This window comes from Lissotriton vulgaris, unplaced genomic scaffold (genome assembly GCF_964263255.1).
Source record: "Lissotriton vulgaris unplaced genomic scaffold, aLisVul1.2 SCAFFOLD_5496, whole genome shotgun sequence".
Taxonomy (NCBI): Eukaryota; Metazoa; Chordata; class Amphibia; order Caudata; family Salamandridae; genus Lissotriton; species Lissotriton vulgaris.
Window position 1 is genome coordinate 1 of NW_028240762.1, and position 125,945 is coordinate 125,945.

The 125,945-nt window shown below is 46.3% G+C and overlaps 1 protein-coding gene across 1 annotated transcript; it reads left to right on the plus strand.

The window, feature by feature from the left end:
• Positions 1-6,727: 6,727 nt before the first annotated feature.
• LOC147672881 (nephrocystin-3-like) lies at positions 6,728-113,533 on the plus strand (the record flags this gene model as incomplete). The annotated part of the gene is made up of 11 exons (XM_086947953.1): positions 6,728-6,810; positions 7,436-7,574; positions 11,742-11,906; positions 17,917-18,014; positions 18,986-19,108; positions 40,631-40,820; positions 44,652-44,893; positions 47,620-47,695; positions 58,203-58,330; positions 107,864-108,104; positions 113,459-113,533. Coding segments are annotated over 11 exons (1,560 nt in total), but the record flags the coding sequence as incomplete, so codon positions are not given.
• Positions 113,534-125,945: the final 12,412 nt, after the last annotated feature.

A 125,945-nucleotide genomic window follows, 5' to 3' on the forward strand; every position in this document is an offset into this window, starting at 1 on the left:
TGAATTGAGAGATCCATGCTCTTTTAATAGGTCTAAGTTGAAATGCTCACTAGGGAATATTGTCTTAAGACATTACTTGAACAAAATGATAGGGTGTAGAACAGTTAGAACTGGACCAAATGTATCATCGTATTCAGCCTTTGTTGTTTGATGCCAGAAAATTTACTATGCTGATGTATTTTCAGCAATGTGACAAAAAGAGATTGCCAAGTAGTACTGAGCCTCCTAGATAAAGGCTGCTTCCTCGACTTGTGTGCTGTTCTGAGTTTGAACGGTGTAGAGATAGCTTTATTAAGTGTTTGGGTTAATATCGTATCACGAGGAAGACACTCACACGAGTTATCCTCATATCAGCATTTGATACAAATGGACTTGGTTGCAACGTTTTATGCAGCAGACCACTCTCCCCTGCAGTTTCACCAGAAAGATGATGCACATATCTCAGATGAGGCTTTTGTATAGTTTCACTCCTTTCTGTGTAATAGAGTCAATGCAGCCATATTGTAGTGCTTTTTTATCCCAATCATTGTAGTGAGCATGTTGCAGTCTTCATAGATCCCCATTGCCATTGGGTTCCTGATCACAAACTCTGCAATATCCGGTCAAATGGCTACCTTTGTGGAAGCCTTTTCTGACCCTTGAGTTTTTGGCAGTTACTTCAGTGTTGACTCAACTAAAGGTTACTTAAAGGATTTGTAGGTGTGTGTAATAATATAGTACAACATTTCACCAAGATTGGTACTATTAATGTCCTATCTGTGGTATTCTGGTGGATAGGTGGCAGGCAGCAATTTTCGACTAACTGGCCCTCGTGACCTGTTCATGACCTTCACACAATGATCTTGGACAACACAAACAAATTACATCATCAATAAAATCGGTGTTAACATTGTGTGACATCACCAAAATTACATCATCCTTGATATCACTGATGCACATAATTGCCCTTGTTTACATATGATATCAAATTTTAGATGTGTGAATTTTTTTTGTATCTGATGGTAATTTCAGGGCATATAAGGCCACCTTTTGACGCAGATCTGCATGCAACAGTATAATTCAGACATCTAATACCACCTGTGTGGCATGTGATAATACTGTGTTGTAAATTAATCTCCTTTTGGTCATGTGACAAAACTTCATGAAGGTAGGACGGTGTTTTCTCTCTGTTGAAGGCACCGTTTTCTGTTAGTTTAACTGAATCCTTTTAATTTCCATGAGTTGTGTTTGGAATTGTTTTCAGTATGCTTGCACCCACATGGGTTTAATTGCACTAGCAAAAGCTACTGCAAAGTTGGCCTTTAAAAAAGCAGTAAAGCTGGTCCTAAAGAACCAGGGAACGGAAGTATCAAAGGTTTTTAGGTCTCGACTATTCTATCCCGTAAGGGATAAATAGACGAGAGTATAGAGGGCAAACCAAGCTCTGAAACTATCGCGGATTGCGTCCAGTTCATGTGGTGCACTCGTGCGGAACGCGCGTCCACATCAAACCCATAATCCTCCCTCCCACAGGCATCTGAAGCTTCCCCAGCATGCGCTCGGCCTCGGGCATTCACCCCAGCTCGCGCTCGCCCTTACTTCTCCTCCCCCCTAATTACATCCCTGCTGTTTTACTTTCACGGCTGCGAGGTCGTGCTCTAGCTCATTATGCCGAGAGCTTCACTTCAAAGGGATCCGCTCCCCCGCCCCCTGCTACACACTTCAAATGAATGCGCTGATTTACTAGACAGCTTTATTCAGTTCCTGTGGAGAGAGATTCCCATTTCTCCATCTCGTACATTTGAACCCATGGCTTATTGTAACTTCCGTTTGCTGCTATGGAAGGCCACCTCTCTAGTCACGGTGACGTCAACCAGGAGAATGCGTGAACTCCATATGTATATTGCTCTGACCGCTATATGGTTTTTCATCGAAACAAGGAGATGCTCAGGACTGCACATCATGTATTTTGAGCCCCAGATACCTCACATGTGCAAAGAAAACTGTTTCTTTTGTTCGGTCCTCATTCTTTCAGAGCTGAAGGGACTCCTCGCGACTTGGGTATCATAAAGGCTTTGAAGTGTTACTCTGGCCGGAATTGTGCCCATCATCATGTCCCTTGTGCATGTTCTGCCATTGCCAGTCCGCATCTGTGCTTTTCGATATTATGCATCAGTAATGGACGTTTGAAGGGCAGCAGTGTGAGCTTCTGTGCACGCGCTCTGCAGTCACTGTCCTTTACATGCAACTTTCTGAAATGATCATCGCTTAGTTCTCTGCCGGAGTTCTGATTTTTACTAATAACCGCATAATTGTATTAATTTGATCAACCTCATGGATGTCTGCTGTATATGATTTGAACAACTATCCCCACACCTGGAACCCTATTTATCCGTCCAAAGAGTATTTGTAGGAAAATGTCGAGTATGTTGCCGCACTGGTATACGGCATGTGACCTGTACGGATTCACTGCGTATGAAACTTTATTACGTATTTATTGTATGTAGTGTATGTAAAACTGTGCATTGAAGAGCAATTTCTGGCCTAGCCACACAGTGGCACTAAGTTTCCACGGAGCGTATTAGAGCTGACATAGAAAGATAATTATCTTGTTGAAACGCGATCTTTAAAACTTACTGTACGGCATGCTTAATGTCGCTATAATTGCTACAGGTTTAATTCTTCTGTAGATACTAAGTTCTCGCCCTCTTTTTGCACATTTCTTCATCCATCTCACTGCTAAGAGCTGTATCCCATAATACGATAACCGAACCTCGGTGCAGTGGCGGCTAGTAAGTTTTGGGGGAAGAGGGGCATGCGGGACACGCACACATACAAATAACACTCACAACAATGAATTCACACCCACACACATAAGCACATCCATTCATAACACTCTTTATCAAACATTCATACATGCACGAACCAAACATTCATTACATTATTTGAGTAAAAAACAACACCAAAAAACACACACACACTTACGTCTCAAGCACAGCACCACCACAGCATCACTCAGCACCACCACAGCACCACTGAGCACCACCACAGCATCACTCAGCGCCACCCCAGGACCACTCAGCGCCACCCCAGGACCACTCAGCGCCACCCAGGACCACTCAGCGCCACCCCAGCACCACTCAGCGCCACCCCAGCACCACTCAGCACCACTCAGCGCCACCACAGCACCACTCAGCACCACCACAGCATCACTCAGCACCACCACAGCATCACTCAGCACCACCACAGCAACACTCAGCACCACCACAGCATCACTCAACACCACCAGAGAACCACCACAGCATCACTCAGCACCACCACAGCATCACTCAGTGCCACCCCAGCATCACTCAGTGCCACCCCAGCACCACTCAGCACCACCAAATTATCACTCAAAACCACCACAGCATCACTCAGCACTACCACAGCACCACTCAGCACTACCACAGCACCACACAGCACCACACAGCACCACCACTCAGCACCACCACAGCACCACTCAGCACCACTCAGCACCACCACAGCACCACTCAGCACCACCACAGCACCACTTAGCACCACCACAGCACCACTCAGCACCACTACATTATCACTCAGCACCACCACAGCACCACTCGGCACCACCCCAGCATCACTTGGCACCACCCCAGCATCACTTGGCACCACCCCAGCATCACTCGGCAACCCCACAGCACCACTCAGCACCCTCACAGCACCACTCAGCGCCACCCCAGCATCACTCAACGCCACCCCAGCATCACTCAGCGCCACCCCAGCATCACTCAGCGCCACCCCAGCATCACTCAGCGCCACCCCAGCATCACTCAGCGCCACCCCAGCATCACTCAGCGCCACCCCAGCATCACTCAGCGCCACCCCAGCATCACTCAGCGCCACCCCAGCATCACTCAGCGCCACCCCAGCATCACTCAGCGCCACTCCAGCATCACTCAGCACCACCCCAGCATCACTCAGCACCACTCAGCATCATCACTCAGCGCTACCCGAGCATCACTCAGCACCACCACATTATCACTCAGCACCACCACATTATCACTCAGCACCACCACATTATCACTCAGCACCACCACATTATCACTCAGCACCACCACATTATCACTCAGCACCACCACATTATCACTCAGCACCACCACATTATCACTCAGCACCACCACATTATCACTCAGCACCACCACATTATCACTCAGCACCACCACATTATCACTCAGCACCACCACATTATCACTCAGCACCACCACATTATCACTCAGCACCACCACATTATCACTCAGCACCACCACATTATCACTCAGCACCACCACATTATCACTCAGCACCACCACATTATCACTCAGCACCACCACATTATCACTCAGCACCACCACATTATCACTCAAAACTACCACAGCACCACTCGGCATCACCACCACAGCATCACCACCACAGCACCACTCACATCAATCTGTGCAACCATTCAACAACAACTGGTTCAAATATGTTCTCTCAATGTTTCAAGCTTTATTACAAATGTCACAAAAGATGTTAATATTTCACTTCTGTTCTTGGATTTTCGTCACAATAAAATACACTGAACATAATCTTCACAAAAGTTATTTACAAAAGTTTAAGCTATTGCCATTATAAATTAAAATCACTTTTATTTAAGTATTAATTAATTAAAAAAATTAAAAGCCATTGTTATTTGTAATATCAATACATCTAAGTCACGTAAATACAAAACATGTTGCATTACAAATGCTATAGATGTCACATTTGCGAAAGTTATAACTATTGGCATTGTAAATGACAAAGCTATTAATTTAGCTATTTTCAAAACCAACACATAAATAAAAAAATTGTCATTTACAAGACCAATAGCTCAAACTTTCCTAATGCGAGACCTATTGCATTTGCAAATGCTTGTTACCCATTTTGTGTCTACGGGGAACTGTGTTCATTTATAAGAGCCCCAGTCTTCACCCCACTACTCAACTAGATGCAATTAGACATTAATTGGAGCTACAGATGAAGGAACATCAATAGTTTTTGCACCAAATGGAAAAGGGAAAAACCACTGGTCTTGGAATGCAATTGATTGGGACCTAAATAAGGGTGATGGTAGTGGGTTACAAAGTACATGTCCCAGTGTAATTATTATTCAGCTTAGACTTCAGAAACAATGAGCCTATGCTTGAATTAGTACATGAGGCAACCCAGAGAAATTTGACGGTCACCTGAAACAAGTTCTTGAAGATTAAGCCCATAATGACTTATGCACCCAAATTACAGACTCATTGTTAAAATAAATATTTTGGGAAGCATAGATTGCCATTATCAGGGTATGGGGAATAGTGGCCTTAAACATTGAATTCTGGGAAGAAGTAAATAGCCAAAGAAGACTCTTCATAGGGACCTGAAGAGCGAAAAAATATCAACCCTCACAGTACCAGCGGAGTGAGCCAAGGTAAGGGTAAGGCTTCATTAATGAACTCATTTGTGATGTCATTAGTGAGGACATAATGAGAGCAAAGGGAATAATTATGGTTGCATACCTAGCCATAACTGGCAAATTTCAGTGTTTTAAGGCTGATCTTTTAACAGTAACATCCTTTCTATTGCAGTTTTTCAGGTTACTTGTAACATTTTCATAGATTAGAATGTGATCATAGTAGAGAAATGTAATACCCCTTTTAGCAAGTTTTTTTCTGTGAACACCTATGTAGTTATTGCAGAGTCTGAGATATCGACTATTAAGTTAATTTGTGCCTTCCATACACATCAATTGTTTTTGTTCTGCTGATAACTTTGGTGCTGATAACCGTCTGTGTCTAAATATTTTGTGCCAGCCACTGTTATGCAATGCAAGGGATTCACTGCTATTTACAAATGTCTCATTGCAAAAAAATATTTGTTTGTATAATAAACCAAGAGAGCACCCACGTACCCCAGGGAAAATATCTGGAGATTATTGAAAGTGATACTGCTTTTCACAATACTATCCATGATTTTCACTTAGAACCGCGAGATTCACAATGTCATTTTGAGGCTTGTCAGATCTACGGCTATCTGTGGATGCCGCCATGCAGGAAGATGAAAAGGATTGAGGTGCTTGGGAGTGCATCCTCATTCCCTAAGGAGGATTTAAGGAGAGTATATAAAGGAATCCTGCAAAAACAAATGAATGATTCATGAGATCAGTACTCCCAAAATTAGATCCAGGGCTCATGGATTGGACAAAAGGATGCAGCTTCCCTCTTTCGAGCATATTTTAAAACCAATAAAAGGAAAGGAAGTTTAGCTGTGATAAAATATACAGTGAGGCCATAGGACTAGAATCCTGCATTGTATACGGGCCAGGGGTGCACAGTGTGGTTAGAGGATATGCCCTGCAGTCTAGGCCCAATGTTCATGGAAGAAGGTTGTGCGTAGCATGTTCTGATGGTCCAGTCATTAGGTGCGCACTCAATACCGGGGCACATAGTCGATACACAGACAGACATGAATAATCCAGTGATAAATTACAAAACCGTTGTGGGTTATTGCTTAACTCAATTTAATGGCCTAGCTATGACATAGACTTTTATTTTTCTGGCTCTTATAGAGCAGTATTTTACTTCAGATTAAAATGCATAGAACTACTGATTTTGTACTTGCAGTATTGCTCAACAATATTAACCTTTCAACCAAATGTTATAATTGGATGTGCTGATAATTTAGCTTAAGACAATATTATTTTTCCACTTTTTAGGAAAAGAAGATAGAGCGACATTGTCGCTCAGCCACTACATGCAATGCCTTGTATGTCACTCTTTTGGCTAAAATGATCACATGGTAAGATAAAACCTGAAAGTATTGTTTTTTTTTATTGTCCCTATTTTGATGCTTTAATGTCACTAAATCGCACAGAAATTGTATTTAAAAAAAAAGCATATTAAGTATAAATGTTTTCAGATGTCTGGCATAAACATTGGGAACGTTTTAAAGTTGGAGGTTTCTCCTCCTTTGTTCTAAAATGTCACATCATTGGATTAGACAGCACATTGTAGCATGCGGGGGTGCATTCTCTCTTTTATACATGTAGGGAGTGATTTAAAATTTGTGTGTAATGATTTATGAAGTAAGTGATAATATTTATTTTGAAGAATTCACTGTTTGTGGAAATTAACATGTCAGAATCTCCTCTGCCATGTGAAAATAGGTTCTTTTTTCATATGATACTATGGCACAGTTGTCTCAGATGGTGAATTCTTCACTAGATATCATTCCTCCTCAAATTGGAGAATTTTCCATTGCCACTCAACATTAAATTGGACCAGTAGATTAATTATTGCATGATGGTACACTGTGGCTTTTTGTTTCATTAACTAAACTAGACTCTTGATGAGTTTTTCTCCTTCTCAGTTTAGTGGCACCCTACTCATATGAGTCCTTAACACACCTTTTATATTTCGGACAGTGCTGATAGTGCAGAAGCTCTTGATAATGGCCTCCAGCAGTGCCTTCAGTGTCAAGATACAATATCACTCTACAGGCGAATGCTGCAGTTTGTACAGGAGTCCATGCTGTCTGAAGAAGACAAGAATCTGATGCGTGAGGTTTGTCTGCAGTTTCAAGAAAATTTATATTTAAAAATCAGTTGAATATCTAGATATTTTTTTTAATAACTAGATTTACTTTAGCATGTTGTTACCTAATACTCTTATCACCCAACACCAAATCATTCTGTTTGATTAATTTGTCACATACTGCCAAACAGTAGAAAAGTGTCAAACAAGCAAGTGTTTTGCACAGATTTGCTTTTTCAAGGCTAAGTGGAAACTGATTCACTAAATCCAATGGTTTGAAGATTTGCACATTCGAATGACGTTATAGTTGTTCATATTCTCTACAGTTAGAAGCTGGTAATTTAGCCCCACATGCATCAACGTCAATTGCATTCGCAAACGGTGCGAATCGCAATTTCCGGCCGTTTGCGAATGCAATTGACTAATTTGGAATGCATCATGCATTTCACAATTTTAGGAATCGCAACCATGTTGCGATTTCTAAAATTGCGATTGCATTTAAGAAATCGCAATTTCAGATTTCTTAAATGCAATGCATGATCATTTTTTATTTGCGAATTCGCAATTTGGAAGTGGTAAATTATCATGAAGTTGAACTTCATGCTAATTTACCGAAAACTTTCAAATATGCACAAATTGCATTTTTGGAAGTTTTCATTTACACACACACATGCCCTTGGGGCATGCGTGTGTGTAAATTGCAATCAAAGTTACATTTCAGGGGTGCAGGGAGAGGTTCTTTGGACCCCCCCTGCACCCTTGAAATTGCATTCACATTTTGCGAATTGTAATTTGAAATTCGCAAAATGTGAATGCCTTCCCATTCATTCCTATGGGCCTTTTGGCCCATTGGAATCAATGGGAAGGGTTTTCCCTAATTGTGATTAGCAAATTGTGAATCGCAATTAAGGAAAAATACCGAATCGCAAAAATAAATGCGATTTGTTCATACATTGCCGTTTGCGATTTCTAAATTGTGATTCCTTAATTTTCGCAATTTAGGAATCGCAAACGGATGCAATGATGCATGTGGGCCTTAGTCCCTACTTGTTCATTTTTTGTTCTTTTGCTATGAGTCTACAAAATTCGAGAGTCAATTTAGGAAGCAAGTTATGACATATATCGGTCGGAACTCAGGCTCCCATTGAAGTCACTGGGAGTCTGACCGAACAGTGTTCGGAACCATCGTAATTGGTCGGTCGGACTCCTCGAATCAGAGTCTATATGAATTATTTCCGACCAACCTAGTAATGAGACCCTTAGTATTGTAAGCATCCCTGAGTTTTTAGACAGAAAGGTCTCAGTATGACAATTTCTACATAACATAGAAGACCGTGTGCACCAGGACTGACCTATGTAAATGTACTTTTGCTTCTGATTATGGACTATCTGTAATGTTTTCACCACAATATAAAGGCTGCAGGTAGTATCATCTTTAGCACCTTCAGATCTTGGTTATTTTAAGCGAATCGTTTTTTTTTTTACAACTTTTGCAAGTATACTGTAGATAGTATATATATTTTAATACTCTATGGTGTATTTCACATTAGAATTTCACTGGCAGCAAACAGTATGATACAGAGTAAACTCTTTCCTCCGGGTAAATACTGTTTACAGTACCCTCTTTTCTACTCCTATCAACTTTATTTCTCAGTGTAGTTTGGAAGACTTTGAGGTGTTTGATACAGATAAAAGCTGTTTGTAGTAGAGCATTAATATTGGAACAGACTTTGAGTATCTTGAGGAACTTGGCTTTCTCTGTAAAGTTGTATATACATTGAACACCTTGTGCAATGAGAGTTTCCCATATATCTGTTGTTGATTGTTAATATGAACTAGGCTACCCATGAAGTGTATGGTATAGGGTCAATGTTACACATAATAAATGCTTGTTATACCTAAGAGAGTTGTTTCTGTGAAGGCATTAATGATGCTTCATATTACTATGAGCTATTTTGTACTTTCAGGCCTCTAATTCCATATTAGTTTATAGAGTAACGTCTACAAAAGGTGTGTGGATGATGCCCTCAGTGATGTCATTTGAGATATTATAAGTGATGTCATAAATGATATAATAGAACGTGTCGTGATTGATTTAATATGTAAGGTCATAAGCAGTGTTTGGGGGGCCACAAGTTCTAGTTAGCTCTGCTAACTATAAATGGGGATTTTCTGTTATTTTTTTGTTTAAAACGTTAATGTTGCCATTGACATAGTCACCCAACTATAAAGTTACTTTAACCTTTGTTTTTTTCCAGTGAATTTCTAAGGTTTTTAAAAAGTAAAATTAAACCGATCTTTTTTTCACACCTAACTATCTCTCTCTCTCTCTCTCTCTCTCTCTCTCTCCCCCTTTGCTTTGATCTCCCCCCCCCCATATGGTATGGCAGCTGTAAAAATATAAGGAGTATTGTTTGTTTTATTTTGTGCTATACTTTTTGTTCCCTGCCGTTAATGAAGAGAATTTTCAAGCAGTATGATGTGAAAAAGCACAGGTTTATATTCTAAGCTCCCCAGCACAAATAGATCCGCCTTTCATATTCTGAACATAAAAACCTCCTGCACAGCTGGCCTAATGTATTCTACAGTAGAGAGCTTGAAGCATTATATGAAGTGCGTACAAACAGTATAACTCTGGCTATAAAAAAAACTCACCTCTGCCCAATCAAAACAATGTACTAACAGCAACATTTAAAATTGAGCACGACACATGTCAGATGGGTCTTATTCCCCCTGCATTATTGACCTGGTATTTAAAACCCCTTATATGTGGATTTAATATGGCTCCACGTGTTTTATTATTCACAGGCATTACATTGGTATCTAATATTTAGATACCTAGACATTAAGGTGGCAGAGGAATTAGGAGCACATATATGCTTATTATAACCTCGACACTCACAACGTTTAACTACTATTATTTAGTCTGAATTGGTTGTGTGGTGCGATCTATTGGTAATATAAAAAAAAAACATAAGCTAAAAGTAAATACTATCTGGATCTTCTCACTGAAGTCCCGATTTATCCCAATTTTGACCTTTGCATTGTGTTCCCGCATTGTGTCTCTGTTGCACTGTGGTTTACTTGCAGGGGGTTCCTTTCACCGCTAGGGTACTTACTGGCCAAGTACTGTAATGATCACAGAACCAAACTCGTGGGGTGTCCAGGCTGCATGCCAGCATATATGTTGAGAAGTCCAAAATTGATGCATAATTTGGAAACTAAATGCATGTGTGACCCCACCTGATCCAGGCCCTGTATGCCGCCAGTTTACAGATTCCTGACTCCATTCACTAATTTGTTGAAGTAATTTTTATTTTTCTCTCAATTTTGTTGTTCTTTTGCACTGGTGCCAATATTTTCCTCCATAAATTTGCAGAAGCATTTTCAGTCTCGAAGGTACATTGTAACTCCAAAGTCCTTGCTTAGGTTTTTTTCCTTGTCACCTGAGCTTCTGTGTTTGAAAACTTCCTTTCGGTGAATGTTGATTTCACTTGGTCTTCAGAGCTACCCTCTGGGCTTTACTTTGGGTCTTGCTCTAAGGGTCCTGTGCCTAAGGTGCAGCTCAGGGTCTTATTCTAGCTTCTACCTGAGCTGCATTTTGGAATTTTTGAGGATTTCTATTACCAAGCTCTGCCAGAGGTGCCTGTCTATCTTTACACTGGGCCGGTTGCTTGTGGTGCCCCCTTGGCCTTAGTCCTCCAGGGGTTCTCATTCTGTGCGTTTTCAAAGTCCATAAAACCATGCTGCCTCGTAGATGCCCACATTTCAACACCACATAAGAATTTATCATTGAGGGAAGTAAAGTTATTTGTTCATCTTGGTTCACTTCCTAGTTGGTAGGTGCCTCCGGTCTCACAAACAAGACCTATATAATCTCAGTTGCTGACAGGATACTCTGAGTTGTCCTGAAATAAATAAGCCAGTATTCTGACTTCTTTCCTCATCCCTCTGTGCAGGTTTGTTTCACACTGGTGAGCATTGTGATTATTTGTTGTGAAATTGTGCTACCGTTGCTTTGAATACGTCACCTTTCGGAAACCATACAATCACACCCTAACCCCATACAAGGGCAAAGAAAACATTAAGTTAACAAGTTGTGCTTGTCATGTTGCCATGAAAATGTAGCTGGAATGTTAATTGTACGTGTTACTGGCTTTAACATGTTCTCCTGTTCTGCATCTTTTCTTACTCTAGGTTCTATGTCTTATTCATGTCAGCCACAATGGAGTGAGTGAGTCTGAGCTGGTGGAGCTCTGCCCAGAGCTATCGTGGCCGGTTCTGGCATTCCTGATTCACAATCTGAGCAGAATGTTCCTTTTGACTTACGGGTGTGGATTGCTAAAATTTCAGCATCTTCAGGTGACTTATTATGCATCACGCTAACCGCATGCTCTTCTGAACCTTTCTGTCATGTTTACTATAATGGACTGAGATATCCGCAAATCTCATGCAATGCTCAGACAGTAATACAAATTCTGTCCAAAATGTGTACATTTTTGCTTCTGATGAAGCTAATTGTATTTGAGCTAGATATACACACCTGCCATTTACAAACAACTTTTGGGTAAATTGTAAGTCTTGACATTTAGCTGCAGGTGTTATTTCCTACCTATATTGCCAAAAAAGGTATCCGCTCCCCTGAAAAAGGTGCATGCCCCACAACGCTCCCTGACGCACACTGCGAAACCTCCTCTTTCATCCTATTCTTCTCTCCTTTCTTGCCCATCATTTTTCAGCTACACCTCTTGTCTGTGCCAACCCTCTCTGGTACATTCTCCCTAATATGATTACTGTCCTTACTCATTAACCATTCACTGCACCCTCCATCTTTTCCATGCTCTTCCCACTCGTCTTCCCGTAGACCCTTGCAGCAGTCTGATGGTTAGCAGAGGAAAGGTATCCGCATATGATGAACGAATGATTCCTCTAGGCTCTCTATGCCATGCCATGCCACACAATGCCTCGCTGGCTGGCCCATACCAGCAAGTGTAGCCCACATATTCAGCCTCTAAATTGGCTGAGCTGATTGCAGAGTTCTTTTCACGGTGTCAAAGCTATTGACTATAAATGTTTAAAGGTTGTTGGTGTCCACCCATGCAGCCTGCACTGTGCTGAAATACCCTCTGAGGTTTGAATAATTGATTCAATCATTTTAACTGTGCAGACATAAATTGTTCTTTGCTAAGTAAAACAATTGGCATCAATTATTAAAGTGATGCGTCTTTAAGAATAGATATTCAAAATTATTTCCATGTACTTATGTACAGTTCGTTAATATGTTTAGTGTTAAGTGGACGCTTAGGACCTTTCCAGGACGAGGGAAGTCATTGCGTTGTACAGTGAATCGTCTTTGATCATATGGATCATTTCAAGAAACATTTTCCAAATGTTGCATTAAAGATTTTTTTCTAGAGTGACCTATGCTTAAGTGTCAGAAGGAAATCAGTCTCCTGCATTCATAAAGTTTACTGAGTGAATCTTGAGAGTTGAAAGTCAGCCATGTAAAACTTTGGCTGGTGATGCTGTAACTGAACAGATTGAATTAATGTATAAAAGGTTCTGAAGCTAACATAACCCATGCCAAATATGATTTCTCATAGACACGGGCTGTCAACAAATTATGACTATATCTTATGCTATCTAATTTAAACAGTGTTGATTTAGCCATCCTAAAATCTCAATCTTTAGTCAAGTGAATTTGGAAATTTAGCTAAAAATGTTAGGAAATTCGCGATATAGAAATCAACTAGCTTCATTTAGGAAAGTGCATTATTAGTAGGTGGGGGTATACACCTTCAGCTTGTGACTAATAGGTCCAGTCAAGTCTCAATAAATGAATTGTTACTCAACACTTGGTAGCTTGGCAAACAAGCAGTCCGGCTTCACTTAGAAGACAGGTATGTGTAAAGCATCTAATATCACCAAAACAGTAACTAAATAAAAGACACAACACTAACTTAAAACAGTAGAGAATATTTTTATCTTTAACATGACATAAAAACGACAAAAATCAATGTAAGGAACCAGAGTTATGAATTTTTAAAGATTCAATAAAAACGTTTGGATTCTAGCACCAAAAGGCATAAGTGCCACTCACAGCTATCTGGTCGCGCTGGACTGGATACAGAGCCAAAGTTTTAGGCTGACCACGATTGAGCGTGGATTGGGTATGCTGAGTGCTAAGTTCCGGTCAAAATGTTGCTTTTTGACGTAGTCATTTTCTTATAGCTTTTTTCTTGTTGATCGGTCCTTGGGCTTCTCGAATCCGAAGTTCGAGTCAACGACAGCGGCCTGCAGCAGCGCAATGCCTCTGTGAGTCTCTAGAAGTCTTTGTCCTCAACGTTGAGGAGCTGCAGAGTTTTCAGCGGGGCAAACCAGCACGGTCAGGCTGATTCGCTATCGACAATGGCAGCTTGGCTCTAAACATGGAGCTGGTTTTCTCTTGGAGTTTTTCTGCAAAATCTTGCAGAAAAATGTCTTTCTTTGTAGATCATTTTCCTTGTTGGTTCCTTTGGGAAGAGAAGTGTCCAGCAGCATCAGCCAAGGGTTCAGGAGCTCTGGATTGCCTCTTGAGGGGTAGGACTCAATCTCCTACCATGCACCTTCACATCAACGAAAAATCCAGGTGCAACTGGTCAGCTGCAGTGATCCTTCTTTGGGCCTGCAGGTGACTTCTTCCAGCTCTGTTGTTGATCAGGGTGTTCACTCCTTTTCCTTTGAGTCAGGCACAGTTCTTTCTTTGCAGAGCCTTGGGAGTGCAGCAGGTGCAATTCTTTTGAGTGCAAGCCTTTGTTGGTGCAGTCCAATGTCCCAGCAGGGCAGTCCGTCTTCTTTTGTTCCAGGCAGTTTTCTGAGGAGCTTCTGCAGCTCTCCCATATTTACCCTCCATTCGGGGCTGGCATGAGGTGGGGGGAGGGGGGCCCAACCAATATGGGTAAAGTTACCTCCCTCTGCTATGCCCACTTTCTGTGAAGTGTGGCACATTTCTGTCCTAGAATGCACTGGTTTGCCAAATATCAAAATGGAGAAAACCTCTCCTTGGTGTGTGAGTGTCTGTGTAACCCAACCCACAGGTGTTGCTACCATCAATCAATCAATCAATCAATCATGACACTTGTATAGCGCGCTACTCACCCGGAAGGGTCTCAAGGCGCTTGGGGGAAGGGGGCCGCTACTGCTCGAACAGCCAGGTCTTGAGTTGTCTCCTGAAGGCGAGGTGGTCCTGGGTTAGCCGAAGGTGGATGGGGAGGGAGTTCCATGTCTTGGCCGCCAGGTAGGAGAAGGATCTGCCTCCGGCGGTGGCTCTTCGGATGCGTGGTACGGCGGCGAGGGTGAGGCTAGCAGACCGTAGCTGGCGGGTGGGCGCGTGGAAGGTCAGGCGGTCGTTAAGGTACTTAGGGCCCAGGTCGTGGAGAGACTTGTGTGCGTGGGTGAGGAGCCTGACCGTGATCCTCTTGTTGACGGGGAGCCAGTGCAGGTCCCTCAGGTGGCCGGAGATGTGGCAGCGTCGGGGGATGTCCAGGATGAGTCGGGCGGAGGCGTTCTGGATGCGTTGGAGTCTTTTCTGTAGTTTGGCTTTGGTTCCGGCGTAGAGGGTGTTTCCGTAGTCCAGTCGGCTGGTGATGAGGGCCTGGGTGACCGTCTTCCTGGTTTCGGTGGAAATCCATCGGAAGATCTTGCGGAGCATGCGGAGGGTGTGAAAGCATGAAGAGGAGACAGCGTTGACTTGTCTGGTCATTGAGAGGAAGGAGTCCAGGATGAAGCCCAGGTTGCGTGCGTGGTCTGTTGGCTTGGGGGCGGTGGCTGGGGGCCACCAGGAGTTGTCCCAGGCGGAGGGTTATGGTCCCAGGATGAGGACTTCCGTCTTGTCTGAGTTCAGTTTCAGGCGGCTGTTCTTCATCCACTCGGCGACGTCTTTCATCCCTTCTTGGAGGCTGGTTCGGGCGGTGTCTAGGTCTCTGGTGAGGGAGAGGATCAGCTGGGTGTCGTCGGCGTAGGAGATGATGTTGAGGTTGTGTTGGCGTGCGATGGTGGCGAGAGGTCTCATGTAGACATTGAAGAGGGTGGGGCTGAGTGATGATCCTTACGGGACGCCGCAGATGACTTCGGTGGCCTCGGATCGAAACGGGGGGAGGCAGACTGTTGGACCCGGCCCTTTTGGCAGGTTCACCCCAAGACTTTTTGCTTTTTCCTAGCCTGTTTCTGGAACCTGGTGGTGGTGATTTTAGGCCTCTGCGCACTTTTTTTCGCGCTATTTTTGTAATTACGGGTGCCACCCCATTTATTAAGTGATTTAGCAGGTGCCACCCCGCGGCTATACTTTATTTGGAATTCGTGGGTGCCACCCCTCATTATTGCCCCGTGTCTTCACCGCCGCGGTCCTCGCGCCGCAGAAACCGGAAGTCAGGCACTTTTTAGGCTGGGACGGGGGCGGGGCCTGCAATCCGGCAGGAAGTCCCGCACGCCGCCGCCACCGGCCGAAGGAGTGAAGTGAAGCTGCCTGAGAGAGGAGAGGGGGAGAGGAAGATGGCTCCTGCCGCGGTGGGGCTCCCATGACCAAGAGGGAGCCCCGCACCCAGAGAAGAGGCGGCTGGAGGTACCGGCGGGGCTCCGGTACCGAAGAGGAGCCCCGCGCTGTCTGAGGAGTCTGGTGAGTGGAGCTGCCAGATAGAGAGTGGGGCGCGGGAGCGAGGCACAGCGTAGGAGTCCCTGGCTATAGCGGGACTCCCACGCGCAGAGGGGACACTTGTTTGTGCTGTAAGGAGAGGGGGGGGCGTCGGGACACATTGCCGGTGTCCGCCCCCCCCAGTGGCGTGATCTGTGCTCCCTGTGTTCTTCCGGCGAGGAACGAGATGATCCACTTCAGTGCCTTCTCTTGGATGCCGGTGTTGCTGAGGCGTTGGACTAGGGTGCGGTGGCAGACAGTGTCGAACGCTGCGGAGAGGTCCAGGAGGATGAGTGCCGCTGTTTCCCCGTTGTCGAGAAGGGCTCGGATGTCGTCGGTGGCTGCGATGAGGGCGGTCTCGGTGCTGTGGTTGGCTCTGAAACCGGACTGCGAGGGGTCGAGGGATCCATTCATCTCGGAAGGTGGCAAGTTGTCTGTTGGCGATCTTCTCGATGACTTTGGCAGGAAAAGGGAGGAGCGAGATGGGGCGGAAGTTTTTGAGGGTCCAGCCCCTCTCCTAATGTAAATAGGGGGGGTAGGTGGCTCCCATCTGGCCAGGGATCAAGGAAGGTGTGGTTGGGCTGGGTCCTGTGACATCTGTTCTCCTGCCTTTGATGTCCAGAATATATCCCCAGCCCCTTCCTGTCCCTGAAGGAGAAAATGTATTGTTTGGTTAATTTAAACAATTACAATTAACAATAACTTCCTCTCCCTGGGTTCCCCAAAAAGAAAATTTCCTCCCACCAAATGGCTTTATTGTTTCAGATCCAGGTCTATTCAGACCTATTCAGGGAGCAGCTAGCTCAGACTATCAAAGGCTGACCAGTCAGAAGAGGCTGCTACAGGGCTGCTGTGGGTAACTTCAGGATAGTAAGTTCTAAAAGTACTTTCCTGTAATGGTTATGATAAATATGAAAGTGACAAGTTATTGGATTTATTTTAACAATTATCTTGATACTTTGAACAATATTGCTAGCTCCAAAGCAAAGATAGACATTATTAAGTTTAATAAAGCCTTTTCTTTTTAGCCTATGAGGCTAACAACACTATAAAACAGTTTTTCCCTTCGAGGGCGGAGAAAACATTTGTTATATTGTCTCTGCTTTGCATAACTATGCACCCTACCCTTGGGGCACCTAGGGCCGACCTTAGGGGTGCATGTGAAATAATAAAATGGTAGTTTGGAATTAAAAGTACTTCCAAAGTCCTAAAGTCGAACTTATACATAGTTTTATTTTAAATCCAGCCTGCAAGGCAGGCCTGGCTTTAAAACAACACCAGACCACAGCAGTGCACGCTTACGTGCATTAAGTCCACTGGGATCTCTAAACCTAAATGCCCTGCCATATCCTAGGGACTTACAGGTAGGTTCTCTTTACCAATTAGAAGTATACCAGTTACCATATACCTTTAGAGAACAGGGCCATGGGCCTGGTTAGCTGAACAAAGGGCACTTTCAGAGTCAGTAACCACCAGCATCAGTCATAAAACGAGGGTGATCAGGGCAAAAAGGAATGATAGTGCAAGGAAATGATGTCAATTATCTGCAAGCGGGCATGTTTGGCGATATCTAAAATATCTGAATTAAATAAACAAATAAGACCATACAAATGTTGACAACTTCTTGAAAGCAAGATACATTCAGGCATATTCCTGTGGTCTGGTCCTTGGTTCTGACATTTCTTTACCTCAAATTTATTTCAGGCTTGGGAAGCAGTGAGATTGGAGTACATGAGTGATGGTCCAAACATTATTTTTGACTACAGAGAAAAACTGATCAGCTACTTCACAACGCAGCTCAGGTATGTGATACTTCGCTGAACCTATCTTTGGAACAGGTAGGTTAAAGGTGTGATCATAATCCATCTGCTGCGTGTGATCTTTAAGAGAGAGAATAAGCTATTGTTTCCTCTGTTCAAAGCGACTTTTTACCAGCAGTCTTGTTTCGTGTACTCCTTGGCTAAGCTTGGTAGTGTGCTTTTGACTTTTGCACCCCTTTTGGAACAGATACACTTTGCGTGCATTGTTTGGTGCTGATACCCTCCATCCGTGAAGCCTTGTTTTTCCATTATTATTGTTACTACTAATGATAATCATACACACGAGCAGATTGATGTCACTTAGTTTTCCTAGTGTGTCCTGATATCGTGGAAAAATCTTGGTTAATCTGAGGTGAAGATAGAATCCAGGAGTACTTAGAGAGTGTGCCACCACTGTAATAGGATGTGAATTATGAATTTTCTGTTGGGATCTGATCTTTAACGTTTCTGCTGTAAATTGTGGAGCAGGAAATTTTTTTATTTCTCTGTGAACCAACTTTTAATTGTACAAAAGGTCTAAGGGAATCCTGCTTGGTGCAGAGAAGTTTCAATGGCACCTGTGACGTAGAAGTGCTGAAATCTCAAAAGTGCATCATTTGTACTCTGTAGCCACAGGCTGTTTCTGACATACATTCTATAGAATACCCAGACTTTCTTATTTGAAACTGGACTAATCCTGAACACCCTTTAATATATGCACAATAACAGTGTTTGTTTAGCCTATTGCTCAGGTCCCTCAAAGGTTTCAGGGGTGGAATGTATGTTTTGACACAAGTTGGGTGAACGATTCAAATTACAGCATTTTTTTTTTCAGCAAAACATGCATGACTACACTAGACTAACTGGTGCACACTGTTTTTGTATACTTGCTTGTTGTCTTTCATAATAAGTAGAAGATTTGAAAGGAGTTCAGAGAAAATGTGTTACTGAATGTCTCCACTTCTTTCACTTAGCCAAGACAGAGTGACATGGAGAAGTGCAGATGAACTTCCCTGGCTTTTCCAGCAGCAGGGTAAAAAGCAGAAGCTGTACCATTGCCTTCTAAATCTGTTTGTATCACAGAATCTTTACAAGAGGTGAGACTGTGTTCACGCCATGTACTGACATGTTTTTACAATGCAAAGGACTTGTGCTTAGGTCACAGGTGTAGTATGCATATGAAGCCATAACTCACGGCACCTTTTAGGGTGATTTAAAGAATGAATTTCTTTAGAAGATCCATACAGTGTGTTTTAGAATGGTGAGCACCTCATTGAAATGTACATTATATTCTATATATCACTAATCGTTAGAGTGCTAATGTTGGTTTTTGCTGCTTTTGTAATGCGTTGTGGTCTCGAATATGAGAGATGTCATGCAAAGATACTCTGAGATGGTTCCAAGACTGGCTCCACAGGAAGCACATCCATGCACACAGTTTGTCAGTGTCCAGCATGTGATCAAGCCACCAATAAGTATTTTTGTAAAATAGTTTTGGGTTGTTCTCTTCTTGTTATATCCACTTCAAGAGTGTACCAGAGGTTGCAAGGTCTCCTGAGTAGGCATTGTGTGTACTGTGCAATTAGGTGTCATGGAGCAGACCACCACATTGAGTACTTAGCTGTGCATTCCACTGACACAGTATCTCATATTGGTGCTACGTGACTGACGGGGGGTATCAAATATGAAGAACAGCAGTTGGATAGCGGAGTTCTGCATTTGGCAAAAGCGGTCAAAGTCGGGCTTCATTGCATGCCAAGCCAGTGCCATGAGTTAGTAGATAGTGGCACGGTCAAGCATTGTAAAATACCATTTCCAGACAGTGTTCTAATCAGAGGATTCTGTTTGAGATTCCCAATCCAAGATGAAGGTGAGACCCCTGTGATGTCAGTTCCACTTTGAAACGTATAAAAAATAAAGGCTTTTACAAGTGAATGATACACCCTTATTTTCAATTGCATTTATTTCCCACTAACTACTATTTTTGTCTCCGATTATTGCTCCTTTGCAACGGTATTTCTTTTGGATTTTTCTGATTTCCTTGGTTGGCTCTTTTCCTGGTGTTAAGGAGATCTTGATGGATAGCTTATTTACTTCTGCATTACTCTTCAGCTTCAATTGTGAACTCAAAGATTGCCACAGAAGTTATCACCCTTGAGCTTTTTCAGCTTTACTGGGACCTCTTATGTGGACACTTGACCCCTTTAAAAAGTGCAGGGTGGATTCTTGGAAGAGTCACCCTTTACTCAGATGATGAAGGAAGAAACTTAACAAACCTTCTCGGCATCCAATTCCTATGTGGTATCAGCAAACAGGATTGTATGCAGTTCTTTGATTATCCCCTTGTTCATCATCTAATGGAAGTTTGAGCTGTCTTAACTCCCTGCTTCTTGTTGGATGGCTGCCATCCATATTCATGTGTTTGGCGTTTGACTGGATTTGTTGTAACCTTCCACTGCTGAGGTCAGAGGACTATTTCCTTGGACTCTGTTTCTGTGGTATTTTACTTCTGCACTTGAAGGAAGTGCATGGCTCTTCCTCCTTTAACTTCTTCCCTTTTACTGTCTCCTTGGCTTGCATTCAGTCTACTTTCTCAGTCCTGCAGCTCGCTCTCCTCCTCCTTTCACTTTCTTTCCACTTGCTCCTCTGTTCTTAATCTGGCCAGTGTCGTCCTCCAATTCTGCCCTCTTTCCTTCATCTGTAAGCTCTTCATTGCAGACTTAACACAAAAAACATGCCCCCCCAGCACCCTCAGCCAATTACCACTGTGAGTGCTGGCTTATACTATTGCAGCAAAATCATTAGCAAACTCAATACCATGAGGTACCCATCCTTGAATTATTTTTTTCCATTGTTTATTTTAGTTTTATTGCTCCAAGATGGCCACCACTGTGTCAGGAAGGGGTGGGAGCACACTGCTGACCTCCCAGCACAGTTCGCCCCTTAGCATTCTGGTAAATGCAGTTTGCAGTGCGCGCTTACTTGGTATTTTGCTGGAGTGTTCCACCAAAGTTGGTGCCAATTAGTGCTGTCCTCTCTGGACACATGTGTTTCTGGATTTCATCCTTCATCAGTAGAGATCAAAACTATTTTCTTCCAGGGTTTGCTGAGCAGGCTGCCACAATTCATACAGGTCTCAGTACCTCTCACAGGCGCACAGGTGCATCTCCACTAGCTCGTCAGCTACATGGCTCAAGGGAGCCTTTTGAAACAGGAAGGGGTGGGAGCACACTGCTGACCGTACCGGACCTGATATAATGTTTGGCAGCCTACTCAGCAAACCCCAAAATAAAGACTGTATTCTGTACTGATGGCGGTAAATAAACCAGAAACCCGTGTCTAGAGATCAGCACTATCTGCGCCAACCTTGGCGAAATACTCGAAAATACCGGAGCGAGCTACAAGAGACTGCATTTACCAGAATGCCAGGGGCGAACCTTGCCTGAGAGGTCAGCGGTGTGCTCCCACATCCTGTTGTCTATTTAAAGTACTCCAGTGAGTCATTGAGCTGACAAGCTCGTGGAAGAAGCACCTGCGCGCCAGTGAGAGGTACCAGACCTGATATAATGTTTGGCAGCCTACTCCGCAAACCCCAAAATAAAGACTGTATTCTCTACTGATGACGGTTCATAAACCAGAAACACGTGTCTAGAGATCAGCACTATCTGCGCCAACCTTAGCGAAATACTCGAAAATATTGGAGCGAGCTACAGAGACTGCATTTACCAGAATGCCAGGGGAGAGGTCAGCAGTGTGCTCCCACATCCTGTTGTCTGTGTGCCTAGATGCAAAGTGATGCGAAATGGCAACCATCTTGGAAGTGTTTTTTTTCTATTGTTTATTAAAGTCACACCATTTTGTCAAGAGTCACCTTGGCAACCATCTTGAAACAGTACCATTATAATGTAAAAAAACTGAATTCCAAGCAGGCTTCCCAATGGTACTGGCTTTGCCACTCCACATCAACTTATTTTAGGTGCTTCTTTTCCCTGCGTTTGTTTTTTTAGTGGCAGTCGGGGATTGCTGATTGGGAGCAGGTGCTAACCACATGCAAGGCCGCGACCAACTCCGTGTCGTGGGTGTTTGTCCTCACATTTTTTATATTTTTGTCTTGGAAATAGTGTGTTGTACTCTGCCCCTGCTTTATTTGTTTTGTTTACCAAGGTTACTTTCCAGTATCCCTGTTTCTCCCCTCTTTTTTTGTTTAATTTTTTGTGGTATCATCCTCTTTGCCTTACTCTTTATAATATGGCAGTGAGTTGCAGGCAGGAAAATGACAGTCGAAGAAGAGTATGTGGCGTAAAGTCTGCATACCTTGATTAAAGACGTTTACAGTATTTTGTATGATTATTCATAGGAGTATGCATCTGCACTGGTTGTGGGCTTGGGATCTGCTTTAGACCAATCTTTAATGAATTGGAACCTAATGTATTAGTTCATCTTGTAATTAAAAATGTGTTTATGAAGAGTTTAGTAACTTTCCATTTGCTGAAAAACCTTTTTCCCTCTCACAACTGCCAAAGTCTTTGCAACAATGTAATTTCTAAATAATATTGAAACAAATCCTTTGACCCACTCCTTGCCCATTAAAATTTTAGTCTTCTCAGCCATACAAAGAGACCAATGAAGTCCTATGAGGCCTGACCTAATCAGGAGCATTACTTTTAGAGAGGTTCTTTCCCCCACTTCCATCAGTCAGACAAGGAATGAACAATCTGTATTGATTACCCATGTATTTATTATTTTATCTTTTTTATTTTTAATTATTGTGCTAATTTGAGTGCATGTATCTTCAGTGATGCACAAGAAAACCCCTCCTTTTGGAACATGAAGTAAATAGGGAGAACTGCAAGACACCGGAAGTGTAGCTATATGTAAGTTGTGTTGTGCAGAGATGCATCTTTAAAGTTTTCTACATTTCTTGCGGTTTGGCTGCTAGGAAGTGTCCTTTGACAATTTGTTTCCAGTTTTGAGAGCTGACCAAAAGAAACATTTATTAGAGTTCTGGTTTTTTTTGTGGTTTTTTTATTCCACCGGATCTCCTAGGTGAGGAGATGGTTTGCCTCTCCTAATTTTAGCAATTGCCATGTAAGAGGGTTGTAAGAGCATTTATCAAGGTGGATAGAGTTAAAGAGGATTTGTCATTTTATAAAGGTATGAGAAGATTAAAGAGAAGTGGGGAAAGATGTCAGATGTTCACCTCTGGTACCCAACCTTGCTGTAGAGTGGTTTTTGATAGGGGGGGCATTAGAATGTTCTGCTAGAACGCTGTTAACTGGTGAGTATTTACCAGAACCATTGTGCATAAATCTTTGTGGAAAAAGTGTGTTAACCTTCCACAGAAGGCGGAGTTAGTTGACAATTCTAGTGCTCATTGTTAAAAGACCCAAATCTGGGTCTAAGATAAAGCGTTTATTTGTACTAGCGAACCATAATAAGGTATATCTTTAGTGAAGATATTGGTTGTCTTTCAAGACTGGACTGGACTGTGTAAGGGGTGAGAAGTGGCCAGCATAAGCAATGAAACACTGTTTTGGTAGTGTTTCACTGTAGAGAAAATGCGGCCACCCAATTTTTGCCATCTGAAGCAGCTATTGTTGTAGCCCTTCATTCTACAAAGTAGTTTGTAGCAAAGTGGTTTCTGCATGTGATCTCCCTAACCTTCTGTATTACAGCTTAGCTCAACAAAGCCCCATTCCAGCTCTCTACAATTGTTTCTACTAGCACATCCCTACATCCAGGACTACTACTTGAGAGAACCAGGTGACGTCCAGTATTTAAATCCTTTATAAGACACTGATCTGGGATCCTTCATAAACTTGATTTCAAGTCACTGTTTTACAACCCTGTGATTTGGTTGTATGATTTAAGGGTATTTAGTCACTTTTCAAAGAGCTTCAAATTCTAAAGAATCCTAGGATTGATGGAATCATTCAAGAATCAAAATTAAGGAGACCACAAACTCTTGAGCGAGAGTTTAGAGCTTATTGAATCTTCTTCACACTCCAAGGTGCTGCTGACAGGTGGCCAAATAATAGTGTTTTTGTTTCTGAAATATTTTTTTCCCTGGCTCAGTGGGAAGTTGACTGGCTGTACATGTGCTGGTCCGTTCCTGATTCCAATGTGTTACTGACTATTCCATAGGTTTAATGCAGAAGAGATACACATCACAATGTTGTAAACGTATCTAGGACCCTAATTAAATATCCCTGATTTGTGCCCTTATGTGGTTATAACAAATCCTATCCTTATAAAGGCATAAGAATCCTACCCATATTTAGTCATAGCCAATTGCGTCCAAATACGGCAAGGCTACTTCCTTAAACTCCTAGAAAGTACAACGCGTTCTTTAAACAAACCAAACCTCCAGCAACCTGGGAATTCCCCCTGCTTTTGTTTTGATTTGTCCTAGAACTCCTGCGAGTCCTGAAAGAACTGCCAGTTCTTAGTGACAGTTCTTATTGACGTCTTATGTCCAACCTTACGTCAAACATGGCACCTTCCAGATATAAATATACCAGCATTTGCCTTAAGCAACACAGTGGTTTGGAGCAGAGCGGCTATCTACTTACCCAAAGCCCAGCTAATGCGAGTGCCGAAGGAAGCCGTCCCTCCCATTTGACGCACTGAGAAAGACGCTGTCTTTCCTCCTGCCGAGAAAATCCAGCTCCAGTGTTTCCAGTCACCCTTGCGGGTTGCTGGGAGATCGAGTCCTGAGAAAGAGATACAAGACCTCCTTCATTCTAAAACCAAGGTACGGAGCCGATAAGACCCTTAGAGAATTCTTGATTCAGATTCCTCGCAAAACTAACTTGACTTAAACTGCAACTCCCTTACTCCTTCCCTCGTACTAAGCTTAGGTTCGGTACACTGGGGTAGGCGTATTTTAGAAGCACCAGTTGAGTAAGTTTAGTCAGCTTTTATCATTGTATATAACTGTACATATTTTATCCGTTTTAAGTATCATATGGCTCAGAAACCATATCAATGCTTTTACAGTATTATTTCATAATACTCCTTTTACTGTACGCACTTTACTTTATGACAAGTATTGCAATTGTGGCAATTCACTTCTCTTGCATGAGAAAGAATACTGCTCAATAAATAACACCTTTTATTGAAAACGCCTGTCTCTCTATTTCTCTGCACTCTGGTGAAACTAAGTATGCACGAATGACTGAGTGAAATAGCTATCTATTGTTTTCACACGACTCTGGAGATATACTCCTTATTCTGGAGGGAGCCAAGTTGTCATGTTTATGCGGTTGCCAGAAAATAATCCCTTCTTATCTAATCAGGGAAGTTAACTCCCCCCTGCTCGTTCGAGAAAGTTTCTAGTGACCTCTGAGCTAGCTGGCATACCTAATTAAGTCTAACATATTCAGTAGAGACCTAGTCGACCATGGACCTACACCTAAACTGCCGTTTATGTTATTCCAATGCACAGAAAAATGAAATTAAATTAAAGCAATCTTATATTGCGCAACTAAGCCCAAAGGGTATCCAGGCGCCTAGCAATGAAAATCATAAGGACCGGGAACCAGATTACGGGTATGCCTTGGCAAAGAGCCATGTCTTTAATGCCTTCCTGAACGTCAGGACGAAGCGTTGGGTTTTGATTTCAGGGGGAAGGGTGTTCCACAATTTAGGGGCAAGAGACGAAAAAGCCCTTCCTCCAAATTTAGCTCTTTGAAAACTGGGAACTGACAGCAAGCTCTTACTGGATGAGCGGAGGTTTCTGCAAGGAGCATAAGGAACCAGCAGAGCCTTCACCGCCCCTGCACAGTCGCCGGACAAGGCCCCATAAGTCAGGCAAAGGGTCTTAAAGGAGATCCTGGCCTGAATCAGGAGCCAGTGCAGGCTCTTCCTAGCAGCTGTAGCGGAAGAGAGCCTAGGAACATCGAGCACAAATTTAGCCGCCGCATTCTGGACAGTCGGCAGGCGTTGCACAAGGCCCTTATTTATGCCGGCATAGAGAGCGTTGCAATAGTCGAGCCGCGAGGCGACCAGTGCAACCACAATCTGTTTACGAGCTTGCAGGGATAGGTAGTGTTTAATTTTCCTAAGGATCTTAATAATGCCCCAGCAGGTAGCAACCGTCCTATTTACCTGCTGTGTCATGGAAAGAGAGGGGCCAATCATCACTTCCAGGTTGCGAGCAGAGTCTGTAGGTGTAGGGCAGACTCCGAGAGATGGTGGCCACCATTCAGTTGACCAAATGTCCTTATTTTCGCCGAAAACAAGGACCTCGGTTTTCTCTCCGTTCAGCTTCAGTGAATTGAGAATTCTCCATTGAGAAAATGCCTCCATGCAGATCCTGAAGCTGAGAGCGGAGGTACTGACCGAGTGGGAGAGGGACACCATGATCTGGGTGTCATCAGCGTATGAAACCACCTCCATCCCTAAGATCTTACTAACCTGGCAAGTGGGGCCACATGGATATTGAAGAGGGTTGGGCTTAAAGCCGACCCCTGTGGAACTCCACATTGCACAGGAGTGGACGGAGATAAGTACTCTCCCAATTTGACCTTCTGTTCCCTCTGATCAAGGAAGGGGGCCAGGAGACTCAATGCCGAGCGTTCCACCCCTATCTCCCTAAGACGAGATGTTAAAATATAAGGCGATAGGGTATCAAAGGCGGCTGTCGGGTCGAGCAGAACCAAAAGAGTGGTATGGCCCTGGTCGACCTCAATGCGGATGTTGTTTTGCACTACCGTGAGAGCTGACTCCGTGCTGTGACACCTCCGAAAGCCATGTTGGGACTGATCCAAAAAACCCGAAGTGTCCAAGAAAGTCGCCAGATGCTGATTTAGATGAGTCTCCAGCATTTTTGCTGGTGCCGGAAGCAAAGAAATGGGGCGGAAATTCTTGAGAGTTTCAGGGTCTAAGGTTGGCTTTTTTAGAAGAGGCTTAACCACAGCACTGTTCCAAGAAGATGGAAAAATGCCCTCCAACATCGCCCCATTCATAATGTCCAGGAGAGGGGGCAATAGGACTTCCCTAAAGTCTTTTAGAACTTTAAGAGGGCATGGATCCAATGGGGATCCCGACCTGGTCTTACTTAAAAGCAAATCCAGTTGCTGAACGGTAAGAGGCGGAAAATTAGACAAACTCATCGCAGGGTCCGTTGTTCCAGATCCTATAGGAGATGTCACCCAAGGGAGAAAAGAGGGCAACGATGCCCTTTGCAGTTCAAGGACTGAGTAAATGTCGGCTATTTTGGAATAGAAGAATTGGGAAATCTCGTCACATAGCTCTTGGGAGCCTACAATGGGATCGGCAATTTGCAAGGTGCACAGGGAATCTACAATTTTGAAGAGTTCCCTGGGAGAAAAGAGAGGCAGTTAAGTTAGAAAAATAGGCCTGCTTTTCTTTGATTACCTCTGCTTTGTACCCTTTAGAAAGCAGTTTGTGCTTATCCCTCTCTTGATTATCCCAACTCGCCTGCCAAAGCCTTTCCTGCTTCCTGCAGCCCTGCCTTAAAAGTCTGAGAGACTCTGAAAACCAGGGGGCCGAAGGTCTCTTCCTGGCAGAATAGCGAGATGCGACAGGGGCCAGGAGATGCACTGCCGTGGCGATGGAACTGGTGAATTCAAGCGCCGCCGTACTAACATCCTTAGCTGCTGTAATTTCAGTATTGGAAATTAGAGGAGCAAGAGTGTCGTTAGAGATCTTCCTATAATTCCGCTTGGGTTCTTGTTTACTAGGACCACTCAACTTGATAGCGGCAGGAGGAACCCGAAGTTCCATGGGGACAGCTAAGTGATCAGACCAAACCAGCGGAATAGGCAAGTCTGTCGTTATCCTATGGTCATTTGAGAACACCCCATGCAGAGTGTGTCCCGCCCGATGAGTGGGGCTATTGACCAGCTGCCGAAGACCACAAGCGGCCAGCGATTCCAAGAAGGAGAGGGTTTCCCTAGAATCTGGGTTTTCAAGATGAAAATTCAGATCTCCCAAAACCGTCAAATGAGAACAGCCAAAATAAGGTTGTAGGATGTTCCGAAGAGTCTGGCTGAAATCAGACCTGGGCCCTGGAGGTCTATAAATTAATATGCCCATAAATGAGGCAGAGAGGGGAGAGGTAATTGAAAAATGTAAGGCCTGAAGAGTATCCGAGGGAGCGGATAGGGTATTAATACGACAGGTGTGGGATACCTTCTATAGGATCCCCAACCCTCCTCCTCTGCGCCCCACTCGGTCCATCCTGGCTAGCGCATAACCATCGGGTATGGCGTTGACCAGTTCAGGCCCAGAGGAATCAGAGGCCCAAGTTTCTGTAATAAAGACCCAGGTAGGCTTTCTAACCGACACAAAATCACTGAAAGCAATATTGTTCTTCACCAGAGACCTAGCATTGATGAGGAAACCGTTTTCACTCGTGACAATGGGAGTAGGGAGTAGTTTAGAGGGGGGGGCGCAGATTAGGGGTACGCACTGTTGTTGACGTACAATTCCTAAAATAGCAACAGCAGCGAAGGAAGCCCAAAAAAGCATCCGGAGGGCAAGTGAAATGACAGGGTAAATGTAAAGGTCTGAGGGCAGTTAAGTCATAGTATGAGTAAGTAAAACTTACATGACTAGCTCCATCACGTTCCTATTCCTTCCCGCTAGACCCGTCCCCTAGCCCGTCCTTAGCGCGGACGGGCGCAGACGGGCTGGACTCTGGCGTGACTCCGACGCGAGTATGGCGCGCCCGCTGTGCGCTTACATTACTGGTTTTAAGAAGGGGTCTATCGTGTCCGCCTGACCACTAGACCGCTACCCAAAATGGCGCCCACCAGACATCCCTTCCCACCCCCAAGATGGCGCCAAGTGTCCGGAACACAAAGCTGGGGACCCGCTGAATCTGTGGTGTATTTGACCTATTACAGTGCAGGTATGTGGGGAATAGGTGAATTAAAAGCAGGGGAAAAGTCTAAATTAAAAATAAACCAAATGCAGCAAAATGGGGTTAAATTTAAAATTGCAGAGTAGGACGCGAGTTCAGCAGGAATTGAAGTGCACAATGCCTGAGCGCTTAGCGTAATGATAGTTGCCTTGTCCAAGGCTGACCCACCTGCTTCACCGCCTTAAATACTAATCTAGCGTGTCCGCCTGACCACTAGACCACTACCCAGAGCCTATTGGGAATATAGGAACTACACTACAACAATTACCCTGGCAACTGTTCTACTTGATTTCTGCTACTTACTGCTCTCCAGCAAAATACTCAACTCGGCTGGAGACAGGGTTCACCCAAATTAAATTGACATTTAACAAAGATAACAACTGTTTCCATATCCAGGCCATAGCGTGACTAATGCTTGTAAGGAGATGATTGATAGTAGCGGGGTACAGGTCTTTTTATCTGAAGCCAGATCTGGAAAGCTCTAGTAAATGTGCTTACACTCATGACTGGGATTCTAGACTTCCCTCGGAGTTTGAGATGGTTTTGCAAATGTAGTGTGATGTGGCGTTTGAGTGATTGGGGGACCGCTAGTTGTAATGTCAGATAGCATAGGCCTTTAAGCAACAATCTCCTTGTGTCCCTTTACATGTCCTATTGCTGCTCATTTTTAGGTCGAGCTCTCTCGACCTATTGTGGCCGAGTTGCTCCTCAAGGGACGTAGATTGGTGCACAAGCGCCGATTGCACATCGTGGACGCGCATCATGCCCCGCCCCCCCAGCCGTGCACATCTTTTGCTCCACATTCCACATTCCACATTCACAGCGGCAGCCTCTCACAATCACGCACACAGCCACACTCACGGAAGCGCACGCACACACACACACACACACACACACACACACCCACCCACCCCCTCCCTCCCTCTCTACCCCCCACCCACTCACCTGGCTCTTCCGGTGTCCCTCTCCCTCTGCAGCAGGTCAGTGTAGGCAGCAGGCAGCCTCGGAGGTCGGCGTGTCTTGACTCTTCTCCGGCGATCTGATGTGCACTCTCACGGTGACGTGCACTCCCACTGCGCTGTTTCACGTGCTTCCTGGAACAGATAGGCGTGTGGGTGGAGCAGCCGGTTTTGGTGTGTAGCACGGGCTGTAGCAGTACAAGCATCCTTCGCACACAACAGGTACAGCGCCGGGCCAGGGCATAATTCAGTGTGTTGTAAACAAGTTGTATTCAAAACCTGCGCTATCGCTCTCTTCTCCTCCCCGCAGGCGGGTGTGTAAATCAGCACGTTAAGGCTGCGTCAACCCCCCTGTCACGGACCGCCTGCTTCCGCCCGCCCTGGTCCCAGAATCTTACGGATCTCCGCCCACATCTACGGCGAAGCTGAAAGACCGCGAGAGGCAGGACGGAAGCCAGCACCGCATTATGGAGACGCGCAGACGTTGTACGGTGGCTGGCTCTGCCATCCCCCTCTGCCTACTGCTGTTGGTCTGCGGTGTCGCAGCCGAAGAGGAGAAACCACCGCAAAGCAGGACTAACCGGGCAGACGAGGAGTGCCACTTCTATGCCGGGGGTCAGGTGTACCCAGGAGAGGCCACCCGAGTTGCAGTTTCTGATCATTCCCTGCACCTCAGCAAGGCAAAGAGTAAGTGGAACCCCCTCCGCCTCCTTTCGTGTTACCTTGTCATAGGCATCTCAAGCGGTGTCCATAGTGCAGTAGGGGCGATAGCAGGAAAGACACGGAGCTTACTAAAGACTCGAGGAGAAGCTCCGCGTTGACAGCTTGAGTTGGGGCTGCTGGAACAGCGTCCAGGGCTATCCCGGCAACCCCGGGACGCCCGGTCACCCTACATATAGCGAACCTGCTCTCTAACGTGCTAAACGTTCTTCAGCGTTAGTGTCCAGAAGCCGTGTCCTTCACATCATAGCTGCCTCGCGTTAATTAGCCTAAGGCCAGTCTTTCCTAGTGCCTCACACAACGCGAGCATGAAATCCCTCTGGGCTGCCTATGTTTATGCTGGTTATTTAAATCACTGCCTCGCACTGGTTTTGAAATGACTCCTTTGTTGCCAAGGCACTGTCTCCCGGCAAATTTGTATATTTGAACTGAAAAGCATATCTTTCTCTGGTTAAATGTGTTCCGTGCGGTGCAGCCCTTCGCTTACTACTCGAGGGCTCATCAACACTTACTTCACCGCTTGCTAATATAACGTTGAGAATCCTTGTCTGGCATACACGCTCCCCACTTAAACTCGATGGAAGTAGAGTAAACAAAAGGATAGTACAAATAGAACTTCACGAGGGTGTATTTTTTTAAAGTGAATAACATAATTCTACCAAACGGTGTTAGTGACCGAAATAGAGCCTTCTAACGAGATTGCATTTGGGGGCTACCAGCAGTACTCTTTGTTTTTCCACTGTTGAGTCAGCTATTAGATATAGTGCAGTGAACAACCGGAGCGTTATTTGAAAATATGATTACCAGCTCTTGGAAAGGACACGTCAGGCAAAGGTCATTGGTCTGAAGCGCACGTCAAGATATCAGCTACCTAGCTGTGCACAGGGTTGTGTTTTCTGTTGTATGGGGCAGCCAAACGGTTCCAATTAGCTAATGGCCATTAAGTTAATGGTACACGTGTAACAAACCCCACACCTATTTTAGATTCTCAGGTGCAAACGCTTTGGAGTTTATCACCACGTGCACTGTTTTTGTTTGTAGCCTGCTAATCTCACTAAAGTTGCAGGGTTTATATGGGTTGCAAAGAGCTGAATGCCCCAACTCAAGCCTCAGGCTTTTACGTTTCCATGTTTGTGTGTGTGTTTTTCTTTTTTTAGCAATTCTTTGTTTAGGTTTATTTGTCACAACTTAAACATGCATTGACAAAGTCTATTTAGTAAGTGACCTTGCTTCTGCACTTATTTTTATCCGAACGTGTAAATACTTGGATGAATGAGTGATTTAAATCTAGTGCTCCTTCGGTGCCTGTTTCGGCTGAGCCCTAGTAACAGCAAATGCACAGGCAGAGATTGCTATCATCTCTGCATGTCCTGAACTCCTCTTCAGACCATGCTGAAGTTTATAAATTGTTGCACAACAGATAGTCCACTTGTAGGTCTGCGGAAACCACAACTCCTTTAGGGGCAGTTACCCCAGCCCAGCAGAGATTAACACCCACCAAGGAATGATCAGTCCGGACATTGCTTGCATTGGTCACTTGGTAAAGTTGACCAAGTACGATTTGATCAGGAGACACAAGTTTCTGTCACCATTGTGACACTGGCCCCTATCAATGAATGAATGAATTAATGAATTTTTTATTGCATAATTACTTAAAATCATTGCAAATTGCATCCCAGTATCAATGTGTTAATTAAAACTGTTCTCACACCTTTTTGTATATCGGAATTTTGCCCTAAAATACATGGCTTAAAATGACCATTAAAATTTGACAGCACCCCTGTTTTATAATCGATGACTCTGAGCAAAGAGGCTACTTGATACATCACCATGTGTCCGAGGCCCTGGTGCTCCAACTTTTGGGGGGGAAATCTTGCTGTTCATAACCCTCTATGCCAGCAATATTCCACACTTGTTTTGTTTCCCTGCCTGCAGTTGCCAGATTGTTATGCTATGCGGCCTCCATGCCTCTTATCAGGCATGACCCGCGGGTCAAGTTCTGAATCTCAACAGTTTCGGACACACAGTTTGCATCTGGCTTATTTTTATTTAAGTCCCTTCGAGCCATACTCCAAAATTTGCCAAATTTGGCCTGAGCCAAATCCCGTTCTTGCCATGGGGTCCTCCTCCTGCTTCGGCACCCAGGTTTCTTTGTGTAGATTTCTGCCGTTTCTGTTAGCTAGGCTTCCGCTGTAACTAAGTTTCGCCTGTCTGTTTTTTCGTTTTCCATCTTAGCTATCTATTCCCAGAATGCTTCTGTTTATTGTATTTGCACAAATCAAATATCTTGGTCCATTCCTTTTCAATAGTCAGGCATATTTGTTTATTTGGTGTTTATGGTTCGGATGGGTTTATTTATAGGCACTTTCTGCCCCCGGGATGCCAGTTTTTTAGGTCGAGCTCTCTCGACCTATTGTCGCTGAGTTGCTCCTCAAGGGAGATAGACTGGTGCACGAGCGCCGATTGCACATCGTGGACGAGCATCATGCCCCGCCCCCCCAGCCGTGCACATCTTTTGCTCCACATTCACAGCGGCAGCCTCTCACAATCACGCACACAGCCACACTCACGGAAGCACACACACACACCCACCCACCCCCTCTGCCCTCCACCCACTCACCTGGCTCTTTCCGGTGTCCCTCTCCCTCTGCAGCGGGTCAGTGTAGGCAGCAGGCAGCCTCGGAGGTCGGCGTGTCTTGACTCTTCTCCGGCGATCTGATGTGCACGCTCACGGTGACGTGCACTCCAACTGCGCTGTTTCGCGTGCTTCCTGGAACAGATAGGCGCGTGGGTGGAGCAGCCGGTTTCAGTGTGTAGCATGGGCTGTAGCAGTACAAGCATCCCTCGCACACAACAGGTACAGCGCCGGGCCAGGGCAGGGTTACAAGATTGTAATGTAGGATAAAATTATAATAAAACAGAATTTATGGAAGTTATTTTTATATTTTGTGCTGCAGGAGTAGCAATTGCATCGCTTCCTAAAATGCATATTTCTTTTCTGTACTTGAGGGCAGTTGCACAGTTCGTATTGGAGAATATTAAGAAGGTTCTTGTCATATCAAGTCAAATTTATATTGCTGTGACTTCGAATCATTTTTAAATCGGCTATTATAGTCAACCCCTTTGTGACATGCAGCCCTTATTATTTAGCTAAATTGGGGTTTCGCCTAAACCTCGTTCCCATCATTCTCTCAACTGCAGGGACATGAGCAGCAATGAAATGAGCAGCTGTTTTGTCGGTCATTGTTAATGGGAGAAATAGAGTATGCTTTTGTGATTCATTTTCAGTCTGTTGTGGAGGATCCAGATGTATGTTTACAATCTGCTGTTTTTCACCCATGTATGGTCCAAAACACACTATTGGTGCCTTTTTTAAACGTTTGTCAATGCGAAACAGTATTTTTTTACCAAATACAACTAGCTGGTGTTTTATAGCCTTGTCTAAATGGTATATTTTTAAGTATGAATTAATACAGCCATTTTGTTTTTAGTCCAACATTTTGAGATTGTTGTCGATTTCCAAGTCACTCTTTAATGGTCGTCATATCTATGACCTCTGGATCAGTTGCTGGGTCATTGTTGCCTTCTGTATTTGGAAAGACATTTTCATATATATGTTAATCTGGAACTTTACCATGCAGCCATATTTTGACAATTTAGTTTATGCAAAATTAGAGCTCAGGTTCCTGAGGCTTTCCCATCTGTGATTACAGTATCAATATTTAGACACTTTTGTAAGGAAATTCTATGGAATACAGTGAGTGCCTTTCTCTAAGTTATGTAAGTATTTATTTTGAAAAATAGGAGAGAGATGTACATTTCTTTCCTTTTGCTCTAATGAGCATTTGTGATTTTTGAGATTGACAGTGTCCACAAAACCAGAGTTGTTGTTTGTCTACAGTCGAAATATTTTCAATGTCTCTCTTTAGCCTAGCAAAGGGCACAGAGATGCCACTATAGCAGCAGATTGTGTGGTATACAACTGCCACTTAACATTCACAATAATTGGAGCACTGTAAGACCCATAGGATCGCTGAATTAGTGTCTAGTGGATGACTTGAACTTCTCTTGGGTGGGTTATGTGCTTGGTGGCATGAGTTTAGCTTGATAAACCAGATGCAAGAAGGATAATCAGTCCTGCAATTGGAGGGGTATGAAGGAGGGGTGGGTAATACCTCTGTGACAGTGTAGTCAGCATAACCTGTCTAAATAGGGCTCATTCCATTTCAGGTAATTCTTGAACATTTGGTAAATTTGTTGTGTTCTCAATGTTTGATTAAGCATGCCATGAAGTGAATGACTAGTGGCTGGCCTCGTTCATATTTTTTTTTAATCAGAGTTCATTGTAGTTGATCTGAGCAATTGTACTTGATTTCAAATTGTTGGTGCTAATATATTAAGGTTTTGATGATAATTGCCCTAGAAGGTCTTGTGCAGGTTGTACAATCGTTCAACATCAAGGTAGTGGTTGAGTGTATATGTTAATTCAGTTAATGTATATGCTGGCCACTTGAGTCTGTATCTCTGAAACTGTTGTATGCTGAGTAATATTGCTTTAGTCTAGTCCTAAGAGCACCAGATATCTTAAGGTCTATGAAGGGAGCAGGATAAGTACGTTTTCAATAAGGCGAGTTAATAACGATTGATGGGAGCCATGTTCACTTTGCAGGCAGGATTAAATCAGCAATTTAGAGTAACAATTTTCTGATGTGAGTGCACTAGATCATGGACTGACCGTTTTTAGGTCTCAGCCTGCGTAGGCTGCGCTTGCGCAGTCTCGTTGGTGAGACATTTTGTTTTACAGTATGGGGGCTTGAACCCGCCCCTCTTCTCCATTGGCTGGCTTCCTAAACGGAGGCCAGCCATTGGAGGAGAGGGGCGTCACTCCGTTCAAGCCCGGATTTGGGGGTGTGTTTTTTACATTCTTTCTATTTTCTTTCTCTCCTCTTCCCATTGGCTGGAATTTTACATTCCAGCCAATGGGAAGAGAAGAGAATGAAAAACACGCCCCCCAGTCCTAAAATGTCGGGGCTTTTTCGGGAGCCATTTCTGCTGGACCGCCGCCGGAAGAAGTAGAGAAGCTGCTGAGTCCTCCGGTGAGTGCTCGCTTTTCTTGCCTCTGTTCCTTGATTGTGTCTATTTTCTGGCGTCTGCCCCCTCGTTGTTCTTGCTCTCCTGCCCCCTCGTTCTTTGTGCTTGCTCTCCTGCCCCCTCGTTCTTTGTGCTTGCTCTCCTGCCCCCTCGTTCTTTGTGCTTGCTCTCCTGCCCCGTGTTTGTGCTTGCTCTCCTGCCCCCTGGTTGTACTTTGCTTTCCTGCCCCCTGTTCCCTCGTTGTGAGTGTTTTTTCAGACCTCTGTTCCCTGTGTGTGTCTCTGTGTGTGTGTGTGTCTCTGTTGTGTGTGTGTGTGTCTCTGTGTGTGTGTCTCTGTGTGTGTGTGTCTCTGTGTGTGTGTGTCTGTGTGTGTGTGTCTGTGTGTGTGTGGCTCTGTGTGTGTGTGTGGCTCTGTGTGTGTGTGTGTGGCTCTGTGTGTGTGTGTGTGTGGCTCTGTGTGTGTGTGTGTGGGTGGCTCTGTGTGTGTGTGGCTCTGTGTGTGTGTGTGGGGCTCTGTGTGTCGGGCTGTGTGTGTGTGGGGATCTGTGTGTCGGGCTGTGTGTGTGTCGGGCTGTGTGTGTGTGGGTGGCTCTGTGTGTGTGGGTGGCTCTGTGTGTGTGGGGCTCTGTATGTGTGTGGCTCTGTATGTGTGTGTGGGTGGCTCTGTGTGTGGGTGGCTCTGTGTGTGTGTGTGGCTCTGTATATGTGTGTGTGTGGGTGGCTCTGTATATGTGTGTGTGTGGGTGGCTCTGTATATATATATGTGTGTGTGTGTGGGTGGCTCTGTATGTGTGTGTGGCTGTGTGTGTGGGTGGCTCTGTGTGTGGGTGGCTCTGTGTGTGGGTGGGTGGCTCTGTGTGTGGGTGGGTGGCTCTGTGTGTGGGTGGCTGTGTGTGGGTGGGTGGCTCTGTGTGTGGGTGGCTCTGTGTGTGGGTGGGTGGCTCTGTGTGTGGGTGGGTGGCTCTGTGTGGGTGGCTCTATGTGAATGACCCTGTGTGGGTGGCTCTGTATGTGTGTGTGGGTGGCTTTGTGTGTGTGGCTCTGTGTGGGTGCAAATGCAATAGGTCTCGCATTTGCGAGCAATTAAGCTATTGGCATTGTAAATTACAATGCCATTTATTTATGTTTTAAAAACATAAATAAAAATAATGTCATGAGCAATGCCAATAGCTCTAACTTTAAGAATGGCGAGACCATTGCATTGTAAATGCTTGTTTCCTACTCCCACTGCACAGCTGAGTTTAGCTAGTTTGTTGTGTGTTTGGTTTGACTCAACAGGACTTTCAGTTGAAATCCTTGTGCTCACTGCACTAAAAGTCAGAAGTGGTTTGCAAGAAGCAGCACATTAACAAAAACTGTGGGCATTGTTAGCCAAGAGAGGTGTGCTGTCTGCCTACCACCCTACATCCTGTGATCAGCTCTTTTGAGGTGCCTTCAGTATATAATCAGAGAGCCTATTATGAATTGTAACTAGAGAATGTTGCAGTGGAACTTATCTGTCTGAGATAGCTGCCACTGATGTGATAAGCTGACCCAATGAGTTAGGTGTTTGAGATTACCTTTTCCTTCAAGCAAAATGTCTTTATGCCACTCCAAATGAAGGAGTGAACCAGTGGCAGGCCACCTAGTGATGTGATGACCTGACGAAGGGGGTAGGCTGCCCTACATGCTTAGTTGCTTCCTGAATTAGTTCAAGAAATGTGACAACCAGCTGCTGTGAACACTTTAGTGCATACAACCACCTAAGTGAGAAATGTGTCCAAATATTGTTGGCTATCCCAACCAAAGACAAATGATGACTGAAATGGTATTCTTGGCTTTTCTCCATTTTCACAGAGAGAAAGAGCTGATTTCAATCCATAATCAACCGATGCAAAGGAGTAACTAAATAAGCATACATTGCAAAAAAATTCTAATGCTGGATTGCAGTAGGCACTATCCCGCCAACTTGTGACTGCCCTGCCTATTTGTGTGGTCTGTAAAACTATGCGTGCAGCACCCTTGCTACTCTCCCCATGATGCCAACTCTCAGCTCCCTTGACGTGAAAGGTTGAAGACTCTTTAGGAGACCTGACACCCCTTTGGCAGCAGTGTGCAATCAGTGGCTGAGAACCATGGCAGAGGGTGTTCCAAGCTACCATAGACGTTCTAGAGCCAGCCATGTTCTGACTGCACAAAGGCAGCATCTTCCACCAGCTGATCCAGCTCTATCTGCAGTGGTGGGCAAGTCATAAATTGTTAGTAGTACCCAGCCAAATTCAAGATAAAAACTGAAACAGCCTGGAATTCAAATCCTCCTTTGTCAGCTGGGACTTACAGAGTGTTTTTTTTTAATCTTGACCCCAAAAAGAGTCTCAAAGCCAGAGTATATCCTATCAGGCCCTTTGATCTAGACTTGCATTATGACTTATACAAATTTTGGCTGGAGCTCTATTTTATCTGAATTGGCCTTTACTCTCCCTGCAGTAATAGCATTGGTACATTTGTTGTTTGATAACATTTCTATTTTATAGAAGATGGATCAAGTCAAATAAAACAGGAAATAAATGCACATTATTATTATTAAAATCACAAAAAGCAAGAACAGTTTGAACTCAATATAAAAAGGAGACCAGTTTTGTTTGATTGCGGGTAACCAATATTAATTTATTTGTATTCAGAGGTGAACACCAACATATACTACGAAGTGCTAATCTTGTATTTTAATTGATATATAAACACCCCAAATTCCTAGTCACACAAACTAGATTAACCTCATAGATGCTATTAAACATTCCTCCCCAGTGCTGCGCTGTCCATTGGAACTAGTGCTGAATGGACGTCCAATGGTCGTGCGCAGCACTGGGGAGGTAGTGCTGCCGTCGGCCAATGCACCGAGGCAGCACTTAAGGGGTTAAAATATTCGTGACTGGAACCCCAAGAATTGTAATTGCACCAGTTGCATTAAACAAAATATAGCTGTGTGGGTAGAATTTGCAGTTTGATCGATTCAAATCAACTAAGTTTTCTGTTGCTAAGAATTTTGAGTCACCTTTGTGTCTTTTGGATTATCCTTTCCTCTGACATGGCATCGAAAGGACTGTTACTAGGCCTTTCAAGAAGTGGAAAAACTTTTAACCTTATAGGTCAATTTAGAGTTTTGTGTTATTGATGTCTCTGTGGCACTATACCACAGGAGCATCAATGCTTAGGCTAGGTTTTGTATGGGGCAATCGGAATTTGTCATAGAAAGGCTTGAGGTGTAAGCCACTGTAATTCCTACATTTAAAAAAAGTTTTTTTTTAGTTTCATACAATCAATCTGGGATTCGTGAAGTGCACTACTTACCCATGAGGGTCCCAAGGTGCAGGGGGGGGTGGAGTGGGGGGGGGGGGGAAGAGTGAGCAGCTCTAATTCAGCCAAAGAGACAGGTCTTGAAGCTCGTCCTGAAGGTGTGCAGAGTGGGGGAGCGTCTGATGTTGAATGGGAGCTCGTTCGAGGTCTTTGCTGCGATGTAGGAGTAGGCTCTTCCACCCGTTCCGGCTCTGCATATGCGTGGGGTTTGGGTGAGGGCGAGGTCAGCAGAGCAAAGGTACGTGGAAGGAGACTCTTTCCTTGAGGTACTGGGGTCTGATGTTGTGGAGGGATTTGTAGGTGTGGGTGAGTAGGTTGAAGGTTACTCTCTTCTCGACGGGGAGTTAGTGGAGGTCATGTAGGTACTGGGTGATGTGGTCATGTCGTGGGATGCTGAGGACAAGTCTGGCAGCGGTGTTCTGGAAGGTCTGGTGTTTGCGCAGGGATTTGTTGATTCCGGTATAGAGGGCATTTCTGTAGTCCAGTCTGCTTGTTATGAGTGAGTGGGTGAAAGGTCTTTTTGGATTGGGGGAATCCATTTGAAGGTCTGGCAGAGGATGCGGAGGGTGTTGAAGCTCGTGGAGGAGACAAAGTTGATCTGTTGCGTCATAGTCAGGGAGTAGTTGAGTATGATGGCGAGGTTCCGAGCATGGTCCATGGGTGTGAGGGGAGTTGCCAAGGGCGGTGGGCCACCAGGTGTTGTCCCATGCTGAGGGGTGGGTCCGAGGACGAGGACTTCTGTCTGCTCAGAGTTGAGCTTCAGGCAGCTGTTGCTCATCCAGGATGCAACGCCTTTCATTCCTTCCTGGAAGCGGAGTCTGGTGGTGATGGGTTCCTTCATGAGGGAGAGAATGTAGGATGCTATGCGGAGTCCATGCTGTCTGACGATGGCGGAGATGGGGGCCATGTAGATTTTGAAAAGCGTGGGGCTGAGCGAAGATACAATCATATAAAGAGCTCACAGTTGTAAGTTTCATATTCAACCATTTTTCACACACAGGATGAAAAGAGGCAACTGTTATGTAGGTAAAAAGAGCAAACCCACCTTATTGATATATTGGAGACGATATTGAAATGGGTACATCATCTGTTACACATGGTACCGCCAGAAACAAATATCACAGAGTCCAACTCGAGTCTGTCAGTCTTCTCCAGATAGTGTGTTCAATATGACGCCACATGTGGTGGATGTGACAAGTTCTACACAAGTTTGCACAAGTACTGTAAATCGTCATCAAACTTCTTCATTCTTGTCATATGGATATCATCAGTTTATGACCTTTCTCTGAAATCATTCAATCACAATTCTGCGTCTGTCAGTTTGAAACAAACAAATCGTTATGCATTGTTTGACGAGTAAGAGTCAAAAAGCAGTCATTTAATGTGAGAGTGATGCCTTCTTAAGTACTGATAGCAGCCCATTTATGCATTACTTGGGGGATCTGTCTACCGTGTGTGTGTCACGTTTATATTTATAGTAATGGCAAAGGGACTACGAAAAAGGAGTACAGGAGTTACTGGATAAGGAGAATTGTTTTTCTATTCAAGAATTATGACAGATTGAGAAATCTCTCTTCGCGCAGAACATACTTTTATATCTCGTGATTTGTTTTATGTTGATTAGGGGTTACTTTGCTGAGCTACTGAGCTATTGGCACTTTATTGGGAAAGATAAAAACTCAATGGCAGCTGAATATTTTGACTCACTGAAGCAGTATGAAAAGAACTGCGAAGGAGAGGAGAGCATGGCCTGCCTGGCTGATCTCTACGAAACACTTGGACGATTTCTGAAGGACCTGGGTCTTCTCAATCAGGTATGTGTTTATTTCTCCTGTTAACTAACTACTTAGGCTGGTTTGTTTGTAGCATTTCAACTGCAGTGACTGCTGTTCAGGCTAGAACTAAAACTCATACATCGGAGTTGCTCTGAAGAAGATGAGGCTTGGGGAACTTTTGTCGACCAATATTGGATGCATAGTATTGGTGAGTTACAGTTCTATTTAGACGTTATTGTGTCGTATTGTTCTAAGGGTTTGCTCAGTCTTTTCAGTGAATTAGTCTAGGTCCACATGATGTTTGAAAATTGGTATGGTCAGGCAAAACAGGCCATGAATCCCATATGTGATTTTAATTATAAATAGCCAGATGCCATCATTCTCTGTTGGTGCACCCAGTTTATGTCCTTCTAGTGGACAGTAGGCTTGTTCCAGCATTCATACTTGTTTCCTCGTGTAGAACAACAAGACAAATTGATATATTAGACTGCTCGTGGATATTGGGGATCTGTTTTTTGAGCTAAAATCCGACAAGGCTTTGTGATGCAACCAGTTTGCCAGGGAATTTCCTGAAACAATATTTAAATAGCATTTTGATGCTATAATGAGATGACAATCGGTAGAGGTACACTATGTAGAAAATTCAAACGACCCTTATTGGCTTACAGGGTTTAAATGAATAATCCCAAATGCTCTCTTTTGTGGTAGTGTGGGCAAGCAATTTAGGCTCATCAGAGGGTAGTGTTAATGCATTTGTTGAAAGCACAGATTCAATAAATGAGACATACACTCAAGAAGAAACTCAAGACCAATTTTGAAAAATAACACTTATTTTTATATATTTTTTAACACCAAGAACCTCAATCTTAGATAAGTACTTTTGAGATAATGATTTTACAAGAAAGAGAAATTGCACTGTATTTCCAATTATTGTGGTAATGAAATCCTATGGAGAATAACATATACTTCATACAGTCACTTGTCAATGACTTGCAGGACTGTTCTTCTGGACTAAAAGTAAGTAGGGGTCATGGTCCAAGGCAGCACCAACAGGTCATCTCAATCGGCCCTTGGGTGTCCGGATACAGAGGTGCTTTTTGGTGTTGGTAGCATCATTGCAGTTACCTGTAAAAAAGAAGCTACAAGTGGGGATCGGGGCACCGGTCCAGTTGAACCCAAAGTGGGGGGGCTCGGTTCTTTAGGGTCTCCGTAGGGCGGTGTGATGGAATTATGCATGCCTCAACAACGCATGTCTGAGCCACGCAGTCTTAACCACGACCATGCCTTTACCACGCAAGCCTTTACCACACAATTTTGTGGTAAAGACCGTATTGGCGAAGGGTCATGTGTGGTAAAAATCATACTACTGCCCCTCTGCCCTGAGCCCTAAAATCCGGCCCTCCTGCAGTCTATTCTACCCGCTCCAACCCTATAAACTACCCGACTCCCTATTCTTCTCTTTAAAACCCGACCCTCCTAGCCCCAAAAAACGACCCCAACCCCCCCTTTGAGCCCTAAAACCAGCTCGTCCCCTAAAACCTATGCTTGTTGCCCCCTACCCCAGCCCAACTGCCCCCTCAGCCTGAAAACTGATCCCGTTCATGTCTCCTGCCCTGAGCACTAAAACTTAGCCCCCTAAAAACTACTCCGACCCCAGCCCACTCCCTGAGCCTAAAACCAGCCTGTACACCCTAAAACCTCCCGCACCTCCCTCCTGCCCCAGCCCAACTGTCCCCTTGGCCTGAAAGCTGCCTCTTTCATGTCCCCTGCGCTGAGCCCTAAAACTCCCAACCACCCTCCAGCCCTGAAAACTGCTCTGACCCGCCCAGCCTGCAAACTACCCCCAGCCCATACAAACTACCCCACCCCCAAAACCCCACTTACCTCACCACATCGCATCCTCTCCCGATCCTTCCTCCTCCTGCTTTCGCCAGCCAGCCAGCAACTAGATCATGCATACGCCTTAACCACCATATGTGTGATTAAGACAAGCGTGGTTACGCTTGTGATGTTGGAACATGCGTGGCTGAGGCCTCAGTGTTCCGACTGTTCCCTTCTGGAGCCGGGTTGCACTGTCAGTTGAAGTGGACTCTGGCTGTGGGGCTCTTGTGCAGTCGTGTTTAGTCCAGTAGGTTGTGGTGATCTGAGGCTTTAGAGGGCTTGCAGAAAGAGGTTGCAGGTGGGGACTGGGGGACCAGTCTGTTGGAACTCACAGGTGAGCTCTGGTCTTAGGGGTCTCTGGGTGCTAGTTACACTGTTGGTCATGCCGAACTCTGGCTCGGTGCAGTGGTATTTTGTCCAGCTCGTTTGCGGCGGTCAGAAGTACTTGCTTCAGGGGACGACCTGGAGATGGGGACACAACAGGACAGCTGGGCTACCCTTCGGATGGCTTCTGCAGTGTTGACATCCCTCGTTGGCTAGTTGGTCACTGTAAGGTTGGGATCTGGTTTGGACCACCAACAAGTCTTGGCTGCTGCAAGGGGTGTGGTACCTCAGGTATTATTGGTGCTGGAGAGCTCCTGGAGTGTCTAGCATCTTGTTACTTGCTAGGTCAACAGGGCTCAACTCTGGAAGCACGGAACACCTCCTCCTGGCTGGCTACTGCGTTGTTGATTCCGGTGGTCAGCAGTTCAGTGAAGCGGAGCGTGCGATCGATACCTGCAGGACACAGGAGTAGCTCCTCTACTCCAAGAGAGATGCTGGCTTGATTTATGAAGTGCTGGCAGCTCTCTGACGTTTTGGAAGGTGCACAGCTGCAGGACCAGTCATCCTCTTACAATTGTCGAGACAGCAGGCAGGCAGGGTTTGGCGCCACGTCGGGTTCTGGTCCACAGTTCATGCTTCTCCAGCACTTCTTGGTCCTTCTTCTTTTGGAGTCAGTCAAATCTCAGTTCCTGGTGTCAGGGGTCACTTTAAGACTGAATTTAGGGGCTTTAACCGGAGAGAAAGATAGTAGCCAATAGGCTACTTAGCCTTGGGGTCACGGCAACCCCCTATATGACCACTTCCTGTAGGCTGTGGGCATAATCCTGTCCCAAAATTGCTAATCCCACCAAAATCAAGATGGTGTAATCCTTCTTTCGTGGGTCACATCAGGCATCCCACCTTAGGGGTGTGACTGGCCTGGCAGTGCACCACGCCTCCCTGCATATCTAATTTCCAGCCTGTCCTGGTGCCAAGTTGGCCTAAGACATGGGGTGGCATCTCCCAGGTCTGGGGAAGCTGGGGGTTATATCTCAAAGTTGGCATGGACTTTGAAGTCCATGGGCCTGATATGCTAAATCTCTTGCCCTCCTGCTGGAGGAGGAGTGAAAACCTTCCAATGGTTCAGGCATTGTTTCTGGACCCAGAGACTATCCTTTGATTAGAAATGTTAAAGGAACCTTTGTTTAGAGAAGCTCTCCATTACATTAGTGTGGAACCTATATTGGTGCTGCATGCAACAACTGCTTTGCATACAATCTTTGTTCTATTTTCAGGTTGTGTTCTTGTATCCAAGAATGCTCTCATTCTGTGTCATGACAATCGTTGAATGTACTTATCAGTATTGCATTAATCAGGTCAAGTACTCTACCTAATACATTCCTTAGTAAGAATGCAAATGTCAGTTGTGCTTTTGTTCTTAAATTGTCGTGACTATCTTTTTTATACCTCAACTTGTTGTCAAGGATGCATATTGTAATATAGCTTGTACAGAGAACCCCACGCTGATACAAATGTGTTTCTTTGTGATGAAAGGCTAACATGTAGAAAGATGTAGTGTGACATTACCAGAGACCAGAGTTACTGTGAAGGTTGTACTTGTTGACAGAATCAGGACTTAAAGGAATGTGTAAACTTTAACTAATGTGTCTGACTTTTTTTTTGCAGGCAGTGGCTCCATTACAGAGGTCACTGGAGATTCGAGAGACAGCACTCGATCCTGACCACCCAAGTGTGGCGCAGTCCCTTCACCAGCTAGCTGGGGTTTACGTGCAGTCTAAGAAATTTGGAAATGCCGAACAGCTTTACAAGCAGGCCCTAGAAATCAGTGAAAATGCATATGGGGCGGAACATCCAGGCGTTGCTCGTGAACTTGATGCCTTAGCCATGTTGTATCAAAAACAAAATAAGTAAGGGTTATTGTGATTCATTTGAAGTAGTTTGGTTTTCTAAAGTACTCATCTTTGCAATCAGATATGAAACATTCTGTGCATCTAATTAGGGGCCCTTGTGTGCTCTGACCTTCACAATTATCTAGTTGTCCTCAGTTTCCCAACTCCAATGCCACAATAGAGCTTGGTGGTTCGCCATTTGTGTTTTTTAGTTCTGCAGTTGACCAACAGTAAACGAAAACTTGCTTGGGCAGATCTTTCATTAGATAAGTTTGGATAAGTGAACCGAAGAAGATATCTCCTGTGGTCACAAACTTCCTTTTTTCTGATAGGTTTTTTCAGATTTATGGATTGTTTATTGAAGCTCAACAGGTCTGAGATGTTGTGCCTCTATCAATTGCCTTTCCTAAATTTGCAGGGGAGCTTTGAAGTGAGTCCTGTTACTCTTGCTATTTTGATAAACACGGCAATTGTGTGCAAACTTTAACAGTAAGACATATACAATGACCAGGTGTGAAGGAATTATGCATCTCTTCTTCATTTTTGTTGTCCATGCCTAAACAACAAGATTGTATACAAAAATTAGATTTGAAATGGGTTCAGTTTACATTCCTGCTGTGTGTTTAATGAAAAAGATTTCTGTTTTGTTAAGCGGAAAGATATAAAACAAGTAAAGTTGAACCTTCCTTTAAGCCCTGGACTGACATGAATTGCTGAGCTCAAACCAGTGAAAAGGTAGCCTCCCCATCATTTCTAAGCAATCTGACTCCCCCATTGACAAGATGCAAAAAAACATATTAAATGTTGATGATCTTTAGATGAACCGCTATGTCTGCTCACAGGAAAACTAGTGTTCCACTATTAAGAATACAAGCAGTATGATTTTTGGAATGGACCCCTTGCTAGGCTATTTCATTTTTAACCGCCATATTGGTAAGTGCAGCTAATTATTTTCTCAAAGCCCTTCCTTGCTAGACCCTCACCCTCACTTGCTCATTACACCCAGTCATGTTAACCGTCTTAGTAAGAGCCAGCAAATCACATTCGTAAGGCTCTTTAAGTTTCGTAAACCAACTCAGAAATCACTATTGGAGGGTACCTTACTCCAGTTGATTTAAACAACATAGCTTTTATCTGCTAGCTTAATTCCAGCGTCCTTACTACAGAACCAGGCCACTGACCATTCCATGCATGTACAAGCAGTGGTAGGCAAGGGGTAACACTACAAACCTCACAGTACTCACTGAACAAACTTTAAGTGACAGTATTGTTTTCTTCTATAGTGATATTAGGCCTGATTTAGACATATTACTCTTCACAATGGTGACGGATATCCTGTCCGCCGACATACAAATCCCGTTATATCCTATAGGATTTATATTTCTGTGGATGGGATGTCAGCCACCGTTGTGACTCACTAACCCTTGCGCCAATATCTAAATCAGGCCCATAGTAACTTACAACCTAACAAAACCTTACAACTTGCTTACAAAACCTGTATTAGAAGGGACATTATGGTTATTAACCAAAGTAAGAAAACCGTAGAAATGTTCTGGTTATGGTTACCCATACAATGGCAAGCCTCCATAAACTGCTCAAGCGTGCACACTCGACCTCACCGATTAAATTGCAAATTGCTTCATTGTTGACATCCCATGTGACATCACCATTTACATCTTTGAGTACAGCATTGTTGCAGCATACATTTTCAGTACATTACATATAAAGGCTTATCATAAGCATATACCTGGTCCTTTTTGATATTTGGTAGCATATTCAATGAATGCGGTGACACGCTTTGGAAACATAGCAGCATTTCTTTGGTATGACAGCCCATTCTTTGTATATTATGGCACGTTTGGTACTATGATGCACTTTTGAGGAATAAGAAAGCACGTTTTGACAAAAGCCAACACTTTTTCCACAGCTGCCAATACTTTGTGAGCATATGTCTGAATGTTATAGACGTTAGCTTGGAGACATCTGCTGACAGTAAGTGAAGCAGTAGCTGTAAACTCTGTGTGGATATCTGATCGCCTCCAGTGGGAGCTTAGCCTCATGTGGCCATGTCTGCCCTGTACAATTTTCTCTTCATGTAAAGTCCTTTGTGATGTCACATCTTTGACATCAACGAGGCATTGGCGAAGTCACATGTAATATTATCTGCAATGTCAATTATGAGGTCACTTGTAATGCAGTGGGTAGTGGTATGGTCACATTGCTAACTATGGGGAATTTTTGACTGGATGTAATTGTTCTTGGAAGTTTTATGAAGACATTCGCTCAAGGAATCTGTGCTTGACCTCATGGTCACAGGTTCAAAATCTGGAGGGTCCGCTGAGTCATTTGTCCTTCTGCTGTTAATAAAATGAGTACCAATTGTTTTGGATAACAGTGAACATTTGTTATTTAGCACCAAAATATCTGATGGGAAAAATGAGCACTTTAACATAAAGTAACACAACATGTTTATTTATAATCTTCTTGTTCTTTGTAGTCTATCATTTGTACATTCCTACTCTAAGCTACTATGTTGATTAATTATCATTCCAAAAAAGAAAGAAGGTGCACGTTTGCATTCTGGTTTCCAGCAGTTCAGTGGCATTTAGAAGCTGTTATTAGTTCCTACATTTGACTGGTTGACTGAGCAATAGGCATTCTGTTATATATTAGAGAAACTGTTCTCACTGGTGGTTAAAAAATATTCCCTCGTTAATTACTATTTTGTCTTCTGTACTTTTAAGGTATGAGCAGGTTGAGCAACTGAGGAAACGATCCTTGAAAATTCGACAGAAAGCTATACATCGGAAAGGGAGCATGGTAAATATTGACTATATAAAAAAAAAGTTTAATTTATTTATATAAGCCGATCCATACTATTCGTACTAAGCTAAAACAACATCATTAAGACCCAAGTGTAATTCAAATTGAGTGTGAAAAATACAAAATTTCAGTAGCAAATACAACAAAGGCCCATTCGTCACATAAGCATCATGGGAAAATTCCCACATTAATATCATAAAGTGCTACGTGCGAAATATCAAGTTAAAGATAAAGAGATTTCTCCAGCCAAGATTGTACTTAACTATTCCAAAGCCCCACATTGCTGGGCCTAAAAACATAATGTAAAGAAGGTGACTAGTGCAAAAGTGCAAAGTGCAGTTAAATCAACTCCTCATTTAAACATTGAAACACTTGTATTATTCAACTCAAAACAGTGAAAACGCTAGAACGTGCTACCTGCTGAGCATCAAACATTTCTTATTTTGAGACTCTCTGAAGAACCTTTTGCGCCTCTTCTGAGGTAACGCAAAGGTAAGATTGACCTTTAAACAAGATTTTCAATTTAGATTGCAGGGCTATTGAAGCCTGTGCTCTAGCATTTCTGAATTGCCCAATTAGCCCTAGAAAATCTCATCTTTGTCGAGGAGCTGCTAACGCTGACATATCTGAAAACACCATAATCTGTGTCCTATCTGGTAACAGAAAGGGTTTCTTTTGGATGGCATTAGAAAGAATAGCCTCTTTAATACGATAGTTTGCGAAGTTCACAATCATCGTTCGAGGATACTTAGCATTTGATGCACCTTGAGCATGGACTCTGGGGGCTCATATTCTAGTGAGCTCAGCAGGGGCTTTATCCAAAATGTGTTCTTTAATCAATGTCTAGTTATACTGCAATGGGTTTTCATGATCCTCAATTACTTCCACTCCCTCTGGGATCTCCACAAAATTTAAATTTTGCCTTCTTGTGGTGTTCTCTATTTCGTCCATATTGATTTTGGAGGCCTGTAGTTTTTTTTGGAGGGCATCGGTATCTTTGTCGAGAGCAGTTTGGAGAGCAGTCCTCCAGATCGGATACTCTCTGTTCAACTTCTTTAATGGCTCTGGAATTTGTTGCATCATCTCCTCTACTGGGGGTGGCGGCTCCCCGGGAGCATGGTTAGGTGCTATGTCTGGGTACCCTTGTTTACAGTGTGGGTTGATAGGGAGGACCATGGGCACTCTCCCCTTCAGATGGTGTTGGGTTGGATAGGCGGAAAGAAAGGTTAGGGTGGCACACCAGCAGGACAAATTAGCAGTTTCATAACCAGGAAGTTTATTGTTTTTCTTTTTTTGGGGGGGGTGTGGGGGAGGTTGTGATGAGTTATATTTGAACAGGTGATGTGGTGGAACGCCAAAATGAGAGAGGGGTTGTGTTTAGACGTTTAGGGTTTCCTTTGATGCAAAAAGTTAATATTACTTCATGTAACGTCAGTGGGTTACTCAATAAGTGAAATGCTCGTGCTATGTTGAATTGGTTGACCACATTCCTACCAATTTTTCTTCAAGAAAACCAGCCTTAAAGATAACCTCCCCAAATATTTAGTCCCTAACTGATATTCACACTGTTTTTACTCTTCGACAGGTGCTGCTATAAGGGGGGGTTGGATTTCTTCTAGCCAATACAATTGATTGGCAAATTTTGCAATGTTTTAGGGATTGTACAAGGGTGATGGCTATGAGTCAAAGTACCAGTTAAAGAAACATTTTAAAATTTGGTTAACTATTATGGCCCTGTCACTCAGCGGCGGCTCCTCTGCTAAGGTGAAGGAGCATCGCTCCACTGCTTCAACTACAAGCTGGATACAATAAATAAAATGATAACGTTCCGTTATTATTATTTTGTTTTTTGTAATCAGCTTGCAGTTGAAGCCAGGCTGCCAGGACTGGGTTCCCTGTGTCACAGAGGGAGGAGTAGTGGCAGCACCTTAAGTGTGCATGCTGGTTTGGCTGGACGGCCGTCTCGGGCTGGCCAAACCATCCTGTGCACTGCATGTTCTCCTCCCAGGCTGTGGAGAACATTCACAGCCTGCCAGTCCTTGTCAGAGCGCTGAACCATGTCGCTCAGACCAATCACAACGCTGCTGTGTATGGTAGTGCTTTGCAACAGTCTAAGCTGTTCATTGAGACTTCACTCCACAGTGATGTCTGAGTATAGTTGTGTTTTACGACCTACTAACCACTTTTCCTTGACCTCTCTCCTTTCTGATGAATGAATGTTAGAAATTGAGTTTCTGGTTGGCTAGGGTATGCACCTAAGCCAGGCATAACCCACAGCTCTAGTCAGGGTAAGGGAGTTACACACCCAAAATAACCCCTGCTCACCCCCTTGGTAGCTTGGCAGAGCAGTCCTACTTATCCCAGAGGTAATGTGTAAAGCATTTGCGCAACACACATACACCAATGACACAATAAATACACCACAAAAGAGACTACACACAGTAGTATATAGAAATAGCTCCTATATTGCATATGAACACATAGACCACAATCACATTACTCATACATCATTTGCCAACTAAGCAGTTGTCATAAACATCACAGTTGGTGACAAAGTAAATACTTATAGGCTGAGCATTGTCTTAGAGAAAAACCTACACCATCACTGTATACAATTTGCAGCTCCTGAAATTATATTTGACATCTTCTCATTGCAAGTTAAAACAACATAAATCATACTATCAGTTCATGAATGCAGCAGAAAGACTGGGGAGAGAAACACATAGATCGCCAAACCGTTACTGGTCACCATAACACCATTATTGTGCCTTTTATGGAAATCCTGATACGGTAAGGCTCAAAATGACCATCATAATATTAGGGCATGAAGATGCAGCCGGTAATTAATACAGGAATCAGTGCTAGTAAACACCATACCCATATCGCCAAGGCAGCCTTATGTAGTCTGAAACCCCAGTGCTCCTATTAGGAGTAACGTGGTACACTACTCCTTAGACGTAGGTTACCGGGCCACCTGCCCACCTACAACAGGGATTACGGTACCTGATGGTGTCCGCAGTAATGGGACCTCCCTGGAGGGTTTCCCTCTTGTCCTGCTGCTATTTATACCTTGTTTCAAGGTCCCCAAGGTGTGGTCATCAAGAAAAGGGAAAGAAGAGACGAGACCACACTGTTGACTCCCGCAAGGAGATCTTATTCGGTCCCCCACATGCTAAAATAGTGAATGCCCGCTAAAGCACTTGTCGCAGCCTGGGAAATTAGCCCCACAAAGAACAAAGATGCCTCGAGGACCCCCTGGCATGGGAAGGACCTTCGTGGGGTCGTACTTTCCTTCGGCCCTAGAGTACCCTCCGGCATTGCCCCAGACACACGCCGACAACAGGTTGCGCTGAGAGGCTCTGTGAAGGCTCCTCCCCTGTGTGACCTTTCCCTTTCACAGCTGTTGGCAGGCCTCGAGGATGGGGCTTGCAATGCAGAAAGACGAGCTGGGGTTCCACACACTCCCAAGAGCACTGAAAGTTTGGCAGCTCCATGCTGCGATGTCTGCGACCCCGGGAGGGTGTCCACATTCATACGCTGTGCAGTGCACAGATGCTGGTGGGGCCGGGGTTCCTGGGAAACAGCAGCGCTCGACCGGGGGGCTTTGCACAGGGCAACTTCACTCCTCCCTTGCGGTGAGAAACAGGCAGGGGCCCCACAAGCTGACTTCAGGGCAACCCACCTCTATCCTTCAGAGTCTTCTCAGAATGAGAGGGAAATCATCCCGGGCTGGAGAAATGAAAAACCAAGCGCTCACCATGCGCTTCCTTCTTTTTTAAAGTAGAAAGGACAGTCCAGTCTTTGTTCTGCGCAGACAGAAGCAGCAACTGCAGGCCATACCACTCCACACACACCTAGGGGCAGTGCAGTACTCACTCAGGTCTACAGCTCTTCCACCAGGCAGGTTCCTTCTGATTCAGCAAGGATCTTTTGAAGTATTTGATTTCCCTAAGACTTCCAACAGGAGTGAAGAACACAAATGCCCTTTAAGAGCTTCTTAAGCAGGATACCACGGTATGCCAAAAAGAGACAGTCCATTTCCTCCGCCCACAGACAGTAGCAGCAACTGCAGGCCAACCCACCCCTCACACATAAAAGGAATCGCTCCTCGCACAGCTCTTCAGCTCTTCTTCTTGGCAGGGTCCTCTTGTTTCCAGAAGTGATCTGAAGCCCATTACCTATGTGCCATTTTCTCATTGTAGTCTTTGTTTTAGAACCCCTGAGCTCAGTACAAACCAGTTCTATCCTCCCTTGTCCACTTTGACCACAGGGGATGGAGACAACATTGTGCAAAGGAGACCCAGCCTATTCAGGTGCTAGTGAAAACTTCTCCGATCACTCCAAATGCAGAAAGGTCTATTCAGCCTGTCTATGAGTCACCCTGGAAAGGCAGGACACACCTCAAACCCCCCCCCCTTGTGACTGTCTAGAGTAAATGCATATCCCCAGCTCCTGTCACTCCAAAACCAGACGGTGAATACACAAACATGTAGAGACATACAGAATGGTAAAGCAAGAAAATGCCCACTTTCTAAAAGTGGCATTTTCAAACACACAATTTAAAAATCACCTTCACTAAAAGGTATTATTCAATTCTGAGTTTAGAGAGCCTAAACTCCATTTCTATATCTTGTCCCAATGGAAAAATACACCTGTAAGATGTTACAAGGCAGTTCCAGTGTTAACCTAGGGGCCAGACAGCCTTTCAATAGTGAAAAACAAAATACACAGTATTTAACTAACGGGACATGTAAAACACAGCAGTACATGTCCTACCTTTAAAATGCACTGCACCTGCCCCTGGGGGTACCCTAGGGCTACCTTAGGGAAGTCTAACATGTAAGAAAAGGGTTGGCAAGTAGGTGCACTTACCAGGTCGACATGGCAGCTTAAAACTGTGCGCCCAGACACTGCAGTGGCAGGTCTGAGGCACATTTACAGGGCTATTCATGTGGGTGGGATAACCAGTGCTGCAAGCCCACTAGTAGCATTTGATTTACAGGCCCTGGCACACTCAGTTCACTTTACTAGGGACTTTACCAGTAAATCAAATATGTCAATCACGGATAACCAATCATAATCACAATTTACACTGAGAGCATAGCAAGTACTGATCAGCAGTGGTAAAGTGCCCAGAGTCCTACAGCCAACTGAAACAGAGTCAGATAAACAGGAGGCAAAATGTTTGGGGGTAAATCTTCAAAAAGGGCCAGGTTTAACAATGAGTTTAGTAGTAGTTTGCAATAAATTAATCTTTTCATTAAGACATCTCTCTAGGGTGATGGCTGAGTGTAGTAGTGATTTGCAACAGATTGACCTCTCTGCTGACATTTTTCCCTAGGATGAAGAGTAATTTTACCTGTGGTTTATGACACAGCAACTTGTCTATTAAGAGCTCTCTACTGGGTGTGTGTTGTAATGGTTAGTGTAAATCTACCGTCTGCACTAAATCCTCTTTCCAGGGTGACAAATGGTGTCATTGTGGTTTGCGATATACTAGCCTCTATGGTTAGACTTCTTACTTTCGTCATAAGTGTTTAGAAAAGACAGGACTATCTGTTGAGAAGTCTCGCCTGGGTGATAAGTGAGCGAAGTAGTTTGTAAGGTCACAATGAGCTCTCGGCTGTACGTCTCTCACCGGTCTCCTTTTCTTAGTTTAAAGATTCTAAATGGTACTTTATGAAGTATGTTGAAGATTACTTTGCTGGATTATATTATCAGTGATATCATTTGAGATTCAATTAGTGATGTCACTGACCATGTCATGAATGACTGACACTGTCATGAATGATGTAATATGTGAGGTCATAAACAGGGCATTCCAGGGGCATAAGCTCTAGTTAGTTCAGGTAGCTATGACTACTGAATTTGTGTGTGTAAAATCTGAACATAACTATTACATCCCTGTAACGTTTTTGTTTTTTTGTTTGTTTGAGCAAATTTTTACTTTTTAAATGCTATTTCCTAACTATAATGTAACCTTTGGTTTTGTTGTGGATTTCATAGGTTTTTAAATATAAATTGTACTATAATTTGACCAATGAGTTCAATTTGCTAATATACATTTTCACAAGTTTATAAATACATTTTATTCACTCATTCATTCTTAATATATATTTTAAAACCACAAATTAAGGTAACTTAATAATAATAAACCATGTATAAAGTGCCTGGTTACACCCGCTGGTGTGTCTCCATGCTAGGAACCACTACATAAAAGGGAAGGCTGAAGTGGAGAAAAAGAGTAAAACGGGCAATAAGGACACAAAACCTAAGAGCTGATAGAGCCAAGTTTTCAAACTTATGAAGCCTTTCTATAAATGTAATGCAGAACGTCTTTCATTTATTTTTTATTCATTTTATGGATCTGTTGCCAACCAAAAGCTTACAATCAATACTAAAAGAACAACACATTTAATACAAACCTGTGCTATTGCAATTTCTATAAGTGTATCACTGCCTGCATTTGGGTGTGTGAGCGAGTATATGGGTGTGTGAATGGCTGTGTGGGTATGTAAGTGGATGTGGGAGTAGGTGTAGGTGTGTTTGTGAGTGGGTCTATGAGTAGCTGTATGGGTGTGTGAGTGTGTATGTGGGTGTGTGTGTGTGGGAATGGGTGTGTGAGTGTATGGGTGTGTGTGGTTTTTTGGGTGTTTGAGTGGGTGTCAGTGTGTAAGTGGATGTGTGAATGGTTATGTTGTTCTGTGAGTGTGTGAGTGGGTCTGAGTTGCTGTGTGGGTGTGTGTCACTGTGTGCATCTGAGTGGGTGTGTGTTTAGGTCTATGAGTGGCTGTACAGGTGTGTTTGTGTGAGTGGGGATGTGAGTGCATGTGTGAGTATGTGAGTAGGTGTGTGAGTGATTTTGTGGGTCTGTGAGTGGATGTGTGAATGGGTGTGTGGGTGTTTGGCTGTGTGAGTGGTTTTGTAGGTATGTGAGTGGGTGTGTTAGTGGCTGTATGGGTGTGTGAGTTGGTGTGTGAGTGGCTGTGTGGATCTGGGAGTGGTTATGTGGGACTGTGAGTGGGTGTGCAAGTGGCCATATGGATGTGTGGGCCTGTGAGTGGGTGTGTGAGTGGTTTTGTATGTCTGTGAGTAGTTTTGTAGGTCTGAGTGGCTGCACGGGTGTGTGAGTGGCTATGTTGGTCTATGAGTGGGTGTGTGAGTGGCTGTATGGGTGTATGAGTGAGTGAATGTGTTTGAGTAGGTATGTGGGTCTGTGAGTGGGTGTATATTTATTTATTTATAAAGTTTTATATAGCGCAAACTTGACCCAAGAGGGAATCGGAGTGCTTTACATTTAGGATCGTTGTGTTACAAGTTACATCCGATACAAGGGAATAGTAAGGTACAGTGCACATAAACAATGATTCAATACTTCGTAAGAGGGAGGGAAGGAAGGAGTAATAGCGGGGAGACGAGGAAGAACTATCCCCAATGTCTGTCTGGGTAGTTGGCGGTCAAGGGGGAAACCTGGGCCAATCTCCTCATTAGCTGTCAAGCAGCTCCACCGGTCATCAGCCATGTTGCTCAGGTCTCAGCATTCAGGAAAAAAAGGTTTTAGTTTTTGATTTGCGATGGTTATATAGAACTATCTAGACCTGGAGGTATCAGAGCACTTAACCAGGGGAACGTTGCATTAGAAGGTACGTCAAAATTATTATTAAGCGCTGGCTAGACCCGTAGGTATCAGAGCGCTATAACAGAGGAGCATTGCGTTACAAATTGCATCAGTTGCAATAACGTAATAATGTACAGTAAACAAACAACAAGGTTGAGAGAATTTATAGGAAAGGAGGGGAGGAAGGAGCCATAGCAGGGAGACGAGGAAGAACTGTGTCCAATGTCCGGGTGGGTAGGTGGTGGTTGAGGGGAAATCCGCGCCAATCTCCTCATTAGTTGTCTAGCAACTCCATCGGGCATTAGCCATGTTACTCAGGTCTCAACATTCGGGAAAAACAGTTTACAATTGATGTATAGGCTACAAGGATAGAAGTAAAAGAAGAAGGTGGGGGGAGGGCATAGAAACAAGCCAGAGAGGGAGTTGAGACACAGCGGGGAGACAAGGTGAACTCTGCCCAATGTCCGGCTTGGTAGGTGATGGTCAAGGAGGTGAACCAGGACCAATCTCCTCTACAGCTATCTAACTGCTTTATGTTTTCTTTTAATTGGGGTCTGGATCTACGGATCTGCAGCGGGGCACACACGCAGTCACACTGAGTGCCACAGTGGATACCCAGACCCTTGCATTTTAAAAATAACATTTTTGGACAATGTCATGCCAAAGAGGGGTCCCTCACAGACTCCTCCATCAGCCCCATGGGGTCAGGATGCCCTTACCCTTACCCTAACCCCTTCTTTCACTTTAAAATTGTATTTTTCCCCTAGGAACAGAGTCTCAATGCACCAAATGGTGGCCGCAACCTTCCTCTCAGATTGCAACCTACTATTGCATTGCTGATGGTGTGTGGCTCCACAGATCTGCCATGGTTGATTCATGGTGGGTCAGTGGGTCAGTGTCTCTAGATACACATAAATCTTTTTAATTTAATAGCTCCAGAACTACTTCATGGATTTACACCAAATTACGAAAAGCACACTTTCTGGACCAAGGTCTAGTTTCTGCCAAATTTGGTATAATTCCATTTAGCGGTTCTGGCTATGATTGTGTCTAAAATCCCTATGGGAAATTGCATGGAAAAATCGTGTTTTAAGACTCCCCATTTTTCTCATCCCTGCTTGACGGATCAGCTGAACCTTTCAGACAGCGGCTGAAGTGACTGGCAAACTAGGTTTGAAAAGTGAGGATTTATCAAAAGATGCCATAGTTAATAGCAAAACAAAACACACTCTTCCTATGGAAACTAGGTCATAACTATAACTGCCTACTGACAACAGTCCGTAGGGAATATATATTCACTGAAAAAAACCAGAGTGAGTGGCTGTATGAGTGAGTGAGAGGCTGTATGAGTGGCTCCATGGATGAGTGAGTGGTTGTGTGAGTACTTGTATGGGTCTGTGAAAGGGTATGTGAGTGATTGTGAGGGTATGTGAGTAGGTGCATGAGTGGTTGTGTAGGGGTGTGAGTGTTCTGTGAATGGCTCTGTGGATTATAGCATCAGTGATGTCATTTGAGATGTCATCGGTGTTGTCACTGACCATGTCATGAGTGATGTAATATGTGAGGTCATAAGCAGTGCATTGCAGGGGTATAAGTTAGTTAGCTCAATTACCCACTCACAGATCCACACAGGCACTCACACACCCACTCACAGATCAATACAGTGCACCAATTATAACATATATTGATTGTTGCATGTGCACAATTGTTAATTGCTGTCTCCTTTGTTCTACTATTTACACATTATGAGGTGTTATTCAGTGAGCTGAGCTGAGGAGATGGTGGTGCTTTTGGGGAAGGGAGCAGGATGTTTTAGATGGTTTCTTTTATCAAGCTCATCTCCCCACTTCAGGGATTCCTAATGTTGCAACTGATGTACACTAGGGTCCTGTTCATTTGAGCAAGGGAGTGCACAAGGTTTCAAATGGAAGGTGTCCGGCGTTGGAGGATAGGAGATGTGTTTGTTTAAACTGAGAGGTTTGATGAATGATAATGCCAGTACTGGTTTATGATCATGGCCATTCCAGCTTCTTCACTAACCATTGCCTATTGCAGGGGCGGCTCCTCCATTTGGGTGGTGGAGCAGTGCCCCACAAAGAAAAGCCCAAGCCAGAGCCTGAAAATAAAAAGGTAGTAAAGTTTATTTATTACCATTTTATTTTTCAGCAACCAATTCATTCTGAACTGAGTGTCGGGGCGGGGCGATTGCTGCTGAGTGGAAGCAGGATGCTGTGTGCTTAAGTTAAAAATCGGCATGTCTCTTTGGCTGGCCGTCTTGCGACGGCTAGCCAGGCATGCGCATTTTAAACCTTACTAGCTCCGCTGTCTAAGACATCTGAGTTGGAGAAAGCACAGGCCTCTAGTGCTCTTAAGAGTGCTGAAAGAGCCCACTCACTCCAATCATGGTGCTTCTCTGATGCTGGTGAGAGCAGCACCAGGATTGGTTTGGAGGAGTTCGCTGGGTCCCGCGTTGGAGCCTGCCTCAAACACAGAAGACTGTTCGAGAACGTCTTGTCGCGCAGGAAGGTAAGTGTATTTTTTTTTTCCTGTGCCACCCACCCGAACACCCTTGGTACCCGACAGCCACCACTGGCCTATAGCCCAGTACTGCAGAGTACATCACCCATGAAAATATTCACTAATAAATGTAGCTCTTCATAGAATCAAATGATCGAACTTTGATTGTGTCTTGCTTGAATTAAGTGAAAAAAATTCAAGAAGATGCGGGTGATGGTAGTAGAGAGGGATACAAATTATTTTGGACTGAAACATATTTCATGGCATCTGGTCTCTTTTGATTCATTAAGTAAAATCGGTTTTAGAGAAAAAGTACTCTCACGTCACTAAACACTGACTCTATGATTGTTGCTCCTTCTTATGCTTTAGTATGGATTTACTCTTCTTCGTCGACGCGCCCTTCAGCTGGAAGAGCTTACACTGGGGAAAGACTCACCTGACAATGCTCGAACACTCAATGAACTCGGGGTGCTCTACTATCTGCAGAACAATCTTGAGTAAGTAGCTTTTGTGACAACTTTCCATAACTGTGCTGTTTCCTTCCCAGCCCTCCATTTTTGGAGTGACCTATTCCACATAACACAAAAGCAATTTGCACATTCACCAACAAACCTCCTCTTCACTGCAGTGCATTAAACTCGGATGTCGTATTGTGTAATATTACACTGCTCTTTAATAAGATCAGGAGATTTCATTATTAATTACTGTTAAGACATTGCTCCACGCTGTTTTTAAATGAATAAATAAATGTTGCTTCTGACCGTTAATGTTTTCATTTGTGCCCTAAGTGCAATTTAGAAAATATGTCCATCTTTCTGATTTTCAGCTTTTTATATGCTAGGGCGTTAGTTGTAAAAGTCAATAAATAAATACAAATTCCAACATAAGCAGTCATTTGTAAAATTAAGGGCGGTGAGAGAAGGGACTTAAGTGCAGTCTGCACACCCATTACAGTAATAATAGTGCACAATAAGTGAAATTTCCTTTGAACTGTTACCCAGCATGGTGTAGATACCTTTTAATTTCACCACCACCGTTTTTTATTGTTTGAACTAACCCAAAGGTGCTCCCGGGGCCTTGTGTCCTCATTCGAATTTACTTGCACTGGTGATGGACAGGCGCTTCTGTGGAGTCAGCCAAGGTGCAGTGAGCCAGTGTGTAATCTTCTCGTCCTCACTCCATCCAGGAATTACTGCCTTCCTCTCGCCAAGCACCTGTATACTCTGGTACACTTTGGCACAACCTGTCTGTGAGTGAAGGTGGCACTCATGCTCACGCCAGATGTTTGCTGTTGGGGCATCCAGTGGGAGCATCGAGGCCCTGTCCTCATCTGGTTTCTTTTCTTCCCGAGATGGGTGTCTACCCCGAGTGCAGAAACTCCCTTAATTAATCCTGCCTTCCTGAGTTCCTCTCAAATGTATATACTATTTTTTTCTGTCAGTTCAGTTCAGGAATCTTTATTCGAATTCCATGAATTCATAAAAGCACACACAAAAAGCAATAAAATATTACATAATACAAGCATACAAATTTAAATCAGGCAAGACAACATTTCCAGTTATTAGAGAGTGGTCCAGGATTGTCCATCTTTTTTCGTGCACGGGCTGAGGTCCTCAAGAAAGTGCTAGTGCGACAAATTATTTCCTCATTATCCAGGGAGACCAGTAATTGATAAGATTCCCCCATGGTAATTGGTCTATATTTTTTAAAAAGAGGGATTAAAAACCATGTTATAAATTTTAAGTAATATTTACAAATAAAAAGGAAATGCAGATGCGTTTGTGCACTTACTTCATCACAGGGGCATATTTTTTTCTGTCAATCAGCATGGAATACTTTTGTTCAAAATTTAGTTTTCTTCAGGCCTGTCTCCTGAGCGAGCTATCATTTTGGGATAATCTTCTGTCGCAGCAGCAGGGCAGGATGCTGCACCTGGGCATGTGCAATCTGCATCTCCATACTTGGAGACTGAGCAGCAGCAGCAGTTGACCACCCTTGGGCTGCCACTTGAGACCGTTGATGCCATCTTAGCAGCGAGGCGTCCCTCCACTAAATCAGTGTATACATGTCGCTTGGGAAGATTATACAATTGGTGCGGCACCTGACAATACTGTTATTTAAATCACCACTTGTGATGAGCTATTTTCAGTGCTTAACTTGTACGAGAATGAGTGCCGGTGCTCCAAGTTCTGCTCAGAAGTGCTATGTACATTTGGAACGAAGTGTTGGTCATTTAGTCTCTTTCAGAGAGCAGGAGCCGATAGGCTAGTACCATATTTTTATGTGCCGGAATAATTCTGGACTGGTACACACCAAGTACACTTTGCAAGTACACTGTCTGTTGCCCCTCAAAGCACTCTGTGTAATAACTTTGCCTGTTTTGTAGTCGTAGAGTCCACCTTTGGCTCTGTCGGCTGTTTAACTTGGATACGAAGGCCGCCCCATTCAGAGTGCACATCTAGGAACTTATTGGAAATCACGAGTCACCGCTGTTTATTTAAAAATGAAATGCACGTATACAAGTGTGAATCTTGCTGCTGGGATTTCATAGATTAAAGGAACAGGTTTAAGAGAGATTTAGTTTAAAAGCGCTTTCAAAGTTTGTGAACTGTTTACTGCAGCTGGAAACACAAATAAGGCCATTACTATCAATGTCATGTTGAGTTCTGACGCATATCGCATTGTTGTTCCTATTTCGAGAACGACATGCAACAGAAAATCTGAAATTTGGTGGCCATCTGTCGTTAAAGTGCAGTTTTGAAAACTAATGTGTGTGCGATGGTTTTTAAGAAGTGTGCGGCCCGATCAGAATAGTGCTGCTAAATGGCTTTATATTTAGGCCCACTTCATTATCCGTGTGAAGCCCATACAATTTCAGGAGGAATAGTGCTCACTACCGGAAGACGGATTTGTGAATCGGGCTCTAACGCTCAGATGTAATTCACATGAAAGGCAGGAGACAGGAGTAAGATTCTAGTCTCGGAAAAAGCTTTGATAATCAGACTAGGACAGTCCATTATCTGTCTTTCCGAGCAGGAAAACATGTGCTGTGAAACATTTTGGATGCATAAGCTTTTTACCTCACATAGGAAAGATAACATATTTTAATAAATGATCACTGAAGCAAGGTCAGTATTTATTTTGAAAAGTGAAACACGATTGGAAAAAATTGCGTTTAGTTTGATGTTTTTCATACAAACTTAGCAGGGAAAAGGAAAACGAGGGCCAGAGATGGACTGGTTTTTGAAATGATGAAACTAAATTTAAATAGATGTAAGTGATTTGGGAGGCGTTCTCCGGTACTCCAGAATGCAGAAGATGTGCACTTTATATTGCGTCGTTTTATTCTGTGCAATTTTCCAAAGCTCTACAATTTGATCTGTCTTAGGAAACCGTGTTTCCAATTTAAGATGCTGGAAGGCTTTTGTGCTGCTTGTCAATTACGCCTCACATAGACTAAATTATATGTGTGATGTGCCTGTATGAGTCCAGGGTGAGCGATGTGCCTGTGTGAGTCCAGGGTGAGTGATGTCTGTGTGAGTGCAGGTTGAGCGATCTGCCCGTGTGAGTCCAGGGTGAGCGATGTGCCTGTGAGAGTCCAGAGTGAGCGATGTGCACGTGTGAGTCCAGGGTGAGCGATGTGCCTGTGAGAGTCCAGGGTGAGCGATGTGCCCGTGTGAGTCCAGGGTGAGCGATGTGCCCGTGTGAGTCCAGGGTGAGCGATGTGCCTGTGAGAGTCCAGGGTGAGCGATGTGCTTGTGTGAGTCCAGGTTGAGCGATGTGCCTGTGTGAGTCCAGGTTGAGCGATGTGCCTGTGTGAGTCCAGGGTGAGCGATGTGCCTGTGTGAGTCCAGGGTGAGCGATGTGCCAGTGTGAGTCCAGGGTGAGCGATGTGCCCGTGTGAGTCCAGGGTGAGCGATGTGCCTGTGAGTCCAGGGTGAGCGATGTGCCCGTGTGAGTCCAGGGTGAGCGATGTGCCTGTGAGAGTCCAGGGTGAGCGATGTGCCCGTGTGAGTCCAGGGTGAGCGATGTGCCTGTGTGAGTCCAGGTTGAGCGATGTGCCTGTGAGAGTCCAGGGTGAACGATGTGCTTGTGTGAGTCCAGGTTGAGCGATGTGCCTGTGTGAGTCCAGGTTGAGCGATGTGCCTGTGTGAGTCCAGGTTGAGTGATGTGCCTGTGTGAGTCCAGGGTGAGCAATGTGCCTGTGTGAGTCCAGGGTGAGCAGTGTGCCTGTGTGAGTCCAGGGTGAGTGATGTGGATGGGTGAATGCTGGCTTACTGATCTGTCAGAGAAGGGTGAATAATAGGTCTATGAGTGCAGGGTGACTGTACCTATGTCAATGCAGGGAGAGTGATGTATCTGAAAGAAACAAGTTAGTGTTAGATTCCTTACCTTAGAATATCCCCAGGCGTCAGTCTGGATCCGGAAACTTTTGCGTAGCAGTACCCCTGCGCGTCGGTAGGCGTCGTCTGCAGGCGTCCCCTGCGGCTCCGCGTCCGTCGTCGGCGTCGTGCGCCGTGATGACGTCTCTGGAGTATATAGACGCCGCCTCCGCGCGCTGGCGTCAGTTCTTCTTTTTTTTTCGCACCAGTAAGCGCAGATCCGAAGAGCAGTACTCCGGTCTTTTGACCAACTTTTGTTAAACTTCTAATCTCTTTTTGGTGCCTGGTAGGATGCCCGGTTTCAAGCATTGTGACGGTTGTGACCGCACAATGTCGGACCATCACCGACTCTGTCTCCGGTACCTGGGCCCCGACCACGACGTGGACACCTGCGTGGACTGCCGGGCTCTCACTAACAAGGCTAGACGGGAGCGGTCCCGCAAGCTGCTTGAGCTCCGGGTGTCGGCCCGCGTCGGGAGCGGTCCCGGTCCCGGTCCGGCCGGAGGTCCAGGGAGCGTTCGAGGGAGCGGTCGCGGAGCCGCGCCGAGCGCTCCGGAAGTCATCACCATTGGTCGGGCTCTTCAGGTAAGAAACACAAAAAGTCGGGGCGTCGTCATCGTACCCCCGACTCCCCCCGACGCGGCCGGGGGTTCGGGTGACCCCAACCCCGCGGCTCCGCGAGAGTCGCCGGCGCGGCCTGCCCCATACCCTCCGGTCCCTGGGCACGGTGCGACGCCTGAGGAGATTGAGGCGTTCCTCATGGCCATGAGGGCGCTCAGTTCTCCGACGGGGCCTACGGCGCCTTCGGGCCCAGTGCTACCGTCTGGGGGCCCTAGCGGATCGGGTGTCCCTGGCTCGACGCCATCGGGTGCTCCGGCCCCGGTGCCGCCGACGGCTCTGACCCCGGCGCCGCAAGGGCCTTCGGGGTCGACGCCGGCTGGCCTACCGGCCGGTCCGGCGCCGATTCCATCGGGGTTAACCCCGACGCCGTCCCCGCGCGGCGCCGGTTCTCCTGTGCCGGCTTCGGCCGGCGCCGTCCCCATACCCTCCCCGAATCCAGACGCGGAGTCGGACCGACGTCGATCGACGCCGGGCTCGACGCCGATGGGGCCTGTGAACCCCGAGGAGCCGGTCTACATCGTTGACTCCGAATATGGAGATGATGAAGAGTATGGGGAAGGTTGGGAGGGGTCTGAGGACCCTCTGTCACATGAGTGCCAGTATGACCCGGACTGGACAGGTGATTTGGGGGATGCCAGTGGTCTGGACGACTCTCCTAACCCTGGCTTTGTCTCTCCTCCTTCCGTGGCGTCGGAGGAGGGAGCTGCATATTCAGTGGTGCTGATGAAGGCTGCCAAGGCCTTACACCTTGAGCTCCCCGTCGCGGTCGTGAGGCTAACATCCTCACTGAGGTCTTCAAACCGCAGTCATGCCCACAGGAGCCACTGCTGCCGTTTAACGAAGCCTTGTCAGACGTTCTGTTGGGCACGTGGTCCGGGCCCGCTTCAGGTTCGCCTGTTGATCGGAACGTGGCCAGAGGCAGAGCGATGTCCACGACGGTGGCGATTCGTCGCCACGCCTGGCTGAGATCCGCCAACTTTTCGGCAGATGTCCAGAATGCCTTGATGGACATGCCGTTCGATAGCTGTCGCCTGTTTGGTGACAAGGCGGACCACGCGCTGGAACGCTTCAAGGACTCCAGGGTCACGGCCAAGTCCTTGGGTCTCTTGACCCAGCGCCAGCAAACGGGTTCGTTTCGCTCCTTTCGTGGCCAAGGAAGGGGCATCCCCACATGTGCTGCCAGCCACGCGCCGCAACAATCCTTTCAACGCGGTGGCGGCCGTGGAAACCGCCGTGGCGGCGGTCGGGGTCAACGGCGGGGTCAGGCCACACCTCCCCCCGCAGCATCTGCCTCCAAATCCTCCTAGTCCGTGCTTTCGGCCCCATGTGACGCCAGTGGGTGGCAGGGTTCGCCATCACCACGCTCACTGGCGCACAATTACGTCGGACAGGTGGGTGCTGCAACTCGTCCGAAGGGGCTACTCCCTCCCCTCGAGACCACTCCTCCAGCCATGCCACCGCAGAACCACCGTGTGTCGGGGGACCACTTGACACTTCTGCAGGAGGAACGCCATCACGGCGCACGACGCCGACGACGGACGCGGAGCCGCAGGGGACGCCTGCAGACGACGCCTACCGACGCGCAGGGGTACTGCTACGCAAAAGTTTCCGGATCCAGACTGACGCCTGGGGATATTCTAAGGTAAGGAATCTAACACTAACTAATGTTTCTTACAGATATATCGTTACCGAAGGTAAGTAACTTGTTCATCTGTGCAAGTGCAAAGAGACTTGTCTGGCTACTTCCAGAGATGTGTTCACCAAGCCACCTATTTTCTTTCTCAAATTTGCTTGAGAATGCAACATCTGCCCACTCTTTTTTTTTTTCTAAATTTTCTCTGGGTAGACCCCCGGAACCCCCCATAAGTGGTTTGGGCTCGTTCTCTCGCCACAGTGCAGTATTTACACCTCACCACTTTCAAATGTCACCAGCCGCCCCTGAGTGCTACGTAGTCCTACATCCACCTTGTGCCCTTTTAATCCACTTTCAGACACTCCCTGACCATTTATTGCACTCTTGCAGGTTCCTGCTTTCTCCCTTTGCAACGGGTTTTCCGCACTTCACTTCCTCTGTCCTTCAGTTTAGTATGTTTTCCCTCTCCTGCACATGTCTCATGAGAAAAAATAAACGCTGGTCCCCAAAAATAAGTGCTTGTGGCCCCCACCAGCAACAACCAATTCAAAACCCTTTGTAATGCCTCAGTTAGACTTTAGCTTCGCCCTCACTTTTTTTGATGTGCATACCTTTTTAACCACTTTACAATTATCCTTTGAGACTTCATACTTTGAAGGCCGTCTTTTTCATCACCATAGCATCAGCTAGACATTTAAGCGAGCTGCAAACTCTTTCTGTCAACCCACCTTGTAACACTTTTTTGCCAGATAAGTTTGTGTTGAGGACCCGTGCTTCCTTACTACTGAAAATGGGCCCTCTTTTTGATGTCTGGTAGGCTATTACCCATACAAAATTCTTTGCTCCACCTCATCACTCTAATGAGGAAGGGAAACTCCTGTATTTGGATCCTAAAAGTGCACTAAGATTTCATATTGATTGTACTAAGGGACATCGAGTGGTCGATGAGCTCCTAGTAAGAGTAAAGAAGGACACAGCAATGCAGAAATGGACCTTTTCTTGATGGATTGTTCTCAGCATAAAGATTTGTTTCACACTGTTGATAAAGCAGACCCCAGAAAGCTTGCAGACTCATTTCACAACAGCCAAAGCTGCTACTACTGTGTTCGCACCAGGAGTACTTGCCCTAAACATCTGTCAGGCTGCTATGTGGGCTTTGGTATACATGTTCATGAAGCACTAGTGCTTCGACAGTGAAATCAGTAGAGAGGAGTATTTTGCCTGCTCGGTCCCCTTTTGGGATGATCCAGTTCACCGATCCACCACCTTGGAAGGTACTGCTATTGTATTTATTGAAAAGCTGAGAAATATGTGGTTATAAGTATCGATCAGCAGAACAAGTCACTTAACCTTTGTTAGCAATCTTTCGGGAGAATACTCTTAATAACGAATATCTTCCCTGTTCTTTGCACTGGACTCTTTCCACGTCTAAAAAGGTCTCAAATTGAGAGATCTGCACACTGGTCATGCCTATTTACTAATGAGATCTGCGTCTGAGGGCGCGAACAGCCTAGAAAGCAACTAACATCAGCGTGCATGGGTGGTGCTTATATGTGGCTTCGCTCGTCATTTCTGGAGCCAAATTATGTAAGTGTGAGGCTGCATGATGTCCCCTTACGGCACACGAGTACTGCTTTCAATGTTTCTGGATCCAGTCAGACGCCTGGGAAATATTCCCATGATGAGGAATCTCTGGTCACATAGAGTATCCACCAGAAAGATAGGTCCCAAAAATAAGTAAGTTGTTGATCAAAGACTTAGTGGCTTCATCAGCCTTAGTGGCCTTTGGCAGTAGAGCTTCAAAATCTGAAGTAGGCTCAGGAGATTTCCAAAACGTCTTTGTCTGTGCCTTCAGTATCATAGTTGTCTGTGACGGTTCAGAAGGAGGGACACGTAGACCAGAGCAGGGTAACTGTGGCTTTATTTTAATAAAAGTATTTTTCTTTCTTTGTGTTCGTCTTTCTCGGGCTAGGGCGGCAGGGTTCAAGGTGGCAGCTAGGACGCGGGGTCTTCGGGGACTCGTCTGTCTCTCTTCTCTCTCTGAAGAGACCCGGTCTTCTTCCCTGGTTGGGTTCCAGCGCCACATGTGGGAGAGAGAGAAGACTCTTAGTGTGGCGCTCGATAGTTGCGTTCTCTCAAGGGGAAACCAGGGGGAGTGAGGACACCGGTGATCATGTACTACTTTCTACAGAGTGGTACTAGAATGTGCAAGACAGGTGAAGGGTATTCGTGGAGGAGAAGGAGGTAAGCGGAGGTAGGGAAGAAAAGGGAGGGTAGGCTGGAAACGATATGTACACTTTTTACACTGCGGCTCCCCACCTCCGCAACCAGCCCGACACACGGTCACGCACCTGAGTGAGCCACACTCCTCCGTGAGTGTGGCTGGGCGCTGCGCGGTATCGTTGGCCTTCTGGCACAGCTCCTGTCGTCTTCTTCTCATCCGCAAGCTCCGTACTCCGTCCTCCTCCGTTTTCCACGCTCTCGAATCGCTCTCCTCTCTTCTCCTCCTCCGAGGTGCCGGGACAACCTACTCCTTCTTCTTCCTGCTTTTTGACCAATCCCCTGGTCCGCGAGTCATCGAGGGGCGTACCTGTTTCCTCGAGGCTGTCTATTCTACATAAGAGCACGTCACAGGGGGAAGTGCTTTCTTCGATGCAGCCGGTCCCGTAAATGGAACATCCCTCGGTTTTCATAACCTGCTGATTCCACCACTCTTCAGACTCCGATTCCCAGGTGTCCTGATGTGGTGACCGAGAGGAGGTGGAAGGTATGGCAGTATACCGCCAGTCTTTTAGTGTGGTATCGTCCGTATCCCTTCCCGCCTCCCTGCTACATTGTCATATAGCAATTCCTGGGCCTCAGTAGAGTCCATTCTCTGTGTCTAGTAATGCCCCAGCCCATCTGGTCATGGTGGCTGGAGCATCCTTGAAGGGTAAAGCAACGTCTTCCCATATGGACTTGGAGGCCAAGTGTCTGGAGAAATATTGTAACAGAATATTCCACTCCAGTGATTTCTCTAGCTGAATCTTTCTCTAGGTAAATGCTAAAGTCTGTGTGCATCCACAGGCTCCATCTCTGATACAAGTTTGACTAGTTCACCTCGTGCTCCTGGACTATGGTCAGGAAGAGTACAAGTTCATGTTCAGCTTGGGCAAAGAGACTGTCAGGCAGAATCTGTTAATGTCGAGGAACCTCTTTGAAATGGACACTAGGACCAAGAACTTTGTACTGGCCATGCACCAAGAGTCATTGCTGAGGTTCTTCGGCAGAAGCCAGGTTAAAGTCTTCCAAAGCTTATATTGTACCTATCTAAATCCATGTCTATTGGCCATGTCTTTAGGACACCCCATGGATTCATCCCAGTCAGGGTTAACCAAAGCACCCAAGTAGGACTCCTACCTAGGTTTAAGGTTTTCCAAAGTGTGTGAGGTGGTAGTGGTCTATACATCAGGGAGACAGCCTTTGATCTCATTGTTGCATCTACATATATATGTACCAGGGGCGAAGAATCTGGCGTATCAAAAGTAAGCCTCACATATTTCTTGATGACATGTGTAAAGTTAAAGGTATTGGTAATTTGGTTGGTGCCAAGTCATGCTTTCAATGCAAGTGTTCAAATGCCAGTACAACTGGTAACCCCAGATGTCACACAGCATTGAGATCTCAACTTTGTCCCATGTCTGGAGCCATTAAGAAAACGCACATCCTACAATAGTGCACTCAATCACAGTAGAGTTTTTTTTGTAAACACTCCCTCTCTATTAATGTACCTCGGTGCCTTTCACTATAGTCAAAGTATTGTTGCTGTTGCCTTGGATAGTCTGCGTAAAGAGCTCTTCACATAGTGCACACAGAAATCCCTTACCACCAATGGGAAGTCTTTCTATATTCAGAGAGTCTTCCTCCAGTGGCGTAAATCATCATTCACTAATAATTATAAAATATCAGAAAGGGCATTCCACTGCGGTACACATTACTTGGTAGTGTGGTCATTCAGATGCATGGTGTACTGCCTCCCAGAGCAATAGACTTGCTCTTCTATCTTGTAAGCAGTATTTTGGACAGCATATATCATCTTTTGAAGTGCAATCATTTTACATGAGTTAGTCCGTAAAATCAGTGACCGCACGAGCCATGCTAGTGTTCCACATTGAATCCAAAATGATCTAAGAGCTTACCAAATTCTCTGACATAAACCTGATGCTGTTTTGCTGGATATGTCTCCAAATGCTGAAACCCATAATCTGCAAAAGGCAACAAGGAAATAGATTCCGAGACTATGTTGGTACTGGTTAGATTACTGCTTCTCCCTAGTTGGCTCTTATGGTTTCTAACATTCTGGGTTTGGGGAACTAGCCTAGTGGACAAAGTTTAGGAGATGGTCATACTTTGGGGAAGATTTGTACTATGAAGTTGGATGTGCCTTGCTGTGTTGATTTTTGGTTTGAAATTAATAGAAGTAATCTGAGTTTGGTGACATCAGGTTCTTCCACACATAGATGACAAAAAGATATACACTCCTCCAACTGGCCAGGCCAACCAAGACCTCTGACTGTGTTGTTGAAAAAGCTTGAGATCATTAGCTTGAAGCACTTTGCCTCCCTCATTACTGGAGCTTTGCTCTGCATTTGATACCCTCTTCCAAACATTAAGACTATCCTTATTTTACTCCTCCTAGATTTCTGCCTTCTCGCTCATTTCGCCTATAATTCCAACTAATTCTTGTGTTCAATCTCATTTTGCTAATCTTTCCCTGTATACTATTTTTAATTATTTTTTTGCTCTTAATTAAGGGTAGGCATGAGTGGGAAATCCGTTACGCCCGCGAATTTTGCGGATTTTTGGGAAATCCGCAATCCGCGAATTTTGCGGATTTCCCGCAAAATCCGCAAAAAAAAATCCACGGACGTAACGGCTTCAAAAGTTGAACCCCCACTCATGTAACTATTTTACAATGGTGCCAGCAAGCTGCCAGCGCTGTTGTAAAATAGTTACAAAGTTAGCTTGCACAGGAACCACTAGATAAAACGAAGCAGGTGCTGCTTTATTTTATCTAAGTGCTTCCTGTGCAAGCTAACTTTGTAACTATTTTACAACGGCGCTGGCAGCTTGCTGGTGCCATTGTAAAATAGTTACATGAGTAGGCTGGGCACAGGTCTGCTTTCTTCCCAAATCTACCGTGGAAAATCAGCTGTGATGCTGGATAGAGGCCTTTGCATCCTTGACTTTCACGAGCGCAATACCCGTGCTGTTCCTGTGACCAGGAGCTTCTTTCTCTTCATCTGCTGAACTGATCTTTCTCTGACCTTTAATACACACAAGAGGCACATGAACTCGCACAGAAGACCCCCCCCCCACCACAAAATCCGCAAATCAGCGGATTCGCAAAATCCACGGATTTTGTGAATCCGCAAATCCGCAAATTCGCAAATCCGCGGATTGTGAATCCGTAAAATCCGCCTATGCCTAATTAAGGGTAATGGCCCCTGAGTGTTTGCCCTGGCCACTGATGTTGTCAGCTCTGTGCTTCCTTTGTGATACTTTTCTTGCTTCGAACAGTGTTTCAGATATGTGGAAACACACACAATTTATTCCTATACTTATGAAATCTCCCCCGATCCTCTCATTCACTGCAATTGTCATCCCATATTTCTTCAGCCACCAAGGACTTGAAAAATAATTTTATAGCCTAATCTCTTGAAGGAGAGCAAAAGGTTGCTCGACAATGGTCAAGTAGATATCAGATCCTCTGAAGACACAAACTGTAAATTAGCTGTATCTGACAATATTCAAAATAATTTTAAAACGGGGTGTTTCTGCCGTCCTGATCTTCTTAGGCATCTCTGCAGCTTTTGATATAGTTTGCATTAAATTCTAACTACTCCCTTCTCTGCTGTTGGCTCCCTTCTTTTCTTCCTAACAGAACTGAAGCAGTTCATCTTTCACCTTTTCACTCCTCCTCCATTCCAATAATCTGCAGAGTTCTTCATGGATCACCCTTTAGCTCTACCCTCTTTCGCATTATATTACTCGTCTTGTAGCCTTAATATGGTCCTTCCATTTCTAGCTCATGTTATTTGCGGATGACAGTCAAATCAGTTTCTCCATCCGTGATCACATCATTTACACAAGGACAAATTCTGCTCCTATGTGCCAGCTGTTGCAAACCGGATGAATAACAACTGCTCTAAAACCAAAAGGGAGGCCCTCATTATGGCCATAAATTCTTCCATCTGGTTATTGTCTTGGTGGCCCTCCTTTCTCCACCCTTCTCTAGTCCCTGTTACATCAGCTAAAAACGTGGGCTTTCTTTTGACTTTTTCCAATTATGTTGGCCACGTTGCACTCACTTGCTTTTTATACCTCCACATATTCCAGAATATCCCTTCCTTCTACTATTTCGAGTAACTCCGATATTGAATCCTCATCTTATCCCGGTACAATTACGGGAACTCGCTTTACCTGGGACTTCCCTTCTATTTGTCTCATTGTCTCCAGATTACATAGATTGCCGTTACTCGCCTTAGTTAAGTCTTCCCTTTTGCTTCTCCGATTTCTAATCCATCTCAAATTCCTTCAACGGCTGCCTATTGTCAAACAATTTATCTTTGTAGGACTCCTTCTCTGCAACTAGGCCCTTCACAAATCAGATCATCAGGTACAGACTTGAGCCTTACCCCCCCTATCTGTCACTTTGTTCTTACGCTGCAAACCTTGTTTCTCTTCCTTGGGTAAGGCATATTCATTTTGGTGGACACCCTTTCTTTTTTATTATAGCACAGCATTGAAGCTCACTCCTTATTACACTCTGCAGACTTAAAAGAAACTATTCTTCAGTAAGCAACTCAAAAGATTCGCAAAACAGCGAGCAGAGCCCCCCTTCTTGTCACTGGGCCCCAGTCCCAGTATGCAGTATTCCAACGTGTCGTTCTGGCGCATTGGGGCTATATTCGTCAGTATTTTACAGATCTTCGCCCAGTAGTGTCCTAGTCTAGGGCAAGCCCATAGCATATGTACCAACCCCACGTCGGGGGCGCGGCACCGCGGGCAGGCATTGTCCGCTCCCGGAAACATAGCACTCGGTCTCAGCCAGACTCATCCTCGACATCCCACGAAACAGCCACATCTCCGGACACCTGAGAGACCTGCATTGGCTCCCCGTCAACAAAAGAATCACCTTCCGTCTCCTCACCCACGCACACAAAGCCCTACACGATCAAGGCCCGAGCTACCTCAACAACCGAATCAACTTCTACGCTCCCAAACGCCACCTCCGATCAGCCAGCCACGCCCTCGCCGCCGTCCCCCGCATCCGAAGAGCGACAACAGGAGGAAGATCCTTCTCCTACCTGGCCGCCAAGACCTGGAACTCCCTCCCGACCGACCTGCGCCTGACCCAAGACCACCTCTCCTTCAGGAAGAAGCTCAAGACCTGGCTGTTCGAGCAGTAACGGCACCCCCCCCCCCAAGCGCCTTGAGACCCTACGGGTAAGTAGTGCGCTCTATAAATGCCTTGATTGATTGATTGAGTCTGTGCGGGGTCAGGTAAGCTCTATGCAGTAACATCAGTTGGAGAAATTTGAACTTAGGATTTCGAGAGACCTTCTTTGGGTACCCCAGTATAGTGTCCCATTCCTTGTCTGTAAATGTAAGGCCTATGTCTCTCTCCCACTTATCACGCAGCTGCTGTAAGGAGACTACTTTCTCAGTGCAAATTCCGTGGGTTTGCCAACTCGTCAGTCGTGCCCCATTTCCCATTAGGTATTGCATAGTAAGTAATGCATTCGTGGCTGGTTCAGTACCCGCGGGTGCCCATGTGGTGCGTATGTATCTGGATATATGTGCATAGAGGAGGAACTGCGTGTCAGGGGCGCCATGTACTCGTACAAAAGTTTCATGTGGCATTAATACACCCTCAGCAAGGAAATCCCCAACCGTAGTAATTACTCTCCAGCCCATGCTCGCTGCGTGCGGACAGGTGTCAGTCCCGAGCGTGTAGGGATACCCAGTAGCGGAATAGTGGAGGCATATGGGGTCCTCTGACCAGTGTACCTCACTGCACTCCGCCAGTAAGCGATAGCTAGTTTCAACAAATGGGGCATTGACTGCAGTAGATAGTCTGCAGTAATAGGAGCCTGTGGATGACCCCCTTGTCCCATTCCCATGACATAACCAGCTTCTGCAAATCATGTCCTACCAGCCAATTTGCCAGCCATTGCAGCTGGCTTGCATAGCAATATGCACGTAAATCCGGCACTCCCATCCCCCCCTCGTGCCGTGATGAGCTGTAGTTTCACTAGGCTAACACGTCTCCGCCCTGTGCCCAATATTAGATCTGGCACCATAGAATTCAATATTTAAAAAATCCGCGCGGGGACAAGTATCGGCAAGTTGGTAAAATAGTAAAGGAGCCTCGGTAGCAGCACCATTTTTGTAATGGCCACCCTACCCACCACTGAGAGGGGCAATGAGATCCAGAATTGAATTTGTGAGCGGTGATCGCTCGCATGAGGTCGCCACCCAGAAGGTCTTTGGTGTTACGATAAATTTGTATTCCAAGATATTTAAATGTATCAGGTGCTACTTGGCAGGTCCAGGAGCCAAACTTGTAACGCCCGGCCCTACCAGCGCTATCAAAGAAATAAGCAAACAACTTGGTAGCATTAATGGCCAGACCAGATAGACCCTGAAAAGACGCAAAAATAGAGGGCATTGGGTGAGGATCCACATCCATGTCCCTGACATAAAGAATTAGATCATCCGCATACGCCGAGACCGTGTGGGACGTACTACCACGCGTTAGTCCCTTACAGGCGGTGAGAGCACGAATGCTTTGTAAAAGCGGCTTCAACGCCAGAATAAACAGTAGCCGTGACAAATACTTCCCCAGACGATTACTCCGGATATTGAAAGGTCTCCTGGGGTCAAACCTCCTTGGATGGATCAACTTACCCTCAACTTTTTATTTAGCAGTGATATTGGCATTTAAGAGATGAAGAGCTCTTGTGGCTTTTGTATGGGGATCATCGTTGTTCACTTCACTTTTGGTTAAACGAATACCATCAGCTTGTGCTTCTAAAAACATACTGAGCATGTGTGTTGTTACTTTTGAAGATATTCAATTGACATCTCTTAGAGGCAGCCGTGCATGTTGTCCTCATCACTTGGAAGCCTAAATTCATATAGAGCAATGTATTATGTTGTAATTGCATTTGTGATTTCCAGGTCATCCACTTTACCCCCTCCTCGGTCTTTATGCTCCATATGTTCCGGTTTTTCTTTTCACTCCCTGGGCCAAATGGGTTATCAACCTACCTGCCTTATTATAACATATGTCTTATCATATTATATTCTAAAAGCTTTTGAGTACTTAAATAGTGCGCTCAAGTATGATCATCAACTAGGGCTATAAGGACTTCTTGAACTATTATAAAATTTCTTCTAAGTTCTCCTCCTCCCATCTGAGGTAGTTCGCCCTTTAGCTGTAGCAGAGTTTCACCCAATCCCTTCACTCAATCACATTTCCTTTATGAACTATGTTTACTGGCAGCTGCCAAGATGAGCATGCTGTGTAGAAAAAGTTTATGCTTCCTATTAGATTTGGGGGGCTCTGGTTGGCACAGGTAGGTACTTGTGACAAATAGGGACCCTTGCCTCTAGTCAGGGTAAGGGGGTACACTCCTAAAATAACCCCTGCTCAACCTCTTGGTAGCTTGGCACGAGCAGACAGGCTTATTTCAGAGGCAGTGTGCAAAGCATTTGTGAACACATACAGTAATCAAGTAACAACACTACAGATGGACACCACACAAGTTGCATATTAAAAATAAGTATCTTTTATATAGATTTAACACAAGATCACAAACGACAAAAAATCCACAATACTGTACTTAAAATGGTATAATTAGCTTAGTTCTCTTTAGATCTTAAAATGCGACACTTTGAGTCCACGTACCTTAAGATGCAACACACAGGGTGTAGGAACTGGGGTCGCCAGTTCCCCGGGGGTAGCCTGGCACGAGCAAGTAGGCACCCGAAAGCTTAGGTGTTAAGTGACTACACAGCACACGCATCCACTGAGACAATAAATGCACACGCAATGACGGAGTCCACACCAGTGATTTTGATTTAAAACAATATGTTGTTATATAAGATCAAGGTTAGGATAATCAAAAATCACAGCATCAAATTCTCATCAAAGCCTTTCATTAGAGGAGAGTAAAGTGAGCAGTTCAATAATCAGAATGACTTAGCTCAATGACCATTGCATTAGGGGAAGAAAGAGAGCATTTCATTAAAAGATTAAACATTCCGCCCCTCCCCGGGGGGTTTACCTTTGTACTCCCTGAGGCCTCACACGACCTCCTCTCCACTTCCGGCCCTCCAGGGGCCTTGGCTGGCCGATGGGGGTTCTCGGGCTCCTTCTAAGCCCTCCGGCATTGTTGGTGGCAGGAAGGGGCTTCGCTGCCCTTCCTCGGTGGATGCAGGCTGTTCCCGGGCCTTCTGTAGTGCCCACGGCCCGGGAACCAATCAGGATGCGGCTCCAGAGGGTCTTGGCCTCAACAGCCAATAGCTGAGCAGCTCCTGAGGGCGCGGCCACGGCAGCCAATGGCTGCACGGCGCTGGACGGGGGCAGGGCCGGTGACGCGCCCAGCGCCCCCGTCACATGGTACGGGTGTAGGCAGCTTCGGGGCCCAGTGCGGCCTACTGCGACCTCCGACACCGAGGGCCGCCGCAATGATGGCACCAAGGGAGAGGGGGGTCCCCAGGCAGGACCTCGTCCGCAATGGTGTCCGCCGACCCAGGCGGGGGGGGAGGCGCTCAACTAGCTGCAGCAGGGGCGCTATACTCCAGCGCCTCGATTCGGCAGACAGCACTCTGGGGCCACACACATCAACCGCAGTGGCGGCGGTGAGTACCACGGCGCTTGGGCGTTCCAGCGCAGGGGGGGGGGGGAACAGTTCAACAGTTCTGGCAATACAGCTGGTGACACATCGCTCGGGGATAAAATGCAGTGCTATCTTGGCACAGCAGTTCAGGGGTCGACAGCACTTCTCAGGGCCTCCACCCCAGGGCGTGAATTGCAGCACTTCTCAGGGGGGCAATTACCACAGCGCCTCGGCCCACAGCCAGTTCAGTCAGCTCAGGGAGCTAGCGTGGGGTAGCCAGATAAGGTCAGGCCAAACAGCAATTCAGGCAGTTTAGTCAGGGGGTGAGCTAGGCAGGACAGGACCATGTAGCAGAGTCCGGTACCTGGTTGATCCCCAGCAATCCTGTGGTAGTTAGCTTTTCTTCTTGGCGCTTGATGGTTCTTGCACCCTTGTAAATAGCAGTTTCTTGTTACTTGAAGGGGGGTTGAGTTGAGGGCTGCTGACAGGAATCTTCAGCAGGACACTGTAGATGGTCCCTGGGTTCCCCTCCCGCCGGGCCAGATCAGTGGGCTAGCTCAGGGTACCTCACTCAACTTGGAAGGCAGAACCTAAGCCCTGTCACTCCCAGTGACTAGGCCCTACGGCCTAAATCTCCTGCGTGGGTCCCCCAGGTCAGTGATGCCCCAACTGACTGGAAAGTTTATCTCCCTTCCTTTTTATAGGCCCAGGTCAGGTGACCACCCTCTAAGGCGGCAAAATTAGGCTCAGCCCTATTCTAGAAGGTGCCAGGAGCTTCCCTACTCTAACTGTGGGCAGGCAAGGCAGGCTGGAATGGCAACAATGTTTGGGGTCCCTGCCGCTCCTGGCAACTAGAATGCGCCTTAACAAGACCACGCTGCAGTAACAGGGGTCCGTGGCAGCCATGTTGGAGGTAGAGGGGCCCCTGCACCTAGCATTGATTTTAACATTACCCAGGGCATTTTAACCTCACAGGGCCTATACAACTACATTACAAGAGGAGACTTCCAGAATTAGAGGAGCGAAAAGCAAAAGAAAAAATTTGAAAAGGGCCAAGTCCAACACAGGGCAACAAAAGTGTTGCCAGAAAGTTGATGCGGTTGTCCCTTACACACAAGTACGGTGATGCGTTGGAGATCTGGTGCAAAGAAACAAAGATGGCGCTTTTCTTCTTGATGCAACACGCTTCCCGGTGATGCTGCGACGTCGATCCTCTTCTCCGGCGATGAGCCGCGACAGGCACTGCGACACGCTTCTCGGAGATCCGGCGGCGTCTGATGCGACGTCGATCCTCTTCTGACGATGCAAGGCGCTTCGGTGGACCTGCAATGACTCAACGATTCTTCTGCAATAAGCTTCCCGCTGATTCGGCGGCGTCTTCTGCGAAGTCGATCCTCTTCTCTGGCGCTGCGAGGCGCTTCGTGCTGTGCAGCAGCAGTTGGGTGACACGCTTCCTGTTCTTGAGTTGTGCTTCCAGCTTCTTGCGGCACGCAAGTCCTCAAAGTCCAGCACAACTGCAGGCACTTCAAAAGAACTCTTGGGGAGCTGGTGGGTGAAGTCTGTTGTCCCTGAGACTTCAGCCGAAGGCAACCTCTGTTCTCATGCCCTTGGAGAACCTTCACAAGCTGAAATAATGTACACATAGTTCCTCTCTCCTTTCGTTGGCAGTCAGGGAACCACTGCAGGCCAATCCCCCAAGTGTAAGAACGTGGGAACCCAACAAACCCTTGGAGGCTCGGGCGATTCAAACAATGGCAAGTAAAGGTGCCTACAAGGGATTTTACTTAAAAAAATATATTCTGTAGTTGTTTGTCAAGGAATTTCTCAGTGGCTAAGTCTAATTAGATCAAAAGTCAACATTTCACCAGTTGAAACAGTCAAAAAATCAGTAAGAAGAAGAACAGCACAAACACCGGAATATCTTTTTTAAGTATACAAATATATTTATATGTATAATTCAAATTTAAAAGGGGTACAAACGAACAATTGATTCAGCAATAAATCATGAAAAAGGTGTAGTGCAATTTATCCTACAGTTCATGAATAAAAACATCTATTCCAGTAGAATTACAAGTGACATATCTCCTGATAAAAATAATGGTCACTTAAAAACATTAAGTGTTTTGGAAGTAGATGGTAAAGTCGACGATTCAGGCTTTAATGGCGTCAGTCTGTCAGACCGTCAGACCATCTTCAGGACGGTGGATATTGCATATGGCAAAGACCCTTTTCTTACTGAATGGATCCAGTACAGTTGATTCTTTTTTGTAGGAGTAAGTTTCACACCGCAATTTCAAAGCAGAGCTACTAATCCATACATCAATTTACAATAGGGAGCACTTGCACTGTGACACGTGACAGCCGTGGCACAGTGCCCAAAGCATCTAACACCAGCAAAACACATGAGTTAATAGCAAAAAATGGAAGGGAAACCCACGCCAAGGTGCCAGGTTTAACACGTGTCCCCTCCAGCCCTACCTCCTGGGAGTTCTCATCACTAAGGCGTAAAAATCTGGACAGACCATCAGCATTGGCGTGTTCTGTACCAGAGCGGTGTTCCGCCGTGAAATCCATCCCCTGTAGGGAAATGGAACACCTCAACAGCTTTGGATTCTCACCCCTCATCTGCATCCGTCATCTAAGGGGCCTGTGATCTGTCTGACCCAGGAAGTCCCAAACAGGTATAGTCTCAGCTTCTTCAGTGCCCAGACCACAGCAAATGCCTCGTGTTCAATAGCACTCCACATCTGTTCCTGTGGGAGTAACCTCCTACTGATGAAGGCTACAGGTTGATCAAGGCCCCCCTCATTCATCTGTAACAAAACAGCCCATACACCATGCTCTGAAGCATCTGTCTGAACGATAAACTCTCTGGAGAAGTTGGGTGCCAGGAGCACGGGTGCCGTGCACATGCAGCTTTCAGGGCCTCAAAAGCTCTCTGACAGGTGTCAGTCCAAATCACTTTCCTGGGCTGCTTCCTGGAAGTCAGCTCTGTCAAGGGTGCAACAATGTTGCCATACCCCTTGACAAACCTCCTGTAATATCCAGTGAGTCCTAAGGCTTTCACCTCTGTCTGGGTTTTGGGGGGCTCCCAAGCCAGGATGGTTTCAATCTTGGGCTGTAGGAGCGCCACCTGGCTCCTCCCAACCTGGTGTCCCAAGTACACCAAGAAACACTGCCCGATCTGGCACTTACTGACCCTGATCGTGAGGCCTGCCTTTCGCAGCGCCAACAACACTTCGCAGAGGTGGCGCAGATGTTCTTCCCAACTGGTGCTGAACACTGCGATGTCATCCAAGTTGGCAGTACTCTTCCAGTTCAGCCAACACCTGGTTGACCAACCTCTGAAAGGTGGCAGGGGCATTCTTCATCCCAAAGGGCATATCCCGGAACTGGAAGTGCCCATTTGGTGTGGTGAAAGCTGACCTCTCTTTTGCCCCTTCAGTCAAGGCGATCAGCTAGTACCCATACGTTGGGTCAAACGTGCTGAGGTACTGTGCAGCCCCTAGCCGATCAATGAGCTCATCAGCTCTGGGGATGGGGTGCGCATCATTCCTCATGACTAAATTGAGCCCTCGGTAGTCAACACAGAACGGATTTCTGGTATGGCAGCCTTTGGGACCAAGACCACTGGGCTGGCCCAAGGAGTGTTCGAGGACTCGATCACCCCTAACGCAAGCATATTTGAGACCTCCTGTTTGATGCAAACTCTCACCCTGTCAGTCAACCTGTAAGATTTGTGCTTCAAGGAAGACTATCCCCAGTGTCTACATCATGGATGCACCAATCCGTGACCCCGGGGACCAGGGAGAATAGATCAGAAAACTGTCCCAGCAACTGGCGGCAGTCATTCTATTGCTCATGGGTCAGGGTGGAAGAGAGGTTTACACCATCCACTGACCCATCTTGCTCTGTTGCAGACAGAAGGTCAGGAAGAGGCTTGGTCTCCTCCATTCCACCATCTGCCGCTAGGAGCATGCTCACTTCGGACCTCTCCAAGTGGGACTTAAGGCGGTTGACATGCAGGACCTGCAAGGAGTTCCTGGGAGACCGCAACTCCACCAAGTAGGTAACAGGACTTTTGAGCTTTACCACCTCAAATGGTCTGGTCCACTTATCTTGGAGCACGCAGGGCTCCACTGGGGCCATGACCCACACTTTCTGACCAGGCTGAAGCTCTACCAGAGTGGCATTCTGGTTGTACCACGGCTTCATCTCCTCCTGGCTGGCTTCCAGATTCGCCTCAGTGAGTTGTCTGAAACGCCTAGTCTGGTTCCTGAAGGCCAACATGTAGCTATATACATCCTGGGGAGGTTTCCTGGGAGATTGCTCCCAGCCTTCCTTGACCAGACTCCGAGGTCCTCTCACAGGGTGACAATAGAGAAGCTCAAAGGGACTGAACCCTAGAGATATCTGTGGCAACTCACGGTATGCAAACAACAGGCATGATAAGAGGACATCCCACTTGTTATGTTATGTTAGCCGGATTTGTAGAGCGCACAGATGCCCCAGCAAAGGGTTCCTCAAGACCCATAGTCATGCATTTCAGGGTTCGGTTGAATCTCTCAACCAACCCATTTCCTTGGGGGTGGTAAGGAGTGGTAAACTTGTAAGTTACCCCACACTCCTGCCACAGGAACTTCATATACCTAGAAATGAAGTCTGTACCTCGGTCAGGCACTCCCTCTCGAGGGAATCCTATCATGAGAAAATTCCTATCAGTGCCCATCCCACCACGGGGGCCGTCACTGTCCTCCGAGGTATGGCTTCTGGGGACCGGGTGGCATGGTCCACCAAGACCAGGATGAACCTGTTACCCATGGCTGTCTTGGGGCCCAGTGGCCTCACAATGTCAATACCCACTCGCTCAAAGCGGGTGCTGACCACAGGGAATGGCTGGAGGGGAGCCTTCTGCTTCCTCCCACTCTTTCCACTTGCCTGGCAAGTCTGACATGTCTTGCAATGAGTGTCTGAACTCTTGTGCATTTGGGGCCAATGAAAGTGGGTGACAAGCCTCTCAAAGGTCTTGTCCTGCCCCAAATGTCACATCATGGGCCAGCCCCTGAAGGAAGGCTCTGAAGCGTTAGGGTACCACCAGCACAAGGGCTGACCCAGGCTCAGCAACATTAGACTCACTATACAGGAGACCATTCTCCCAGTATATCCAATGTGATCCAGACTGATCACCTGCTGCCTGGCTTGCAGCCTGTTGCTGCAAACCCACAAGAGAAGGGCATTCTCTCTGCTCCTTGCAGAATTCTTCCCTGGAGGATCCTCCTTCCTGCTGCCAATGGGTCAGCTCGGGCAGGTCCATCAGTGCAGCTACCTGTTCCCCTATAGGCTCCAGGGCTTCCCCCTCAGGGCCTATCTCCTCTTGGACCGTGGGAACTTCGGGAGCCGGTTTCCAGAGCCCCCTGCCTCTTCTCTCTAAGGCAGGTCCCTGGGCCTCCCTCTCAGGCTCCAGTGTTATGTGGGAATCTAGGACCCTAGTGTAACTTTTTCCCGATTCATGCCCATATATAGGTATAAACCATCCAGTCCTTATACAGGCATAAAGAATCATTGCCTTATTTAGTTATATCCGTCGCAGCCCTAATACGGCATGGCTACTTCCACTAAACTCCGAGAATCCACATTGATTTCGTGGTAAAACTAGCCATCAGCAGTCAGGAACCCCCCCCTGCTTGAATACTGATTTATCCAAGAAATCCAGGAGATTTCAAGGAACTAAGGCACTAGTGACGATATTATGTCCAATCTTACGTCAGACTCGGCACCTTCAGGGGTATAAATATGCCTACATTTGCCCAGTCAAACATACGGTGGTTCCGGAGCAGATCGACTAACTACTTGCCTGACGCCCTGATGATGCAAGTGCTGAAGGAAGCCGACCCTCCAACTGACGCACTGAAAATACGCTGTCTTTTCTCCTGCAGAGATATCCAGCTCCAGTGTTTCCAGGCTACCCTTGCGGGTTGCTGGGAGATAGAGTCCAGAGAGAGAGATACAAGACCTCTATCATACTAAAACCAAGGTACGGAGCTGATTAGACCCCTAGAGAATTCTTGAACCGATTCTTGGCAGAGAAATACTAAAACTTAAACTACTCCTCACTTACTCCTCCCTTGTACTAGGCTTAGGTTAGGTACACTGGGGTAGGCGTACGTTAGAAGCACCAGTTGAGTACTTTTAGCCCTCATTTTATCACTGTATGTATTTTATGCATTTTATGTATTCTATGTTTATGGCTTAGAAACCATATCATGCTTTTGCAGTACTATTTTATAATACTATTCGTATTATATGCCACGTATTTCTTAACTAGCATTTCAATTGTAGCAGTGCATTTCTTATGCTTAAGAAATAAGACTGTTCAATAAATACCTTCATTGAAAACGCCTGTCTCTCTAGTTCTAAAGCAACTGTGGTGAAACTAAGCATGCACGATTGACTGAGTGAAATAGCCGTCTATTGTTTCCGCGACTCTAGAGATGCGTTTCATTCTGGGGAAACAAAGTTGTCATGTTATATGGTAGTCGGAGACTAATCCCTTCTTGTTTATTCGAGAAAGTTTCTAGTGACCTCTGAGCTAGCTGGCACTCACAATTAAGTCTAATATATTCGGCAGAGATCTAGTCGACCTCAGTCCTACGTCTAAGCTGCAGGGTATATTATTCCAATGCGCAGAGCCTATTTGGAATATAGGAACTACACTACACCAGGTCCTCTTGAGCACCCCATTGACCGCGTGGTTACACACCCCCAGTCCGGCAGACCCAACATCTCCAAATGAGTACTTCGCTCCACCTTTCCCCAAGGTGAGCTCTCCAAATCATTCCCCAACAAACAGTCAACATGCATGGCAGGCCTCACAGCTACCTGAAGAGTACCAGAGACCCCCCCCCCACCCCCCCCACCGCACTCAAAGGGAACCTGAGCCATTGGACAATGGCTCTCTGTGTTGTTGGCGGCAACAACTCGGCAAAATGCATGAGGGACAATCTGCTCTTGAGACACCAGGTGACACTTGACAGCTGTCACACTGGCTCCTGTGTCTCCAAGAGCCTCCACCTTATGGCCATTGATGGTCACCCACTTTCCATAATTCTTAGTGTTGTTGGGTCCCAGGGACCACCTCACAGCCTCCTAAAGGGACAAGGGACATCTCTGTGGGACCCAACCCACATTGGACACCAATCTCCTCCCCCAAGGCTACATTCGCCATCTGCCGGGGCAGGGCACCAGATGGTGCTGTTTTTCCAAACTTGGGGTGCTGTGGATCATTTGCCTTAAGCCCCAGGTCCCCACACTTGTAACACTTCAGGGGTCCCTTGGGAACAGGGGTACCTGTCGGGCCCCTTGCTTTCTCTCAGGGGGAGGCTGGAAACCTTTCCCTTGGGTCCCTTGGGAATTACTTTGGGCCCCTTTATGGAACTCCTTCTGTTTACCCTTGTGCCCCCACTCTTCTGCTGGGGACCCTGCCCATCTTTGGTTGAGTCTACCACATGATCCTTGTGGACCCGGGTGCTCACCAGCGGTAGGCCTCTTCAGCAAGCTTCCTAGGGTTAGTCAGCTTACTATCAATCCGGTGCTGGCACAGCTCTGGAAAACAATTACTGGACAAGTGCTGCCTTGCAATTAAATCAAAGAGCTCCTGAAAATCATTAACTTGGCTGCCTTTCACCCAACCATCCAATGCCCTGCAAAAGACATATTCTACCCAGGTCCTGCTTTCTATCTTCTTGCAACTCCTGAACCTCTGCCTATAAAGTTCAGGGGTCAAACCATACCTGGACATTAATGCATCTCTCATGTGGCTATAAGAATTATGGACTTCAGAATGCAAGTCTAACAGTGTGTCCCGCCCCTTACTAAGGAACCTTCCCCACATCCCCGCTCCTCAATCTCTCTCAGGGACTCCGTAGAAAGACATTGCTATCTCATAGGCTCTAAACCACTGCCCAATATCATCATTCTCATAAAATTCTTTTGCCACATCTTTGGGAATGTACACCCTAGCTTCTACAGGCACTGACGGTGTGCTGCCACCAGATGGAGTAATTTCTAAGCTTCTGGCTTTCAATTCCAACCCCCTCAAACTTTTCTCATGTTCAAACTGCATCCTCTTTTCCTCTAGTGCAATTTCCTAGTTTGCAACTTAAATTTTAACTGCTCATTTAACTTGAGCTTGGCTAGCTCCAATTCGTGCATCCTGTTTTATTTCCTGTCAGCCAGCTGCTCTGGGGACAGGCCTCTGGCTGAGACACTGCTACCTGCTGGGGAGGTTACTCTCCTCCCCTCTGGACCCATAGGCCCCTCCACCTGCCCATCTGCATTCGCAGCCCCTTCCTCAGGGGTATTCCTTGCTTCGACCCAGGCCCTCAGCGCCTTTTTAGAACTCATTCTTCTTGGAGAGACCGGTCATTGAAACTTTGAATCTTCTGCAGAAATGCTTGAGCTGAGTAGCATTCTAGTCTCTCCTCTTTCCAATCCAAATCAACATATTGTATGGATGCTGCTTTCTCCATGGTTGTTAAACTTGGCAAAAATAGAAAATCCCAGGAGAACAATCTACCAAAAAGTATGTGGTTGTGTTTTGGTCTGCACTCACTAGTAATGTTCACCAATCACTGTATATGAGCCACAAATGCAAGGCCAGAATCCTCACCGCTGACCACCAATGTTAGATTTGGGGGTCTCTAGTTGGCACAAATAGGTACTTTTGACAAATAGAAACCCTTGCCTCTAATCAGGGTAAGGGGGGTACACTCCTAAAATAATCCCTGCTCACCCCCTTGGTAGCTTGGCACAAGCAGACAGGCTTATCTCAGAGGCAGTGTGTAAAGCATTTGTGAACACATACAGTAACCCAGTGACAACACTACAGATGGACACCACACAAGTTGTAATTTACAAATAAGTATCTTTTATATAGGTTAACCACAAGACTACAAACAACAAAAATCCACAATACTGTATACTTAAAATGGTAGAATTAGGGGGGGCGTGGCTTGGCGGGCGAAGATGGCGGTCGCAGCCTTGTAGAGCTCCCGCCGGCCCGGACACAATTTGCTTATTTATCCTGGCCCCCGAGCCCACTGACGATACCACGTGAGTGGCATCTGTTCCTGGGGTTGCCCTGATCCCTCCGGTGTGCTGACCCCGCGGTTCCAACATTCCCGGGCACCGGAGGAGCCGGCGGCGGAGTGCGGCCTAGTGACTGGCGGTGGAGCCGGGACCTCGATTTTCAAGACGCCGGGAGGTGGTCGGTGGCGGACGGCCGGAGGTCGTGTCGGCTGGGAGGGTCCCAGTCCAGCTTTGCAGTTTTCAGTGCCAACGAGTCGCAGAGGTGCCCTGAGTTCTGGCGCCGCGCCTTGGAGAACCTTTTCAGGCGACACGGCGTGGTGGAGGCCTACCCCGCCCTTGTGAGACCAGGGCCTCGAGTTTTGCTACATTGAGACTGGCCTAGACCCAGACGCGGTGGTTGTCGCTCTTCCTTCCAAAGACACTAGCGGCTGCGCCCTGCTCCGGGACCCGAGGCCTCCTGCGCCCGCCGCTGTGGGTATGCTCTTGGGGACTTCTTGAGAACTGCCGCGGAATGTGTCTGCCCTGATCTTGAGGTGTGCGGCTCGGCTGGGTGGAAGTCTCCGGTGACGGGACCAAAGGCGGCCGCCCAAGTAGTGGCAACGCTGAGACTACAAGCGGCCATGACCAGAGGTGGTGGAGGAGGCCCACCTAAGCAGGGCCCTATCGACAAATTTACGGGGCCCAGTGGTGGATCGGGGGCGCCCAGCGGCGGCGGCGGCGGCGGCGGGACAGGGCCGGACAACGCGACAATCTTGGCGGCCATCACCCAGTCCCGGGACATGCTCGATGCCAAGATTGGGGCTGTGGATGCAGACGTTACACTGCTGCGCCAAGATCTTCGCAATGCAGTGGAGCGGATTACAGAGACTGTATCCAGAATTGCGGAGACGGACATTGGCACGCTGAAGCAGAAAATGGCGGAGATGGAGCGTATCCAAAAGACTCTCGCTTCCCGAGTGGAAGATGCCGAAGGGCGCGCACGAAGGAACAACCTTCGCTTTATAGGTTTTCCCGAGAGGTGTGAGAAGGATGATATGGAGCAGTTTCTGTCCCGATGGCTGGAAGGCTGGCTCCCGGCGGGGGCCCTGTCCTCTTGTTTTGTGATCGAGCGTGCACACAGGGCCTTGACACAGCGGCCGCCGGAGGGTGAGCGTCCTCGGCCTGTCATTGCAAGACTTTTGAACTACCATGACCGGGATGTCATATTGCGGGAAGCAAGAAGCAAAGGTCCGCTCTCCTATGAAAATCATACTATCATGATATTCCCTGATTATACGAAGCTTGTGCAGCAGCAGAGACAGTCGTTTGTAGCCGCCAAAGCCAAGTTGCGGGGCCTGAAGCTCCAGTACTCTCTACTGTACCCGGCCCGCCTGCGGGTGGTATACCAGTCCCGAACGCATTTCTTTGATTCACCAGAGGAGGTCTTTCGGTGGACGGACGAAGCAGTGAGAATTAGGCCGCACGCCCAGCCGGGGCTGGATCCGGGCGGGTCGAGGGGATCATCACAGGAGCGGACGACCCGCCAAAACCGAAAGGGACGACATCGGAGGTCCAGATCACTCAAGCGGTCAGCCTCCGCTAGTGCGACACAGATCAGTGGAACAATGGACTCTGAACACTCAGATGCTGGCAGTTGAATCCTGTTGGGGCCTGGACCCTAGTTTTCTCCGGTAATGTGTTGCCCTACTTTATAATGGATCAGCTAGTGGGGCTGTTGTATGGGGGTTCCATTAATGCCAGGCTGCCTACTTTCGAGACTCTTTGAGGCTATGTGGTGACGCTGTTGGGGCTCAGGCGGCGACTTCCAAGGGCCTTAGGCCCACACGAGTTGTGGGAGTTGTCGGGGAGGGTGACCGGGATGTTGGGATCCTTTGGTATGGCTGGCCCTGGGTCGTCTGTTTTGGACCCGGGTTTATCCATGCCGCGACAGATACTTCAGAGTTCTATGAGGTATTGGGGTGGGGGGAGCTGGGATGGGGATGTTGGGAGCGTTGGTTTGTTGTTGTTGGGTGGGGTAGGGGGGCCTGGGGTTGGGTGGGTGAAACCGCACGTGTATATTGCTGCTGGATTGAGTGAGTGGTGGGGTGCGCTGGGGTGGCCCGGGGGGCCTAGTGGGGGGGACCGCCTGGATAATGGCTGATCAGACTGCTATACTTCCTAATAAGTCCATCCGGGTTGTAACATGGAATGTGAGGGGGATGCTAGATAAAATCAAATGTGGAGCAGTATTGCGCTGGGGGAAGAGGGAGGCGGTGGATGTGCTGTTGCTCCAGGAAACTCATATGCTGGGCTCCAAGGTCCTTAGCCTTCAGAGGTTCGGCTTTCAACAGGTCTACCATGCCGGCTTTGGAGGGGATCGAGGGGGGTGGCCATCTTGGTTCATCGCAGGGTGGCGTACGTTCATGAAAAGCAGTGGATAGACCCTCAGGGCCGCTTTGTCTTTATCAAGGGAATGATGGGTGCCGAACCTGTGGTTTTTGGTAGTGTTTATGCCCCTCCTCCTATGCAGTGGGCCCTGTCGGAGAGACTGTTTGCGGTATGGGAAGTAATCCCGGATGTGTTGACGGTGGTTGGGGGTGATTGGAATGAGGTTATGGACGTGGGCTCAGACCGCCAGAGACGTTTGCCTGTGGCTGTGGATCCTCCCCCCCCCCCCCCTACCCCGCATACTAGGCTGCGTGCGACAGCGGACAGCTTGGGCTGGGTGGATGTGTGGCGCCATTTTCATCCGGCTGCGCGTGAGTTCACGTATGTGTCGGCGGTGCATGGTTCCTTCTCGAGACTCGACTACATCTTTATGCCTGGTGCCTGTTTGAGCCGTGTGAGTGACGCTGCTATCCTGCCCAGGGGTCTGTCTGATCACTCCCCCGTTGTCGCTACCATAGACCTTCCCACGAAACGGAAGCCGTTCCGTTGGCGGATGTCCTCGTGGCACCTACAGCAACCTGACTATGTGCATCACTTGCGCGAGGCGATTGATCATTATTGGCGGGATAACCTTGTGGGAGATGTTGACGCAGTGGTGGTGTGGGAGGCACTGAAGCCCACGATACGGGGTGTGGACATCGCTTGGTGTGCAGCCGCCCGACGGAAACATCGGGAGGCCATTACGGCCGCTGCTGATCGGGTGGAGATCTTGGATCGGTGTGGCCGGGAGGGGGGGGGACGAGGCTGCGATACGGCAGCTCCTGCAGGCGCAGCAATCCTATGCCTCGGTCCTACACGATGAGGCCAGACAGGCGTGGCTCGCCACGCGTAGTAGGATTTATCAATGGGGCGACAAATCCTGCACGATGCTCCACAGACTCTGTCAGGCTACCTTCCAGCCACTCACGTTGCCGGGCCTCACGGCGGAGGATGGCTCGGTGGTAACAGACCCGGCCCGCCTCGCGGCTAGCTTTGCCCATTACTTTGAAGCACAGTATGCCCCCCGGGATTCCCTGGAGGCGGAGGAGGTATCCGCATATCTGGATGATCTGTCGCCACAGGCCGTCTCCGATGACACCAGAACTGCGCTGGACGTCCCGCTCTCTGCTGAGGAACTCGGAGAGGCGCTGGGGCAGCTCAATACAGGGAAGGCGCCGGGCCCAAGCGGCTACTCGTGCGAATTCTACAAAAAGTTTCACCTCCAGCTGGGGTCTCAGTACAGACGTGTGCTTGAGGCAGCATGGGTCCAGGGGGAGTTACCGCCAGATTGGCGCCACGCCGAGATCGTGGTGTTTCTGAAGCCGGGCAGGGCCCCGGACAGGCACGACTCGTACCGGCCCATTTCGCTATTAAACATAGAGGCCAAAATCTTGGCAAAGGCCCTGGCGAACCGCCTACTGCCCTATATTGCGGACCTGGTCCACCCCGACCAGGCCGGGTTCATGCCCCGTAGGGCAACTCGCCATAATATCCGGCAGGCACAGGCGGCGGTGGATGCCATGGGGGCTCCGGACGAACAGGCGGCACTCCTGCTAGCAGATATGGACAGGGCCTTTGACTCTGTGAGTTGGGCATACTTGTTTGCACTCTTGCCCCGCCTTAACCTGGGTCAGGTGTTCCTATCGTACCTGAAATTACTGTACACCAATGTCACGGCCTCGGTTCGGGTGGCCGGTGCCACGTCCGGGCACTTTCGGATTGGTCGGGGTACCCGACAGGGTTGCCCGCTGTCTCCGTACCTGTTTGCCCTGGCGATGGAGCCCCTAGCATCTCGGGTGCGTGCTGATGCACAGATACGCGGGTTAGTGTGGAGTGGCGAACTAGTGGATAGAATTGCATTGTATGCGGACGATGTCCTCTTTTTCCTCACTGACCTGCAGCACTCAGGACCCCGGGTTCTGGAGGTCATGATCATATTTGGCGAGATCTCCGGCCTTCGGCTCAACCTTCACAAATCCACCTTATGGGTGCTGGGCGGCGGGGCCGTGGCGGACCGCTGGGCGGCAGGACTGTGCGTCGCAGCGGATGGGCTGAAATACCTTGGCGTCTTTCTCTCGGAGTCGCGCGCCATTGCTTGGGACTGTGGTGTCCTGCCGGTGTGGGAACGAGTCCAGGCTGATATTAAGACTTGGTCCAGAATGCCCCTCACCATCTTTGGAAGATCTGCCATCTTCAAAATGGTGGCGCTCCCACGCCTATTGTACCAGCTGCAGAACTTCCCTTACCCTATTGGCCCGCAGTGGTTTCGCCAGGTTAACTCGGAACTGGGCCGTTTTCTGTGGGCTGGTGGAGCGGCCAGAGTGGCGTTGAAGACATGCTTCCTATCTACCTATTGCGGGGGCCTGGCCACCTCAGATCTCCTATCTTACTACCAGGCTTCTCAACTACTTGTTCTTAACGAGTGGTGGTACAGCGACAGGGGGGATCCGGCGTATGCTTAAGAGCGGTCGCTCATGGGCGATAATACATTACACACCATTCTATACTCGGCCCGTCTGCGTCGTGCACTACCGTCGGTCACGAGAGTGGTCTTTGCAGTGTGGAGACAGGCCCTACGCCGCATGGGCTGTTGGGGCAAACTGACGGCGGAGACGCCGCTCTGGCATAATGGCCTGCTCCCAGAGCTTTCGGCCCTGGCCGGATTTGAGGGCTGGGAGGCGATAGGCATCTCGCTACTGGGCCAGGTTATGTCCGGCACTACCCTAAAATCCTTCGAGGAACTTCGCACGGAGTTCCAAATACCTCAGTCTCAGTTCTTCCGCTATTTACAGCTGCGCCATGCCCTCACCCCGAGCATTGCCCGTCTGGACTCCCTGCCAGAGTTTAGCCCGGTCGAGGCGAAGGTCTTTATGGGAGACCTAGGGGATAGGAAGGTATCCCGTATCTATCAGACGCTGGTTATTCATTGCTCCTCTACGCTACTCTCTCTTCGGGTGGCTTGGGAAGTGGACGTGGGCCCCCTAGATGAGGACGATTGGAGGGAGGCCCTAGAATCCCCGCGTGGGACCGCCATCGCTGTACGACTCCGGCTCATCCAATTTAAGTACCTGCACCGGGCCTACTATACCCGTGAACGATTGTGGAAGGCTGGGTTGATTGAATCCCCGGAGTGCCTGCTCTGTGGGGCTGTGCCTGGATCCCTGTTGCATACTGTGTGGTCGTGTGGACGGTTATCTGGCTTTTGGAGAGGCGTGTGGAGTTGTCTATCTGAGGTCCTGGGCTGGGATCTTCCCCGCACCCATCGGCTGGGGCTGCTACATGTTATGGAGGGCATTGGTGGGAACATTTACAAACATCACCTGCTGCTTTTGGGCCATGTTGTTGCCAAGCGGGACCTAGCCCGAGCGTGGAAGGGTGTGAGGGCCCCCCCTGTCTGCGTGGAAAGCTGGATTGGACTATTACATGGGCCTTGAGAAGCCGATCTTTGAGGCGAGGGGCTGCCCACGCAAACACTACAAAATTTGGAAGCGGTGGGCCGATTACCGAGGTCTGACGCTGGATCCCCCAGCGGAGCGTGAAGAGGACATTTGATTGTGCGGACATTGTTGGCCCGATTCTGCGACACGCCTGTCGCACTACACCTACACCCGTTGTTTGCTGCTACATGTACACGTGCGTGGGGGGGAGGGATGGGGGGGGAGTTTCTGGGAGTTAGGGGGGACGGGAGTTTGCAGGGGTTTATTCATATTGAGCCTATTTTCGGTGCCTGATTGAACATTTGCTACTCATCTGATATACTGTGTCTGTACTGTTGGTGGTGATCTCCGATTTGTGGGGTGCCACGATATTATTGCCTACTTTGCTCAATAAAATTGGTTGTGAAAAAAAAATTGGTAGAATTAGCTTAGTTCTCTTTAGATCTTAAATTGCAACACTTTGAGTCAATGTACCTTAAGATGCGACACCCAGGTCAACAAAAGTGTTGCAGGAAAGGTGATGCGGTAGTCCCTTACACGCAAGGACGGTGATGCGTTGGATATCTGGTGCAAAGAACCAAAGATGGCGCTTTTCTTCTTGCTATGACACTCTTCCCAGTGATGCGGCAGTGTCTGCGGTGACGTCGATCCTCTTCTCCGGCGATGCGAGATGCTTTACACGATGCGAGCCGCGACAGGCCCTGCGACATGCTTCCCAGTGATGCGGCGGTGTCTGCTGCGACGTCGAGCCTCTTCTCCGGTGATGAGCCGCGTCAGGCCCTGCGACACGCATCTCGGAGATGCGGCGGCGTCTGATGTGACGTTGATTCTCTTCTCCGGCAATGAGCCGTGACAGGCCCTGCGACACGCTTCCCAGTGACGCGGCAGCGTCTGCTGCGACGTCGATCCTCTTCTCCTGGCGATGCGAGGCGCTTAGGTGGACCTGCGATGACTCACCGATTCTTCTGCGACACGCTTCCTGGTGATGCGGCGGCATCTGCTGGGAATTCAATCCTATTCTCCGACGATGCGAGGTGCTTTGTGTTGTGAAGCGGCCGCGGCAGCAGCAGTTTGGCGACAGGCTTCCTGTTTTTGAGTCGCACTTCCAGCTCCTTGAGGCACGCAAGTCCTCAAAAAGTCCAGCACAACTGCAGGCACTTGAAAAGAAATATTGGGGAGCTGGTGGGTGACGTCTGTTGTCCCCTAGACTTCAGCAGGAGGCCAGCTCTGTTCTCAAGCCCTTGGAGAACCCTTCACAAGTTGAAATAAAGTACACAAAGTTCCTCTCTCTCCTTTCTTTGGCAGTTAGGCAACCACTGCAGGCCGATTCCCCCAAGCAGCACTTCAGCTTAGGGATAGTCTCGCCTCAGTCTCTCTGGTTCCACTCCTCAGCAAAAGTTTCTTCTTGTTTGTCCAAAAGTGATCTAATTCTCTGGGGTTTGGGGCCCCTCTTTTATACATCGTTTCTCTTGGTTCTCTGAAGGTAGAGAGGCCTTTGCCTAGTCCAAACCAGTTTTGGTCAGTCCTGGAGCACTCTGTTGACACAACTCCTCCTTTCCTTTCATAGTGAAGGGCAGAGACATCAGACTCACCACAGGAGGCGGAGCCAGCCTTGTGGAGGGCAGGCACAGTCCTATTCAGGTCCCAGGTGCCACTCCTCCCTCCCATCTAGATGCAGATCTCTCTATTCACCACTGGGCTGACTCACCCTGTCTCCTGGAATCCCCCAGCCCCTGTCACTCAAACTCCAGACAAGGAATACACATCCTAGCAGAGGCAGGCTTGGATAGTTAGACAAGAAAATACCTACTTTCTAAAAGTGGTATTTTCAAACACAGAATGTTAAAACCATCCTCACTAAAAGATGTATTTTATCATTCTGAGTTCAGGCATACTAAACTCAAATTTCTACCTAGTTCCCTGAGTCAGTTAGGATTATAAAATGTAATAATCAAACTGCCCATTATGGCCTATGGGGAATAGGTAGCCTTGCAATAGTGAAAAACGAAAATGCCACACATCAGGGCTTGTCCTACCTTATACTTACAATGCACACTGCCCTTGGGCCTACCATAGGGGTGTCTGAAATGAAGAAAAGGGAAGGTTTAGGGCCTGGAAAGTGGGTGCACTTGCCCAGTCAGCATGGCAGTACCAGACTGCACACAGGCTCTGCAATGGCAGACCTGAGACACACTTTTACAGGCTGCTTCTGTGGGTGGCACAACCAGTGCCGCAAGCCCACTAGCAGCATTTGGTTTACAAGCCCTTGGCACACTCAGTGCACTGTACTAGGGTCTGACCAGTAAACCAAATCAGCCAATCATGGAATCACTAATCCATACATCAATTTACAATAGGGCGCACTTGCACTGTGGAACTGGACAGCAGTGGCACAGTGCCTAAAGCATCTAACACCAGCAAAAACACATGAGGCAACAGCAAAAGAAGGAAGGGAAACCCACGCCAGGTGCCAGGTCTAACACTTCCTATGGCAGTCGTCCCCTCACCCCCTCCCAAATCACTGAACTCTTTTTCCTAGAAATACCAGTCCACCACCTTCACCACCAGTTTCTTCTCCTTTGACTTCTATCTTTACAGCTTTTCTCTATATGTCCCATTTCTGAAGAAATAGTCATTTCTACTGGAAAAATATCTGATATGTCCATGGTCAAGTAGTTATTATCTCTAAACCATTGTGAAAATGGGATCTGTATGAAAAAATAAATGAGTTGCCATTATGAAATGTGTTTCAATGGAACTCAAACTCAAAAAAAGTATGTTGTTCCTCTGGTTTACATGCCATGTGTCCTCAAAACCCATCACAGTGGCAACGTTCTCAAATATAGAGTTATTGGGGCTCCTGCCTATGTCTCTTGCTTCTGTCTTCTTGTAATCTGTCCAGAGCGCTTCCTGGTCTGCAGGGTTTGGATAAGCGACTTCTCAGAGACCTGATGGGATTATAAAGAGGGAAAAGAAGAGATTTCTGGGTTCTGATTGCGGAATCTCAGGGCCGGCAGAGACCAGAAGAACCTGCTGCTTAAGTCATGCCAAGGGGCGGGTGTGTGGTGCCAGATGGTAGTTCACGATCGCTGCCTGGGTCTCACCTTCTTCTGGTCCCGGTGGGAGACAGTCGCACATGTAGTTCCAGAGTGAGACAGTTTGACAGCCGTTAAACACTGCTTCAGAGGGAGCCCTGGCCCAGTGGCGAGACTTACTCCGAGGATGTGGGCAAAGTTTTTGTGTCTTAATTAATCTTAATTAATCAAGGGAGGACTGGCACTGACCCATGCTGCATAGTTAAGGTGAGGCCTAAAACAGCGCAGCATATTGAACGATTTTGCCTCCTTCTGAAAAGAATCAGGCAGGCGGGGAGCATTGAGAACAAACATACTTTAAGCTAAAATTGCGTACATCAGATTCATGTTATGAAAAACATAAAATAGAACAGTGGTATCCCAACATACCGCCCTTTAAAATCTTCTGTTTGAGACGCTGAATTAAAGAAATGTGGCAGTTCGAGCCTTCAAACTACAGGTGGTTTTACGCTTGTGCTGAGTGAGATCCCCCACATCCACCCAAAGGAAAGCTATTACAGCCAATATCATTGGTGAAAGAGAATTCTGCCTTGAAGGTATTAGCAAAGAAGTCATTGCTTCATAGCATTGCCAAACTTGCAAATCAGAAATGTGCTGTCTGGTTTGTCCCACACCTGAGTTGATCAGATCTGAGACAGCTATTCCCTTCAATGGCAGCTCGAAGCGATCGGGTAGCATGCACATGCGTGGAGTCCACCGCCCGGCAATGCAAGGGCAGCCCGGCGCCTGCGACAGGAGCCTTACGGGAGCGAGCAGCGGCTGTGCGTGAGCCATATGTTGTGAGAGAGAGGGAGTTCCTGGCATCGTGCACCGGAACACTTGGCGTATCACCGCTAAACAGCCATCGAGCCACCAGGAGCCTGTTACCGAATGCAGCTCACACTCAAACCCATTGCGGTAACTTTAGCAGACGGCGATACCTCGGCTCGCCTGCTACAACCTGGTAAAGTCCGAACGGAAGCCGATACCGCAGCTCCCTCCCCACATTGGAAAGCCTTCTTAAATATCACCAGTAACGTCCACTGTGGCAGAAACTCGCAATTTACCGTATGGATCCCACCATCGCTCCAACGAGGCATTGTGTAAAATACCAGGCATTTAATTTTCTAGTCCTGATGATGATCCTTGCATCTTAAGAGCTAGGGATCAAAACGTCGTCGACATTTTAAACAGTACCAATGTTTTGCAAATTGTATGAAGAATGTGGCCACTGTTTTGGCTAGCTTTCTTGACTCTATGATTATTTCAAGCCACCATTGCTCTACTGTTGCCCGAAACCCTTTATGTTGTATGTTTTTTGTTTGCTTTCTCCTATATCGGGTTCAGGATTGCGTCCCTTTTTCATTTGTATGTTGTTCCTTATGAATATTATCGTTGATGAGATTGCACATTAAAAATTCTTTGTCCAGCTGGACATTGAATATCTATAGTACCCATTAAGGTCTATATGGTAATTTCTCTTTTTTTATTCTCTATCTAAGTACTATTGTTTTCTAAAATAAGTGAGAAAGAGGGGGAGCAGAAGGTGAGCCTGCGAGTGGTGCGCGCACGCTTGGGAGAGCAGTCTTCACTTTTCAAGCACTGCACTCACGCCTCTGAGTACTCCCACAAGATGGATGCAGCCACAAGCATGAGTGCAGTGCTTGAAAAGTGAAGACCGATGGCTAAAGGCGCTCCTAGAGCAGCGCTTGCATGCTGCCAAGGCGAGACATAAAAAGGAAGTTGCAGACGGTTCAGTCCAGTCCTTTCACTGCCCAGGACAGAAGCAGCCACTGCAGGCCGACACAGCAAAGCACACAGCAAAGTGGTAGTCTCTCCTCACAGTTTCTCCAGCTCTTTTTCTTGTCTGTGTTCTTGGTTCCAAAAGAGTTATAAAGTTTAGGGGTTTGGCCCCACTTTTTATAGCCCCAAATCCTTTGTTCTCTGGGGGCAGAGTGTGTCTGTGCCCAGCCAGAACCAGTTATGTCCTCTCTGGTGCAGTTTCCAGGCGAAAGGAAATCTACTCTAAATGCAGCCCAGGTCTATTCATCCCATCCCTAACCCATTTAGACTCCCAGGAGCCACTGCTCCACCCCAGCACGTGTCATCCTAAAGCCAGACAGTCAATCCACAAACCCAGCAGAGGCACACTGAATAGCTAAGCAAGAAAATACCTACTTTCTAAAAGTGGTATTTTCAAACACAGGATGTAAAAATCATCTTTACATTCTGAGTTCAGGCATACTAAACTTTATTTTTCTACCTATGGCAACAGGTAGCCTTGCAATAGTGAACAAGCACTGGCGTTGCCAATAGGTCTCTCATTAGGAAAGTGTGAGCTATTGGTATTGTAAATGACAATTATTTTTTTAATATGTGTTGGCATTGAAAATATATAAATTAATAGCATTGTTATTTACAAAGCCAATAGCTTACACTTTCCTAATGCGAGTCCTATTGGCTATGGGAATGCTTGTTAGCCATCAAGGACAGTGCTGTTGTGGTACTGAGTGATGCTGTTATGGTGCTAAGTGATGTGGTGGTGTATTAGAGTGATGTGGTGGAGTCCCAGAGTGATGTGGTGGTGTCCCAGAGTGATGTGGTGGTGTCCCAGAGTGATGTGGTGGTGTCCCAGAGTGGTGTGGTGGTGTCCCAGAGTGGTGTGGTGGTGTCCCAGAGTGGTGTGGTGGTGTCCCAGAGTGGTGTGGTGGTGTCCCTGAGTGATGTGGTGGTGTCCCCGAGTGATGTGGTGGTGTCCGAGATTGAATTTGTGGTGTACATCAGTGATGTGGTGGTGTCCCTGAGTGCTGTGTTGGTGTCCCTAAGGGCTGTGGTGGTGTCCCTGAGTGGTGTGGTGGTGTCCCTGAGTGGTGTGGTGGTGTCCCTGAGTGATGATGTGGTGGTGTCCCTGAGTGATGTGGTGGTGTCCTTGAGTGGTGTGGTGGTGTCCCTGAGTAATGTGGTGGTGTCCCTGAGTGATGTCGTGGTGTCCCTGAGTGGTGTGGTGATGTCCCTGAGTGGTGTGGTGGTGTTGCTGAGTGGTGCGATGGTGTCCCTGAGTGATGTGGTGGTGTCCCTTAATATTTAACACAGAAATTGTAGTAATGGCCCGGACTAGTGCTTTAATTACGATTTAATACTTGCTGTTTGACAGCTGAGCTTACTGGACTTAATATGTATTGTTAGTGTTGCTGGGGCTGTTATTAAATTGTTCCTTGTAATATTAGCAGAGATCCTATTAACAGCATGGGCATAGTTCACACTGACGATTTACATGTATGCATTAGTGGTGCAGCAGGCGCAGTGACACTAAGACGCATAGGGGCAAGGGGCCTGGCCAACAGTATTTTATGTAAAGCTAATGTTTTAATTTACATCTTTTCTTGGTGATGTATTTTACGGCTTTTGACAGAGTTTCCTGGGTCCGTTCTCTTTGTAAAATATAGGCAAAGATGACATTTTTATTTATCTTGACGACTACAAAGTAATAGCATTTTCCGTGCATTTAAACGTATGCGAAGAGGGAGTTGTGTTTTTACCCCTTACTTCAGCACGGACTTCTATTTTTTTCCCGGAGCTTAGCTTCCTGCTGTTAGTTGATTTGCATCTCACAGATGCTGCCAGGCAACAGATTACAATCTTTATGACGCAGCTTAAAGCACTAAAGTATCCTGTTCTTGTTTCGTTTCCAACTGGTGAAAACATGTGATGTTTCACACTCTTGCAAGCCATGGAATTCCTTCTTTTGTTCTGCACACTTTCAGGCGGCCAGAATACCCCGCCATAAACCTCACAATAACAACAGCTCGAATAAAAAAAAAAGTTCAGTCGGGACGTCTGGCCTGGAGGCCTGCAGTGCTTAAACTCCCAATGACCCGCTGTCCACAACAAAATGCAACTGTTTATAACCGACCAGTTAATAAAACAAGCATTTACAATGCAACGGTCTCGCCTTTACAAAAGTTAGAGCTATTGGCATTGTAAATGACAACATTTTTATTTATGTGTTGGTTTTGAAAACAGATAAATAAATGGCATTGTCATTTACATTGCCAATAGCTTAAACGCTCGCAAATGCGAGACCTATTACATTTGCACCCACAAACACAGAGTCACAAACACACACACAGAGCCACACACACACACAGAGCCACACACACGCACACAGAGCCAGTTTCTGTTGTCTTTAATGACGCAAAAAATGTGTAAACACTGTTTTTAAGGTATTGAAATGACTGGGAAACACTGGAAAAAAACACCAGAAAATACCAAAAATAGAACAACAAACATGGCACCTCAGCACCTTTATTTGTAGGTGCAAAATGCTCAGAGACTTGTGCGGTCTGATCGATACTCCAACAGGAACATGAATGGACGAATACTGTATTTATACCACCTTAAAAGCAAACCATATGCTCTATTCCAACCCAGTGTAGATGTGAGAGAGGGTTAGCAACTGAAGTGCAAACGCAAAGGCTTAACAAGTGGTGGTCTGCTATATTTAGAACAATTAGCAACTGGAACAAAAGATATTTGCAGAGACTCGAATGGTTTGCTTTTCCGTAGTTGTGGTAAGAGGAGATTACAGCAGGTGGAAGCTACACAAATTATCTGGGGAGTGAAGAACTGAGAAAGCATCCGACTTATAGAGCGCTTCTTAGGTACAGTTCTATTCATTGCCCCACTGACATATTTTGACTTCCAGAACAGAGCGTAAGGTCTTCAATCTTAGTGTGGAAAAAGGGTGGGCACTTCTTGAGCCAGTACAAAATAGTACCCGTAGGATTTCATGTGTGCATTTATTTTGAGTGCCAATGGTCGAAATAAGGGTTAACGCGTGGAATATTTTTTTAGAACCAATTTCCTAAGCTTTTCTCACTTTCCAAACATTTTTTACTGGAAAAACATGACTTTCAACAATTTTATCGTCCATACTGGGGGGGTCATCAAACTTTGCCCGTCTGTATTTTTATCTTAATGCCATCTATGCACTACTCAAAGTGTGCTGAACACAGGCAGACATGTTGCACAGATATCCGCTTTTCTGTCGGGGAGGTAGCTTATTATTAAGACTGTAGGAACTTCCAGGTTCCAGATGCCTTTAAGCACATTAAATAACTAGATGCTCCCAGCTGCAGCACATGATGGTGCTTTAGATTGTTGTGTGCTACAATGGGGGCGGGTGGAAGAAAGATGTTTTTCCCATAAGCTGTGCTCTCCTTTCACTCTTATATGCACGTTAGACAGGCAATTGCGTTAAGCTTTTTGAACAGCAACAGCTGTAGCATGCAAAAGAAGCGTTTCAAAGAATTTTTAATTGTTCCATGTAAACAACCGTGGCAATATTCACGACTTAAACACAATGAGGTTGGAGCCCGTTGAGATACCATCAGACACTTGACAGTACAATTAACTCAGACACTCCGGCAATGTAGCCCATATCTAGGTCTTCACGTAGAAAATTTGGTGCATCGCCTGTCCCTCTCAGCACCAATTTAAGGACACCCATCCCAGGCACCACTACAACCGGCTGTGAAATTGGATAGATGGAAGATAGCACCTCACCCCTGCCCCAATATAACCCCCACATCCTTTAACAAGTGACACCTTTGACAGCAACCCTCTTTACGCGCACCAGTCACTCTCGCCCGCAAACTAAGGTGCAAAACTGACACCCTAAAGTGAAACTGACACAACACCTATGGGCACTCACCTGCCAACTGCCGTAGGATAGCAGCAGCACAGAGAGTGGGATAGCGGTGCCGGACATGGCGTGCGTGGAGGGCATGCTATACTCGGAGTTGTAAAAAACCTCTAGCTTATTTTTTTTTGCCAAAGGAGGAAGATCGTGGGACCTCTCAAAATCTACTTTTGTCAGCTATTCAATAGAAGGGAAACATCAGGGACCACCTTGGGATTTAACAGCGTGAACAGAATATTGGTCCCGGTCTATTGCTGTGGTGCCGCCATTTTAGGTCCAGGCAGCTCGTTAATTTTTAAAGTAGGTTTCTGTTTCATGAAAAGTGTCAGTAATAAAGGTCTGGGTAGAGTAATATCTCAACACTCCTCAAGGTGCATCATTGGGAGCCAGCTGTCATCTGTTAATTTAACATGAGATATTGAAAATGGGGAGAACAAGGAGAACGAAGCTCAAGCCGCCGCCATTTTGGGACCAGGTACCCGTAGTTGATGAGGAAATGGACAATGTAATGGCTGAACAAGTCATTTACATCGTGTGAAGTTGGGATTTAAACTCCGTGTCATCAACTGGAGCATAAATCAGCGACAAAACAGAGTGCTCAGCATTACACACAGGCATCGACGGGGGCGTAGCGAGATGAAGTGGAGCGATTCACGGACGCGTATGAGGCATCCACGAGGGGCCGCAAAATGAAGCAAGGATTAACCGGCTCAGTGCTGAGCGCTTACCGCTGAGCGACTCACGATCACGAATGAGGCGAACAGGCCAGCAATCGGCAATAATCACAGGCATCCACGGGGCGCAGCAAAAGAATGCCAGTAGTCGACTCACGGTAGCGAATGCCACATGGAGCGAGGTGCCGTTACGTGTGGCCCAGAACAAATCGCAGAGAAATGTAGTAGCTTGAAAAAAAAAAGCAGGCGCCCCCCGGGTGAGGAGCGAAGAAGCCCCTCCCGCCCGGCGTCGAGGAGTCTTCCGTTTCCAGGCAACGGCCCCACCAGCACCAATCCCAGCGCGGCTCCTCGTCTGATGTCAGAGGAGCTGCGCTCGGGATTTCTGAGGCTCCCGAAGTTCCCGGGCTGCGGCGGTGTTTACGGTGAGGCAACTTAGAATTTCCCTACAATGCCGCTGTGGGAGGCGGCGGTGATTTGAAACAGCGCTCCTTCTTGCACAGAGCTCCACAGTGCCTTCCCATGCGTAAGGGGAGAGGAGCCTGGTGAGTGGGGTTAAGGGTGGGGGTGTACGTGCGTGTGTCTGTTTGAGTGTGTCTGTGCGTGCGTGCGTGTGTCTGCTTAAGGGGGGGTGCGTGTGTGTATGCAGCGTGTTTCTGTTTAAGGGGGGGTGCGTGTGTGTATGCAGTGTGTGTATGTGCGCATGCGTGAGAGTGGCTTTGTTTGCTATGGGAATATGAGGCACGGCGACGTGCGCGCTCCCGAGGTCAAATCTCCGGCAGGAGAAGCTTGTGACAGTCTGCTGTCCACATTCCCCCAAAAGTGATTACATAAGTTGTCTCGGCCTAGAAGCAAAAGCTTCGCTTTTGCTTTCGTCTAGGCGAGACCTAAAAAGACCTTTACGTTTTGCAATATTTGTTATATTCTAACATTTCTCACTTTAAACTTTGTTTTCCCATTTTACACAAGGCACCTCATTCCAGCTAGTGTTCACACGTGTTTAATCGTCCTTGTGTCCGTGTTAGTAGTCAGCTGGGACTGATTCTGACTACGTTTTTGTTTGCAACAGGAAGCCAGGGTCAATGTTCGGCGTTTACTCTGGCTCTATAAATTCTCAAGAAGTATTTACTCGGAGTGAATTATTTCCTGGTACAGTTTTGATAATAGTGCTTCGTGTGTATGAAGCAAGCACTTTGGCATTTGTTCGCTGGAGCTATGCAACATAAATGTTAAAACAAACATGCTTCTGTTTCTAGGAAGGAATTTCCAATATCCACTAGGCACAAAGACAAGCCTTGTAGCAGAGGTTAACAATCATTCCCTTAGTGGTGGATATTAAATCCCAAGCATTATGGTGACAGTTTTACTGATGTATTCATAGAACACTGCTGCGAAGTAGCTCTTTAGTGAAACACAAGTTGCATTCTGGGACTTGTAGTTTAACTTTTAATATTATAAGTATGAGTTAAAAAATCACAAGATAATAAACTGTTGTTGGCTACTAAGACAGGGCTGTTTATCACACATGACATGTATGTTGAAGCTACCCTGCTTTCTATGCCCTAACACCTCTATTGAGAATGCAAAAACGTTACATGTCAGCCCTGCCAAGGTCCCCAGCTCCATGAGTGATGTGCTGCTCTAGTCCAGGTTTATACTTGGAATTCTGGGGCTTGTAGTCTTGTTTATTCTACTCTAAAACGGGGCTACAAATCCAAGAATTCAAAGGGGGAAAAAACTTGGACGAAAGCAGGTTAGCTGAGACTACCGCAAGACGCCGGACCAAACATATTCTCAGACTGTCCTTCGAATAGTGTGTGAATATGTGTGGGTGCATTTGTATGCTTCTCTGACACCAAAGGCACAACTGCTAGGGGTGGCACGGACTCACGTGAAGCTGCAATGGTTAGAACACTGGGCTCGTGCTTTCGGAGTTCACAAGTCTGTACTAATCAATTTGACCTCGCCCTGAGACATGCTTTTAAAACCCATTATCTGCAACTATGTAAATCCGAATGGGCTCAGTTGAAATGAACCAGGACCACTACTCCCAGAATGCATTAGATTGTCCGAATGGCATCACTGGCCATTGAGGGTCAAACGATTCCTGTCCGAGGTACCCTTTCCAATGGTTCAGCTGTGCTCAGCAGGAGGCGCCCCAGCAATCCATGCCTACGGGGTGGATGTGGTGGAGGTGGTGGATGTGGTGGTGGTGGATGTGGTGGAGGTGGTGGATGTGGTGGTGGTGGATGCGGTGGTGGATGTGGTGGTGGTGGTTGATGTGGTGGTGGTGGATGCGGTGGTGGTGGATGCGGTGGTGGTGGATGCGGTGGTGGTGGATGTGGTGGTGGTGGATGCGGTGGTGGTGGATGTGGTGGTGGTGGGTGTGGTGGTGGATGTGGTGGTGGTGGATGCGGTGGATGTGGATGTGGGTGATGTGGATGTGGGTGATGTGGCGGTGGATGTCATGGTGGATGTGGAGGTGATGGTGGATGTGGTGGTGATGGTGGATGTGGTGGTGGATGCGGTGGTGGTGGTGGATGCGGTGGTGGTGGTGGATGCGGTGGTGGTGGTGGATGGGGTGGTGGTGGTGGATGGGGTGGTGGTGGTGGATGGGGTGGTGGTGGTGGATGCGGTGGTGGTGGTGAATGGGGTGGTGGTGGATGGGGTGGTGGTGGTGGTGGATGGGGTGGTGGATGGGGTGATGGATGTAGTGGTGGTGGGTGTGGTGGATGTGGTGGTGGTGGGTGTGGTGGATGTGGTGGTGGTGGGTGTGGTGGATGTGGTGGTGGGTGTGGATGTGGCGGTGGATGTGGTGGTGCATGTGGAGGTGGATTTGGTGGTGGTGGATGTGGTGGTGGTGGTGTATGTGGTGGTGGATGTGGTGGTGTATGTGGTGGTGGATGTGGTGGTGGATGTGGTGGTGGATGCGGTGGTGGATGCGGTGGATGTGGTGATGGTGGTGGTGGTGGATGCAGTGGTGGTGGTGGATGGGGTGGTGGATGTGGTGGTGGATGTGGCGGTGGATGTGATGGTGGATGTGATGGTGGATGTGATGGTGGATAATTTTAATTCATAGTGATATTAAATATACTCATATGAAACGAGGGAAGGGTGAGGAGCCTCAGCAAGGAGCCCGGAGAGGGCAGGAAAACTAATGGAGGAACGGGATGGCAGAGCTACAGAGGAAGGGCAGATAAGGGAGAGTAAGAAAAACAAATATAGTCAGAACTAGTTCACGACTGCTGACATCTGTGAATGTTCAGCTCATGAGTTTGAATTCTGCAAGTACTTCGAGGTTGTTAACTTCTGTGATAGAAGAACACCTTCATGAGAGTACACCTTCTGGGCAACGGAGTGCTGCCCTATATAAAGTTCATTTTAAAGAACGAGAGCTATGGAAATCCAGCCCAGGCAGTGAGCAATGCATGCCAACGGGCATTTCACATGTTAGTTGCATCCTTGATTTTAAACTACACCACAAAATCTTAGTATGTCATCTCTTCAAAGAACATATTACACTGCCAGAGCGCTTTGGCTTGGAGGAGGAATACCAATGTAGGTGGCATCTCTAATGGAGACCAAAGCTGTGTAAATCTTCCCTACGAATGCCACAGTGACTCGACTGCTTCTACGTTGTCAAGCCTGCCATTTTCAGTGTTAAATGGGTGCGTATGAAATGGCCGGGGTGGGGCACTCAAACTATTTCATATCCGTCGTTTATTTCAAATATTCTCCAGAAATTGTAACACACTTCTAAACTTAATTGGAAGAGAAACTCGCACAACTAATCTCTGTGGAGGGCGGCTGAAAAGAATAACACATTTCTCCCTAAGCTCCATGAAACTGTATTAGGTGCCATCCAGGGTCATGGAGGAGGGAGGGAGGGAACAGAACGGACAGCGGGGGAGGGGGAAGGGAGGGCCGTTGAGCACGAGGAAGCAACAACAGACAAAGGGGCGTATGAGGGCGCACCAACAAGTGGGAGGGGGATGGGGTGGATAAACCAGCACGTGGGCACCGGAGGAGGGCAGGGAGAGTGCAATGAAAACAAGCTACGTTTGTGATAAGCATCACTGGCAGCCTGGAATGCCCATGTGTGAAGAGGGTTCCAGCTGCTGCTTTAACAGCAACTCACCTTTCCAGCCCGGGCCTGTTTGATATGTCCAGGTCGGGGACCTTACTTTTCTATTCTTCATGGTGACACAGTCCCCCTGCCTACAAAAGCAAGCACACAGGCCCTCTAAAAGTATTCATAATAAAGAAGCTGTAGGTGGTACGCAACTATACCGAAGAATACCCCTGAAACCAATGAACTAAATAAAAACGTCCCCCTGAGCACGGCAGGAATGTCGCGAGTTGCAATGTCAAGAGATTGTTTCAAAAGTTTAATCCAAAATTTAGGCAAGGATCTTCAAGTGGATTGACAAAGGTATTTTATTCTTTGTTTGATGGGACGATATTCATTTCATCATATCATCACTCCATAGAGCCAACTTAAATGCATATCCGCATACATTTCCACTTCGCCCAATGCATTTCGTGCACTGTTTGCCCTTCGTCAGGGGAATTCTATACAAAAATAAGGCAAAGAAATCATGAGTAACCAACCGACATTGTTGTACCTGCACCTTCACCCAGGTGAACTCGGAAGGTGTAACAAAATAATAAGACAAGGCACTGAACCGTGCTAACTCTCAGGGGAGGAGGGTCAAATGGGGCGTCCATAAATTGCCATGCAAACAAATTTACTAAAAGTGTGTACTGACTGTTAGAACGAAAATCATGGACATACACAAATCGCAAGTGTGTCAACCAAATAAATGAATAAAAAAACGTGTGTACCATTGTTAAGAGCACTATAAGAACTCAAAAATTGTTGCGTTACATGTTATTGTAAGGAAAAAATACTGGCTGTATCAAGTGTGACAAACATGCTAAAATCGCAGTGTGTAAACCAACTCAATGACTAGTAAGAGAACGCGGGTTCATCCTAGTTATGAGCTTGTAGCAATTTAACAAACAAACGAAATAAGGTGACAAGAGGGCCCAAAACATGCTAAGTCAAGGCTGATGGTAACTTAACTTACTTCAACAAAGTGGCAGTGACTCGAGGCTGGTGCTGGTGTTCGAACAACGGTGCAGTGCACGGGACCCTAGATAATGTACTGGTGCAGAGGTAGGAGATGTACTACGTGTTCAAAGAGTAATGATGTAAAGGGTGCAAGTGTGCCGATAACCAAATAACAACATAAACAAGAGGAATGGTACCAATAAATAAACCATCATAGGGCGCAATGCAAATAAAGTCAAAGTACACAAAAAAACATTACATACTCAACAAGCCGGTTAGAACAATGCCACACTTTTAATGTGTTAACGCTATTAAATGGTTCTGTTATTCACCACATTTTTGCCAATACTGCCATCTTGTGTCCCTTGGCAGTATTTTTTTTCCTGAAACGATTACTGATACCGTATAGCTTATGGATTGCATGTCCTCTGGAGAGCTAGCATATGCATCACATCCTAAGTGTAAAAAGAAAGATCAAAGATGCAAGGATACGGGAGTGGGTGGGAGCTGTGCAAGCCAAGCATTAAAAATAATAAAATCATATTATTCTTAGAATTAAGAGAAAAGAAACGATCTGCACAGCAGAATGATAGTGGGGAGGAGGGGGGGTGTGGGGGGAGAAATGCGAAACACAGCCTGGTGACCTTGAGAAGTGTGAAGTAGGGGGCGGGGGGAGTGGATGCCTGAAGTGAAGCTGCTGGCGGCACCACGCTGAGGAAGCAACAGATGGCTGGCTTTGATGTGGTGATGCAATGGGGAAGCCTGTGGGGAAATGCGCGTGCTTGGCTGGGCTGCCTCTGATGATCTAATGCGAGTCAAGGAAGGCAGGCGCTGGAGAGGGAGGGGTGGGCAACTCGAACGACCATATGGCTGGGAGAAGCTGTGTGCGGGAGGCTGGGCTGGCTGGGCTCGTTCACGAGAGGCTTGTGGTCACGTGATTCTCCTGCTTTTCACATGCACTGTGAAGAAACTGCAGTCGAAACTGCAGTGGTTTGACTAGTGGATCGAGCACTTGAATTCTCGCCATTTTCCAATGGAAAAGGCGAGACCTAAAAACGAAATTGGCAGTAGTTCACTATCGGGACATGACACGCACACACCGGGGCATGGCCTACCTTTCACATACACTGCACCCTGCCACAGGAGTACCTTGGGCCTACCTTACGGGTGACTAACATGTAAGAAAAGGGTAAGGTTAGAGCCTGGCAAGTGGGTACACGTGCCAAGTTAACATGGCAGTACCAGACTACTCACAGGCTCTGCAATGGCAGGCCAGAATTACATTTACAGGCTGCTTGTGTGGATGGCACAATCGGTGCTGCAAGCCCACTAGCAGCATTTGACTTACTGGCCCTGGGCATACACGATCCACTGTATTAGGGACTGACTAGTAAATCAAATAAGCCAATCATGGAAACACCAATCCATAATAATAATTTACAACAGGAGCATTTGCACTTTAACACTGAATAGCAGTGAGAAAGTGTGCAGAGACACTAACTCGCAAAAAAAGAGTCAAAACCGGGAGGTCAGAAAGCAAAAAGACAGGGGAAACACACCAAAAAATGCCAAGTCTAACAGTGGGCCTAGGTTAAACAAGAATGCGGCCTTCTCTGCTTCAGAGCAGGGTCACTGCTCTCCCACTAGTTTCCAGGTCCAACAGGTGAGGTGGTTAATTACCTTTCTAAGCAGTATTACCCATCCCATTTGAACTCTCAGCTGCCAGTTCCATCCCCTTAAACCACAAGCCTCTCTACCACAGGTCCTTGGGTTATCTGCTACTGTTCACCTTACCGTAGTCCACAGTTTATGATGAAGTGGAGGGGGAAAACCCCCTTTTCTTGCAGCCACCTTCTCCAGCTCCTCACAGAGATATCACCTACTATATGCATAGTCTAACACAACGTCATCCATCCTTTGCAGGCTGATCTAAGCCTCCAGGATCTCAGAGATTTGAGCTGCAGAGGCAAAGGTCTCCTCCTTTCCACCCACATACGCCCATGAGCTATTATCTCATGGCAAGAAGGGCCAGCACACCTTAGCGCTCTACAGCAAGGCACAGACAGGCACATCCCAGTTACCCTGCACAAGGGAAAAGGGAGCTTCCATATTCTGGGTCCATTCACCTCCAAACAGTCCCTCAGAGTCACACAGCCCCTACAAGTACTGGGGGATTGGAGTGGTCTCCACTGGTCTTCATTATGTTAGGATTAGCTTAGTATTTGGCTATTTGGAGTTTGTAGGTTTGCAGGAGATCACTTTGAGAGCCTTATGGAAAGAGCACAATTGAGCTTGGCATCTAGGCCAAAGGCTATCAAACTTTAGTAGATGATTCCTACTTCACTGGAGAAACCTGTTCATATAGGTGCTGCTTTTGATATTAATACACAAATCATACAAAAACAGAGGATATCACAAGGGTGCTTTAGGATTCTGGAGGCAGTTTCCCCAATCCATTATTGATTGTAAACATTCTAGAGCAGCTGTTCTTAACCTGTGGTCAGGAGATCCCTGGTGGTCTGCAGAGCCCACTCAGGGGATCTGCCACTGCTTAAACATTTAAATAATATTGACAGGGGAATAACATGTATATAAATAAATAAGCAAAATGAAAAAATGAAAATTTTAAAACATTCTTTAAACCTTCCCATTCCGATTTTAAATAAATTATATTTGTGATTTTACTAAAATATATTTAATACATTGTGTATTTGCTTGATGAATGCTTATCTCGATTTCTGTGTACTGTACTGTTTTGCAGTTTAAATCACATATATTGGTTAGGCCGGCCAGGGTCCCTGGCATACAGTAACAACTGCATGAAAGTTCCAGGATTCAAGTTCTGATTCTGTGGGGGTTCTTCAAGTACAATGTAAGTGTGGGCCACAGCAGTAAAATGGTTGAGAACCACTTTTCTAAAGAGCACAGATCTTTTTTCATGTTCCCTTAATGAAGATATACTGACACATGAAATGGTGCATTGCAAGTCCTACATCTCTCTCTTCCTTACATCATGGACTGATATTTTTACAAAAAATTCTACTTTTGTGCTCAGGGCAGCAGAAATGTTCTTAAAACGTTCGCTGGAAATGAGGGAGCGGATTCTGGGACCTGACCATACAGACTGTGCTCAGTCCCTGAACAACTTGGCAGCCCTTTATAATGAGAGGAAGCAACATGATAAGGCAGAAGAGCTGTATGAAAGGGCCTTGGAAATCCGGAAGAGAGCATTGTCTCCTGACCACCCATCGCTGGCGTATACCGTGAAGCACCTTGCGCTGCTCTACAAAAAGAAAGTAAGTGCCTGAGAGTGTACTGTTTGGTTAAGTGTACAAAATAGTTTTTTTTGCCATATATTGTTAACAAACCCCTATTTCAAATGTTTGATGAAAGACGGTGTAGGCCCTTGAACAAAGTATAAATGCTTTATTATTCCAATTATGTCACTTGCATGTACTTGTTAGCATGATAGGAGATGTAGGAAACTGAAAATCACCATAGAGCATCTCAGTCACCTGTGGGAAATGTTATCCATCATTTATTTTTTAATAGTAAAAGGTAGGTGTGGAAGCCAGGGTAATAAACCTTGTAATTGAGTCATTTGATTGCTATCTATGTATACACGCACATAAAAATAGAATATAAACTTAGGGCGAATGTTATGCTCATAAAAAAGATTTAATTAAAAAGAAAGTAATATAATGAAGCTTCATTACATAATTAAATTTGGAAAGTACAAGTTTTAAAAAGAATTATGAATTGTGCAACAAATTACTAAATTAAAAGAAGATTATATATTGTATATAAAAGCTAATGTTCACAAACATAAAACATAAAAAACTGAAATTCACCAGCTATAGTTTACTGGACTAACTAGAACTTGAGCCCCCGTAATGCACTGCTTATGATCTCACATATTACATCACTCATGTTAAATTACATCATGGATCTTAAACAGTGTTTTGATACATGTTTGGTAACATGTTATTTAGGGAGGGTTTTATGTTATATTTATTGTATTCGTTTATAGTTGTCACTGTCAGCGAATAAAGATTTTATGACTGACTAAATATAACAGTTAATATTGAAGTAAGTGCTAATTGTGTACTGCATTTACCACAAAGGAGCAAACTGTGTTTTGCTGTGAAATCTAAGGTAAGGTCGGTTCTGTTGGGAGGATAATAATTAATTTAACTTTGTCATAAATATATGTACAAGCAACGAAAAGGAGCACACCTGGATTGATGTAATCAAGAGGAATTGTATTAGCAAATTCATTCATATTCCTTACAATATACTTTAGTGATGACATAATCAGGCTGTCACAGAAAAACACGTTATTAACACACGACGCAAGATAGGTTAATCTGTGATAAGGTGGTCTGTAAGAGATAAAGTGCTTTGGGTGAACACATATCTACAGTGCTGTACAAAACTTATATAAAATGTTCATTCAATAAACATCAATCCCTATACAATTGAATCTCCAACCCATACACGGTTCTGCATTTCACATGGAGTGGAGAGAGTAGGCAAATGATTGTGTAGGCGCGTTGACGTTTAGACCCAGAAGGTGCGTGAGTCACAGTGGGTCTTCTTCAGGACAAGGGGGACAGCCTATGGGACCTATAGGACCTATGTACGTTTTGTACAGCACTGTAGATATGTATTCACCCAAAGCACTTTGCCACTTATAGATCACCTTATCACAGATAGGTTAATCTTGCGTCATGTGTTAATAACCTGGTTTTCTGTGACAGCCTGATTATGTCATCACTAAAGTATATTGTAAGGAAAATGAATTGATTTGCTAATACAATTCCTCTTGATTAAATCAATCCAGGAGTGTTTCTATTCGTTGCTTGTAAACTAAACAAAGAGAGTACCTCTGATTAGACCTATATTGCTTTATCACAAGAATCTATCAAAAGTATTGTGAAACTGGATGCTATAGAAAAAGAGAAAGAACTGTAATTACTTCAAAACATTATTTTATTATTTTTCTTTTCCCCAAGACACATAAAAATGCTACTGACCCTCCTCTACGACCTATCGTAGCATCCATCAACTCCAGCACGGAACCCCTGTCCAAATACCTGGACACTTTTCTATGTCCACTAACCACCACCTATGAATCTTATATCAAGGACACAGGACACATTAATTGGTGTTTTAGAACACACACCTTTTAACAATGTCACACAGTTGCTTGTCACGTGTGACATTGAATCATTATACACAAACATAACCCAGGACCAAGCCATAGAGTCGGTGGCAGCGCTCCTGGCGAGGACACCGGGACCCAGGCCTGATGTGTTCATACTGGAATGCTTAACAATAGTCCTTCAAAACCACTTTTTCGAATTTAAAGAAGATCTATACCATCAGATCAAAGGAGTAAGCATGGGGGCCTCTTGTGCCCCCGGCATTGCAAACATCTTTATGGGAGAATTTGAACTAAAGAACATCTTTAATGAACTTGCCCCCTTCTTTGAAAATATCACAAGATGGCATAGATTCATAGATGATGTCTTTTTCATCTGGACAGGATCAGAAGACATGCTGAAAGAATTCATTGAATGGCTAAACCTGGCTGACAAAAATCTAAAGTTCACATGCAATTTTTAACCGGATAAGGTAGAGTTCCTAGACATCTGGATACAACATACTGAAGGAGAACTCACCGTTAATTTATACAGAAAACCCACGGCCAAAAACACCATCCTTGAACATGGAAGCTTCCACCCAGCCTGTCAAAAAGATTCCATCCCCTTCGGAGAGTTCCTCAGAATAAAAAGGAACTGCACCAACATGAAGGACTTTATGACACATGCCAGCAAGTTAGCAGAACGTCTATTACTACGAGGGTACCCCAAAAGACTGGTACGCAATTCTATGAAGAGGGCAAAATATTACAACAGAGACGCCCTACTCCACCCCACAGAAAAGCCTACGGACCAAAAACTAGTGTGCATCCTAAATCACTCAACCCTGAATAATAAGATCAGAAAAGTGATAAGTAAAAACTGGAAAATCCTTAACACCAACGAACAAGAAGAGGAACTAAGCAGACCAATAATAGCGTTCAGACGCAACCAAAATCTGAGAGATTAATTGGTCCCGAGCAGGTGGAAAAACAGAGATCCGACACGACAGCTCACCATTGATGGGAAACCTCTACCCAAAGAAAATCACAAATGTGGCAATTGCCATGCTTGTGACCAAATAATCCTAGGAAATACATGGACATATGGACAGAAAACAGGGAATCTGAAAGAAATGACCAATTGTAAGACATCAAACATAATCTACCTGATAATGTGTCCATGTAACATTGGCTACATAGGAGAAACATCTAGAGAATTTCGGACGAGATTCTCGGAACACAAATCGGCGGTGAGAACAAGTAAAACCAATGCCCCTATGGTACCACATTTCTTACAGTATGGTCATACTGAAAAAGACATGCGATGGCAGATCTTGGAGCGCATCCATGCTATTCCAGGCAAAGACATCACCAATATCAGGAAACAACGCGAAGCGTATTGGATCTATCACTTGGATACTGTACGGCATGGCCACAACGAAGAGATATCATGGATAGTGACACAATGATCATTATATACACATAGATCATATTCCCAATATCACAAGAATAATACTAAAAGATCAGTATTTATATAGTGGGTATACAAAACACTCCAACTGAGAAATATTGTAAGTTATATCCTATATGAAATACATATAATATTTTTGCAGACAACAGAAACTGATCTAATCGTCAGTTTTATATTTTATTTTTTATAAAAGTTCTTTTATTTATTTTTGTATCAATATACAAGCTCAGAAACTCGTACTTTTTCAGTATTGAAGACCCCTCACAATAATATGGATTCTTTTCTGAATCAAGCCGATCTGCAGGATATATTATCCAACTTAGCAATCACGCCTGTGTTCGTAACTTTAATAGGAAAGCTCATTATAGAAACAATGTTTCCATACATCAAAATCGTCACGGGAAAAGTAGTATTTGTCCTACATCTACTTCTCCTGCACGCGCCGGAAAAGCAGCAGTCCTACTTCCCTGTTTGATTAAACATGCTGGAGGAATGAGCTCCACCTGTTCCCTATTAGTACTAGTTCCGCGGGAAAATCTTTACTTATATCGGCGTCTTCGTTACAGCACTCTAGCAACGGTGCTCAATTGCAAGGAACCCCCAGTTACAGACCACGTTGTGGATAAAACGGTAAGGAGATACTCAACGGAACAGCGCTTCTCTTAGATTTAATCCACTAGCGAAGCACTATGCGCTTTTAACAGACCCCCGTACGCATCAGACGGAAATAGTCATATAAATATAAATGTGCCTTTGTAGACTGCGCAACGGTGTTTACTTAGACAACTTCCTCATGATAGGTTCTCAGGTTTAAATACAATGCATACATGCGTAACTATTACATATTATATGTATTCATGCTGATAGATACCCTCTGTCCCGCACAAGAGCAAAGGGTCCACGCGCAGCAAGCAAAACTATCTTAAAGATATAGAACATGCCGTATCATAACATCGTATCATGAGCGGTGCTTTGTTGTTATTAGTGTATTCTTCTTCAACGTCTGCACAGTGTTTTCAGGCATTTCATGTCGCAAATAAAAAGCACATCGTATTAAGAGCGCACACTAGGTGTATCTGATCTCTAACAGACGTGATAGCCAGATTTCAGAACATCTAAATCCAGATAACCTTATTATCATGCCGTATTAACAGCATATACACGATATGAAGGTTTTCCAAACAGACGCGTTAACCAGTTTTTACAACAAACTGAAAAAAGATAGATACTATAATAAACTACACCTCGCGCTTGCAAAAGATAAATCTACTGTAATGTCTCCAAATGCGCAACAAACTGAAAAAAGATAGATACTATAATAAACTACACCTCGCGCTTGCAAAAGATAAATCTACTGTAATGTCTCCAAATGCACAATTAATAACTGTGTTATCCTATTACACTTTCCAGATGGTGTGATGATATTCTTTTAAACTACTGGTCTTCAAACAAGAATAGAACTATGACCAGGTAAATTCAGAACTCAGTCCATATTGATTTAAAATGCGCACTCATATAATAATGTGGTCTGTAATACCAGTTTTCATAAATCTTCCATGTAGAAATATGAGAAGAAGCTATAATGAAAAGGCCACTCGCTAAATAAAGTGCTCGACTTGGCCCTTACCTAACTCCTGGAATTAAAGATAATATCAGCCTATTTCTTCACTCGGGTAATTCATTCAGAACTTTTGGCAGCATCTCTGTCTCTCTGCTAAATTTAAAAACAGAACTCTAATAAGTCTGATATTACTTTCAGATGTAATTATACCTGTGGTAATCGGTTTTCCTTTTAAAGTCCCCTACGTGGAAGAGCTTGGGTTTATCCGGATTAATATAAATAGGTAACATCCCATATTTGTACTACAACTCCAGCATGTCATATGCAATGTTCACAACTCTGAAGTTTAAACCTCATCTCAGTTCACTTTAGTACTATAATCATACCTAGTCTACCTCTTATCAGACTACACTGGGTGTTCTAACCTCTCGAGCCTTTGCTCTCTGTCACCTTTTACTTTTTTACTTTGCAGATCTTGTCTCTAGAAAGTCCCAATGAGACCCCATACTATAGCAGGTTAAATTTAATACGCATGTACATAGATTGATCTAGTAGACAATCTTAATAGTAGGATGCTATATTATAAAATTGCTTTGCAATACTCTTTTGATTCCAATAAGCAATGCAAAAATGTTTACAGATGTTTTTCTTACCTTTCAGAAATTGAAGAACTTCCCGTTTTTTAATTCTTGTATTTATGTGTTGTCTTAATTGTTAGTCTTATGCTCTGGCCCTGAAGAAGGTGATCTAACTATCAATTATCACCGAAACGTACGTAGGCCGTACATCACTCAGTGGTAGGACCTCTCTCCCTCACATCTATAGTGGTCTACCTAATATACTCTTGGGTTAATCTTATGTAAGGCTTTGTCTATTTGTCTATATTTGTCTTTTTAGAAAAGGTAGTGAATGTAGAGGTATGCATAATAGAATGAATGGTAATAGTATAAGATGATTTGTTAGGGGTGTTTTGCTTCAATTGCACTGTATGAAATCTACACTTTTTTTGAAAGTTTGTTATTTATGATTATGTTTTCGTGTGACAAAATAAACTGTACCTATGTATAAACAGTTAAACTGAAAAAACAAAAACAGAAAAGAAAAAGAATAAAATAATGTTTTGAAGTAATTACAGTCCTTTCTCTTTTTCTATAGCCTCCAGTTTCACAATACTTTCGATAGATTCTTGTGATAAAGCAATATAGGTCTAATCAGAGGTACTCTCTTTGTTTAGTTTAGTTTCCTCTCCCCCCTCTGGACCTAAAAACATATTGGGAGAACTCTTCCTCTTGTGTATCTATTCGTTGCTTGTACATATATTTATGACAAAGTTATAGTAATTATTATCCACCCAACAGAACCTACCTTACCTTAGATTTTAGATACCCAGGTTCTGAGGGTCACTGGGTAACCACATTATACTTGATGTATCTGCTGTGATGTGAGGCAGTGTGCTCCCAACTCCCTTTCTGTTTAAAAGGCTCCCTTGAGCCAGCAAGCTGACGAGCTTTGGAGACAAACCTGTGTGACTGTGGTAATGGGGCCTGTGAAGATTTAGCTGCATTTGTGGAAACCCCAGAAAAATAGTTTTTTGATCTCTCCTGAAGAAGGTTGAAATCCAGAAACACATGTGTCTAGAGATGTACACCACTATCTTCACCAACTTTGATGAAAAACTATAGTTAATATTGGAGTAAATGCTAATTGTGTACTGCATTTACAACTATCCCAAGGGGCAAACTGTGCTGGATGTGAGGCATTGTGCTCCCAACCCACCTAACATACATAGGATGTTGAGGCTCTCTTAACCCTAAGAAAGGTGGACGACTGATTAATCCAATTCTGCTGTGCACCAAGGTATTGCTTGGTTGGATGGGCAGAATGGGTGTACGTAATGTGGATATCAAAAGAATGTGCAGGAGAGATTAAGAAAAACAGAACAAATATAATGCAGTGAATTCTAAGTCGATGAAGGAAACATTTTTTTTTTATAAATTTGTTTATTTGCATTTTATCATATAACAACAAAACAGTCATGTCATCATCAGTCCACATATCCCGCCTGCCCACCCTCCACCCCCCTAACCACACCATTAAAATCAATCCTTCAATGTCTATCTCGCACCGTTTCACCTGCACAGCCTGTAACCCATTCTGTCTTGTTCCCCCCAAGTTCCCTTGACCCCCCGCCAGCTGTGTATACAGCCGCTTCCCTCTTCCCGCTCTCAGGCCCCCGTGAAGACCATGGTATTTCTTATTCCAGACCCTGCCAATTTTTTTCAGGCAGCCCCACACCTTGTAGGTTACCCTTTCAGCCGCCATATAAAGGTCAAGGCCCCTTCTTCATTCCTCTCTCCCTGGTGTCGTGGCTGCCCCCCAGTATTTTGCCATATCCCTCTTCGCTACTACCAGGGCCAGGGTCAAGAAGATCAGCAGTGGACAGGTGAGATCAATATCATTAGTCATATCAAGTAGGACCAGTCTGGCGTCTGCCGGTAACGGGGCTTCCAGCACCTCACCCAGTTCTCTAAGAATCTCCCCCCAGTATGTCTGAATCTGCGGACATGACCAGAGTATGTGGAAGAAATCTCCAACCTCTCTGCCGCATCTTAGGCAATTCGTGTCACCTATCATCCCCATTTTATGCAGGCGTACCCTATCGAAATAGGTCCTATGGAGGCCGTTAAATTGTATCAGACGTAACTGAGATTTAATCGCTACTTCCCTGGGATGCATGAGAATAGAGTCCCAGTCTATCTCATCCATGTCACCCACTTCACTTTCCCATTTTCGTCTAAGTGCCCCAAGGTCCTCTGGCATGTTAGTGTCCTGTACGTAAGTGACACCGCTCTCTCTGGTATGTGTTACTGCAGTAGACAGCCCTCCAGAGGTGCATACTCTGGGTATTCAAGAAAACTTTTCTTGAATTTACCATGTCCTTGTGAACACAACAAGACTTGAAGAATTAATAAACAAGCATTGTAAAAAAACTTTCGATTCTCATCGTGGATTTTGATGAAACCTTTATATAAGAACTAGAAAGGAGCCCGGGGGACACTCCTCATTTCTGAGCAGTGCTACCTTCAGCTTTTAAAATACCCCTCACACACTAAGAGTCCCTTAGTGTCATGCTTCATCATAGGGGTCTTCCCGTCCCTCTACGGGGCGGGGCGTGCTGCGACCTACGAGCTACGCGGGAGCACTTAGTATTGTGACGATAGGCTATGTGTGGTGTGAGGACAGTGAAAAGTGTAGGGACCTAAATATGTGAGAGCAAATTAAAAATTCCCTGGATAGTAGAAAAAATGTTTTATTAACTTCTCTGGCTGGGAACATTAAAATGGGGTTCAGTCGAGTGTATTACGCTATCTGCTTGGTCGACATGACATGTTTCGTAAGCAGTCCCCTCCTGCTTACTCCTCAGGACCTCTACTGGTCCCTACTAATTATACTCAGTTTTTTATAAACTATGTGGTATGCCTAAAGTCCTAAAACAGAGTAGCAAAAATCGGCTACTTCGTTTTGCTTCTTAAAAACTGTGATATATTTTTCTCCATTGCATATTCAGTCTCAGGTATGTGCAACCTTGTATTCCTCGACCTTAACATCTTCTCCAAGGATGGAAGACTAATGACTACTACCCACTTCAAGAGTACATCTAAGAACTGTCTACTTATGTACCAGAGCTTCCACCCGAAACACCTATGGGACAATTTACCTTATGGGCAGTTTCTCCGCCTAAGGCGGAATTGCACTGAGATTGAGAACTTCAAACTTCAGTCTAAAGATCTACGCCTAAAATTGGAAACCCGCCAGTACCCTGAAAGAATAGTAAACCAAGCATACAAGAGGGCACGCAATAATTGCAGAGAGAGCCTCTTGGAAGAAAAAATACATAAGGAAGAGGACAGGAGACCAATATGTATAACTACATACAATACGAACTCCAACCAGGTCACTAAAATAGTGAATAAGCACTGGAAGATCTTGAACAGTGGAGGCCTGCAGATACCAAAACCTATGTTCTGTCACAGAAAGGGAAGGAGCATACGCGACATACTGGTACACACCAGGCCAAAGACCATGAGAAATGACTCCACCAGGAATCCGAACTTTGTCCAGGGCCACCACCCGTGTGGGAAATGCAAAGTTTGCTGTCTAACTAAGAGGAGTAAAAAAATGACATTCCAGAATGGAACGACGTGGGAGCAGAGATGCTTCACGACATGTAACAGCCAAAACGTGGTCTATTTGATAACGTGTCCATGTCATCTAGAGTACGTTGGCATGACCAGCAGGGCCATCAAGATCAGAATAGGGGAACAGAAGAGTACTTTCAAGTGCAAAAAAGGCAAGCACAAAAATGGCGACGCATTTCCTTGAAAGTGGGCACAGACCCGAGGATATTTCATGGACCATAATTGAGCAAGTTGAAAAAGAAGAACACCTCCTCGAAAAAGAACAGAGATGGGTGTTCCGCTTGAATACAAACAGAAATGGCCTGAACGACGAGATACCATGGGGACAACTGTGATAGGCAATTGAGACGTTTTCAATGACAGAAATCCCATCTCCTGAACAATTTGTATATCAGCGGTACATCCTGCGAGCACTTGACACAACACTCTTTTTTTTTTTTTTTTTTTTTTTTTTTTTCTTTTTCTTTTCCCCGGGTCCTATGATTATGTCTTTAAACTCCAGGGTCCACTGTGGCGGTTTCGAAAGATACGAGTTGGGCCTCGCGGTAGTTCCTACCTTGATGGAGTCTGGGATGGGTTTGGCAGGCCGCCATCCGCCACCAATGCCTCAGTAAACCCAGATATATTCTCCCGCCAAGTTGGTTCCCAAGGTCGTGGTGGCAGTGAGGTGCGTTCCATCCCTGGTCGCACGAATAGGTGGTTGGCTATACAGTCTTGGGTTAAGAGGTACAGGCAAATGAGGACAAAAAAAAAGAAAAAAAAAAAAAAACACTCTACGTCGGGTCCCTTTGATTCACACACATAGACTTGATCTGCACATGCACAATATTGCTGCAGTTGCCCATCTCATTACTGAGCAGTCATGTGGCTCATAAACACTAAATGCCGATTACTAACGCTCTTATCAACCACTGAACCCTCAAACAGGCATTGTTTTTTCAAAATTGTTTTCCTTATCGTTTTTAGTTATTCAAACTTCTTACATTTATTGCCACAACATTGAGCGTCTAGCAAGGGTCCATTTACGCCACACATTTAGTCTTCATACTGGGTGTGAATTACATCAGAGACGGCAAGGAACTCTTTTCACCAGGCAAACAGTGGAAGGACTGCATCTGCGCATCTTTTCCACCGTTGTTTCCACAAGAGATGGCCATCTTGGGTTAGCGCTCTAGCGGTTACATTCAACCAGCGAGCTGAGCCGGAGATGATTAATCTTTTTTCGCACATGGGCGATAACCGATAAATAACTGATCTCTATCATCACTACCAGAACCCATGGAGCTGCAAAGGGGTAGGATTGAGGTAGTCTCTTGTCAGCGGTAACTTAAGTAAGACCACGATCATGGGTCTTTAAAAAACATGGTCAGACGTGGAGAATGGGCATGAATATATAACGAACACCCCAAGTGACTTTTGGATGCGCTTTTCTTTTCAGTAAGACGCATGGAATACCCTTCGATGCAGGCTCATGGGGCACGCTATGTTTGACATATCAGTATGTATAACTATGTTATTTATGTGAATGCATGCAATAGGTGGCTCCGTTTTTCCTTTATTTTAAAAACTACCCAGTCAACAACCATATTTACTTCTCTCTTAAAACACCGACTGTTCTCATTAATGAACTCATTAAGTAGAATGTTGCCCCAACTACAACAACAACCCCGTCATCTTCTCGGGGTCGCAAATACTGTAGCTGGGCGTGTCGAATGAATGTATTGAGGCATGCGTGTTTGTGTGAAAAAAATTTGGGAAGGTTACCACATACCCGAGACTGAATAAGCAATGGAGAAAAATATATCACTGTTTTTCCCGAAATTATGATAAATTAACGATGATGTTACAAAAGAGAACATATGCCTTGTCACAATGTGACCAACGCTAATATGTAAACATGGGGAACTGTGAGCTGAAATACTTGTGCTTTTTCTTTCTCTCCTTTTCCTACAGAGACCACAATAGGTCCATTATTTTTCCCGCTTCACCGTGGGCCAACTCATGCCCAGAAGCAAAACGAAGTAGCCGATTTTTGCTACTCTGTTTTAGGACTTTAGGCATACCACATAGTTTATAAAAAAAACTGAGCATAATTAGTAGGGATCAGTAGAGGTCCTGAGGAGTAAGCAGGAGGGGACTGCTTACGAAACATGTCATGTTGACCAAGTAGATAGCGTAATACGCTCTACTGAACCCCATTTTAATGTTCCCAGCCAGAGAAGATAATAAATCATTTTTTTCTACTAGCCAGGGAATTTTTAATCTGTTCTCACATATTTAGGTCCCTACACTTTTCACTGTCTTCACACCACACATAGCCTATCGTCACAATACTCCCGCGTAGCTCGTAGGTCGCAGCATATCCCACCCCGTAGAGGGACGGGAAGACCCCTAAGAAGAAGCATGACACTAAGGGACTCTTAGTGTTTGAGGGGTATTTTAAAAGCACATAGTGCTCCTTGTTTGCCATCAGCAAAGAGAGCCACTCTCACAAACCCTAGATAGATAATCACAACAAAAATTTAAGGTTATTCACTTTTTGCACATTGATAGAATCCTACTGTTTAATTATACTATTTAGGAGAGTGATTCTATCATTACCTCTACACTTCCTCGACTGTTGTTTTGGGTCTTTGTAAGGTCGACAGAGCTACTCTAGGTTGTTTACCGAGCCATAGATAGGAGCGGACTTCCGCGTTTATTTCCCGGAACACCCTGCAAGGAAGAGGGTAATATTCATTCTGAAATGCATAGAGTAATTTGGGTAGCATCATCATTTTGAACATAGCCGCGCGGCCCAGGAGAGTGAGGGGTAGGAGCCGCCACCTAGTCGCGTCCTCTACAAAAGTGCGTAGTATTCGTCCGACATTTTTGTCATACGAGGCCGACCTGTCGAGAGTCATAAATACTCCCAGATAGGTGAAGCCCTCCGTAGTTATCTGTAGCCTGTCTGGGAGGTTCGACCATTAGTCTAGGCCCCTAGGGTCGTAAAGTACAGACTTATGCCAAAAAATCTTATAGCCGCATGTGCTCCATAGCGTTCCAGCTCTGAAAAGAGCACCGGTATTGTCGTGTCCGGGCTCGTAATGTAGAGGAGGACGTCGTCCACGTATAGGGATATTTTTTCTTCCGTTGCGTCTCTTGTCCACAACTGGAAGCCTCTAATGTCCGGATGATGTCGGATCGTTGCTACTAGTACCTCGATAGTTAGCGTGAAGAGCAGGGGGGACAGTGGGCAACCCTGCCTGGTTCCCCGTCTCACTGGGAAGTCCCCCGACAGAGTCCCATTTACCTTGACTCTTGCTCTCGGATCCGTGTATAATAGACTGATCCATTGCCGAAAATTGGGACCAAAGCCCAATCTCGCCAGGACTCCCTATAGGAAGGGCCAATGGACCGCGTCAAATGCTTTCTCTGCGTCTAGCGAGAGAAACCAATGTGGGTCCCGCCGCTTACTCACCTCCTGCAGCCAGTTATGGGAGCGCCTGAGGTTAACTCTTGTAGCCCTACCCGGGAGAAATCCCGTTTAGTCCAAATGAACCAGTTCTGGGATCACCCTCCTCAGTCTAAGCGCCAGTACCGTCACCAGTAGTTTTACCTCTATGTTTAGGAGGGAGATAGGACGGTAGGAGGTGCACTCCTCCGGTGGTTTACCTGTCTTAAAAATCTGGATGATTGTGGCCATACAGAGGTCTGGGGGAAGAGTCCCCTCTTGTCTCGCCTCCTCAAATAGTCCCAGTATATGGCGGGACAGAAGATCTGCCGGGAACTCATTCGGGCCCGGGGCCTTTCCTGCGTGTAGTCTTGCCAGGGCTTGTTGAACCTTCTCCAGCTTAAAGGGAGCCTCCAGGTCGGTGACATCATTGTCTGTTGGTACCGGGAGTTCGATGTGCTCCATGTATTTCAGAGCATCTTCCTGAGTACCCAGGTCTCTCGCTTCATAGAATGCCCTGTAGTGCGCGGCGAATGCCTCCGCGATCTGGGCGTCTGATCCCGGCAGGTTCCCCTGGGTGTCTCGTACCTGCTCTATCCATCGAGCGTCTCTCTCCCTTCTGCTCAACCATGCTAGCAGTTTGCCAGATTTGTCGCCTACGTCATACAGACGGTGTAGCGTCGCTAGCACCTGTGTTTTGGCCTCTCCTGTTGCCAGGTCCCTATACTGACTTTGTGCGTTCGTTAGTTGACGGAGAGTCCTTGCAGCTTTCCCATCCCGATATTCCCTTTCAAATCTTAATATCTGGGTTTCCAGCGTCTCCAGCTCTTTCTGAACCTCACGTTTCACCTCTGCTAGTCTGTTTTGGGCTCTGTCTCTCATGACTGTCTTAAAGGCCTCCCACAAGAATACTTTGGATGACACTGAGCCCTCGTTTTCTGCCATACAGACGTTAACATCCGTGCGAATGCCCTTCATTATACTCTGGTTCTGCAGGTACCATGCTGATATTCACCATGACCTCTGTCGCTGAATCCTTTTCCCCACCTTTACCACGAGCAGGGAATGGTCCGAAATCCCCCTAGCTTTGTACTCGGCCGAGTCATCTCTCGCTATCGCGTGTCTGGCAAGGAAGACATAATCCAGTCTTGAAAAAGACCTTATGTGCACTAGAGTAGAAGGAATAGGCCCTCTCTACCGGGTGTAGCCACCTCCACACATCCGTCAGTCCTATCGCATGGATCACTCCAGAGAGGGTGGTCTGGTTCTGGTCTCTGTCCCTATCTCCCGTCCTATCGAGGGTCTGGGTCATTACGTCATTAAAGTCCCCACCCAGCACCTGTATAGTATCAGACATATGGAGTAGAATCTCTGTGACTCCTTTCAGTGTCGCTGCCTGTAGTTTGGGTGGTGCATAGACCGACATTATCGTGTATTCCTTCCTCCTCCATGTTCCTCTCACCCCCACATACGTCCCCTGTGGGTCTACCCAAATCTGCCCTACTTGGAATTGTTGTGTTTTCCTCACCAGTATTGCCACTCCCCTCGAGCCTTTGGTGAATCCCGCATGTGCTAGGACTGTATATTGCCCTCTTGCTAGGAAACCGCATTTGCTCCCCATAAGGTGCGTTTCTTGCAGCAGCACGATATCCGGGCCCATCCGCTTGATGTATGCGTTCACCAAGCCTCGCGTAATTCTACTGCCCAGCCTGTTCACATTCCATGTCATTATCGAAAGACCCTCCAGATCCTGTATCTCGTCTATGTGTCTACCCGGCATCCTTCCATGTCCCGCTGTGTGTGGTGTTCTGGGCGCTCTCTAGTGGAGTGTCCTGCAGTGCGGCAATTGCGACCTTCCTGACATGACCTGTTCCCTCCCCCAACTTCCTGGTGTAGGAGAGTAGGGTCTGCAATCCTATGATCACCCAGATTTTTTGCTTTTGTTTCACTGGTTTACGACTTTCTCTGGCTGTGGGCCTGCCAATCAGACCCACAGCCTGGCTGTTCTCTTTCTAAATTACGAGATGTACCCTAGGTGCATATACCAATTGGTACTGGGCCACCTTATCAGACCCTGTAACTCAGGGCGTAGGTGTACCCAGGGCCGCCAGGGGCTGCAGCATGTATTATGCCACCCCTGGCTGGCCTCCTAAATTTGACACAACTGGCTGCATGACAGCTGGGGCGAAGTCGTGTAATCACGCTTTGCTGTAGATATAGTAGCCCTATATCTAACCATACAATGGACACTCGAGTTCCTATCAGTCACTCCTATGGCAGGCCTTGACAATCCTGAAGGCAGAGTGCATGGGCTCGTGTGAGTTAGGTTCAGGCCCGAGCCGAGCCGGCTGCAGCTTGCGGGATCAAGGCCCAATAGCTGTTCCATGATAACGCGTGCCATATAGGTAACTTCGGTTTCGCGTTATCAAGACATGTCGAGTAAGGTGTCATACAAATCGGGATGCTGCCCTCTCATCAACTCTGGCGACGAGGTTAGCATTCCGCCCTTCTAGAGGGACACGACATGTACGTGACTGTGAACCCCGGTTAAAGTTAACGAAAGCCTCAGCTCCACAAAATGGATGCTGCCACCACAGACACAAGTCTGACCTCCTGCTGCTGGGAGTCCTTCCAGCGAGGAGCACTTGGACAAAGGGTTTCCTGTCGAGGGCAGTGTTCGCACCGTCCCAGACAGGGTTTGTGTATTCTGGGTAGGTAGGGCTTTTGCGAGAAGGTGACTGCGGAGTGGCACCCCGGTGCTCACTACGCATCTGCCGGTTAGAACCAGTTCCAGGGGCGACAGCCCTGGCCTGGGGAAAGTCCGGCAGGGGAGAGGGGTGTAACTACCCCCCTTTCTGGTCCCACCCTTAGGGCAGGACCTAGTCATGTACCCACCCCTTTCTTTAGGATAAAGGCCGGAGCGGGGACCCTTCCAAATTAGATCATCTTTGAATCAAGAATACTTTCTACGAAAGGACTTCAAGACTCTTCTCAAGATTTCTCCCTTGTGGCTAAGGAGTAGTCACCCTGCATCAGCGGGCACCATCTAAGAACTCTGCGGTTTGCTGTAAGTCCTTCCTCAAGGAATCCGACGGCCCAGCTCGACGAGAACCGACTTCCCTGGCACCTCTGACCTCTACCCACGTCATCAGCTCAGCTGTGATCTGTGGGTGCGACGAGACCTCGAGGGACCGGCCATCATCAGAACCTGCACGCTCTTAAAAACCAGCACGACCATCGAGGTAACTCTCTGGTGAGTGCTCTGGGGTCCGAGAAGCCCCGACCCTGGGCCGCTCCAGCACCGAAGTGCAGTCTCCCAGCATCTCCACGATCTGCGTGGGGCCCTTCTGCTCGCTGCTCAGCACGTTGTCTGGTCACTTGCCGCTGGCTCGTGCCCTTCTGTGACGACGACCAAGAATCAACACTGCCGGTCTGGTTGCTCCAGACTGGCCCCTGCTTCCATCTTTTGAGAGGCACCCCGGACCCTCCTGGTCCACCCAAGACGCCGACAGCGACATCCGTCGTGGGACAGCTCGCACCTCCACCGTGGTCGCCGACAACGCCTCCTGGTCCGAGAGACTGCAGAGCCTAGCGTCGCCCACTCACCTGGTCGAGGTGACGGCCAACCGGTGCCTTCCTGGTACCCTCTGACTACTGGCTAGTAGTACGAACTTGGTCCCCTCTGCTGTCAGGTTTCATCAATCTCTACGAACTATTCAACACTGGTCGCCGGCCAGCAACTCCTTTTCTTCCGGCTCCTGGCTCGTCAGCGAAGACCCCGACGCCTGTAAGACTTGTGCAGCCGCAGCCCTCGTGGCTAGGTAACTCGGCATTTCGGTGCCTGCATAGCCTCCTTACTCTAGGGTCCCGAGTCCCTCGCTTCCGACTTGCCTTAACCTTTCCGTGTCCCCGGACACTTGTTTTAAACTGTGCACTTGAGGTATTTGCTAAAGAGATTTGGTTTGTGCTTAGTACCCTGTCCTCATAAAGAGTACAGGGCTGTTGTGATTCTTAATAAATATACTGTTTATTTTCATAACACTTGTGTGGTGTCCTTTCACTGGGTGTTCAAGGGGTACATGTGTGGTAAACAGCTGGCTTAACGCGCCCTCTCGAGTCTTTAGCCTTAGACTGCTCGTATCCATGCTACTAGGATAGCTGGTCTATAGGTTGACTTACAACCAAACACCATAAGGGTTGTTGGAACGATACATAGCGGTCGCTAGAATAGCGAACGTTGCATATCGGGCCAACTTCTCACACCTGGCCTCTCTGAGTATTAGATCTCGGTCCGCAAAATTAAGGAAGCATGCAATGACGGTCTCTGCCTTGCACCCTCAGGCGGCTTCACCAACAGCGCCCTGTGTTCCCGTTCAATAACAAAGCAATTCGAGAACAGTGCATTCGAAAATGTTTTCCTCAGCCAGGAATGAAGATAGGTCGCCATGTCCGCCCCTTCGATGCCTTCTCTAAAGCCCACAAAGCGTAGGTTGTTGAGTCTCACCCTGTTTTCCGCATCGTCTACCTTCCATAGCAGTTGGCGGTGCGATGCTTGGAGTTCCGGCATGTCTTTCCGGAGGGTAGTGAGAGAATCTTCCGCCTCACTGATCCGCGTCCCCGCTGTCATCACCCTCTCTGTCAGGTTACGGAAGTCTTGACGCAGTAGTGTCACCTCCGAGCCTACCTCGCCAATCTTGACCTCCAAGGCAGCCCGGGATTCTTGGATATCTGTCCTAGACGCTTGTATGGCCCCCATTAGCAGTTCGGTGTCCGAACGTGTGCCAGAGGCCGGAGGTGTAGTCTCTTTCTGTGGTCGAGCCGTGGCGTAGCTATCCATAGTCTCCTGCCTAGAGGCTTTGGCAGCCAGGTCTCTATTCCCCATCTCGTACCCCTCTGGGCTCTCACACCCTCAGATGGCTTTCCCGCACACTCTTCACAACCTTTTAGTCGTCCGCGAGGAGGGGGTTGTGTTCCGTAGACCTGGTTTGGTGGCTTTTCTCGGTTCCATCTGTCCTATCTTCCCGACTTCTCTGATTTCTCGCCAACCTCAGCTTCAGTCTGTATCCCTTCTGCCGGTTTCACCTTGTCTCTCCTCGTTCTCATTGGCCGCCAGTGCCGTGCGTGGCCTAGTGGGATGGAGTCAGTCCTCCCCTGTGACGCAGCTGCACCTCACCTTCAGTGCTGGTCTCTCCCTTCAGCCTGGGCACCATTCGGCAATCACCTTCCCTATTGCCCTTCATGTCTCGCTCCCCTCCTCAGCGCCCGACTTCAGCCCTTACTGTATGTCTCCTCAGTGTTTCGGCAGTCTGCTGGCGCAGTGAGGGTCT